This window comes from Tursiops truncatus, chromosome 4 (assembly GCF_011762595.2).
Source record: "Tursiops truncatus isolate mTurTru1 chromosome 4, mTurTru1.mat.Y, whole genome shotgun sequence".
NCBI classification, from domain to species: Eukaryota; Metazoa; Chordata; class Mammalia; order Artiodactyla; family Delphinidae; genus Tursiops; species Tursiops truncatus.
The window spans coordinates 39,449,712-39,593,890 of NC_047037.1; the positions used below are offsets into that span (position 1 = coordinate 39,449,712).

Genomic DNA, 144,179 nt, shown 5'->3' on the forward strand with positions numbered 1-144,179 from the left:
TGCAGTCAAAACCAGACATCACCACATGCTAAGTGGAAGACCTACAGATAGAATACTAAAACCCCACACAAATAGGAAAGCAGTATTTACATGGCACAGCCAGTCCAGGGTCAAGTACGTCTGAGCATAAAGAGAGATCGGAGCTGGGAGAAATACCAGGTGTGTGTACCTGCATTCAGAGAGCACTTGGGCCCCATTAACATACCTACACTGAATGTCTAGTATAGAAATGGTTGAGACATCATTCTCATATCTGATACCAGATTTCTTCACCTTTAATGAGAGTGCATACAGTACAGCAGTTAAAGCCCAGGCTTTGGATCCAAAAGCCCAGGCTCTGGACCCAAACATATCCAGGCTCAGATCCTACTTCCCTGAACTATACTTTTCTCAAGCCAAATGGGAATAATAACAATACCTCCCTTCCTAAGGTAACTGTAAAAATTAAATGAAAATATGCACATAAAGTACTGACTATAATGCCTAGCACATCCAGAGAACTTAAAAATTATAAGCAATCGTCATCATATATTAGCTTATAGGTGAATTTCTTTTTTTGGCTACTTGAGATAAATGGTTAGAGATTGAATCAGTTTCCTTGAATCTCCAGCAATACCAGCAAACATACTGATAACATTAATTCCAACACTGTGATTATAATATGTTTATTTTTTATTTATTTATTTTTTTTGCGGTACGCAGGCCTCTCACTGTTGTGGCCTCTCCCGTTGCGGAGCACAGGCTCCGGACGCGCAGGCTCAGCGGCCATGGCTCACGGGTCCAGCCGCTCCGTGGCATGTGGGATCTTCCCGGACTGGGGCACGAACCCGTGTCCCCTGCATCGGCAGGCGGACTCTCAACCACTGCACCACCTGGGAAGCCCTATAATATGTTTATTTTAAAAGTGAGTTTCATGAGTTTTTAAAAATTCCACCTATCATTGTCTTTATTTTTATTTATTTTTGTCCTGTTAAGGATACTTTTTTTTTTGTAATTCTATATATTTGAAAGTCCTTGTAGAAATTATCATAATCTTACTCATTTCTTTAGTTTAACATTTCTGAAGTAGCTAGCACATAATAGTGTTTCTTTAGAACAGTAACTTGTCATGTGTTGAAATTATATCTTAAAAGCATAAACTTCTATAAAATATTAGAGCCCATTTTAGGTGAAGTCATTTTCTTCTTTCAATAATTCTGTGTGTGCAAAGATTTAAGACCAGAGGCAGTAAAATTCATAGTCTGAAAGGGCTATCAATCTTCAGGTAGCCTGAAGGACATAACACATTGTTAATGTTTAATAATAATGTATCTTATCATTAATACTGACTTCTTCTTTGCTTTTAGAGTGTTTTAGAGAATCTTCAATGGATGTGCCACCTTGTGGGGTTAGTTGTACCAAGAACTTGAATATGGAAGCCACCGATGTTCACAGCGTCATCACTGAGGTCTTTGCACACCAAGTCGATCTCCGTAGATTTCAGGATTGGTTAATTCAGTGCTAGATCACCAAGGACCCAGATGCTATCTCTCCATTCTGCTATTTCCAGTGTGTCACCTTTATCCTCAGGCTGTCTGCCTTTCTCATAACTTCCCAACCAGGCCTAAGAGTGTCCGAAGGGAGAAGAGGAGTCTGGCTTACTCATTTTTTTTTTTTTTTTTTTTTGCGGCACGCGGGCCTCTCACTGCTGTGGCCCCTCCCGCTGCGGAGCACAGGCTCCGGACGCGCAGACCCAGCAGCCACGGCCCACAGGCCCAGCTGCTCCGCGGCACGCGGGATCCTCCTGGACCGGGGCACGAACCCGCGTCCCCTGCATCGGCAGGCGGACTCCCAACCACTGAGCCACCAGGGAAGCCCTATGCATCCTTTTTTAAACTTTTTTCTATGAAAGAAAAGGATTTAGCTTTCTTCTCCGCACCATATAATGCCCCTTCCTAGTCCCCCATCCTCCCATCAGAGTCACATCACAACTTTGATTAGAGAGATAGTCAGTGTTTACATTCTGATGACTATTTGGACTTTATTCAAACTGAGTCAGAAGTTGTACTATGATTTATATTCCCTTTCCTCTACAACTTTGTGTATCCCCTAGAATTAACAATTACCTATTTTTATTTGCTTATTTTTCAATGTACTTCCTAGCAATTTGACTGCAAATTCTCCATTAATCCTCTAAATTCCTCTCAAGATGTTTGGAGACATTGGCTATCTATCAAATCATATTCCTGAGGAATTTTCTTTCGGAAACTTCTGACTTGTTCTGATCTGGGCTGGCTGCCATTTGGGGGTCTTTCTTTAACATCAACCTAGATGTTCTCTTTCCCTGTCTCTTCTTTCAGCAGTTTTCTTTCTTGGTTTACTCCTTAGTTTCTGTGGTGCACACCCTCCAGTCACCTCCCTAAAAAGGAGTGGATCAGAGGTAAATTTATGAGATCTTGACAATGTCTCTGTCTTATCTTCATTTGATTGATAGTTTGGTGGGTATAAAATTACAGGCTGGAAATCATTTTGCTTCTGATACTTTTGAGGACATTTCTCTACTTTCTTTTAGTTCCCAGTTTTGCTGTTGAAAAATCCAGAACTATTCTGATTCATGACTCTCTTTTGCACAGGCGGTTTTCTTTCCCCTCTAGAAACTTGTAAGATCTTACCCGTGTCCTCTGTGCTGTGAAATGTCTTGAGACTATGTGTTGATTTGAGTCTGTTTTCATCTATGTTGATGGTCACTCAGTCAGCTTTATTTCCTTTAGTTCTAGGAAATTTTGTTGAACCATTTCCTCGATGATTTCTTTGCCTCTGTTTTTTTCCAGTTCCACCTGATGAATCTTTTTTTTAATTGCCAATGTAATGAGCAAAAAAAAATAAATTTTAAAAGGCTCAATTTTCATTTCTGTGGTTCCTAGTGATGTGGCCTATCTTTTCATACTACCTTTACTATCTTTATTTCCTAGGTTAATTATCTCTTGTATCCTTTGTCCATTGCATTCTCTTCCTTTCTAGCAGGTCTATATTTAAAACTGAGGGGAAAAAACCTAGCCTATGTTTAAGTAAAAGATTCTTCAACCATTATAAAAGTAAAACAAGAAGAAACAAAGGAAGAAAAGAGCTTAGGTTGTCCCACCCCAAAGACAGCCAGCCACAGTGGATATTTTGGTGTTTTCTTCCATCCTCCTTTTCTTTTCTTTCTATGCATATGATTTTGGACTGTGCTGTTATCTGACAAAGTTGTGATCAGCTTGTTTGTACAATTGTGTGCCCTACAATCCTACCTTTATTTTGAAACCTCTAAAGAAGGCACTTTGGAAGGTGTGAGTCACTCAGTCCTTTTAAAAATTTTTTTATCAAGGCGTTTTCTCCTATAAAATCCTAATTTTCACTCTACCCACACAGCACTTGCTCTGAAATCAAGGCAGGGAAAAGGCTGCACCTCTGGGGACATGTGTAACTGGAAAATCTTAAAATAGTTCTGTAAGGAAAGGGAGTGAGTTTAAGATAAAAGTTGTGAATCTCTAAGTTTCCAAGCTCAGGAATTCCCCACTCTTGGGACAGCTTCCTGATTGCTCTTTCTTTCCCGCACGAACTGTGCCCAGACCCTCTCACTCTCCCCATCTAAGACCCAGGTCCTTGCGTCACCTCTCCTCCCTCACTGCCCGTTCTAGATCCCGGTGGTCCAGGTATCTTCCTGACTCACTTCCTTGAAGTCTCACTGCCCAGCCACACATCCTCACCCACTCCTGGTCCACACTCCCAATTCCCTCCACCCTGCACAATCATTTCTTTTGTTCCTCATTACACACATTATTGTGATTATTCCTTATGCTGTGTCCCCTCCCCACCCCACTCTCACATTTAGGGATCTTAGTTATTGTTCACTGATGTATCCAAGAATAACTAGGACAGTGCCTGGTACACAGTATGTGTCCAAAAGTATAAGTCTTGCTGAGAGAATAAGTGATTGCTCAAAGCAGCACCCTAGATACTTTTACCACCCTGGTTTTCTCCCACCTTCATTGTGTCGATTTCCAAACTTGAATTTACCCAACACCCATTTTCTCAGCCTCTGATGCTGTGGCTTCTGCTATTTTCAGGCTGCTGAGAGCTGCTGGAGAAAATCACAGATGTCTGCCAAGTGGATCCACCACAAAAATCATATTGCTGAACCTCATATGTGCCTTTAATCGTGCCTAACAATCTTTGTATGTATCTCACATTGCTTCCCTAGCAAATTCCACACTGTGATGTTCTAAGACATCTTTCCTTTTCGAATTTGCAAAGAGTCAGACTTGTGGCCCAACCATAGCCAATGTTCAGGCTTGAGCAATTGTTTTCATTTTTGTAACAGGTTCTTTCCAGTTCTTATTTTTTCTCTATTCTTGTTGGCCTCTTTCCCTCACCTACTTCTAACCTAGGCAATCTTGCTGAACTTTAAATCTACTCACAAGCTGCCTTAGGTCATTTTGTTTTAACAGAGAGGGTTATAAGTTTGTTGTTGTTGATTTTTTTAATGTTCTTAGATGATTTTAAAGCTTTTTGTAGCTTAATTTTGATGGCCATGTCATATTCTAATATATGATAATGTACTTGCCTTTACTAGTGTTGGACATACACATATTATTCCATTTATTTTATCATAAAAACCTAGGCACATAAATCTTTATTTTGCATTTCTGCAAATTCCTTATGGTAGATTCCTAGATTTATTGGAGTCAAAAGGTATAAGCATTTTAAGACTCATGATAAATGTTGCCAAATTTCTTTTCAGAAAAATGGTACTGATTTATGTTCCTACCAGTCACGGTGATCATTTCATTATACCCTCACCAGTACTAGCATTCTTGTTTTATCATTTTTTTCCAACTGGATAGACACAGAATGTTTCATTTTAACTGCATCTCTTTGGACATTTGTGAATATGACATTTTTCACATATTCATTAACTATAGGTACTTTTCTTTTTGTGAATTGTCTATTAAATATTTTTCCCCATTCATTTGTTGAGGTATTCGTGTTCTTGGTCATTTTATCTGTTTACTTGAGAAATTTATGGCAGTAATTTTGTGTAATGTTTACTAGAAATAATTTTCCAGCTTGATAATTGTCGTTTTATTCTTTTTGTTCTCTTTTGCTTCTTTATATGTACACACTGTTTTTAAATCTTGTTAGAGCTATGTATCTTTGCCTTTGGGGTCTTTGCATTTGTTTTTAACCTTGGAGAGTCTTCTCTGATCCAGAAATTTGAAATTGTCTTCCAGTTCTAATTTTTAGTAGTTTGACATTTATAAAAGTTATTCTTCATATACTGGCATGCATTATGATATAAATTTTTTCCCCAACTAGCCAACCACTTGGTCCAGTTTTGGAGTTTTAACTGGACCAACAAATAATAGCCTTTCCCCTTCATGAGTTAGAAACCAATTAAGAGATAAAGACAATGCAGGCCGATGTTGTCTCCTTTATTTCTGGATAAAGCTGATTAGAATACATAATTTAAGATTAAACTGCCAAAATAGTCTGTTAATACACCTCACCCCTGGATTAAGCTGCCTGGGCCACCTGAACCAAGGCCCTGCTAGACCACAGTGAATCCCCAAAGGGCAGAAACAGGAACTTCCTCAATAAGGGGCCACAGAGCAGAGGGCAGAACAGCACTCAGCTTCTCTGCAGCCCAGCAGATCCAAGAGAGGACGGGTCTGAGCCACTCACACTCTATTTCTTCTAAACTCATCAGTGAGGTGTTTTCCTCCTCCTACCCTAGGGAATAGAAAGTGACGGCTTGGGAGAGAAGTGGGATGTGGGACTCTAGTTGAAGACCCGTGCACAGAAACACACACTTAGCAACACTTTCCCTCCAATCCTTCCTCTTACCCCCACCAATAAATATCTAGGACCATTCATTGGAGAATCCCCCACTTCCGTCCTGTGCTGTGTACCATCTTTATCATCATCATATATATTCTATGGGCTATTTCTGGCCTATCTATTCTGTTTCCCTAAACTATACTAGCAGTAGAAATAAACTGAAAACATTATTGTTCCTTTCTGTTGTCTTTTACTTTCTGGGAAAACGAATCCCTCTCCACCATCCACATTTTTTTTTTCTCAAAATGTATTAGTTGCCCCTGTGCCACAACTACTGAGCCCGCGCACCTAGAGCCCATGCTCCCCAACACGAGAAGCCACCGCGACGAGAAGCACGCTCATTGCAATGAAGAGTAGTCCCTGCTCGCTGCAACTAGAGAAAAGCCCACACACAGCAACACAGCCAAACACAGCCAAACATAGATAAATAAAATAAATAAATTTATTTTTAAAAATGTATTAGTTACTTTTGCTGGTTGTCCTCTAGCTGCACTTTAGAATGATTTTGTCATATTCCAGAAATAACTCTATTGGGATTTTTTTTTTTTTTTTTTTTTTTTTTTTTTTGCGGTATGCAGGCCTCTCACTATTGTGGCCTCTCCTGTTGCGGAGCACAGGCTCTGGACACGCAGGCTCAGCGGCCATGGCTCACGGGCCCAGATGGCCCGCGGTATGTGGGATCTTCCCAGATCGGGGCACGAACCCGTGTCCCCTGCATCGGCAGGTGGACTCTCAACCACTGCGCCACCAGGGAAGCCCTCTATTGGGATTTTGATTGGAGTTATAACTATAAATTAATTTGGTAGGAAATTGACATCTTTATAATATTCAGTTCTCCCATCCAAGAACACAGTATGGTTCTATTTACTGAAGTCTTCTTTTATACTTTGTAGTAAAATCTTGTCATTTATTCATATAAATCTCTCATATTTCTTGTTAAGGGATTCCTAGGTATTTCATCTCTTTTGTTGCTATTGGGAGTGCAATCTTTTTTTCTGTTATGTTTCCTCACTCATTATAGTTAGTAAATAGAAAATCCGGTAATTTTCAGATACTTATCTTAACATATATGCATGTATCTTTCATATATTAAGTCATTCTTCTCACTCTTTTATTCATGTCAATACTTTCTTCCTTTGGCTTTCCAGACGGGAGCTTTCCAGTTGGTACGCTGCATGGGGTCCACTGCTGTGCCGAGAGGGGGACTCGGGTGCTCTATAAGACACTGACTGCCCAGCAGTCAGGGAAGGTCTGGTGCGGCCACTTGTAACTAATCACCTACATTCAAGAAGCTCCTTGGAGGCTCTAGAGAGAACCCTAAGCAGAGGAGCTCTGATTGTGTGAGATCACTATTAGCAATGAGCAGAACCGGCCACATCCCGCACACCTCGCTTTGCGGCAACCTGTTAAACAAGCTCAAGGGTGCCCTCCAGCCAGGATGCCCCCTCTGTGCCAGCTGCAGAGCACATCTCTGCCTTGTGGCCCTAGAACCATGGAACTGCTGGAGGGGTTTGGGTACCAGGTGCCCATGGTGCCCAGATCACAGCCCAAGGGGGCTCAGGGCAGGCACTTCACAGGTGGCAGCTTGGAATCTTGGTCGTGACACAGGAGATGCTGCCACGTATTTCTGCTGATGGATTCTTTTAGTGACATTCAAGCTACTTGCAAGGTGACTGCTCTAATAACACCTGTCTTTTCCTCACATTAGAGCTTCGTCACTACTTTGAAGTACATGATATGAAAAAGCTATATTGTTTTGAAAAATCTATTTGCATCATCACAGCAAATTGCAATATCACATCTGTCTATAAAGCAGAAACTAACACACCATTGTAAAGCAATTATACTCCAATAAAGATGTTAAAAAAAAAGAAAAAAGAATGAAAAAACTGTTAGATTTTCCTGGCAACTATTATAAATTTTTTTAATTAAATTAAATATTTTAAATTAGCAATTTATATGAACAAAGTTTCTCATTCGTGTTGACTAGCAAGAGATGATCATTAAAAACTCAACACCAAGAAATGCTGATGACCCCTTATATAATCTTATATTATTCTCATATTAAAGATTTAGGCATATAATCTTATATTAAAGTTACATCCGGAGAAGTAAACCTAAGTATCTAGGTAAATAATCTGAGAATATTTTACATGGAAGTTTTATATAAATTCAATATTGAATATCTTTTGTAATACATTATGATTTATTTTTATTACCATAATTATATAATATAAAAACACACTAAAATTTTTTCACCAAGCCACAGATAATTGCCTGCAAATCCCCTATGGCTTACTCCAATATATCTTATAGATACTGTCATTTTCTTCAAGGGCCATGCGTGGAAAAGGGCTGAGAATCTCTGTTTTAGAACAGTAAACATATCATCTGCAAACCATGATAGTCATGCACTTTCTTTTGTAATAGACTTGTTATCTCTGCTTTAAGCCTTTGCAACAACAAACACGTCCACACAAAAAAAGAAAAAACACACAAAAAAACCAACTGTGGGTTTGATCCAATCACTTCCTGTGCCATCAGGCATCCCATTTTTCTCCTGAACCATTAATCTCTTCCTCTCCTGGGCACCTTCCCTTCAGCTTAAAAAAACACGATCAAATTCTCCATCTGAAAAAGGAAGGAATATTCCATCAGCTTTGCATTCTCAAGCAAGTATTTTAGCTCTCACCTTCTGTTCATCACCAAACTTTGTCAAAAAATGTTTATGCTGACTTCTCCTCCTCCCTCTGCCCTCATTTACTCCTCAGTTTACAATAGTCTGGCTCCTGCTCTGGCCATGCTACCAAAATCATCTCAGATGATCATCTCCTTTGTGCAAAACGCTATGGTCTCTTTTCAGTCCTCATCATCCTTGGCTTCTTTGCTGACCACCCTCTTTCCCCATTTTTAAAAGCTATCATTTATTGAGCACTTCTTGTGATTCAGGAATTGTGCTAAGTGCTTTATTTAGATTACTGAATTCAATCTTCATGATAGCCTTATTTTAGATAAGCCTTACTCTAGATAAGCCTTACTCTACCCATTTTACAGATGAGGAAACTGAGACTCAGAAACATAAGCAAAATTCCCCTAGGTCTCACAGTAAGTAAGGGGTAGTATTGGGCATTCATATGTCCAAAATCTTTTCAATCCCTTGTTGTCTTCTATGAAATTTTGTTTGCCTTGTTCTTTAATCTTATCCTGTATCTCTGTGGCTTGTTTCCAAAGTTAGGGAAATTTTCGGGAATTCCCTGGTGGCCCAGTGGTTCGGACTCCAAGCTCCCACTGCCGAGGGCCTGGCTTCAATCCCTGGTCGGGGAACTAAAATCCCACAAGCCACGTGGTGCGGCCAAAAAAAAAAAAAAAATTAGGGAAATTTTCACTCATTATTCTTGCAAATATTTTTTCTGAAGTTTCCTCCTTCTACTCTCTTTCTGGGACTCTAATGGCATGAATGTTAGATCTTTTGGTATGCTCCCACAGGAGAGAGAGGGGCTATGCTCTTCCTACCGTCAGCAAATCTTTTGTTTTTTTCTCTGTTGTTCAGATTGGATAATTTTCATTGATTTGTCTTCGCATGTACTGACTTTTTCTTCTGTTATATCCATTCTGCTATTCAGTCCATCTGGGGACTTTTTATTTTGGTTATTGTATCTTTTTAGTTCAATATTGTATCTGGTTCTTTTTATATCTTCTATTTCTTTGCTGAGACTTTCTATCTTTCCATTCATGTCAAGACTGCTTACCTTTACTTCTTGGAGCATTTCTCTAATAGCTACTTAAAAGTGATAATTCCAAAATCTGTTGGCTGCTGTCACTTATCTTGTCCCCTGTGAGTTGACATTTCCCTGGTTCTTTGTATGATGAGTAATTTTGGATTGCACCTTTGATACTCTGATTGTTGTGTAATGAGACTCAGGTTCTTGTTTATATCCTATGGAGAATTTTGATATTTCTGTCTTAGCAGGCAATCGATCTGGTTGGGTTCAGGTCACAAGTTCTGACCCGCCTTCTATGGGTTGCAGTTCTAACGACAGTTCGGTTTTCCGAGTCTTTGCAGGCTATTGGGATCTGTGCCCTGTATGTGCCATCCAGTGACCAGTGTGGGACCAGCATGGTGGCCTGTCCCATACTTCAGTTCTCATAGTCTTTGGCAATCTATTTAGGGCCATGTCTATACATGTACAGGCCAAGGGTGAGCACAGGGATTCATAAACAACTTGATGAGGTTGATTTCCTGAACTCTTCTCTCCCCATGATCATCTTATCTTTTCAGTTCCGTGGGGCTTCCCTTTTCAGTCTGGGTGTTTAGCTACCTGGTTCTGCTGTCCACTTCCTACAACATGGAGTGTACATTCCCAGACATGGACTATGCACTCCATATGGTAGGGTCAATTAAGTGCCATGTCCACCCCTGGACCAGTAACAGTCAGCAGGGGCGTCTCCTTGAGCTGATGGCTTACACCAATTAGGACACTCCTAAGGGACTGAGGATGATTGACATTTGACAAAACTGGGCTCTGTGAAGAACAGAGACATGGCCGTTGGGTAGACAACCAGTAGTGTTTAGCCAGTGCTTCTTTCCTCCTTTTCTTCCCTAAACCACTAAATGTCAGCACCACCCTCCCAATCACCCAAGCTTAAAACCTCAGAGTTTTCTTCCCCTCTGTGCTTCTCCTCCCCATTCTGTAAACATCCAGGCAGATGCTCAGCCTAAACATGCCTCCTCATCAAGGCCTCTCTCTTCGATCCTCTCTGTCTAGCCACATTTTAATTTTAATTTAAAAAAAAAATTTTGGCCGTACCCCGTGGCATGTGGGATTTTAGTTCCCCGACCAGGGATCAAACCCACACCTCCTGCATTGGAAGCACAGAGTCTTAACGGCTGGACCACCAGAGAAGTCCCCTAGCCACATTTTAAAGCTCTCCTTTCCTGCTTCAGATTTCCCTTCTCTGTGGTTAGCTTCTAAAAGCAGAGAGGAACTGATCATCAAACTCCCCTGGCCTACAGAAGAAAGTCCTCAGCACTGTGATCAAGGCCTCCCCGCATCTGCCCTAACTTCTATGCCTAGGGTCACACGACACCCCTCTACCCCCCAACACTCCACCAGCTACATTGGACTAAAAGTCAGTCCTTAAACATACCCTGTATTTTGTGCCTTTTGTTCCAGCTGTGTCCTCCTAAAAGACCCTTCTACGCAATCACAGGATTCAAGGCTCAGCTGAGACACCATGAAGACTGAGACCACACAGAGTTAGCATTCATCTCCCTTTCCCCCGAGGCCTTGTGGACATTTCTACTGTAGCTCTTGATCGCGATGCCTTGAGTTGCACTGTTGTCTCCTTCACTACAGCATGAGCTACTTAAGACGTGAGACCCATTCTCGTTCTCTTTTGTAGCCTCTGCAGTTCCTGGCCCAGTACCTCAGACACAGTAGATACTGAAGACATGGTTGTTTCATTAGATTCAGTTAAATGGACTTGACTCTATAGGCTCTGGTATAACTTCTTGGGATCAAACCAATCTAGAAAAATAACTTTCTCCTTTTAATAAGCTTCTGTGGGTGTTTTATTCAGAAGGGCATTTAATAGAAATTATTCTCTCCCCAACGTAGGTGAGCTGGGTGCTCACCTCTATGCCACTATAGCTCCCTGTACCCCTCATTTTATATCATTCATCATTTTTCAATTACTTGATTAGTATCTGTTTCCCCACCTCACGCTTTCATATCATTCTTTGAAGGCAGGGACTAACCTTTCTTTTTCTCCACTCTATGTCTGACACCTACCACAGTTTCAGGTTTGCAGAAAGCACCCACAAGTATTTATTCTTTGAATGGAGTTGAGTAAATAAGGGCTACTGAGAAGAGATAAACAGAGGTTTATTGCATTGCAAACTGCAGTGATAAGAAATAAATTCAGACATCTAGAGTCAACTGACCAAGAGAAAAAAGAAAACACCATATATAGTCTACGTTTATCAAGACAACCTTTGCCTTTTCCTTCTCCCATTCTCTTTCTCCCTCTTTCTTAATTTCTCCAATTCTTTATTCTCCCTCCTTGTTTGTACATGGGGATGGGGCTGCCAGTTGTCCCCTCATTTCCATTCTCATCTTCTTACATGTGAATAGAGTCTCTAGCTTGTCATAAGGCCACTTAAGTAAAGCTGACATTTCTTAGCCCCCTTTGTGGCTTGGTGTAGCCATTTGACTAAGTTCTGGCCAGTGGGATGTAAGTAGAATGAGGTATGCAACTTTGGGACTATACCCTTGAGAGAAAGCTGTGTGCTCTCCCTTTCCATCTCTCCCCTTCCCAACAGCTGAAATGCAGATGTGCTGGCTGGAGCCAGAACAGTCACGTTGGCCCACAAAGTAGAAGCTGCATGTTAAGTGTAGTAAGAAGATCAAAGAAGCCAGATCCCTAACTCCACGTAGCCACCAGACCCACCCTGGCTGCTTCTACCCACATTGTTAGGAAAGTGACCTAGAGAAATGTCTATTTTATTAAACTTTGTCTCTAAAATAACACCAATACTTACCTCCTTAATAATACAATGCATGGCCATTTTTATGGCCATTTTTCCCAATAGAAAGAAAAAAAAAAGATAAAGGTACCTTTGAAAAATCCTACTCATAGACCAAAACTCTTGGCTATACACCATGTGACAATACTTCTATCATCTGGAACCTACCTCCAGAAGAGAATGATATGGGCTGTCGGTGCACAATATCTCATTTCCAAAGGATAATATGTTACCACAAAGGAATTAATGCAAGCAAAAGACATTTTGCAAAAATTTTATGTCTTGCTCTGTGTCTTGAAAAATTATGGATACTTGCTACTTTGGGATATTTCTATTAAAAAATAAAGTTGACCTTTCAGTGTCTAAATGAGAAAGGAAATGTTATAATTGGATGTCTACTGAGAATCATCTTGGTTATAAGAAAGGGGTTAGACTATAAGCATTTGGACTTTTGGGACAAAAGAAAAACATTACTGATTATTATTTAATGTTACCTTGAGTAGATAGCAAAAAGGATTCTATTGAAAAAGCCCTTTGAATTATGTTTGTCTCTCAGAGTTCTGAATCTTTCATTCACTTCTCAATAAAAATAAGTAACTACTTAATTTATCGTCTGGCAAAGCGAGGGGAATTATTGGCCCAGAATCCCCCTAAAACACCTAGAGTAAGTACTGAAATGTGTGCATTTCATTAATTTAGCCACTGAGAGCTTTGATTACTTATTCATATTTATGCAACTTTTCAAACTTATTGATAACAATAACTTCATATTTTGTATTTTTTTTAAAAAGTAGTCTCTTAGCATTCTTAGATTTAACCTCATGGTTTCTAATATCCATGAAAAACTTGGGAAGTATATGGTATGATATTACATAATTGCTGCAGTTCACAATGGAAATTGGATCCTAGAATGATCTATTTGACAGTTCACAATGTCTGGGAACGTTCAGGATCTCACCTCTCAGCATTATGACTGTCCTGTCTCTTCAGCAGGAAGCTTGCCTGGTTCAATAGACTTTGTTCATCAAGAAATCTGATGAAGGTTTCCTTCTATAGAGTCTAGGGTTTGTGGTTCCTGAAGGACAAAGAGAAGAGACTATTTCCTTTCAAAGCCCTTTTGTTAGTCCTTATTGACAATAGAGCGAATCGAGTGTTAGTTACTGGTCCCTCTTCCTTACAAATCATTCCCTTGTTGAAGGGACAGAGCAAATATTACTGGTAGGTGTGCAGTTTGGAAGGAGACTATCACTCAAGAGATCTCAAATGAGTAAAGGCCCTTCACAGTGGCTTCCGAGCGTTCATTGCTCTGTTCAAGAACCTAGCACATGAAAAAAAAAAAAAAAGAAAAGAAAAAAGGGCTTCCCTGGTGGCGCAGTGGTTAAGAGTCCGCCTGCCGGTGCAGGGGACACGGGTTCGTGCCCCGGTCCGGGAAGATCCCACATGCCGCGGAGCGGCTGGGCGCGTGAGCCATGGCCGCTGAGCCTGAGCGTCCGGAGCCTGTGCTCCGCAACGGGAGAGGCCACAACAGTGAAAGGCCCGCGTACCGCAAAAAAAAAAGAACCGAGCACAGGGTCATGTACACAGCAGGTGCTCAACAAATATCTGCTGAATGAATAAACAAATAGATTCAGTGCATAATGCAAGAAAACGTAAGAAATACTTCCTGCCTTCAAAGAGTTTACCAGTCATACATACACATTACTTAAATTAAAAGAAACCAATTTCCTAAGAAGCAAAGGATTAGTACAGATTTTAAGTACTGTAGCTTTCCTGGAAGGTCATTCTCTAGGGCACAGAATGAAAAAGTTGATAGGGCAAGAACTGGGGCTGTGTGTGGAAGGCTCGAGCTGGCTGGCTGAGAGCTTGGAGTCTGCTGTGGGTCACAGGGAGCTACTGTGGTTTGCTCCATTGGAGGAGACAGACAGGAGGGGGCAGGGAGACCACTTGGGGGCAACCGCTATCTGGTCCACATGACCAGGAAAGAGTCTCAATTAGGGCAGTGGCGGGGCAATGGAGAAGAGGAATGACAACATCGAGAAGGACAGCGAACGTCCCCTGTGGGCGCCAAGAGGTAAACCCGCAATACCTCTTCCTGGAATTTCAGCTGGTGAGTCAGTCAACCGTGGGCTGCTTTGACACAGGGTGGACTAAAATCAGCTCTAGAGTAGAAAAAAACTTTTTATAAAACAGCTCTATTAGCTTTGTTTACATTTTTTTCGGAAACACACAAGGTCATTTATTTTAAAAAATACACAAAGTATACAGAAACAATAAAATGTACCCCAAATCCCACTCCCACCCACCAAGATTACTGCTATTATTTTAGTGAATACCTTTCCTCACATTCTTCTATGCACAGATACACACAAAGTACGAAAGAATCTTATTAAGATGCAATCATTCCATATATGCTGTTCCTGAATCAATTTTCCTTCCCCCCTAACATGTTGTAAACATTGTTCCATGTTGATCAATATTGACTTACATATAACTATGTCAATTTGTTTGCCTATATCACAATGTTCCACTAATGGATATTTAGATTCTCACTCTGTGTGTTACTGTAAACAATCCTGCGATTAACCTTATTATGTATATTATTTTTCAACTGTATGATTATCTCCTAATGCAAATCTAAGAAGTTGGATTGGCTAGGTCAAAGGTATGTATCATTTTATGTTTTGATACATATTCCCAAACCATATGGGATACAAAACCCTCCAGAAAAGTACATTCATTTATTTATTTACTCAATAACTATTTTTTGAGCACCTACTATGTACCAAACATTGTTCTATATGCGGGGAATACAATAGTGAATAAAATGGACAAAGTCTCTGCCCTCATGGAGTATACATTCTAATGCAGGACAATAAGCAATAAACAAACAATTAAACATATAATATATTGTCAAATAGTGGTAAGTGCTAGGAAAGCAAAATAAAACTGAGTAGGGGGCTGGAGAGTCCCAGGGGGCAGGGGGAGGGAAGAGAGTGTTTTACATAAGATGGCAGGGAAGAGACTATGAGAAAGAGACATGGGATCCAATGTGTGAATGACCATGGGGACAGTGGTGCAGAGAAGGAACAGGAAGGGCAAAACATCTGACGTGGGAACATGCCTGGCGTGTTTCATGGCCAAAAAGCCAGTGTCTCTGGAGCAACTCGAACAAGAGGGAGAGTTGTGGGAGATGCCGGTGGAGAGGTGGCCAGGTCAGAGCAGAGAATTAGGGATGAGAACTTGTAGAGGTGTTCTAACTGATTATGATATTGGCCGAAGGAATCTGAGATTCTAGTCTGAAACTTTTAAAAGGAGAAGGAGAAAGAAGGAACTGGGTCTGCTTTAGTTTGTCTTACCACTTCTCAGTCTTCTATTCATTAGACCCTGCTTAGTGGACGTCTGCACTCTTTCTCCCTCACCACTGCCCACCCAACCCCGCTTTCCCACTTATAAACGGCATCTTTCCCACTTATAAACAGTTCCGGCAAGGAGGGAACACAGGTAGGACTTCATACCTGAGAGGTGATTTAAGCTTCCCTTATGTTCATTATGCAGGTCTTACCTCACAATACCTCCCAACTTCAATCAGATTTGAAAACTCCTTTTGCCAGCCTCTTAACTACGCTGAGAGATTCTCTGCTCCCCTGATTGGAGACCCTCTGTCACCCTAACAAAAACTCAGGCAGCCTCGTGGGCTTATCATGGCTGACTTATACTAACTTACCCAAGCCCTCCTAACACAGAATTTTTAACATGGAAGGTGGTCTATAAATATTTGCTGGATAAACAAAAGAATGTATGCACAATTTTTCTCTGAAGGCGTCTTTACTTTGTAGGAGCTCTATTCTACTACTTTAATTAGCATCAGTTTCAGAGGATACATTCTGACCATGTTCTCCATGTTTTGATGCACTTTGATTACAGCTCCCTAAGCCCTGCCTTTGAGTGTCTCCTTACCATCTGCTGGGAAGGTCCAGGGGATTTAAATGTGCCTAAGGAGAGCACTTATAGACAATGCTTAGGGCAAGCCTTGAGTAAACTCAGGGCTTCACTCTTTTCCAAGATATCTGCCTGTGATGATGATTTCTTCTACAGTGATATTCGAGAAATTGCACAGCGAAAAAGGACTAAGTTAGAGCAAAACAAATTTTTTTAATTAAAAGCAAAAGGTGATTTGCTGACAATGGAAATTGCAATGTTGGTTAATTTACTGTTCTTCAGTTTAAACAAAATTAATAATAGCGTTTTCTTCTGGTTATAAAAGTACTTCGGGGGCTTCCCTGGTGGCGCAGTGGTTGAGAGTCCGCCTGCCGATGCAGGGGACGCGGGTTCGTGCCCAGATCTGGGAAGATCCCACATGCCACGGAGCGGCTCGGCCCGTTGAGCCGTGGCCGCTGAGCCTGCGCGTCCGGAGCCTGTGCTCCGCAACGGGAGAGGTCTCAACAGTGAGAGGCCTGCATACCGCAAAAAAAAAAAAAAAAAAAAAAGTACTTCGTACTCATTCTAGACAAAATTTAAAATATCAAAAAGCATAAAGGAGAAAATAAAAATTACTCATAATCCATTATCTGCAGATAGGCATTGTTGACATTCTGTTGGATTTCCTTCCACTTTAAACATCATTATGATCGTACTATACATCTATGGTTTTATATCTCTTTTTCACCTGACAACAAATTCTGAACATTTTCCCCAAAATACGTTTTTTAATATTATTACTAAAAGATGCACAATGTTCCAGCTATGCCTTTGTCATAATTTATATTATGTGCCTATTATAATTAGTAGAGACCATTAGTTTTCAACCTATATTATAAACTCTTATAAATAATGTTGCAGTGAACATTCTTCTACATAATCATTGTCTAAATCTCTGAACAATGCCCTAAACTAGACCCTCAGAAGTGTAATTATTTGGTCAAAATATATGATTTTCTGGTTTTGTTTTGTTTTTCTTTTTTTTTTTTGCGGTCCGCGGGCCTCTCACTGTTGGGGCTTCTCCCGCTGCGGATCACAGGCTCCGGACGCGCAGGCTCAAAGGCCATGGCTCACGGGCCCAGCCGCTCTGCGGCATGTGGGATCTTCCCAGACCGGGGCACGAACCCGTATCCCCTGCATTGGCAGGTGGACTCTCAACTACTGTGCCACAAGGGAAGCCCTATATGGTATTTTTTAAAGGTTTTTGATAAGTATTTCAAAACTGCTTTCCAAAAAGTTTATATTAACTTACACTCCCCTCCCACTACTCTAAACCATCCCTCCCATGCCACTGTATTTTAAGAGAGTAGCAAAGTTATGCTGGGTTCAAATCCCAGCTCTACTGTCTTAGGAAAGTTATTTAACCTCACTAAAGCTCAGTTTCCCTGTAAATCGAGGATAGTAACAGTATCTAGCTCATAGGGTTGTTGTGAGGATTAAATTAAATAATATAAAATTGCTTAGTACGGTCCCTAGAACATATCATGTAGTCAATGTTAGCAACTATTACCAGTAACCAGTAAAATCACCCTTCCCCTGATCATTCCAGAGTAATATTTGGGTACAAAATCCCCTAAACACAGTCAGAAAAAGTACCAAGCTTCCCTGTTTAACAAGACTGTTTAAGTAGCTGAAGTCACTCAATTATTGTATCCATACACAAAGCCTCAGCATTCTAAAAATACTAGCCTATTTGGTTTCCACCAGGAAGCAAAGACGGTCTTCTGAAAGGTGTTTTCTGCCCTTTATACATTATTTTAACAATGGTATGCTTTTCTTTATTATTTCAAGGGAAACATTTATTTAAGGGCCAATGGCTCAAATTTGGATTTTTTTTTTCCAGCAAGAGAAGGAATCAACATAAACAGCCTTGTAATTCATCATCATAAACAGATCTCATAAGCATCAATCTACTACATTTTGTCCAGAGCCTCTCAAAAGAGATCAACGTTTTTTTAAAAAAAGTCCCTGAGCAACTTAACAAAGAAAAAGTTATTCCAATTAATGTGAAAGGTCTAGTGGAATTTTGCTTAGAATTCAGTGAGTTTTTTGTTTGCCTATTCCCAGAATTTTTGGTTGAGATGATCCCAAGATAAATAAAATCACTTGTAGAAAGTTGTTTATTAGATAGATGCCCTAAAATTGTTGCATGAAATTGGTTTAGCTCTATTTAAATACAAAATAGATCAATTGCACGTGCTTTATGAGAATATATTTGCTTAACCTTTTTATAGAGTTAAATATTTACTGGGTGTGGGAACATTAGTTCTCAGCTTCTGGAGAAACCACTCAACACTGTTCTGTGTCCATTGTCTAAAAGGATATTACTACCAGCGGGATAAATATACAGAATGTGCTCTAAGGTCTCTGGAGTTCCTTGACATTGGGTAAACTTATGCCACTGGTTAGGAGAGAAACACTGGGGCATTTCATGCTGTGAAAACAACAGAGGAAATGAAATTGTAGGATATCAGAAAAGGCCCTGGCTGCTACTTTCACTTGGAGTTTCTTCTCTGGAAATTTACTAAACAAAAAGCTTTGGTCTGACACCAAAGATAGCATGTGAGAACAGAAAACTGATTCAACTCTTCCCTTTCTGAAGTACAAATATGGCCAATGCTTTCCTGTCCTATTTTCCTTCTCCCTACTCTGAGATCAGTGTTATCAGACCCTGTAAATTTCCCATGCAGTGGGTCCCAAATAAACAGAAGTATACGATAACAAACAGTTGGGTTTAGACATCTTCCTGTTCAACTGCTTTGGCCAGAAAAGATGGGTAATTCCTCCTGTGAGACAGATTAGAGAAAAATTCGAACTTAGAGTTGTCCAGAACCTGAATGAGAAAAAGGTACCCTTTCCTCCCTGCGGCAGTGGGTATCCCTTAGCTCGACAAGCAAAGCACAGGATAGATTTTGCCCTAAACTATCTCTTTGGGCTGCACAATCGTACTGTGTATCCCTAAATTTCATTTTCATAAATGCAATATGTTTTGCTGAATTCTTAACGGTAACACAAGAAAAGCAACAGGACAAATGATAAAATATAACTTCAGACCTCAGCTTTACACTGGAAATCAAAATGTTTTATTGTGGATCTGTATGTGCCCAGCTCTGTGAAAGGCCTGCAGGGGATACAAATGGAAAAGAAAAATCCAGTGGGTTCCTGAAGGATGCTATGGTATAAAGGTCTCTCTGTATATTTGTTATTGCTTGTTATAGATCTGGGGGAAGGGAGAGAGAAGAGTATCATACTACATTCTCAATAATAAGAACTTGTTTAATGTCCTATGCTTCTGTTAAGAGTGACCTCCAAAGTCAGACCACATGGATTCAAATCCCAGCCCTGCTACTTGCTAGCTATATGACTTTCAGTGACTGACTGAGATGTCCTGTTCCTCAGTATTCTCATCTATAAAAATGGGGATGATAATAGTAATGACTTATGTTATAGGTCATTACTATTATTCTGTGTCCGTCACAGTTCTTCTAGTACCGAGGACAGTATATTATTTTTAAAAAGGAGAACACCGTCAGTTGTCATAATCACTCTGAATTTAAACTTCAACTTTGGAACTCTGAGCAGACCCTGTATTTAAAATGGTTATTTGGTTTCTATTTCTAGCCATGGCAGGCAGCTTGTAGAAAGAAAATCCTCCCATGAGAACACCTAGAAGAGTTAAATTTTTAAAAAATTGTAATGTCTGCAAACATTGAAGAGCCACCAAGGCAGCCCGGGCTTGAAGGGTCAAGATGCTTGAAAGAAGGCAAACTCACTGACATAAGCCTGACGTTCTACAATCCCCACTGAGTCATCTGCTGACTCATCTTTACAATGGATAGAGGGCAGAGAAGCTGAGCAGAAGCTTTGGCAGAGTCACTGGAGAGACAAATATGGGAGCTCAGGGCCACCAAAGGAACCAGGACTTGAGATGCCAAGATTTTGGAGGGAAAGAAAGTGCAGAGAACTGATTTAAATAGAATTATCTGCTTTGGGACTTCCCTGGTGGCACAGTGGTTAAGAATCTGCCTGCCAATGCAGGGGACACAGGTTTGAGCCCTGGTCCGGGAAGATCTCACATGCTGTGGAGCAACTAAGCCTGTGCGTCACAACTACTGAGCCTGCGCTCCAGAGCCCACGAGCCACAACTACTGAGCCCACGTGCCTAGAGCCCATGCTCCACAACAAGAGAAGCCACCGCAATGAGAAGCCCGTGCACCACAACGAAGAGTAGCCCCTGCTCACCACAACTAAAGAAAGCCTGTGCACAGCAAAGAAGACCCAATGCAGCCAAAAATAAATTTAAAAAAAACATTAAAAAATAATAAGTAAATAGAATTATCTGTTTTTTGCCTCTACATATTTGCCAGTTAGTAAGCAGAACAGGCTAAGAGTTAGAGAGGCAGAACAAAAAGTGGCAGTTAAGAGACTGAGAAACTAAACAGAGCTAATGACAGTACCACAGTGCTGGATAAATAAACATGAGCATTCAGAGCCTACCAAAGCAGAGTGGCCATGGTAAACACCTTCTGCTTTCAGTTGGAACTGATGGGACTACAACCTAGAAATAAGGGTAAATAGATATAGACCAACCTTTGTAAAGGCTTAAAACCCAGCCTCAAGTAAGCTTATTCCCTGATTGGTTTAAGGTATTCTGCTTTTAATCTGTCTGCCAGAGTTAACATCATTGAGAGTCTTTACAGTTTTTCATATGCAATGTCTGGCATTCAATCAAAAATTACCAGGCATACAAAGAGACAGAGACAAGAGAAAAAATACACAATAGAAACAGACACAGAGATGATCCAGATATTGGAATTATCAGACACAGAATGTAAGATAACCGTGATTGACATGTTCAAGAAAATAGATGACAAGATGAAGAATTTCATCAGAGAACTGAAATCTATGTATTACAAAAAAGCCAAATATAAATTCTAAAACTGAAAAATTCAACAAATGAGTTCAAAAACAGTTTAGACAGATGAAGAATGCATTAGCAACCTGGAAGATTGGTTGGCAGAAAATATCCAGATGGAAGCATCCAAACCAAAAAAGAAGAAAAAAACATGGAAAATCGCAAAGAAAAGCATGTAAGACATTGTGAAAAGGTCGAACATATATGTAATTGGAGTTCCAGAGCGAAACTGAGTTGAGAGCAATAGGAGCAATACTTGAAAAGGTAATGACTAAGAATTGTTCAAAACTGATTTAAAGGGATCAAGGTATAGATTCAAGAAGTATTACAGGGCTTCCCTGGTGGCGCAGTGGTTGAGAGTCCGCCTGCCGATACAGGGGATGCAGGTTCGTGCCCCGGTCCGGGAAGATCCCACATGCCGCGGAGCGGCTGGGCCCGTGAGCCATGGCCGCTGAGCCTGCGCGTCCGGAGCCTGTGCTCCGCAACGGGAGAGGCCACAACAGTGAGAGGCCCGCGTACTGCAAAAAAAAAAAGAAAGACAAAGAAGTACTACAAACCTCAACCAGGATAAATACAAACACACACACACACACACACACACACACACACACACACACAGACATCTAGGAATGTTCATAACCAAGTTTCTGGGAAAACGAAACAAAACAAAAAAGAAAACCCTAAAAGCAGCCGGACTATCTTCCCAAATTACCTTCAAAGTAGCAACAATTAAACAGCAACTTAGAAACAGAAACAGTGGCAGCCGGAAGACACTGCAATAACATCTTCAAAATGCTGAAAGAAAATAACTGCCAAACAACAATGTATTCCAAATATTGAGCCAAAATAAGGACATTTAAGACAAACGAAAGTTGAGAGAATTTGTTGCCAGCAGACCTGTGCTTCTTTAAAAAAAAGAAGTCTAAAAAGAGCTCTTCAGGCAGAAGGAACATTATCTCTGATAGAAGACCATACAAATGTGGAGGAATGAAAAATGCTAGAAACTAAACAAATAAATAATGACTATATGAAACTATAAAAATGGCTGTTTGGGGACTGTAAAAAGCTAGTAGTAACCAACCTACTTTTCAGGTCTTGTATGTTGGGAAATGTTCATTGTTTTTTAAGAAGCGAAAAAGGATCATCTTAACTAGGAATATTCCATTTCCTTCCACATTAGGAGCCTTACAGCATCACGTGCTAACCCCGACCCTTCTACTCACTGAAGAATAAGGCATGTGATGGGCCCTTGAGGGATTATTTAAAGCCTCATTAGTCACTGTTTAGAAGCCAATGTCACAAAAGGAAATAGCAACATGCTAAGGGCAATGCTGCTGTGTTACAGGGCTCCACCCATTGTCTCACTGTGTGTACATTATCCCAATAAGTTGCCCCAACAACCCCACCAGGTAGGTGTTTTTCTCCCTATTGTATAGAAGTTCAGAAAAGTTCATGAAATTGCCCCAAATTGCACAGTTAGAAAGTGACGGGGGCTGGATTTTAACCCAGTACTACAAACAAAGCCCATGGTCTTTCCACTCTACCAGGCCAGAGGCTAGAAAGGCTCCAGCCAGTAAACTAATGTGAGCGCACATAATAGTTAAAAGAGAAGATCTAAATGTGCATAGCACACATGTAGAATATTCTTCAAAATAAGAGTGAGAAGATGGAAGGATGGATGGATGGATGGATGGATGGAGTCAGACACAAAAGCCCCTGCCTCAGCAGTAGATGGTTAATCCACTGACAGATTCAATGTTTATATTATAAATCAAGCAAAAATGCTGAAACTTAGAGGAAATTCTCTGTTCAAAAGCTACAGCAACATGGATGGACCTAGGGATTATCATGCTAAGTGAAGTAAGTCAAACAGAGAAAGACAAATATCATTTGATATCACTGATATGTGGAATCTAAAAAAAAATGAAACAAATGAACTTATGTACAAAACAGAAATCGACTCACTGACATAGAAAACAAACTTATGGTTACCAAGGGGGAAGGGGAGCAGGAATCAATTAGGAGTTTGGGATTAAAATATACATACTACTATATATAAAATAGATAACCAGGGACTTCCCTGGTGGTGCAGTGGTTAAGAATCCTCCTGCCAATGCAGGGGACATGGGTTCGATCCCTGGTCCGGGAAGATCCCACATGTCGCAGAGCAACTAAGCCTGTGCACCACGACTACTGAGTCTGCGCTCTAGAGCCCATGAGCCACAACTACTGAGCCCATGAGCCACAACTACTGAAGACCCCGCGCTTAGAGCCCGTGCTCCGCAACAAGAGAAGCCACCGCAATGAGAAGCATGCACACCACAAAGAAGAGTAGCCCCTGCTCGCCGCAACTAGAGAAAGCCTGCGCACAGCAATGAAGACCCAACGCAGCCAAAAGTAAATAAATAAATTAATTTAAAAAAATAGATAACCAACAGGACCTACTGTATAGCACAGGGAACTATACCCAGTATCTTATAATAACATATACTGGAAAAGAAACTAAAAAAGAATATATATATATATATATATATATATATATATATATATATATATATATGTCTCTGAATCACCTTGCTGTACACCTGAAACTAACACAACATTGTAAATCAACGATTTTTCAATAAAAATTTTTAAAAAAAGCTGTCAGAATGTGCCCAGCAGCTCTCTTAGCAGTTCACTTCACCTGCCATTAGGTGATCTTTCAGAATACAAATAAAAAAAAGCAAAAAATAAATAAATAAAGCTGCAATATATCTGCATGTTAAATAATTCAAACAGTACAGAGGATATTAAATAAAAAGCAGGTTTTCCCACTACTTCAAAGATTCAATCTCCTTCTCCAGAGGAAATGGTCATTGATTTTCTATGCTCTTAGGAGTGTAGATCTATGTTGATACTGTACCTATATCTATGTGTATGTATATATATATATATATACTTTTTTCCTTGCACAAATGGAAGCATATTACACACTGTTGTGAACCTTGATTGTTCACATGACTTTTCACATAATGAAGATTGTTTCTAACACACGTATAAATCTAATTCAATCTTTTTAATAGCTACATTGAAAAATTCATTGAAAAGATGAATTAGGCTTTATTGAAACAATTCTCTATTAATGGACATTTAGAATGTTTCGAGTCTTTTGATATTAAAAATAATACTTTTAATGGAAATCAGTCTTTATGTATACGTGCAAATAGTTTACAGGATAAATACTTGGAAGTGGAATTGCTGAGCAAAAGTATATATTTTTTATTTTAATAGCTATTGCCAACTAACCCTCCAAGTATATTGCACTGGGTTATACTCCCTCCAACAGAATATTGAAACCTATTTCCACATACCCATAAGTCATCAAACTTTCTAGTTTTGCAAATTATAGGTTAAAAATCATATCTCGTAATTTTAATTTGCATTTCTTTAATTTTGAGTGCAGCCGAGTATTTGTCATATGTTTCTAAGTAATTTGTATTTTTCTTTCTTTAAACTGTCTATTCATAACCTTTGCCCATTTTTTATTGGATTGTTGGCTTTTTTTTTTTTTTTTGCGGTACACGGGCCTCTCATTGTGTGGCCTCTCCCATTGCGGAGCACAGGCTCCAGACGCGCAGGCTCAGCGGCCATGGCTCACGGGCCCAGCTGCTCCACGGCACGTGGGATCTTCCCGGACTGGGGCACAAACCCGTGTCCCCTGCATCGGCAGGCGGACTCTCAACCACTGTGCCACCAGGGAAGTCCACTTTTTTCTTTTTAATATTCATATTCATATACTAAGGAGATCAGCCCTTGATCTGTCATACACCGTTGCAAATTTTATTTTTGAGGTTATCATTTGTCTTTAAATGTTATCTATGGTATCTTTTTCTCGTAGAGATGTTTGTTCTTTATATAGTCAAATTCATCATTTCTTTTCTTTTTAATGTCTAAGCATCAGGTGATAGCATAATGCATGACGCTGCAATGCCCAGGAGCTGTATCAGTTTTGTTTGTTTGTCTCAAGATGCAGAAAAGTTTGCAACAATATTCATAAAAATCTTTATTCTGGAGCATCAGTAAGCAACAACAACACCTTTCCTGGAATATTTTCTTGAAGACCACTGTTAATACTTTTGAGGTTCTTCAAGACAGCATGATAACATATGGATGTTGCCTGTAGAAACAGCGCTATGAATATTTAGGACTCTCCTTCCCCCCTCATTGGGAAGTTGCCACTTAACATTTAAAAGAGTGCAAAGAGTCAATTGTGGAAGAAACTGGTGAGTGTGTGCCTTAATCCAAAAATAATAACTGCACCTCTCCTTGTATAGTGATATCTCATAGCGATGACACTCTACCACTGTACAAAAGTCTTACCTGGTCATTATATAATCTGATTCATATGACAAGGCTAGACAACCAGGGATTACCATCTCCATTTTGCAGATATGAAAATTAGGAAAGGCAGTGGCTTGTCTAAGCTTACATGGTTACCAAGTCGCAGAAGGGGCCTAGAACCTAAGTCTTTTGATCATAGATGCAAAGTTACTTTAGACTCTAACGTAGCCTCTCTGGCTCAGCTCACTACTCTTCTCCCTGCTGCTGAAACACCTCACCACCAAAGAAGAAATTGCTCCATGGAACCAGCCTCATCAGCATGTCATGTTTGAGGTTGGTATATGCAGCAAGGAACATAAGGCTCTGCCTCTTAGCCAACAGGTCACCTTTTTTTTTTTTTTTTTGCGGTACGCGGGCCTCTCACTGTTGTGGCCTCTCCCACTGCGGAGCACAGGCTCCGGACGCGCAGGCTCAGCGGCCATGGCTCACGGGCCCAGCCGCTCCGCGGCATGTGGGATCCTCCCGGACCGGGGCACGAACCCGCATCCCCTGTATCGGCAGGCGGACTCTCAACCACTGCGCCACCAGGGAAGCCCAGGTCACCTTTTAAGAGCAGAGCTGTACTGGACCCCACACTGTCAGATGGCTTGCGAACACCAGCTGATTTATGCTCAAATTCAATAGCCGCTATAGAATAGAACTGCAGGAAATCTGACAGCAGAGTCCTTGCTATATTGTGAAGGACGCTAGTGTTTACAATACCTACCTACAGATTCACATTTACAGTTTCAACTGATCACAAGTCTCTTTGGAATCTCACTTCTTCCAAGAATGGGCTGCCACTCTAAATTATGGCACCAGAGATACAGTCCCAAGTCTATTGTTCAGAGCGTATGACTACGAACATGTCTACTCATGGAGAAGAATAATGATGAAAGCAGGTAGCCTGAGCTACTACTGATATTTAGTACTATTGCAGGTATCCAGCACTACTGATAATTTGGATGGTATAACTTCTTTTAGTTTGGGGAAGCGAGGAGCCATCCTGTGTACTGTAGGATGTTTAGCAACATGTTGCATCAATTCTCTACCCACTAGATGCCAGTAACAACCCCCTTACCCCATTATGATAACCAAAAATTTCTCCAGACATTACCAAATGTCCCCTGGGGAACAAGATTGCCTCCAGTTGAGAAACTCTGATACAGAGCCTTAATACGTTCTGCCAAATTCCTGAAAAGATCTTTGATTCCCAGTGATGGATCTATTAGGTGAGATCTCAGGTTGGCCCACTGCTCAAACTGAAAGGGAAAGGAATGACTAATAGAAAAACTACCTGAATATACTAAACTACAATTAAAGTTTGCAAACAACTATCAAGTTATCTGCTTAGAAAGGGTGTCTTTACTTATCAACATTTTGGGCAGAATAAGGACTTCAGATGAAGAGGATTAAGTTGATCGTATTCTTCAATTCATGACATCACAGGTCCCTTCTTTTATATGTGTGTATACTTATATTTATATATTTTATTTATCTCCATTCCTTATTCTCATTCCCATCACTCCTCAATGGGATCTATCCTAATATGTTTAACATGTATCTTTTTGTTTGCAGGTGTCCTTGTGTAATGTGTACAATTTTGAATACATTTTTCTCATTAAAGTATATGGAAGTCCACAATCACTTACAATTCTGAAACCTCCCAGCTTTGGACACCAAAGGTTTATTTTTCTTAAGCTCACTTAGCAGCAAAATATGACTCATGGGATGTGAGGTTATTTGTAGCCTTCATCCACCTAATGTAACCATTCCTACATTTTGCTGCAGAAATATTGTGTTCAATCATGAGATGTTACCTTTTCACTTTCTAAAATCCAAATTTTTTTGTATTCCCAAACAAATCTGACTCCAAGAGGTTTAATTGTCTACCTCTAGTGTTATATACAGATCTTATCCTGTTTTTATCTTTATGTTTTTACCCAGTATTATGTTTTAAAGACCTACCCATATTGATGCGTGTACATATAGTCCATTATTTCTAACTGCTGCAGAGTACTCCATGAAGTGGATCCCTCACATTTCACCTACTCATTTACCCACTGGTGGGCAACTAGATTGCCTTCAACTCCCACCACTACGAACAGTGACTGAAAGAACACCTTCATATACAGGCTTTATGGACCTGTATAAGAATCTCTTTGGGATGTACATGCCAAGATAGAATGCTGGGTCATCAGGTATGCATATACTTAATCTGACCAAAGCTAGACGCCGGAATGCCCTCTAGTATAGCTGCATCAGTCTACTTGCATTATAGAAAAGATCCTAGAATCCTACATTTCACCAACATTTGTCAATATCCAATGTACTCATTTTTGCCAGTCTAAAAAGTACAAAGTGATAACTTATTCTTATTTTCTTTGGCATTTTATACCTTATTCTTATTTTCTTTGACATATTTCAGATTATAATATATCTGAGCATCCCATGATGCTGGTTAGCCTTTGGGGTTTCCTCTTTGTATACTGCCTGTTCCTAAGTTCTGCCCATTTTCATTGGGGTTTCTTTTTCTTGCTGACTTGTAGGAGTTCCTTGTATACTCTCCTATTGGTTTTAGACATTGCAAAATATCTTCTCCCAGTCTGTCAGCTATCTGTTAACTTTGTCGATGGTTAACAGGAAATTATACTACAGAAATTCTTAATTTTTATATAATCAAATTTACGAATATTTCACTTATGGCTTGGGGCTTTGATGTTTTTAAGAAGTCCTTCCCACTCTTGAGTGACAAAGATAGCCTCCTACATTTTCTTCTACTATTGTAATAACTTTACTTTTCACATTTAGTCTTTAACCTACTTCCAAGTGGCTTCACTTCTGTATGTTGTTTTAGGTTGGAGTCCAGTTTTATTTTTCACCTTACAGTGAGAATTTTCTAGTAAACAATCCATGCTTCCCTGATCGTCCTGGGTGCTATTGTATCTTTATACTAAATATGCATATATATGAATCTGTCTGTAATTTTCTATTTTGTTTCAAAGGTCCATTTGGCTGTCCTTTTGCCAAACACTATTTTTCTTATTATTGCTCTGAACTATGTCTTTATATCTGGTCGGGTTACTCTCCCATCTTTATTATTCCTTTGCAAGCTTAACTTAGATATTCATGGGCTTTTATTCTCATATATTTTAGAGTAGGCTTATTATTAAGTTCTTCAGAAAAGTTATTTGTAATTTGTATTGCAATTGCATTGAATATGTGAATTAACTAGAAGAGACTTGAGCTATTTACATCTCAAGATCTTCCACCCAAGGGTATGTGTTTCCCATTTTAAATTAAATCACTCTATGTTCTCGATTAAATTTTCTCCAAAGACCATTTTATGTTTCTACTAACCCATGTAATAATCACAACAAACCTATGGTACTTTTATTATCATCATTTTCCAGACGAGGAAACTGAGCCCACAGAGATAAGTAACTTGCCCAAGAACACACAGCAAGTAACTAACAGAACCTGGATTCAAATAGTTTAGAGTCCATATTCTTAACCACTGTACTGCCTCTCCATCTACAGGCAGTTGCTTTATAGTTTGGCTGCTACTGTGAATGGTATTTTCTTTTTATTACTGTCTATTTATTATCTGGTATATTATTTGTTATTATATTTTCTAATTCGTTGTTGCAGATGTAGAGAAATTTGGTTGATTTTTGAAAGTAGGTATTTGTATCCAGTGAAGACGCTGAATTCTCTTATTAGTTCTAGTATTTGATCTGTTGTTTCTGTTGTTAATAGTGACGCTTTTGTCTTTTATGTTCTGGTTTTTAAATCTCTCATTTCTTTTTCTTTCCTTATAGCATTGGCCAAGACTGCCAGTACAATGCTAGATATCATGTAGTAGTAATCATGGGCAAAGAATGTCTCTTATAGAAAAGTAATGTTATCCCAGAAGAAGGCTGTTGTTCTATCTTGGCTAAAGGATGTGCAGCACATCAGAGAACTTTCACAAAAGTATAGGCAAAAACTGTGTCTGGTGGCCAAGAATCCATTCTGAGCAGAGGCCCTATGCTCATTTATGCTGCAGAAATTACTTTTCCATAGGAGGTGGCCCTTCCAAGGGAGAAATAGCTCAGCTGTGATAAACTTGACTTCATCTGACTTAAGTACATTTAACTCCATCCTAAACTCCTATGGCAACAACACAGCTCAGCACCTGTCATTTGCTTCACACAGTCTGCTAGATGCAATTGTTTCTGACGTTGCATTGCTCTCTATTCCCAAGGGGTAATTCACAGACTGCAGCATTGGAAGGAGCTTTGGAGATCAACTATTGCTCCCATTTTACACAGATCTACAAGTCCCTATGGTGGGTACCTCATCACCCTTGAGCAGATGATCTGCTAGGGGGACTGATGCCAACAACAGAGAGAGTTTGAATCAGACAAGGGGTTAACACAGCTTTCTCCTTTCTCCTAGTTGGCTTCATCACTCCATCTTCAGTAAAGTTTGGCCCTGCCGAGTGTTCATGATAACATCCCAAGGCTTACCTCATCCTTCCCGACTTCAACAGGGACCTAGAGGAAGCACCCTCTCTTCTCTCCTGTATTCCAAAAGGCTTATCCCTATCCAAGTTTAGTGCATCTGCACAAAGGTGGGCACTGGCAGCTCCATTGTGAAGTCCTGGGACTTTAGTGCAGTCAGATCCATCAGAGATGCTGAGTGGGTGACCAAACACACCCCTCCCTTTCACACATACCCAGGGTGACTAATGCTCGTGGTACAAATGAGTGAACTGAAAAGTCCCACAGGAACCTCAAACCCAACACATCCAAAGTGGAACTTCTCCGTGTCTCCTCCAAACTCACTCCCCTCTCACAGTAACCCCTGTGCAGGAACTGGAACAACCTCCATTCAGCCATTCTCAGCACCTTCCTATCCCTCTCACCTGAGGAGTTACCAAGTCTTGGTCCCTCCCCACCCTAAGTATCCCTCTTGCCCACCCTCCATTCTGAATAGGGCCTTGGCCACGCCCTCCCACTCCTGACCCCTGGTATCCATCCTCCATACTACTGCTGAAAGATCTTCCCATCATGCAAATCCAACCATGTCTCCTGCCTAAAACCCTAGAAGGCTCCCCACCACCCTCACCAGAATGTATACTCCTTAGCACGGCATCTACTACCCTCACGGCACAGCCCCATCACCCTCGCCAACCTCACACCCTGTATAGGACCTCTAGATCGCCACCTCCCTCTACCTTCCTTGACTGTACTTCCGATCCCTGTTCCCTCAACCTAGAACCTGCATCCCATCCCACTGGAAGCGGTCTAATGCCTACTCACCCTTCAACATTCAGGTCGCAGCCCCCTGCTTCTGGGAGCTTTTGCTGCCCCCTCACCCCCGTTGTTCCTGCTGACGTGCCCTCTCTCTGGCCTCTCCTGCCAAGACCTTGCACATCCATCCCACTAAATTGTAACAATTCTCTCCTGGACACTGTAAAAAAACTGGATTCTCTACGAGAGTAGTTACTGCATAGCCAGTCTGATTTTCATCCCTTTCCGTGTTTAAGAGGGTACCCAGGAACAAAACACATTGAGTCAGATTTCGTGTGGGAGTGCCCCCAAAGTGACCTGTTCACTGCTGGGTGCCCCGCACCTGGCACACCGTGGACTATCTGAATAAAGGAATGATAAATGAATGATTTGCCCACCCCCCTCCAGAACCAGGCCGGAGGTCAGGGCTCATCCTGGATATAGATGGAGAGCGGGTGGCCCTACTCGGCGCTCCGTCGGGAGGGGGCGCTGCAGGGAGGCGGGGCCAGGGGTGGGTACCTGGGGGCGGGGGCCGTCCGAGGGTGAGGGCCAGGGGTCGGGCTTGCCCGGGGACCCCGCGCCGCGACTCTGCGCGAATTTCTCTTTCGTTTTGGGCCAGGCCGGAGGCGGCGGGGCCGTCCCGGAACGACTGCGGCCGGGCGCACTGGGAGTTAATCCGAAAGCGCCGCAAGCCCCGCGGGCCAGACTCCACGTGTCACCGAGAAGCTGATGTAGAGAGGAGACAGAGAGAGAAAGAAAGCAAGAGACCAGAGTCCCGGGAAAGTCCTGCCGCGCCTCGGGCAATTATAAAAATGTGACCCCCCGGGTCGGCCTTCCAGCCACCACCCTCACCTGCCGCGTGCACCCGTCTGCGTCCAGCTGCCCGCTCGGTTCGGTGCCCCCGCAGCGCCGCTCAGCATGTGCCCGCCTCGCAGTAAGTAACCAGCCCGAGACTAGCGCTCGGCGCTGGGGTGGGGAGGGGCGGCGGCCGGGAAGAGGAGGCAGAAACTTGGGACAGGCTCCGCGGAGCCTGGAAAGCAGTCAGCAAACTTCGGGCAGAGGAGAACGAAAGGAGGAAAGGCATTGCGGACTTACCCTGCGCTCGATAGGATATCGTCTCTTTTAACCTTGAAAGAGCCCTGTGAGCTAAGTATTATGCCCACTTCACTGATGAGAAACGGAGGCCCCACGGGATGGTTTCTTGCCCAGGGTCCTAGGCTACAGCTCTAAGAGGGCAGATCCCAGCCGGCTTCAAAGCGAGGCTTTGTCACCCCACTGCTTACAAAATACTGGGTCGCTTCACCACCTGGCCTCACTTTCCCCCCTCCTGAAATGGAGACTTTCTCTGGGTGAACTCTGTCCACACCCCTATCTGAACTCACAAGGTGGCCGTGACAGCGAGTAGGTTTCTAACGCTAGCACAGAGCGCTGTCTTGCAAGAACCCGATTCATCTTTCAGTTGTTGAAGGAAGACTGGAAACGGGTGGAGGGAGGCAGGTGCCCAGAAGAAGTGGATGGGTGGAGATGGTCAGAAGAGATGGAAGATGGAGGTAGGCCAGCTCATCCTGCCCCTCCGTTCCCTTTCAGGACTCCTCCTTGTGGCCACCCTGGTCCTCCTCCACCACCTGGACCACTTTAGTTTGGCCAGGAGCCTACCCGCCACCACAGCGGGCCCCGGAATGTTCCAGTGCCTCAACCACTCCCAAAACCTGCTGAGAGCCGTCAGCAACACCCTTGGGAAGGTGAGCTTTTCAATGTCCTGGTTCCCACTTAGCAGCCTCTGTAGTGAAGGGGCATCTCCGAACCCCTGGTCACCTGAAGGAACTGCAGGAAAATTGTGGAAGTTAATCAGGAGCTGTCAAGAGAAGAAGAGGGGCCTTCCCTGGTGGCGCAGTGGTTAAGAGTCCGCCTGCCGATGCAGGGGACGCAGGTTTGTGCCACGGTCCGGGAAGATCCCACATGCCGCAGAGTGGCTGGGTCCGTGAGCGAGGGCCGCTGAGCCTGCGCGTCCAGAGCCTGTGCTCCGCAACGGGAGAGGCCCCAACAGTGAGAGGCCCGCGTACCGCAAAAAAAAAAAAAAAAAAAAAAAAAAAAGAGAAGAAGAGGGAACTTTACACATGGCCCAACTATTAGCTAAAGAGTTGCAATGAAACTGTGTCTCCAGAGAAAGCAGGAGGGGTAATAAATTATAATGGCATTCGTTTGGGCTGTGTCTACACAGAGGAAAGTGGATACTTACAGTGTTCCTTGTAGCCTGCCAACAGAGATGGAATTGTGTCAGGCCCACACTGTTCCTCTGACATACTTATCAATCCAGGAAACCGCTATTAGGGGCGGCCTGTGTGCTCCAGGGCTTGCGAAGATGAATTAGCCTTGTGTCTAATGCTCCTCTCCAGCTTCCAGTCTGGTGACTCGGCTTGTTGCTAGAGCATCACATTTCAGGGAGCTCGTGACAGTGCACATCCAGGCTTCATTTTCTGGGGAGAGAGTTATCTAATTTTATTTACAGCTTCAGTCATCTGTTTAGCTTTCATATTTTAATGTAAAAAAAATTTTTTTCTTCCTTTAAAAGCACTCCAACATCTATTGCTTTTGCTGCAACAGCCTAAGACTGATGTTTTAAAAGATGTCCTTTCGCCTTCTTGCTCTCTAGTAAATCTTCCTTGAAGATTTCTAGCTTGTTGCTTTATGAATATCTTAAAGGAAGCTCAATGCCACAAGTCCTTCTTAAAGAACTCTTTTTTTCCCCTTCTAATCTTTCATAACTTGCTGCCAGTTTTTCCTTACAGTTCAATCCATCTTAATTAAAAAGGCAGCTCACCAAGTGAAAACTGCAGAGATAGGTGCTTTGATTCCTAAAGAAAGGTTCCATATGGGTAAAATTTAGGAGCTCCTATTTAAATAGATGCTTTATGTGAAAAAGCTGACTCTTCTACTCCCAGATGCAGCACCAAAGGTGAAAGATTGCCGAACTCAATTTGATTTTTTAATATGATTCCTGCATCAGTTTTGCCAGAACAAATCAGCTGGCTACTTGCAGAGAAAATAGAGGTGGCAAATGCATGTGACTCACAGGCCATATCTAGTCCACAGATCTGTAGAGTTTAGCCATGTCTTTTTTATTTCATTCTGATTTTTGAGTTTCATGCCACTGAAAAAGTAGACCTCCCATATAAGGATCCAAATTTCCAGCTTCTCCTGAAAAGATCTGAAAAACTATAGCAGTGGGCCCACATTTTCAAGTCTAATTTTTTTTGGCTCTATTTATTCATTTTTTTCATTCAACAAGTACTTATTGAGTGCCTACTGTATGCCAGGCACTATTTTATAGATTCTTGAAGGTCCTCTTTTTTAACCATGCAATAGTAATAGAGAGATAGTCGCCGTTTTCATTTTGGAATAAAGGAAAGCAATTATCACGGAAATAAAACTATTGTGTTATTTGGAGATTTTTTTTTCTCATTGAAGTATAATTGCAAATCTAACTTTCTAGAACCTGCTCGGGATAGCAGCTGCCTCGATCTGCTTGACCACCTCCAGGAACAGTGTATTCATTTTCTATTGCTGCTGTAACAGATTACCACAAATTTAGTGGCTTTAAACAACACAAATTTATTACCTTACAGCCCTGGAGTTCAGAAATCCAAAATGGGTCTCACTGGAGTAAAATTAAGGTGTCAACAGAGCTGTATCCCTTTCTGGAGACTCTAGGGGAGAATCCAATTTTCTTGCCTTTTCCAGCTTCTAAAAGCAGCCCACATTCCTTGGTGGCCCCCTTCCATCCTCAAAGCCAACAACTGAGACTTAATCATGCTGCATCACTCTGAGCTTGACTCTCTTGCCTCTCTCTTCTGCTTATAAGGACCCAGTGATTACACTGGACCCACCCAGACACTCCAGGATAACCTCTCTATTTTAGAGTCAGCTGATTCGCAAACTTAAATTCATCTGCGACCTTAATTCGCCTTTGCCACGTAACATAACCTAGTCTGTGGTTCCAGGGATTGGGAGGTGGCTATCTTTGGCAGGGGCATTATTCTGCTTACCACAGACAGGAGTTTTACTGCTTGTACCCCAGCATGTTCTGTACTCTCAAGCTTTGATTCATGGCTCACGCTGCTCCCTCTGCCTGAAATTCCCCCTCCTCTGTAGATGCCCCATCTCTGGGGAAGACTTTGCTTCCTTTCCACCCCCTTCCCAGAGCCTTCTGACCCTTCTCAGCCCTTCTCACTTGCCAGCATGTCTCCTGGTCATTTGGGCACTTGCCTGACTCCACAGCTGAACTTGGAATTCTGGGGGACATAACATAGTCCCCTTCTTTGTCACCTTCCTTTGTACCTAGCACAGTGCCTGGCACACATCAGGCTTGTTAAATGGAACAATGATCTCGCTCTTCAATCAAAAAGTCATCGACTTCTCAATATCATAATTATAGTCAACATGCCTGTAAGATGACGTGTGTGTGTGTGCGCACGCGCGTGTGTGTATACCACATATTAAATCTCCGCTTGTCTTTAAGGTTGCATGTTTGTTATGTTCATCATGTAGTGACCTAACAGTCCCCCTTTAGAAGCTCTTCTTGAAAAAGATATTCATAAAACACAGCCATGCTGACAAAAGGAAAACAACGTTTTCACCAGAAGCAAGTGTCACAGCGTGGTGTAGAGGCTGATTAGCACAGCCTGTTGAAATGATTTATAGTGTTTACGTAATGGAAAAACATATCATCCAGAGACACGTGTCCTAAGCAAAAGGGGAGGAGGGATGGAGAGAGAGTGTAAATGATCGGTTTCCTTTTGTCTTATGAAGACCCTAAAATTCCTACAGATCAGAGGTGGAGGTCAAGGGCAGCCAGCTCTAGCTTTGGTGCCAGTGCCATGGGGAGCTGGGTGCCTTATTAATCTTGTAAACTGGGTTTCTCTTTATGTTTTACAGGCCAGACAAACCCTAGAATTTTACTCCTGCACTTCTGAAGAGATTGATCATGAAGATATCACCAAAGATAGAACCAGCACAGTGGAGGCCTGCTTACCACTGGAATTAGCCACGGTATAGAGGGTTTTCCTCCCAAAGCTTGTAATACAGTTAAGAGCTGTGCATCAGACCTCGTCTTCTTCCAGAAATGTGCATGTTTCTGGGGTCCATCACCATGGGACTTTAACAGGTCCCATTGTAGAAGTTCAACTTGGAAAAAAAATTTATAAAAACGTGGTTTTTCACAACAGTGTGAGATGTACTTAACAGTACTGAACCGTACACTTAAAAATAGTTAAAATGGTAAATTTTACATGTATTTTTTACCACAGTAAAAAATATATATGTTTGAGAAGAAAAGTCAGAAAAATTTACATTAAGAATTAGTAATTAATGTCTTTGATGTGTGGGTTTTTTTTTTGTTTTTTTTTTGGCTCTAGAATGAGAGTTGCCTGGCTTCCAGAGAGACCTCTTTAATAACTGTAAGTCAGAAAATTGAAGGTTTTAGCTCATGTTATGAATTCATGTCATTGACATCTGATTATTTTTTCTTCTAGAATGGGAGTTGCCTGGCTTCCAGAAGGAGCTCTTTTATGACGGTAAGACACAAAATTCTTTCCTCAAATGCAACGGCAGGGGAAGGGGGGGGGTACGTTTTTAGCCCATCTCAGTAGTTCCTTCCCCTCTTTGTCGTATTATGCAGACCCTGTGCCTTAGCAGTATCTATGAGGACTTGAAGATGTACCACATGGAGTTCCAGGCCATGAACGCAAAGCTGCTGATGGATCCTAAGAGGCAGATCTTTGTGGATCAGGACATGCTGGTGGCTATTGCTGAGCTGATGCAGGTAAGGCCTTCTTCATGCTGAGACCACCAGCCAGGGTCCCTGATGAAGGGGTATACCATCAGCCCTTCCTGGGTTGGGGGAGGCCTGAAATGCCCCCTTCTGAAGCCAGCTACATACTGGGGGAGACAGCCTTGGGGGCACCCTCTAGAGAGAGGGCAACGTAAGCAGGTCACATTAAGGAAAGCAGCCTCCTGCTTGTGGACCATGTGGTACGCACCAGGCTCTGGGCAAAGGTGCATACATTTCCTTATGCTGTCCCCTTGGCAACCACTTGGGGTCTGTGCAAATGAGGAGACCAATGCTTAGAGGGTTAGCCACTGGTCTGAGGTCACACAGCTTGGAAGCGGCAGAGGCAGGATTTAAACCCCCATCAAAGGGATTCCACTGCACTCATCTTCTCATGCATCTCTAAAGCCTCTGGGATGTACATGCAAGGGGCTGGCATGCATATCTGCAAATACTGCTAGAGAAGACAAGCAGGGCTGGTGCCTGGATATGATGCGTGCTGAACCAAAATGTGAATGAAAGAAAAGAATGACCTATCACCTGGGGACAGCCACAGTGTTACTCATAGACAAGAACGTGCTTTGTAACTTTCTGAATCACCATAGCACATGATGCTAACATAAAACACAGAATTATCCACTTAAGAAAGAGCAGGGTGAGTGCCATGTTGGCCAGGGCATGGGATAAAAATACGGCATCAGAAATGATTGTCTGAAAAGAAATTTATTTCATTCACCCTTTTTTAATTTTTTTTTTGGGGGGGTACCAGATTACTGGTTTGAAAGGCAGTAAACACCATGCAAGTATCAAAGAATGTTACCATCTAGAGAGTTGTAGATGATATTTCATTTTCAGGACCAAGAGTCGAATCAGTTCTACCAGTAATCAGACAACTATGCCCAGACCTTTTGTCCCTCTGTGCCTCAGTTTCTTCCTCTGTAAAATGGGATGACTTTACCCACCCTACCTTTCTTTTAGGCTTTTTGTGAGGAAGTACAAGCAAAATTGCTGATCATTGTGCAAATATATGGTCTTGCATTGTGTTATCAAATTAAAGGGCTCAAACTGTCAGGTTTATTTATCTCACACGAATAAGTGTCTTTAGTCAACAGGTCTGATACTGACTGAGAGTTTCCAATCAATAGCAACCCATCACCTCCCCGTTCTGAAAAGGATGCCGCTTCTTAATGTAACATATAAAAATTAATTACATATCACAGCAGATGTCATCTTAACAGAATTGTTCCTTGCTAAAATACAACTCCCACTGATGATTTTCTAAATAGCTCTCAGGGTCTTTTCAGAGCTCCCTGAAGATCCGTGTGCCTGGATAATGAGCATTTCTTCTCTGAGGTTCTGCCTGCCCATCTGGCTGGGAGTAGATTTGATTTGGTTTAGGAGATGCAGTGAGGGAGTGGGTTGCAGGCTCTGAGACATGTATTGGCTTCACCCATCTTTACGGATGAACGTTTTAATTTTGGAATACTGTCTATGTCATGCTCAATATTTATTCTCCTAGGCCCTGAATTCCCACAGCAAGATTGTGTCACAGAAACCCTCCCTGGAAGAACTGGATTTTTATAAGACTAAAGTCAAGCTCTGCATACTTCTTCATGCCTTCAGAATTCGTGTGGTGACCATCGACAGAATGATGAGCTATCTGAGTTCTTAAAAAGCTGAGGTCTCTCCTAAACTTAAAGTCATTTTTATAAATATTGGAACCAAAGAAATTGTAATAGGGCATGGGTTAAGAACTGGGGCGGGGGTGGCTTGACCTGTTCCTACTTAAGCTGGTACAGGAATTCTCATGCTTGTTTACATTAGTCATTACTCCAGATTTGCAGGATGTGACTGTTCTGTCCACATGATTCCTTTGATCAAGTCTATTTCATATTTACTAGGGATAAGTTATTTTTAAGTTTTCATGAGCAAATTGATGAGGGGAAATGTCCTCCCAGAACGTGTTTTTCTTCTTTTCCCTTTAATAGAAGAGCAAGAATTTATAAGCTATTTCAGTACCAAAGAGTTTGTAGGAACAAACACTCAAGCATAATTTATTTTAAAATATTTATTTATATAATTTTGTGTTCATGAAAGCATGTGAACTTATATTTATTTATGTTATATTTATTAAGATATTTATTGTCAAGTGAATTTGAGATATACCTTATGTTGTTTTAAAATAAAAGGACTGAATTAAAGTCATTCTCATATTTTTCTAACGTGATTGGAATATTGGAGTGTTAAAATACACATCATGGGAAAACTGAAAACTCTGATGAAATTTGAACAAAGTCACCTTAGAAAGAATGCCATGATATTCTTACTCATTTCCTAGTTCCTTTAGTCTCACGTTTTAAAGGGAGCCTCATAAGGCTAGATCTGACTTAATACTGAGGCCGTTGAGTGAGTGAGTTTTTGAGAATATACTTTATTACTTTTGTTCAACATCTGAATCTAAATATAAAATACATAAAAATGTTTTTCCCTATTAACCACAGCCCCATAACATACTGTGCATTAAACAAATACACAATAATATCCACCAACTGGGAAAAGCATCATTAAGAGGTCTTCTAGTCAAATTATTCTAATTTTTGTGACCCTTTGGGCTCTCAGGGGGAAGTTGCTTCTAAATTACAACTAGAAACACTCTCCCTTTGCTTTAAATTAGATAGAACTTCTGCCTGAACCACATGGATAACTGCCTTCCTCTGGCTTAAGAGATGTGCTTTTTAATTCTTTAAACCATGAGAATTTTAGAAGATTTACCTGATGGAATACCATGTAATTTTCAAACTCTGATAATCACATTCCTCCTTAATATGAAAAGGTCATAAGAAATGAACGATTCAGAGTCCGTCCTGTCCCCCCTACCTTTCCTCATGTGAATCCTCCCCTCCAGAGCTCAATTCTTATCCCTGTAAACAGGGAGGGGAATGTGTATGGCCACCCCAGGTCCTCACTTGTGGGGAAACATACGCGTTTTTCAGAGTCTCGCCCTACTTGATGTACAGTTAGATAGAAATCATCAAGCTGGATCCCATCACATACCTTCTTTTCTTGAGGAATTCCTCCCCAAGCCTGGATGACGGGCAGGTGATTCACAGGTGGGAGCTTCTTGCCTTTAAGTATCGGTTTTGGGGTTGGCAGCTTCGATTGTGGCGAGAACTCATGGCTTTGATGAAGCTGGCACTGTAGAGTTGCTGCCATCCCCGCCCCGAACCTGCTTTCCTCTCCTTCCTCCCCCCGCCCACCCATTGAATGGCGACTTGTCTGTTGTCTGGCCGGTTGTCTGTGCCCAGAAAAAAGGAGAGGAAAGCCTATTGACTGTGCTACAGACTGGGTTTATACAAAGGGACAAAGTGGCACACAAAGGGTCGCTTTCGTTCTAGAAATTGCCATGACATATGCTTCAGAAACATGACTGGCCCAAGAAACAACTTCACAACTAATTCCATTCTTCACTACACGGTCAGTTTTCTGGGTTTTTTTGTTTTAAGCCTGGGTCTGCCATTTATAACTTGTATGATGTGGCCATGTTGTTTTGCCCTCACCCTACCCGTTTCCTCTTCTAAGTGAAGATAGGGACTTCCCTGGCAGTCCAGTGGTTAGGACTCCGCACTGCCACTGCAGGGGGCACGGGTTCGATCCCTGGTCAGGGAACTAAGATCCCGCAAGCCACGCGGCCGGGCCAAAAACAACAAAAAAAGTGAAGATACTCCTAGAACCTTGATCTGATTGATCAGGGGTTAAATGGAGCAACTCCTACAAAGCACTAGCGTTGCACCTGGCACATAATCTGTACACAATAAACGTGAGCCATCGCTGACAATGTTTATTAGCCTCTGGGTTTGGTGACCGGGCCAAATTGGTTAAAGCCTCTTTGCTACTATTTTCTTATCTGTGAAATTCAGAAAACTGTAGCCCCTATTTCACAGCGCTCTTGTGAGGACTGAATCACTCAGTACAGTGCTGGCATCTAGTCAGTGCCGAACACCAATTTTTTTAAATTGTTAGACTGTTTGCTTGAAGACCTCAGTGACGCCCTGTCCCTCCAGGGCACTCAGCTATCCGGGGCGTTCAGCAGAGGAGGCCATCTGGTGCAAGACACGACAGCAAAAAAAGCAGGGTCCTGCCTTTCCAGAACAGAGGGTGGGAGCAAAGTAACTTGGTGAGACCGAGGTCCCCCCTAAAAACAGGCCCCAGACCTAGACTACTAGAGACATTTGATAACAAATTACTTTTTAAAAAAGGAAATAAACAGTTTAAGTGTTTCTCACACGTAAAAATGACTGAATCAGAGAATTAACATAAAAAACAGCTGACAGCTGCCCTACTGAGAGCCAAGAGCTTTGGGGAAAGGGGTCAGTTCTGGGGAGTGGTCTGGCCAGACATCCAAAGGTGGGTTTGGGAAAACTCAAGAGATGCACAAGGGCCTTAGACACCTTAAGGAGGAAAGAAAACATGGGAGGGGAGAAAACCAGCTTTGTCTGAAGCCAGCACAGACAGAGACCGTGAGTCCCACTGGCCATGTCACCCTGGGCCATGCGGTTGTTGTCCTTGTTTAAGGACAAAACATTTGGTTTTAGCTAGCGTAACTGTGGCTTCCTAGTTTAAGGCAGAGTGCACCTACAATATCGCTGTGGACTGAACATTTGTGTTCCCTTAAAATTCATATGTTGAAGCCCTGATCCCCAGTGTGATGGTATTAGGAGACGGGGCCTTTACGAGGTTAGGTCCTAAGCATGGAGCCCTCATAGTGGGATTAGTGCCCTTATAAGAGACTTGGAGAGATCTCCCCCAACCTCCATGTGAGGACACAGTGACAGGTGGCCTGCTGCAAACCAGGGATAGCTCTCACCAGACACCAAATCCACCAGCGCCCTCATCTTGGACCTCCCAACTTCAAGAACTGTGAGAAACACACGTCTGTTGTTTAAGCCGCCCAGTCTGCAGTTTTTTGTTGTAGTAGTCTGAGCTGAGAAAACTTTTAAGTAAGTCAGAAAGAGAAAAACAAATACTGTATGCTAACACATATATATGGAATCTAAGAAAAAAAAAAAAAGGTCCTGAAGAACCTAGGGCCAAGATGGGAATAAAGACACAGACCTACTAGAGAATGGACTTGAGGATATGGGGAGGGGGAAGGGTAAGCTGTGACAAAGCGAGAGAGAGGCATGGACATATATACACTACCAAACGTAAAATAGCTAGCTAGTGGGAAGCAGCCGCATAGCACAGGGAGATCAGCTCGGTGCTTTGTGACCACCTAGAGGGGTGGGATAGGGAGGGTGGGATGGGGGGAGACACAAGAGGTAGGAGATATGGGGATATATGTATACGTATAGCTGATTCACTTTGTTATAGAGCAGAAACTAACACACCATTGTAAAGCAATTTTACTCCAATAAAGATGTTAAAAAAAAAAAGAAAAAACCCCATGACAATTTTCCAAAAACTGAATTGTATCAACTTTTCGGTTGAAATGTATTTGGTCAGAACAAGTCAAAAACTTTAGTTGCATGTATGTATCTTTGAGTATATTAAAATTATGAGTATAAATTATGACATCAATGTAACATCAGAGACAATACACTCACGTAACCTTTTTCAGAAGCAATAGGAACTGATGCTCACTCCGTGCTTCCTAAGTGCCAGGCATGTTTCTACAAGTGTTGACCACAAATGCACAGAATCCTCCCAAAACCCCAGGAGGAGGTGCTATTACCTTCCCCTTTTTATAGCTGAGGAAACTAAACCAAGAGGCCATAGACACTTACAGGGTAAGTGGCAGATGCTGGGATCTGAGCCCAGGCGGCCTGGCTCTGGCCTATGCACACAACCCCAGTATCCTTTGCTTCTCATATTAAAGTCACACAGTAACTCATCATAACCATGCAGACAGCATCATAGTTCCTTATGCTTCTCCCCTCTCCCTCACTACACTGTGAGAGCTTCAAGTACAGGAGATGTCATGTTATTCAAGTATTTGTGTACTCAGGGCCCAGCACTCAAAGATGGTAGAGAAAGGCAAATCTTCATGGGTTTCCACACGTTTCTCATTTCTTTTCCTAATCTAGGAATACATAAGAAAGTCTTTAGTCTTTAAAAATCAAATTATTCCCAATTACAAAAAAAAAGTTAAAAATTGTAAAATGCACGTGCTTGCTCGCCTCAAAACCATTATACATGCTTAGAATGGGGGAAGACCCAACATTCATTAACAATTCATTCATTGTTTTTGGTTTTTTGGCCTAAAACAAAGGTTTATTTCTTGCTGGAGGTACATGCTCATTGCTTATCAGCTGGGGGCTCTGCTCTCACGGTTCTCTTCTGGAACACAGGCTGATGGAGCATCAGCTGTCACCTGCTGTCATCATTGCAGAGGGAAAGGAAGGCTGGAAGGTCTCCACAAGCCTGTTGACTTAAATAATTTACATGTCTATGGTTTGGCATTATGCGATCCCTTCAGGAGCAAGGTACCGCCCAAACATCCGTCACCTTCCCGTTGCAGACATCGTAGATACATACAAACTCCTGGACGACAGCTCCCAGAGACCCAAGCAGTCATCTTATCAGCTGGTTCCCACGCTGCCCCCGACACGAGTGGGTCAGGGGTCCAGCAGGGTGCCTCGATGACCCCTCATCAGCCCCCAGAAACCCCCCAGCAGAGCAGCTCCACTTCTGAACGCTTTACCAATGCAGGTTCCAGGTGAGATTTCCTTTCACAAAAGGCTCATACAGCTAAAGAAAGAACAGAACTCAGCCAAGCCCCTCCCCGCAGTTAAGTTTTTATAAGTCACAAAACCATCTTTTAGATTTCTCAACTTGCTTGAAAATAAAACACTGCTATAAATGCATAGATCAGACCCCCTTCTAAAAATGAAACTCGTGCCAAAGGTTACAGCAGACGGCAAGAATGTACTTCTGCAGAATAAAGATAGCAGCCTAACTACAGGGTGTTTAACCGGAAATTTACATCACGATTGGAATAAATTGGATCTTAAATCCTCTGGAGGCTCAAGGCTGGAAGTCCCAGTTACAAAAGCAGGAAGAACTTCAGAACTCTGCACTCAGAATTCAACCCCAGGGCCTCTGTTTTAGTATCAGCAGCCACAGAGCCATTAACAGAAATGCTCAAGCCCTGGAATGTGGGCTGGAAAAGATGCATTCCCCAGCAGTCTGGAATCCCCACCTTCAGCAAACGGTGCGCTGCTTCAACCCAAGAAGGACTTCCAGCAACCGCAACAGGCTGGGCCAACCGCTGAAAACCACTGTCCTCGTGAGAGCACTCTTAAATATCGGCAAATACACTGGCCTCTTTAGAAAATGGAGTGGAAACACACTTCCACATGATGAAGCAGGGAAGAAAGGTTGTCCCCTAAAGCAATCCAAAAAAATAACAATACGTGCCCCCAATATGCAGAAAAATCCTGTTAACAGAGATGCACAAGTAAGGAACTAATTATGAATCCGCCTGGTTTTACATAAAAACATACCTCCCCATCCACGGGGCGGCAGGGAGACACACTCTAAGTCATTCCTGGAGTGAGAAGGGTTAGGGGATGTGCAGGTTCTCCTGAATCTGTGCAAACTCTTGGGTTAGTTTACCCTGGCTTACACTCACTCGGCCTCAGTCCAAGAACTGGGGCTGGGAGCAAAACCAACTAACGCCCAAACAGCCAAGATAATAGTAACCAAGGAATATGATGCTTTAAAAAGTAATGTGTCGGGCTTCCCTGGTGGTGCAGTGGTTGAGAGTCTGCCTGCCGATGCAGGGGACACGGGTTCGTGCCCTGGTCTGGGAGGACTCCACATGCCGCGGAGCGGTTGGCCCGTGAGCCATGGCCGCTGAGCCTGCGCGTCCGGAGCCTGTGCTCCGCAATGGGAGAGGCCACAACAGTGAGACGCCCGCGTACCGCCAAAAAAAAAAAAAAAAAAAAAAAAAAAGTAATGTGTCAGTAAATAATAATACAAAGAAGACATATTAGCACTGTACAAATGCAGATTTATTGTTCTTCCCTTTATCCATAGTAGGAAAAAGGTTGGAAATTGTTAGGAAAGCAGCTTATATACAAAGCACTTCTGAAATTATGCTTTTCTTTGGAAAACAACTTATAAAAAATAATAAACGTTTAAAACATTCAAGTCCTTTAAGTATTTTACACTTCTGAAGGTTAAAACTCCATGTGTTTCCTATAATATATAGAACAATTTAAAAAAAAACTCATAAAGTGACATTGATTTGAATTCCACAGAATCCCTGACCATTAGAAATACGTTCTTTCCTATAAAGTCAATTTGTTCTTCACAGGCAAAGCTATAGTTAAAGTGTGTTTCTCTAATTCATTGAGATTGAATTTTACTCTCCAGCTAACGTCTTCAGGAGACTAATAGTAATTTATAGTTTCTTCAAATAAGTTAACATATCCAAAATGTTAATCACCACATGCATAATTCTGGGAGAGTGACAGTCTCTATACATACCAAAAAAAAAAAAAAGATTTCACCCATTAACAAGAGCCAATATGGCCCATGATTCCCTGGGGCAAGTCCTCTTTGAGAAGAGATGACAGTTTTCCCTTGGTCCTGGCTAAGGCTATTTCTGAGTGGCATTCCTGTGCTCCCCACCCGCCAACCCTCCCCAAAGTAAATGACCCAGGGGCCAAAGTCAAGAAATGTAGTGTTTGGCCTGGTGATTTCAGAAGGTTGATGAACCTGCAGGGACTCTGAAGATGGACCCAGCTGAACTTGCCCAGTGAGATGAGGCAATCACCTCTGAGGGTTTGCACCAACACTGATGGGGAGAGGATTACATTCCTTTCTAATCACCCTAGGACCAGGTAACATGATTGGTTTAATGCTTTAACAGACCACTAGCCAGACTGGTTAGTAATGTGAGACGTGGAAATCACACCCCACATAAAAAGACATATTGTACCTGGAGGCACATAAGTGTCTGACTGCGTGGGAGCTAAAGGAACAGGAACCTCTCTTTATTATTAATGTCATTAGGAAAAAAGCTAAACGAAATTGTGCCATTTAAGTACTCCAACACTTAACTGCTAAAAATGTTTCAAACACTTGATATATATTTCATAGTTCACAGACTCCAAAAGGAAAACTATCGCACTTCTCACCTGACTGCATTGCGTCATTTTAAGCACCCTTTGCAAGTGTATTTGTTTGGGTGGGGAAGCGGGTGGGAAGGTGTGAGTGGGAGGTACCAAAAAAAAAAAAAAAAAAAAAACTTGATATTGCAGAGGTTTTTTTCTTCCTCGGGGTTTCCAAATCTTTCATTCCCTTTGCCCCTGAATAATGTGAGCTGTGGGCAGCCTGTGAAAGGAGCTGCTTCCACAGGCTGTGCAGCTCTAGATTCCGGAGTCCACACCCAATTACCAGGCGAGGGTCTTTGCAGGTAAAAGTTCCTGAAGCTTCCTTTTTCAGCTCATCTTCCAAACTTCACGTTTCCTGTAAGAAACCTAACAAAATAGAGAAATGAATTCAGAGATTCATTGTTGCGGGGGGAAAGGGCACATGCTTTTAAAGAAAGTCACTTGTCCATTTCAAAAAAGAATTCCTGGGCGTGGCTGGGTTTTCCTGAGCTGAAGATAAACCAGTACAATTTTTTAAGGTTGTAGTTACAAGATACTAAAACGCCCCGATAAAAAAACAAAATTCAGCCAATTAGCCAGACATTTTGGCTACATGAGGGCATAAAACACTGGTAAATCTCTGGCTTTTTGTTTGTTTGTTTTTAACTCACAGAAGATTTTTCTCCTATTTAACGAGGGGAATGGACTAAGAAGCTTTTACGATCCCCTTCACTGCTAAAATATGTCACAAACCCTTGTCAGCAAGTCAAGCATCTAGTGAGGTCAACAGCAGAGAAAAAGAAAACAAAAAATAACAACCCATTCTACAGGATTTGTGAGATAGTCAGAGTTCCAAGCCTTCCTTTGATGGAAGAGGCTGTGATTATTTCCTTATCACGGCACAGAGGCCAGACCGTCAAGAGGCAGAAGTGCCTAAATGCAAACAAGTAGATTTCCACATGTGGGCCTCAGTGACTTACATAATTTCAACATACCCAAGAAAAAGAATGAAAAATTTGATACTGAAAAACTGGCTCTTCTATCTGCTTGCAGCTTTTGCATCCAAACAATGGTGGGGGAGTTCAGAAAGCTTGCCCACCACACCTGACAGCATCCTGAGAGTTGGCCGCCCCAGACTTTTACTTTTCATATAAGCTTCTGGGGAGCTGACACATTTTACATTCTTTAAGGAATAAAAAGTCCAAATAGAATTCCAAATAAAAACCTCTCTCTGATTTGCTGAGGCTTCTGAGAAGTAACACCACATTTGTTAATCATGGTAACAATATATAATAATCAAAGCTGTGAATTGGTTTGACCTTGATTCTAACATGTGCTAATAAGTAAGTCAAGCCACAAAAAAAGAAGCGCTTAAAACAAAGGAAGGAACCCTGTGGTTTTCTGGATTGAGACCAGAAACAACTCCCTTTAGCTCTCTCTTGGGTTCTGCTCTTTCCCTTCCCTTCTTTGCTGCTGGAGGTTGACTAGTGCCACACAGTGGCCTCCTGGAGCACTGCTTCAGCACCACAGAAGGCCTAGAAGGATCAATGAATGCTACCAGTCAGGTCCCTGCCTGAGCCTCACTACCTGCCTGGAGCTTTACAAGCAGTACCTCTTTTCGTTATCACACCAGACCCAGGACACTGGGGTTTTGCATCCATTTGACAGATGGGAACATAGAGGTTTAAAGTCAGGTAAGGAATTTGCTTAGTCATGGATATATCATACAACACAGGGAATACAGCCAGTAGTTTATAACTACAAATGGAGTATAACCTGTAAAATCTGTGAATCACTATATTGCACACCTGTGACATATAATATTATATATCAACTATACTTCAATAAAAAAAAATGTTTTTTGCCTAGTCACAAACCTAGCCAGCACTCGAGATGGGATTTGAACGCTTCCTCTGACTGCATACACAAGTCACCTTTACTTAGATTATGGCAGCCCACATGCTGACTGCTACAGCATTTGCACAGTTCTCTAAACCCGAGCTTATAAATACACAAGCAACACATTCTATAATAGAAAGTTGCTATTTGCAAAGACACAGCTTGATTTCAAGTAAATGACTAAGATAACTTCCTGCTTACCTTTCAGCACATCTTGGACTTCAACTGAATTGATGTTTTTCAAGCAGTTCCATAAATTCTGAGCTGTGGCATTGCTCTGCTCCTTTTCTTGCCACTTCTTCAGCATCCTAAACTTATTGATCGTGACATCTTCTTTCTTCTCCAGGATAGCATCAATGTCGCTAATCTTCAACTTCAGGTTGGCAATGGCAATCTTTACCCACTCCTTTCCCAACTTCTCAGCAAGGTTAATCAACTGAGTGTCTGTTAACAAGGTTTTAGTCTTCACTCCATCTAAAAGCACATGAAGAATTCAGTTGTTCCTCTAAACACTTCATTTATAGCCATTTACAATGAAAACGTATTCTCTTTATATAAGAAAAGAAACCATGATTCGAAACTTTAATAACTGCTTTTAAAATATATTTAAGTGCCGGGCTTCCCTGGTGGTGCAGTGGTTGAGAGTCTGCCTGCCGATGCAGGGGACACGGGTTCATGCCGCGGAACGGCTGGGCACCTGAGCCATGGCTGCTGAGCCTGCGCGTCCGGAGCCTGTGCTCCACAACGGGAGAGGCCACAACAATGAGAGGCCCGCATACAGAAGAAAAAAAAAAAAAAAAAAATATATATATATATATATATATATATATTTAAGTGTCAAAAAAAATCCCCGCTTTCCCAACTATTTTAAGGACCAAAGGAATCAATTTCATACAACATTAAACTGGGGTATAATGCTCACATGATAATTCAATAAGTCAGGGAATGAAATTGTTTTATAAAGCAGCACAAATTAGGTTGGAGTAAAAAAAAGCAAATCGGGCACCAAAAATAATTTATGTGGCTCAAAAAGAAAAATATACAGCTTTTGCCCTTGCCCAGCTCCGCAACTTCATCTAAGTGTTAACACCACATACAAAATGATACCTTTAGTGGTCAATAAAGAGAACAGCAAGAGATATGAATTGCAGTCTCCATTCCACCATCTCCTGGCATTAGGGGAAAGAGCACATTCCACAGAAAAGCCAGGGGACGGTATCTGTAATATCTGTTGCTCACTAAGAAACAGTGTCATAATCTTGGAAGGGTATATGTTTGCCAATGGAAACCACTGGCCCCATAAAAATATCAGCCCTAGCAGTAAGGTGGATTTTCTACATTGCCACTTTTCAGCTGGTTGAGCTACGGTGCAGCAAAACCCATGGGGTACGGAGTCTCGGTTAAGGATCCTCACGGCCTTACAAACACTGGAGGTGACATCAGAAAGGAATAAGAGGGAGGAAGAATCCTTCCTGCCCCTCCTCCAGGACCGTGACGCTTTCACTCATCTACAGCCAATCTGTTAAAGTGAACCTAACGTTTGTATTGGACCCTAACGCACTTCAGTTTCCTCTCTAACGTTCTAGACTGAAGAATGGGTTCTGAAGGATGGCCCCTGCCCCATAGTGGTCTCCTGATACATGGGATCTGTCAAAAAAGTAAGTTCTCAGGACCATCCCCAAAGCCCCCAAAATGTTATGTGGCAGCCTGAATGGGAGGGGAGTTTGGGGGAGAACGGATACATGTATATGTATGGCTGAGCCCCTCTGCTGTGCACCTGAAACTATCACAACATTGTTCATTGGCTGTACTCCAATACAAAATAAAAAATTTTTTTAAAAAAGTAAATCTTATTAATTTATTCGCTACTACATTGTCATCTCTAAAAAGGTTGGAAATCTTAATTTCTAGGTAGTATTTGATCATTTTAATTCTATTTCTAGTTACTTGCTGTTGGAGCTAATTTTAAATAGCCAAATAATTGCAAGAAAAAAACTTTCCCTATATATCAATTTAATATAAAATTGTTTCCCATTCAGTTATAAATGAGTAAGTTCTGAGGATCTAATACACAGCATGGTGACTATAGTTAATTAATACTGTGCTGTACACTTGAAATTTGCTAAGAGAGTAGGTCTTATGCATTCTCACTACCACCAAAAAAAAAAAAAAAAAGGCTATGTGAGATGATAGATGTGCTAATTAACTTGATTGGTAAATATTTCACAATATATGCATACATCAAAACATCCCATTGTGCACTTTAAGTATACACAATTTTGTCAATTATATCTCGATAAAACTGGAAAAATATTGTATCCCAATTTGGTTAGTTTTTAAAATAACTCCAGAGCCTCATTTTGATGTTCATTAAATAGAAACAATAAACTTTTCTCTAGTGACATACAGTAAAATCAGACATATGTCATCCTCACAACCTCCTGCTCTAGCATGTGAAAAATGGCTTATTTTAATCTATAGAGAGTTTATCTGCTTTTAGAGATTCGTACCTTCTTACAGTGGTAGAATAAAAGGTATTTTGATGAAAGGGTTAATCTGGGGAGTTACATGAGGCCCCCAAAACCTTGAGATCTTGTCTCATATAATTGGAGTCTGGGTATTTTCACTTAAATTTGTGAATTCTGGCTGGACTTGAATTTTGAGGTACATACTCCATCTTCTGGCTCCTTGGAGTATTGTTTTTAAATGTTTAAATCTCTACTGTATTTTCACAACTATCAAGCCTTGGTCTCTGCCATTTAATTGGAAGAAATTAAGTTGACCTTCGTCTCCAATAACTGAGCTGGCGGCTCCTTCCCCCAAAAGTCGCTAATAACTTTGAGGCCAGTGAGTGCACACATGGACATTCACTATTTACTCCTTCAATGAATATTCACTGTCTTCTACATAAAAGGCTGCAGGCTCAGCGTTATGGGAAAATGCACAGACGGACAGGCCACGGCCCCTGTCCCTACGGGCTGCAGGAGCTTCCCCTGGCCCTCCATTCTACTTTCACCGAGGGAAGGGGAGGAGTGCGCAGTCAAGCTGGAAAAGTAAGCTGGGGCAGACCAAGAAGGACCCTTGTCCAGCCCTAAGGAGCTGGGACACAGGGGGAAAGCATCTGGGAGGGCACGCACACCTAGGAGGTGGCTCCAGGAGGACTGACCCAAAAAGCACATGTGTTGCATGGAAGTCAATGGGGGAGATGAGGGAAAATGACTCATAGCCACGGATGACGTTTTTACAAACCTGAAGTGCCAATCTGCTTCATTCTTTTATCATAGACCACCTCATCGGGTAAGCTGCTACTCATCTTTCGCCGCCTATTACCTTTAAAAAACAACAACAACAAAACATTGGCTTTCCCTTAGGGTCCTTATTACCTACCCATCTTCAAACTAGAGTTCTTTTTAAAGAAATCATCATTGAGATAGAAACAAATTGAAAATGGATTCAAAGGTCGTTCCGATGATTAAGAGTTATGGAACACTGAACAGATCCTTAACGTTACCGTATTTGCACAGCAGAATTAAAATTCTAGTGGATGGAAGGTATAGACGAGTTTAACGTCCAGTGACGAGCACTTACCACTTGTGCTGCTTTTCGAAATGTTCGGGTTCTGATCATGCTGAACCCAGTCACCTGTTAAATTACAATAAGCAGCAATTGGAAAAAATGGTTTTGAAACTGGAAGTAAAGCAATCGATTTATGAAAGCACCTGAAACCCCAGGGTCTCGGCAACCTCTCTCAAGTTCAAATATGAGTTTGGGGTTTTAACTTAGTATGTATGCAAATGCACTGGGCTTGAACTCTTGAGATAAATAACAAGTACTCCTTCCGACACGTCTTGCGGGACAAGTGTTTCCCAGGCTTCAGTCATCCGCACACCACTGTCGTGATATCTGCCATACCCATCTGCCAGGTGAAATGTCATTCGCTCCGTATTTCTTTAAATCTACAACTACCGTAAATAGAACAGTGGCATCATGTGCCATATGGAGACGGAAGCCATAAAAATAAACATCGTTCAATTTTAAGTGTATTTGTATGTACTCCACGTAAAAGAATCTCATATACGTATTATCATTCTGTACTTGAGGGGTTCTTTCTGGACACTTCACCTGTGATTCGACACCACCTGCCCCATGTGAAATTCAGTCCCTGCTCTAACCGATGCCTACGTGTCAGGCTGGCCTTCCGCAGGTTCCTTTAGTGAAGCTGCCTAATAGTGATGGGCAATTTCAGTTCATTGTTAGCTTAGGCCGCCAAAATAATGGAGACCAGAACCATCTTACAATGCAGAATATTATTAAGTAAGTTTAAAAAAAGAAGTCTTAAAAAGTGGCCTTTAAAATTGCCAAGAGGCTTAGTCTAGAAGAACATCTGTCATTCAGGCTGCTACACATTAAATACCTTTATTCCCGTGGCATTTGCTGTGGTTAAAAAGTAACATCTTTCAGGTTCATTTATTTGAGCATATTAATGAATACCGAGCAAAAATACTACAATCCCCAATACACAGTCCCAACTAGGACTCTTCCCAGCTAAGTAACTGTAGTTTGGATAAAAGGGCCTGTTTCAAACTGGCTAACTTAAGGGTATAATATTGAGAACAGGAGTCACACCTATAGAAAAGCTTCCTGCTTAAACTAGCACAGAATTCCAAACTGATTAGACTGGGTTTCGTTTCTGGAGTATAAAGACATGAGAGCAAATATGGACTCTGTGCACCCACGGACTCTGGGGATTTGGACGGTGGGTGCCTGAGAAGGAGAGCCGGCACTTCTGCCCAGGAGCTGGGGCCTCTGTTTCTCTTAATCGAACGTTTTAATATTACAGTGATGGGACAGACAACTACTCTATTTGCTTTTCCACCCAGGCCACCTGCCCCGCCTCAACCCCCAAACAGAGTTTTAATTCAAGATACAAAACACTCACACTCTCTCAGTTTTGCTTTCCATACAATTTCCTCGGAATCCATTTCAACCAAAAGTAATTTAAACTCCACTGGTTGCTCCAAATACACTTCACTATAACTTTTCAACTTTAAAAGTGAACCATCCACAAATTCAATTTCCTTTAAAAAAACAAACAAACGTGATTTTCTGAAATTTAAAAGTTGCATTAATTAACAACATAAGATGTCAGATAAGGAATAATGGCAATGAGAAGGGTTAGTGTTTGAATGCTCACTGAAATTTTGACCTTGGAAATCCCACTCCTTAATCATACATCCTCTCACTCTCCTGCTTCTAATCCCTCCTTACTCTTACTCCAAAATGCTTTTCTATCTCATTGAAGCTTCTAGTCCCGTGGCACTAGTTTTCTAAAGTGTAACTTTTCAGCCTTTCCTGATTTCAACGTTTCATCTTTCCCAAATGGCACCTGTGCTCACCCATCAGCCACCCTATCCTAGGTGCTTTTAAACTCCTCACCATCTTTTTCCTAGATCGTTCTCCAATCTGCAGTTGATTCCGCGTTTATAGAACTACGTGCAGTGTTTTGTCCACGTGTCCTCATTGAACACCGCCGTCCCCCAACAAATCCTCGTATCGCTATTTTACGGATAAAGAATCCCAGAGAAGCGTATGAACTTGCCCAGGTCCACACCTAGGAAGTGGCGGAACTGGAATTTGAATCCACACCTCGTGACTCCAGAGTGTGAGCTCTTAACCACTACACAGACTGCCTCCTGCCTTCCACCTCCTCTGCTGGTCTCCAGGCTGGCTAGCAAGGCTGGCGGGAGAAATACATCTTTTAAAAACTATCAGTGACCTGCCCTGGGCATCACCATCACAAACCAATGGTCTTAACCTGTCCCCCACCCTTTCCGTTCCAAGTCACTAGTATTATCTTCACAACCTTCTAAGGGTCAGTCACCAGGGCCTACAAAGCTGAGACAGCGCCCTCTCCTGACCCTACTCCTCCTAAATCCCTCCACGTTCAGCTTCTCCAGAACTATCCTGGGGCCTCCAGCCCAACTGCACATCCCCGCCCCCTCACTTAGACACCAGCGGCCCCTCTTCCGGGAGAGCTTCGGAAAGCTCATCTCTTCCGGGGAATCCCTCACCCTTCAAACCCAGAACAAACATCACCCATGTGAAAAGCATTCCTGGAGACCCACTGCACTTCGTACCCATCTCTATAGTAACACATTATGTTAAAATTATTTCTTTTCATGAATGGAGTATTTCTCTCACTTTGAGGGAAAAGACTGTGACTTATTTGTTTTTTAATTCTTAGCTCTTATCTCAAGCTGACTGGTAATAGGCACTTCTGATCAATGTCAGTTAAGCAAATCATTAACCGTCTAAAACTAATAAGAACACCTTATATTTACACAGTTTGATAACTTTCAGAATGCTTCCAAACCATTACTTGGTATGATCCTTACAGCAATCCTGGGAGATTATCCCCATTTTATTGGCCAGAAATGTGGTTAACAGAACGTAGACTATTTAAAGCCCTCCAGCTATCAACATCTTTTGTAAGAATGAACTCCTGGGACCCCCTCAGTGTCTTGCTGGGCACGTCCATCCATTCAACATGTATTATTCCCTCTCCTAGTGGTTCTTAAACGTGGCAGCACATTATAGTCACCGTGGGAGCTTTAATAAGCCCAATGCCCAGGCCATTCCCAGACCAATTAAGTCAGCATCTCTGGAGGTGGGACCCAGGCCACGGAATGTTTTTAAAGCTCCTCAGGGAATTTCACTATGCAGCAAAGGCCAAGAATCACTGCTCTAAGCACACCCTTCTAATTTAATTCCACTTCCCAGACAAGGTTGCCGTTTGCTTCTCGTGATTGTTCTGATGTACCATCTGCCAGGGCCTGATCAGCTTAGAAGGGCTGAGAATCAGCCTCTCAGATCCCAGTGTGGGGACAGTGGCTTGAGAGGCCAAGGGCAGTCGGGGCCCTGGGCGAGCCCTCCACTGCCCAGGTGTGTGCAGATCGCCCACCTGCTTTGCACATTAGTTTCCTCAGCCATGTTGTTGTAAGGCTCAAATGGTTCAAAGGGTGTGGAGAGACGCTTTGAAACTGGAAAGGAAGGAAGGTTATAGAAGACTATCTGATCAACCTGACTGCTTCTACAGGGCACGAGGCCCCTAATAATATAATAAAACAGTACAACATGGACCACTGCCATTAGCTCTCTTGGCTCACATTTTAATTTAATGGAATCAAAACATGTTTTCAACTTTTCATAAACTGTAAAACAGACAAACAAAAGGAGGTGTACAAAAGGAATTTCCATGCAGACATGCAGACTAGAGAAGCTGTGGCATATGCTCAGAGTACATAATGAAAATAAGTTTTAAAAATAAACTAAGTCATTTCCAAGAAACCAAGATCACTTACAAATGTCATTGTGTGTACAGTGAATAGTTCAAATCTAACAACAATTTGTCCTCATAACTATTTTTCAAATGCCTTCCAGTAAGAAAAGCCCAATATCCCTTGCTAACATTGTTTGAAGAATTTAATTTAAAAATGCAAGAACATTTAAAACCTTTTTAAAGGGAAAGAGATTGGATAGTCTATTTTTCCAATGACTGCAGATAAATCCTGAAATTCAACTGCATTTTTGGAATAAACAACAAGTTTAGCAAAACAACTGCCTTCTTAGAAACTGGGAAATAAAAAAGGAAAACAAAATGCATTATTTTGAATCTCTTCAAAACACCATATCTAAGAAATATACATCCTTGCTACTACTCCAAGGTGGTTTTTAAAATACCTACCTCGGGGGTGATTTCAGCTTCTGGATCACTGATCAGCCTGTACTTCTTCCCATTCTGCAACAACTTCTGGCAAACGGGAGGCTTGTCGATTTTCATGAATTTCTTAGAGGAGTGCTTTACAGACTTGGAAATATCCTGAAGGAGGAAATAGGTTTTGGTTTCGAAATCCATCAGCAACAACTGTCAGAGACCTAAGAGCCAGGCTGTGCATGTGCCAGCTGCATTATCTTCACTTCCTCCTACAGAACGACAGCGGGAGAGTAGCTTTCACAGTGCTCACAAGGGAAAAAAGCCACAGAGGCTGAGTCGCCTGTGATCTGCACTTCCGGCACCCAGATCGCCAAACATCTTCCTGCGAAAGCACTACAGCCAAAAGCAACACTTATACCCTGTGTGGCACCAAAAAATCTGCTTCTGAAGAATCTGAGAAAATTAAATTAGCACTAGCATTACACATCTGTATTACTAACTACATGCCCATCGTGTGAACAGAAAGCAACTTTTTTACTGTACATGGTTCCAGCCTACTCAGAGTTTGTTTCCATCCTTATTTTCACAACTATCCCTTTGACATGGCCCTAGAGGGGACACTGGCTTTACATGTAATGTAAATGCCCCCAAGAGGTTAATGTAACCTTTGGCCCAAGCTCCCTTGGTAAAGCAGCTGTACAGCCGAACATGAAATTTAGGTTTCCTGAGGCAGAGTTCAAGGAAATCTTTTCCTACGTAGGAAAAACATCAACTCAAGAAGAAAGGTGCAAAAATAAAACACCAGCCAGGAAGGACATCCTGCCTTATGCATGCCACACTCCCCATTGTTCTGGTGGCATCCTTCTCTACATTTGCTGATACAATCAGCTCCCTACCCCAGCTTCCCAGGAAGTGTGGAATAACGCTCTTTTAATTAATTGATTTTACTTTAAAAAAATATAAAGTTCATCAAATAATAGTACTTATTCCAAATCTAATGCTAATTATACATTTTTTTAACTTTTTATTTTATATTGGAGTATAGCCGATTAACAATGTTGTGATAGTTTCAGGTGCACAGCAAAGGGACTCAGCCATACATATACATGTATCCATTCTCCCTCAGACTCCCTCCCGTCCAGGCTGCCACGTAACACTGAGCAGAGTGCCCTGTGCTATAGTAATTATACTTTAGATGTGATTATTTTTATACCGTTTTAAAGACTATTTTCCCAACGGAAAGTATTATCTTTCAGGAGACTACAGGAAGCATATTCGACTTGCTTAGGAGGAAACTAAGAACCTATTACTTAATCAAGTTTTTATACTTTAATACATATTGCTAATTTAAATCAGTATAATATTTTAAAGCATGGAAATATTACAACCTAAAACCACTGGGAGTAGGTAGTTTGATATAAATTCTATAACTCAAATTATAACTCATAAATTAGTACACTTTATTATAGCTCTAATGCTTATTTTTTTCCAATTCTGTTAAACCCTAATTTTGAATCTGAAAGTATAATTTTGAGTCACTGCTTTATCTGCTATATTTCAGTGCTCCATCCGCCTCTAAGTCGTTATAACTGTATTGACAGTGAGTCAGCCTACGAAAGGAGATTCAATTCTCTGTTATAGCTACAGTGCAGAAAATAGGCTAAACATCATGGCCTTATTCTGTGTTCTGGAAAACCGGTTCCATTATGAATATCCACACCCCTCCCCTCAGGCCATGCTACGCAATACTTGATGTCAACTTTTCTGTTAACCTCAAATATCAGACCAGTCTCCAGTGCTTCATGAACATTTGCTGCTACAAAACCCAGAATGTTGAACCCAAGGTCAATTTTTATCCAAAAAATTGCTCTGGAATGAGTTACCCTAAGAGATCCATCTTACTGACGGAGCTTTAGGCCAAGGAGAAACCTTCAGTCGCCCTACACTTGACCCAAAGACCTGAAACGGCTCCCCAGTGTATCCAGAGCAGGTGCTTCTCCAACTCTAACGTCCCAATCACCTGGGAATGTGGACCAGTGCAGGCTCTGAGTCTGCAGGTCTGGGTGGGGCTGAGACTTTGCATTTTAACGAACTCCCTGCTAATGTCAGCCAGCCACTGCTGGTCTCCATATCCCCTGGTCCCCTGGTCCCCAGACCACATGTCGAGCAGCAAGGAGTAGAGAACAGATGGCCTAGGCTGCCCACCAGGCAACCCTCTCCAAGGCCAGGCCTGCCTGTCTGTGCCATCCCCACCTCTGGAGCGCTATTTTCCTATCTCTTATCTTCACGACACTGTTTACATGTATAAACACCTGTACTCCATGGATCTGAGGACCTGGCACGCACCTAGGCACTGACCTGATGACCTCTGTGGGCGAGCACCAAATCAGACCCGCTGTGGGTGACGCTTAAATCAACAGGGACGGGACCCACCCAGATGTCATGTAAAGCCTGAACACAGAGTATTCAACACTTAGTATTCACTTTCATTGATTTACCTTGATGAAGGACTCATTATTGGTTGCTATGTACACTCGAAAAGACAAGGACGGGTTATGGTCGATGGCTTTGTACAGGATCACAGCCCCGTGGTGGAATACTGTTTCTTCGCTTTGAATAACGGGTCCCACAGGAGAAAGAGAGCTCACGTGCCATTTGACATGGGTTGCAGAATGGTCCACAGTATATTCTAACGAGGCCCCAGTACTTTTAACATGTAAGACTTTGAACGTCATGTTGGCATCGCAGTCTGTTAACACATGAAGGTGAATCAGTATTCCAGGTATTGTACGGGTTGCACACATACTCCCACACATGTGCACACGCACACACCAACTAAACTTTCAGCAAACGAGTACTTACGACCCAAGCAGAGGGAATGTGGAAAATGAATGGAGGTAAGGCAGGTTGGGTCACATTTAACATCAAACAAGGGTCCACCGACAACCCAGGGCTTCACAACCAGGTCCGCGTATTTGCTCCAGGACAGGACGCAATACTTGATGTCAACTTTTCTGTTAACCTCAAATATCAGACCAGTCTCCATGCACTGGTAAGTTCCCTCTGTGTCCACCTTCAGTCTGCATTGGATAGATAAGAACACCTGTTTGGTTAGGAGAAGACCTCTGAAAATTATTTTTTTTCAATTCATTTTTTGTTTTTAATTTCACTCAAAAGCACTAAGGGAACGCTATAACATTTTGAAGCAGCACCATTATCAAAGAAAACAACCCAAGTAATTACATAAACTGTGTAAAGTTAGTTATGCTTTTTGTGTTTCCCCTACTTGGGGTTATAATTATGTAGAAAGTTAAATTACTGAAGATATGTCTTCTGCATTCACAATTACTTACAAAAACTGTCCCCGGGAAAGGAGCCTGGGGGTCACTAGTTCATTGTGTTTCTGGAGGAAAAGCACATATATAACCTATAAGTAAATGCTGTTTTCTTAAATAAAGCAAATTAAAGAATCATCCCTTCATAATTAAAAGATACTTACATTTTCAGCATTACAGTGTTCACAGTGAGATTGGATTTCATTAAATTCTAAATGACAGAGAAAAAGTTTTGCTTATAGGAATGTGACCGGCATTTTCAGACAGTAATTGTTTTAATAAATATATAAGATATGACCAGATTACAAAATTCAAAGGTACAGGTCCCTCAGCAATAATGCGACTGTTTTGGAAAACATCAGTTCACACCTGAATTAAAATGATCTGTGGGCAATTCTTTACCCTCCCATTCTTCAACTGTAAAAGATATGGTCACACATGTATTGGCGTAAGTCAGTCACAGCGTAAATCACTCAAACCCCCATCTCCAGCGTCACAACCAACAGGAGCTTTAAACATACATTCAACATCTCCGCGAGTGGATTCAGTGCCACATAAGGCATCATGCTTGTGAGTCCCGCTGTAGGTCTAAAGGCATGAAAACGAGCTTGAAAGCGACTCTTAAGTTTCCATGCACCCCGTTTTGGCACATTAAGTCTTTAGCTGATCTTCTGGCACAGAAGCAACAGCTCTCTCAGAATCCTCCTCTCACACCACATGCACAGGGAGAACGGGATGAATTAGAGAAAACGAGAGGGCAAGGGCACTGCCTTGCTCTTACCCTGATTAGACGCGTCCTCGGTGGAAGATTCTCTTAGCTCCCCATCTGTGGAGACAAGAAGGGACCGAGGCACAGGTGGTCATGAACGAGCTCTTCACTAGTTACTCCTCACCTAGGCCAGCGTCTCGGCTGGACAGCCGCGGCCCCCAGTGAAGAGCCCTTCATGGTGGCCAGGAGTCGGGAACTAAGCTGGAGTCATTATCCCCAAGGTAGGGCTTGACTGGCATCAGCCCTTCAGGCTAGTACAGAGTTCGAGATAAGCTTGGAAGTAAGAGAGGAGTTGACGTCTGATTTTAGGCATACTTAAACTGGAACTGTCTTGGAAGCGTCTCCGATTTAGCATGTAGACTCCTTCCATTGGCTCCCCACTACTTTCAGCTTCTATCAGCCTCCCCACGCTTACTGCCCTCCGGTCACTCCGTGCCACTCTCCACACCAAAGTACGCTCCTGCCTCAGGGCCTTTGCACTTACTGTCTCCTAGAACAAATATTCACGCTGCTCACTCCATTACATCCTTGCAGTCTCTGTTCAAATGTCGCCTTATCAGAGAGGCTTTCTTGATGCCCCCACCCCGACCAAAGCAGGGCCTGCCTGACACCTCTCTTCCCCCTTCATTTTCTTCAGGGCACTGCCTGCCACCTTGCACACTATACAGTTCAGTGTTTCTGCTTCCTGTCTCTCTCCCCACTAGAATGTAAGCCTCATGAGGACTGTAACCCCAGGGCCTAGTAAGTGCTCACATTCTGATTGACTAGAATTCCAGAATACAAAAATGTATTATGAAAGGGAACAGTGGTGAATTTTCCTATTATCTACACTGGCCACTAGTTGCATGAGCTTGGGCACTCTAGTTATGTACTAAATCTCTCTGTCCATTACTCTCCTCATCTGTTAAATGAGGATTAACATAATACCACCCCCAGAAAGATAGAAAATAAAATTACAGGTAGGTATTACACCTGGCACTCGGCAAGCACTCAGTGAGCGCTAGCTAACTGTTATTAACTATTATTTTGCTAGGGCAATGGGTGGAACTCATTAAAAAATTAAAGAATTCTAAAGTAGACAATAACTCTTCACTTGGGGTAAGACCTAATATGTTGAATGCTTGGTTTTATAGTTTAAAGATCTGAACAAGCTTTGGAAGGGTGAGCCCACGGGTAAGACAGGCATCTTCACCACATGTGGAAGGTCCTAGGCCACCACCAACGCCCAGAAGGTGTGGACTCTCCCCAGGATGCTTCTCCAGCCCTGGCCACACAAGCTGCTTGCTATCAGGGCATTCATTATACAGGAACCAGGAGTTGCAAGACAGAACCAGCTTTAAGAAACAGCATTAAGATGAAATAGAAACTAGAGACTAAAAGTATTCAGAATTCTGGACTCAGAATACTATAGATCCAAAGGTTCTTAAATACTGACCTAAGTCCTGCACCACAAAATTCTTCAATCATATTTCCACAGCCACTATCCTAAAAAGCATCATAAAATTCTAAATTATTTAGCGGCTATCATCTATACCCGGGATCCCCGGGTATAGGAACCAGGCCTCACAGCAGGAGGTGAGTGGCGGGCGAGCGAGTGAAGCTTCCTCTGGGGCTCCCCATCACCGTCCCCATCACTTGCATTACCGCCTGAGCCATATCCACACCCCCCTGACCCGGGTCCATGGAAAAACCGTCTTCCATGAAACTGGTCCCTGGTGCCAAAAAGGTTGGGGACTGCTGATCTACACTGCATTTCATCCACATCCCATGTTTTTGTTTCTACCTATCTGCCTTGGGAGCAGAGAAAAGAAAAGAGGTTAGAGAATCCTAACCACCCAGCAAACTGAGTCTTCCACCAGGTCCTCCCAGCCAAAGCAGAGAAATTGATGCAATTCTCTCCAACACATAAACCACAGCTTCTCTTTAATCCACACGACACAGGTGACCTCAGAGCTCATGCCTATGAGTGGAAGGCATATCCGATCGTGAGGATGATGGGTGGGCCTGCATCACCAGCCAGCCCACAGAAAAGTAAGCATCCCAGGGCAGCCTGCCAGGTCCTTCCACCTGACCTGAGAATGGAGGTGAATGGGGTGGGGGGGGTCTCTTTGATTTCTCCCCCCAGGGTGGAGGATAAAAGGTCTTTTAACAAAGAGAATAAACTTGGGGGAGGGCAGGGCCCGGTGGATAGCCTCGGGGCTCCAGAGACAAGCATCTTCAGCCCACCCACTTTCAGTGCCAGAGACATCCAGGAGTCTAATTTGGCCAAGGGCCAGGTCCAGCAGCTCCCTGACCCACACAGGCCCTGTCTGACTGCACTGACCGTGCCCTCCCACCCAAACATCAGCCTATCTCGAGCCTCTCTGACTCAAATGTCTTCCACCTGGTTGCCACCCTGGTGAGAACCCGGTCCAGGCCTGGCTTCCAGGACCCTGAGGGCCCTGCCTCTGGACTCTGTGTCCCTGTGGCCATTTACTCAATTATTAACCAGGGACAACAAAGACCGGATCCCAATACACAGCTTTCTGACTTCATTTCTACCCTAATCCAATCTACTGGAGGCTAGACTTCTGACTGCATTTTGCAGGATGAAATAGTCCTTATAATGTATAAAGGGGATTGGAAGTAGGAGGGCTGGTACACATTCTTTCTTTATGGGTATCAGAATGTGACAGCCACTCCACGAGTGTGATACAGAAATAATTACAGGTTCTTATCAATACATAACGTGATTGCAAGGAGCTTACAATTATCTTCATGGGTTCTCCACTGGGAAACCGCAGAGAGAATTAGATTAAAGACAGAAGGACTTCTGAGTGAAGAGACTTCATTAATTTAAAAATATTACAAAGGAGCCCTCTGACTGCCATGTTATAGTATTTGTGTTCATAAGCAGATTATATTCTAAGAACTGGGGGGAAAAAAATCCTGCAGTAAAATAAAATCAGTTAGAATATAAGCTTAGTCATGCAACATTTTTTTCCTAAGTCTTTCACAAAACTTTAGATCAAAACCAAATTTTATATTTAGAATCTACGTCTTTACAGTGGTTTCATACCCAAGTTGTTCACAAACAGCCAGAAGAGCAAGCCAGAAACTTTAAACCACAAATGTACAACATTTTCAGCAGCAAACAGTTTACTCTGTGATAAACTGTGGGCGGCGACCACCTCGGAAGGAAGCCAAGGCCACTGCGGCGACAATGCAGATTTCAGCCAGTCCCTCAATCTCTTCTCCTTTGGGAACCGTGAGGGCAGAACCACACATGCAGAGTCTTGGCATCAATGCAGACCAGGAACACATCCTTTGTATTCCAAGTCTACTGAGCTCAAATTTTCAAAATGCTTATTCGTTTCCCAATGTTGAACCCAATTTTACACAGGAAAAGATCACGAACAAGCAATTTGCAACTTAAAAATCTCAAAGCCTATCCGTCTTTCTTCCTTTCAACAACAAGAAAGAAAGTCAGAGGAAGGAAGGATATACTCACTTGTTTTTTCTGGTTTTGGCGTCTCATTATCTACAAAAAAAAAAAAAAGGTCTAAATCAGATTCATACAACAACTAAGAAAAAACACAGGCTAACGGGAGAATAGGTAAAATGTTTGCCTCTCACCAATAGCAACCATTTCCTGTCTTTCTTTTTCAGCTCATCCTGTTTTGCCACTTTGCTTGCCAACTAGCAATTATTTACCATGTGAGCACTTTTTCAGTACTTCACAAAAAAGACACTAGTAATTATTATGTCCTCAAGCAATGTAAGTGATCTGGGCATTACTTTAAAATAAAAATAAAGGTGTCTATGTTTAACTAGAATTCTGTAATTAAAGAAACACATACACAGATAACTCACCAGATTCACTTTCAGAACTGCTCTCAGAACTGCTGTCCTCACCTTAAAAAAAGCATATGCCAGGAGAAGCACACAATGAATAAAAGTAGGAACTATTTTTTTTTAATTATACATATAATAAAACAGATCCAAACTCAACTAATTTCTTCTTTTCATCCATTCTCACTAAGTCCCAAACTAGCGTGGTTTACAGAAAAGAAGGCTTATCTTTCTTTGGAGCTGGATAAAACACACTTTAATGGCTTAAATATGAGCTCAAATCACACTCTGGCTGCAATAATCACTTTATTTGGGTGTCACCCAAGTCCCACCCAGCCTGACCTGCTCTCGCTGCTCCTGTCTTGGACCCACACTCGTACGTCTAGAAGGCTCCATGCAAAAAGTTCAAGGACACAACAGTGCAGAATACTGTAGTGTAAACGCCATTTCCCTGAAGCACAGGACAAACAGTCTATAGTATTCAACTACTTCTGGAAAGAGCGATCCCCAAGAATGCTCCCTCCTCTTTCTCACGCCCAACTCAGCGCCTCCATCCACGGCAGTCAGGCTTCTGTTCCCACAACTAGTTTGGAATCCTTTCCCTGATGTCCCCAAAGGCCCACTAAGCCCCAGACCCATGACTGCCACGGGTAGACGAGACCCCTACCTCCCGTCCTGCCCGCACAGCCCTCCCGTCTGTCCTGGTTCTCCGCCTGCCTCTCCGTGTGTCCTCCATTTGCCTTCTGCTCCGCTCCACACTCCACCCACACTCCCCGCTTCCAGCCTTCTTTCCACCTCAAGAGCCCCAAGAGCGCTGGCCACCTACTCCCAAATCTGGATCTGACCTCCACCTCCAGGCGCACCCTGGGCCTCCCCTGGCTGCCCAGATGAGCGCCCAGGCAGAATCTGCTCAGCCAAGTGCACCCCCTCCACTCCCTCCCCTCGACTGCCGTCCTGCTTCGCCCCCCACGCAGGCTCAGGATCCCCTGAGCAAATACACGGAAAGCTATTCATGTTATTCTCAAATCTTCCCTCCCTACAGACAACCACTGACAACCAAAACCAAGGACGGACAATAGTTCCATGGAGAAATGGAAAGATTTGAGAATAAAGATGAGGACGATAATACAGCAGCTAAGAGCAGCTTTTTGGAGTGTTCACTATGTGCCAGGCGCTGTGCATATACTTACTCATTTACGTGTATTCACTCATTTACATGTATTTACTCACTTTGCATATGTATATATATTTACATATATTTACGTAAGAGCTTTACGTATATTTACACATTAACTCTCACTTCCAAATGAGGTAAGCTGAGGTCAGTTAACTGACTTATGCAACACCACGGAGCACCAGGGCATTACCCCTTATCCCCCGCCCAGGAAGCCTGGAGCTAAGATTTCAACTTGAGCAGTCTGGCCTGAACTTGCCCTCTTAACCGTGTTGTTACACTTGCAAACATGCTTCTTGTTACTTCAGCAGTTCAACACCCAGGAGCTAGAGACTGATTGGATGGGGCGGGGTGGGGGGAGTAGGAGGCAGACTCCTGCATGAGAGGATGCCTGAGGGGAGGGCGAGGTGTTGAAACAGGTGCTGGGAAATCAAAGTGATAGGACATGGCCTTGGTCTTCCAGGGCTGAAAGAACAGAGCAGTGGTTCTCAACCTTGGCTGCATGCTGATATCACCTAGGGAGCTTTCTAAACACACCCATGCCTGGGACTCTGGGATGGGGCTCGAACAGCAGTATTTTTTTTAAAGGTCCCCAGATAACTGCAGTGTGCAGCCAGGGTTGAGAACCACTGGCCTAGAATCAACCCATTTTAATCACTTCCTCGTTCCCCAAGCTGTACCCCAGGATGATTACCACTCCTTCCTCCAAGCCCTTACAGATGCCATCCCATTGCCTGGAAATCCCTTCCCCGGACCCCACTTCCAGAGCTCCTAGGTATCCACTAAGAGCCAGCGCAGTGTCACTTCTGCTCACAGTCTCCCTCTGCCCCACCAAGGTAGGTGAGCCCTGCCTCTTTCCTGATCCTGTCACATTTACCCCGTTGCCAAGCAGTGCCTGCTTGCTTAGCTGTTGGTCTGTGAGCCCTGGAGGACTGAGGCTGTGTCTCACCACCTTGATTCCCCAGCACGCATCCCTACACAGATGCGCAATGAATGAATGAATGTGTGAATGAACGAATGCTTTGCCCAGCTTTAAAGAAGCAAGCAGCCCCTACCATGGTCCCTCCTTATTCTGTCGGTTCCCTCTGGCAGTCTGGGACCTCTGCAGGGCTGTAATTCTGCCTGGACCAGTCCCAGGTGAGGCCCACCTTCTGCCCCAGGTCCCTGGGAGAGGGAGTCTGGGGCCAGCCCTTCAGCTCACCTTCCCTCTGGTTCTGGACCTCGGACTCCTGATTCTGTTTCTGCCTCCCTGCCCTGTGAGCCTGCCCAAGTCCCCAGGACCATTTTTCTGCCTCACGGCACAAATTTGAGAACTAAATAAGATGTCTGCGAAGAGGGACCAGCCCAGGGCCTCGCACACAGTAGGCACTTAATAAGTGTTACTAATAGGTCACATTCACTCCTAAACTCCAGTGACAGGCCAGTCCAAGCCTGCTACTGCAAGCACTAAACCCTTCCCATATTTGTGCAAGTGAAAGCTCCCTGTTCAGGGAAGCTGGTGCACAAACAACGCTCAGCTCTGAGCTTCTCTTCCGCCAGCTTCTCATCCTGATGGGTGCCACCTTCGCCACGCCCGGCTGCCCTTCAGAACGCCAGCCTAGATGCGGACAAAATCCATACTCCTTCCTTTGATCCACTGCATTCAACTAAAAAAACCGCTAAGCTTTTAAAAATAAATTTTACTTTAAAAAAAAATAAAAGGAGGGAAAGGTGAGAAAGGGAACAGAGGGAATGTGACAGCAGGCAAGCTGAAAGAGCAGGTCCCAGGCCTTATCTGGTCCAGAGGCCGGTGCATTTTCTCCCCTCTGAGGGTTGGACACTTCGGGGCAGACAGCAGGGGGATGCAGGCCACAGCCCCTTCCACATACTCTCGGCCTAGAGAGAAACAGCGGCTGCCCGCTTGCTCTCCACTCCCGAGGCCAAGTCAGGGGTCACTCCCGTCTCCCCTCTGGGGCTCGCTGCCCTGCCCTGTACCCCGTATCAGCTTTGCTCTCAGTTTACAGAAATCACCTTCTGCTTCTTGACAAGGCCAGCCTCCCTTCATCCAGCTGAGAAGGCTCCACGCCACTCTGGCCTGAGGTGTCTGTCCCTTCACTCACCTGACCATCTGTGTTACCCACTGGCTGGACTATACTCTGCGGGTACACACTTTCAACTCTCATCTTTTGATTCGGACACTATCACCAGCAGCGGACTTTCTCCTCCTTTCTCAGACAGCTGGGGGAGAGCTGTCCTTGCACAATCCCATTTTAATCTCCATTTTGGTTATATCTTACAAATCCATAGTTCTCCTCTTTTATTTAACGTTAAAACCAAAGGGTACTTCACGTAACTTTAGGTACGGTTCCCCTTTTGTCACTAGGAACATGGAAACCTCATAAAAATAGCCGACGTAATCATCAAATCCGTACAACGTTACCTTGAGGAAAAAGAGAAAATATACTTAATTTTCCAGATATAACAATAAAAACTCTACCATCTGGCAACAAGATTGCCAGTTGGCTCTGTTCTCAGAAATGACAAGGGTAAGGAAACAAATCAGAGGGACAACTTTTGCTACTTGTGTGTCCTGAAGTATATTCTATTCCACATAAACCTAATCACAGGAATAGATCAAGTGTGCAAAAACCACAGTCCCAGCAAACTGTTCGGGAAGCAGGACCCTGGGCACGGACGTGACTGAGCTTAAGTTTTTCAAGAAAACATGTGGATTTTTTCTGGACAACAAGCTTTGGATATTTTTCTTCTGATATAAGCTGTTTTTTTTTTCTATAACGACCTTATTGAGATCGAATTTGCATACTATACAATTCACTCAAAGTGTACAATTCAATGGCTTTTCGCATATTCACAGAGTTGTACATCTATCATGACAATCAATTTTACATTTTCATCACCCAAAAAAAACCCCTGTACCTTTTAACTATCCAACCTCCCCATTCCTCCCAGACCTAGACAACCAATACTCTATTTTCTGCCTGAATAGATTTGCCTCTTCTGGACATTTCATATAAATGGAATTACATAATACACAGGCTTTTGTACCTGGCTTTTCTCACTGAGCACGTTTCCAAGGTCCAACCATGTTATAGTATGTATCAGCACTTTATTCTTTTTTATGGCTGAATAATATTCCATTATGTGGTGTTGTGTATTGAATTGTGTTCCCCCCCACCCCAAAAGAAAATTCATGTTTGAAGTCCTTAGACTATGACCTTATTTGGAGATAGTCTTTATAGAGGTATTTACCTCAGGTAAAATGAGATCATTAGGGTAGGCCCTAATCCAGGATGACTGGTGTCCTTACAAAAAAGGGAAATTCAGACACAGAGACACGTCATAAGAAGAACATCGTATGATCATGATGATGGCTATCTACAAACCAACAAGAGAGATCTGGAACAGATCTTCCCTCCAAGTCCTCAGAAGGAACCAACCCTGCCAACATCTTGATCTCAAGACTTCTAGGGCTTCCCTGGTGGCGCAGTGGTTGAGAGTCCACCTGCTGATGCAGGGGACACGGGTTCGTGCCCCGGTCTGGGAGGATCCCACATGCCGCGGAGCGGCTGGGCCCGTGAGCCATGGCCGCTGAGCCTGCGCGTCCGGAGCCTGTGCTCCGCAGCGGGAGAGGCCACAACAGTGAGAGGGCCGCGTACCACAAAAAAAAAAAAAAAAAAAAAAAGACTTCTAGCCCCCAGAACTGTGAGACAATACATTTCTGTTGGTTAAGCCCCCCAGTCTGTGGCATTTCGTTACAGCAGTCCTAACAAAGTAATACAGACGGGTATACCACATTTTGTTTATGCATTTAAAACCTGATGGACGTTTGGGTTGCTTCCAACTTTTGACTATCATGAATGATGCCGCTGTGAACATTCATGCACAAGTTTCTCTTGGGTATACACAGAGGAGAGAAATTGCTGGATCAAATGGTAATTTGTTTAGCTATTTGAGAATGACCTGTTTTCCCAGATGGCTGTGACAATTTACATTCCCATCAGCGGTATATGAGGGTTTTAATTTCTCCACATCCTTGACAACACTTGCTACTATCTTTTTCATTATAGCCATCCTTGTGGGTGTGAAGTGGTATCTTGCTGTGGTTTTGATTTGTATCTTCCTGAAATGATATTGAGCATCTTTTATGTCTTATTGGCCATTTGTACATCTTCTCCGGAGAATAGATTTTTTAATCCAAAGGGCCTATGTAATCTAGCCCCCGCCTGCCTCTGCAGACACACTATGGCCCTGCCACCTTTCCCCTCTCTCTCTGATTCCAGTCATCTGACCTTCTTCAGCCTCTGCAAACAAGCACTGTGCACTTTCCCACATCAGGGCCTTTACACCTGCAAGTCTTTTGAACTAAGACAACTCTTTTCCCCACCTTTGCCCCGTTACCTCAATTCATCCTTCAGAGTTCAAGTCGACCATCACCTCCTCAGGGAAGCCTCCCAGGACTACCCTAGCCAAGTATCCACCACCTGGCTGGGCTCACAGAGGACCCTCTATTAGGTTAGTGGAGCCAATCTAGGAAATGGCCTGACTGCCCCATCAGATAAATTCTCAGTTTCACTAAGTACCTCTTTATCACCAAACTTTAAAGTCACTGATTTCACTAGGCTAGGTAATCACGGAAGTTTAAAATTCATTCAACTCTTTCAAGTAGAAAGATGAAAGTCCCTACCTTTCATTCAGATTGTCTGAAGTAAAACAGAAAAATAAATGGTAATTTATCTTGCTATGAATTGGTTATTTTGTAAAAATTTCATTTGGGCATTTACCAATATTAATCACATCCCTTACCTGATTTAGAGTCCTTTGAAGTATCTAGGTTGGGACTGGGGCAATCTAAATTTTTAGAAAGAAACAAAGTTTAATAGTATAAATACAAGGATAAAATAGAAGATACGTCCATTTTTATAAAAGCTGCTAAACCAAAAATAACAGAAGCACCCAATTCCGTAAACTGAATCACCTCTTCAGAGCCAAAGCAGCCTTGCCTGTCAAATGAATGCCCAGTTACCAATGGTAAACAATGCCATATTCTCAAAGGAAAAAAGATTTAGCTCAAGAAACCATAAGCCTTCTCCAATAGAGGGCAAACAGAAAGCCAACAAACTTTATCATTACATTTGGTTGGATCCCTGGCAATCTCTCAATTTCGTGCCACAGGGCATTGTTTCTTTGTTTGATTAACTCAGCAGCTCCCTAAAAACACCCCTGGCGATTAAGTAACTTGACACCAGAAAGGAAAAATAAGCACCTGGTTTTAGATTTTGTAACTGAAGGGCAGACAGTGGTGTTACTATACCAAAGAATCAGTGTCCTTCCCCAGTTAACAGTCAATTCAGGCAAACAACTGGCAACAATTTAGTAAAATGACACAAATAGGTTAGAGATGAGGATGTAAAGTTGGCCAGATAAGTTGTGAACAGACTAGGGAGGACCTGGAATGCAGTCAGGAAGAACTGGCCTCGGGGGATGGTTCTCCTACAGGGAATGACATGGAGACGCGGAATAACATGGAGACGCAGAATTACATGACAGCTTCAAGCTGGAATGGGCCATGGTGTTCCCCAAGATGTTGGTGGACACTGGGGGGTACTGACGCTCAGGATGTGTCATTAGACTCCAGAGAGCCTGACACAGAGGCCACTGCAGAGATCCAGATATGAAGCGATGAGAGCCTAAGCCAGTGTGGACGCATGGGAATGGAGGTATTATAGTATAGGAGAAGAAGGGGTAACTGCTGCAGAAGTTACCAACAATGCTAAACAGAGCAAGAGCATTTCTGTGTAGGGAAGGATTGCCCCTCAGCTACCATGTCCCTAGTCTGTATTTACGCCATGCTCAATTAGCCTGCTCATGGAACAGACAACTCTTCCATTTCGTTTGTCTGGAACATTCACCCACGCCAGGCTGGTGAACAACAGGGGCTTAATTACCAGTTGACTAATTCCCCTGGGTGTGGGCAGAGACTACTGTCCCTTCAATTTAATGAGCATTGATTTAGTGTCCACCGTGTGATGGGCACTCTGCAGCATTAGGAGAAAATCCATGTCCCAGCAAACAGCCTGTGCGAGGGCAAGCAGTAGCCACGCACAGACAAATGAAGAAATCAGGACAGCACAAAACGAAGGAAGGCCCGTATTCTGCTGGTCCAAGAGAGAAACTGAGACCACTCACTGCAGGTGCGGAATTCAGCACAAGTCCTTGAATTTGGTAGCGCTGAAACAAGCCTGGAAGGTTGAGTGTGCAGGAAGGCAGAGGCATCTCAAGCAGACAGAAACAGGCAAAAGCAAAGAGAGGGACGGGTGAGGTTGAGGTCAGCACCAGGAAGCAGAAAAGCTGGCCAGATCCAACCCTACACTTGACAGATTCACGACAGCCCCATACACTACACATTGCAGGCAAATGTTGCAGAAACTGTTATTAGATTTTAATCAGAATACTTTTATCAGGCAGGTTATTATTCTGTACTGGAAAAATGAAACACAGGAGGGATATGGAACTTGCAAAAGTAAGACAGTGGTCCAGCGATGAGCTGAGGAGTTTCTAAGCCACTCTGCAGGCAAGTGACACAGGTCAACAACTAAAGTGGCCTCGGAACCACCCTCCAGGACTCGGAGCCATGCAGCACACGATAAAGAGAAGGAACCAAAGCAAGAAACACATCCCCACACACTGGTTACAGCCTTTAATAACAAGCAGCACAGGCCCAAGAGAGGACTCGACCCTCAGCAAGCCCCAAACCTAGACCAAGACCTTCCTTTAACAAAGGAGTATTGGGCTTCCCTGGTGGCGCAGTGGTTAAGAATCCGCCTGCCAACGCGACACGGGTTCGAGCCCGGATCCGGGAAGATCCCACATGCCACGGAGCAACTAAGCCCGTGCGCCACAACTACTGAGCCTGCGCTCTAGAGCCTGCGAGCCACAACTACTGAAGCGCACACGCCTAGAGCCTGAGCTCCGCAGCAAGAGAAGCCACTGCAATGAGAAGCCTGTGCACCGCAACAAAGAGTAGCCCCCACTCGCGCAACTAGACAAAGCCGCACGCAGCAAAAAAGACCCAACGCAGCCAGAAATAAATAATAAATTTTTTTTAATAAATAAATAAGTGTTTATTTGACCCACTTTCAGGGATAGAATTGTGTGTTGTCATTTTCATTGAGTATCTAAAATTGACGACAACACTCAAGTATTAAAGAAAATATCTAGTCATTGTGTATGGAGCATTTATAGAATTCAATTGATAATACTTCTCTAATCTTACTTTATTGAATTTAAAATAAGGTTAAAAAGAACATTAGAGCCAGAGTTTTAAAGGAGAGAGATGTAAGAGCACTTATTTTCTATTCTTAAGTTATAAAAACTACAAAGGCCCAAGTTCTTTACACTTCTTTTTTCTTTTGGAATATCTGTTGAAAAACAATCTTAAAGAAAATTCTGAAAAACTGTCATTATCGCATCATCCTAACCTGTTGATTATTTTAACACATTTCTATAAGTTGGTGAATGCATGAATGTAAACTGCAGCCAACAGATAAAATTAATTAAAAAATCATTTTCTAAAAACGCAAATTTCCACAGTATAGGTTAAGTTTTCGATAACTCAACATTGACATGAGTTCCATACCTTTTTCTTCTGAAGAGGCACTGTGATCATCACTAGAACAAGAAAAGAAAACCAGTTTTATAAACGGATACTAATTTTATACAAAATAATTATGAGTCTTCAAAATGATCATACTATGTTTCTGCAGGAATGTTGCAGATGAAAGAACTCTCTCCCTCCTCAAGGCTCTTCCTGCCCCTCTCACTCCCCACCTATCATTACGGCCTGACTCCAAACCACAGGATATAGACGGGGCTTATGGAGCGTGCCCTTGAAGCCCAGCTTGTCCGCTCACACCCCGGCACCCCGGCACAGGGTCCCTGCACGGCATCCCCGTGCCCGCCACGCCCCTTGCTCTGCCGTTTCCAGCGATCCATCCTCCTTGCCCCGCCCAGCCCGCGCTGGCCCCCAGCCCCTTCTTCTGGTTCCCAGAGCTGCTCCCTGAGTCGCCCTCCCTTGCCCAGGTCTTCTTACCTGCTTCTCTGGCCTCCTCCCTCAGTCACAGCACGCCTGAGAATTAAGGGCTCGGACAGCTCCCATTCAATTAACCGGTCCATCCCCCGCCTGACCTGACGTTCCGTCCTCACCACGGCCTGGACTCCCTCTGCCCTGCTAGTGCCGGTCTCACGCGAGAACTCACGGTCTCCGCTTCCCACTCCCCACCCTCTCCCGGAATCAAAGCCACCTGCCTTCTGCTCTCCCACGTTACCGAAACCACCCGAGCTACAGCCACCGAGGACTCCTGTCCGACAGACCCAGTGGGCCCTCTCCGTCCTTAGTGACTGCTCTCTCTTTAGCTGAAGCACGTGACAGGCTCCCCCCTCCCCCCTCCCGTGCCTCAGTGGCCTCTCCCCTCTCCATGTGCTCCATCTCCTGGCTCCAGGCCCCAGCCTCCTGGGGATTAGATCGCCGTGTCCCAGGATCACATCAGTGCACCCTCCTCACACTGCCTCCTGCTCGCCTTCACGCCAAGGTTTCAGATCCTAAATCTTTGCCCCCTTCCAGGCCCCTTCCCAGAGTCCCAGGTGCCTAGGGCCCAAGGGTCAATTCAGCACTTTCAATGGACTACAGTCAGCACTTAACTAATCACTGTCTTCCCCTCTCCAGGAAAACCCGCTCCTCCTGACCTCACCAGGTCACCTAACTGGAACCTCCGGGTCATCACTAGCTCCTTTTTCTCGGCAAGCAGCACAATCCGTGTCCTCCTAACCTCCTCCGCCTCCTCCAACACATCTCTCAAATCTGTCCCCTCCTCAATGCAAACTGTTTCCGCCTCCATTCAAGCTCTCTCCCCACCCAGCTGGTTGATTATATTCTCTCACAATTACTGGCTCATTCTCTTGGTTCGTCCCTCGTGTGACCGTCAGCATGACCTAATCATGTCTTTGCCTAGACTCTTCTGTGGCTTCTCACCACTTCCTGGCCAAAGCCTGAGCTACTGGCATGGCACACAAGGACCCCCACCCTGCTGCCTCATCTCCCACCCTCCGTGCTCCCTCAGAGGGAAAGCTCTTCAGTGTCCCAAGCATACCCTGCATAACACACACACGCACACGCACACGCACACACACACACACACACACGCACCCCACTCTCCCTGCACCCTCCCCCCAAAAGGGTCACCGCCTGTGGCCTTGCAGGTCAGGTACCCCAACTATGTGTGCTCCATGGACATGTACTACAATGTTGGGGTATCCCCTCGGGTTGTGTGTGCATGTACGTGACAGTCCTGCCCTCCCCCTTGATGCCCAAACTGTTCCTCATCCCTTAAGGACAGCATTTCTCACGGTGTACACTGAGGACATTAGAACTCTAAAGGGTGCCTTCTAAAAACCATTTTTTCGGGGCCCACCGAATCAGAATCTTTGATGAATAAATGAAAAAGCAGGCAGAAAACAACAATGATGCTATCTGCACTTATGGGGATGTAAAATCTTTCTGCATTTTCTCACTGAATCATCCCAATAAGCCTATGAAGGCCATTTTACAAATGCAGGGACTGAGGCTCAGAGAGGTTCATTAACTTCCTTGAGGTCACACAGCTAACAAACAGAAAAGAAGCACTTGACACTAGGTAGGCCATTATGACTTCAAAGCCCCATAGGTGCCTGGTACCATGTCTCCCTCCACTCCCCACCACTTCACCCCAAACCCCAATCCTGGCAGTGAAAGTAGACTGAGGAAGAAAACAGCAAAAGCAGCAGACCAACTGCTTGCCCTTTCCTTTCTCTTCTTCAGTCAAGTTAGTCAGGAGCCTCCAGATTTTGAAAACCTCCTTGAATCAAGATTTTTTCTGGTGAACATTCCCAAGTATTTGGTATTTTCTAGGAAAAACATGTATTTTCATTTTCAGACCTAAGTCCTCTTATTTTTTAATCCTAAACTCCAGCTCAAAAGGTCAGAGAGTGGTGGTAAACCTGAAATTAGGAAATGCTTCAAGACACTAAGAAAGGCTAAAATATGGTTCCCAATGAAATGCATAGAAGAAAAAGCTAACCACTGCATCTTCTTTCTCTAGACTCATACCTCTTATAATGCAGTCGTTGTGCCTTTTAATTTAAAAATAATTATGAGAACTTGTATTGAATAAGAATAAGAACTAGCCGTTCTTATTGTACAAAATATGTCTGCTTAAAACCCACTCTGTGTCCCCAATGACAAATTGCGTTTTTCTCTTAATTGTCCCTTTCATATTCCCCTTTCTACAGCTGTTTATCTTTATTTCCAGATGTGTGTACATGGGTCTAGATACCAGAACTTCCACTAAAAACCAGAAAACCTTTATGGAAAACCTTTATTTCCTCCATGTAGTGAGGCTGCAGGGTAGAGGGCCAGCTCTCTGTACTAAAACACCCGACAGTTATGGGGGAGGAGACTTAGCCCCGAGGTGGAGGAGCCCGCCCGCAGGGCAGCTCCAGGAGTCACAGCCGGGTGGAGGGAGCAACCCCAGGGGACCCACAGGGGCCCAGCCACTTTACAGAGCAGCGGAATTTGCTACCCTAAAATATGTCCCTTTGGTATATTAATTATTTTAAGTTGGTTATTCTCTAGGAAACAGCAGGCAAAGGGAAAAAACATTGAAAACCAAGCAGGAGTTACCCTCTGTAAGAAACATTTACATTTGTAAGGGAAATCGCTGTCTGCATGGGTGTCCAAATCTGCATCTTTTCAGTGGAGAAGGCAGTGAGTTAAATGTGCATCACAAACCTTACCTGTGTTTACGGTGCTCTTCCTGGTGACCTCCCAGGACTCACTCTTCTCACCCTTAACGTCCTCTTTCGTCTTTAGCTGAGGACGGTATTTAAGGTGAGGGCTTTGGCCTTTTTCAAGTTTTCCTCGGTATCTCCCGTGTGTCCCTGTTATTATATTTTTGTGTGACTTTCTCCTGTTAATCTGTGTCATGTCACAGTTTAAATCCTTACACCAGAAGAACCCTTCTCCCTAACACACTACATGGATGCTAGCTAGTTCCCCACATCCTCTTCCTTTCTGCTTTTTCCATGTGGTTTTTTTAAAAGGAAAACCACGGCAACCACGGAGAGAGAGTACCCGTTCCAAATGTTCCCAGTATAATTTAGGGGCTGAAGATCAGCAGGGAAGGGACTTGGACATTTACTTAATATCACTTAAAATTCCTTACATTTTGATCAGGACTCCACCACGATGACTAGGTATAATTTCAATGCCGCCCCATGCCTATCAGCTCCCAGGCCCCATATCATACAGGCCCCTTTCCCTCAGCGGGAGGAGAAAAACCCTGCATCTCAGCATAGTAAAATCCAGCCTGAGGGAGCCTTTCTCCCACCTCCACTCCCAGCCTGACAGGTGGATAGTAGATGCCAGAAGGATTTCACTCAAATCTGGCTTGATAAGTAATAATTCTCCAGTTAAAGATCTTTAGCAATTCTTAGAGTGAAAATTAAAATGTAATCTAATACCGAATTATTTTCTTTAACTAATATTTTAAAAATATTTACTGTGTGCCTGAACCCAAGCCTAGGACCCCAAGCCCATCGATGGGCTCGCTGCAACAACCTTTTTAGTGCTTGATACTGAACTAGTGTCATCTCCGTTTCACAGATGAGGAAATAAGGCTCAGAGACCTTAGTTAGTAGGTATAATTAAACCCATAATGAGCCCCAAATCCTCCTCTTAACTTTTCACCAGAATTAAACCAACTAGTGTTTTACTTCTTTTAGCCCCTATCAACCTTCTGGGAAATAGGCCAGAAGAAGTTAAATGGGTTAAGGAAAGTGGAAAAGAGTTGATGTTAGTCACAAACTAGAGTTAATCTGCATAATCATGAAATAGCTATACTTTCCAGAGAATAATCTCAGTGAAAGTAATATTCTCTACAATACAGATCTCTTTTCATCAACTGAAATTAACTCACAGGTGCTGTGCTAAGCGAAGGGGATATAAAAGTAACACGTGACACGTGAACCTTGTCCCCAAGGGGCACACTAATGGAAGAGAAGACAGATCAGGAAATAAATAAATGTATATGATGTGGGAAGAGCAAAATAAAAGCAAATATAAGCTATAGTCTTAGCCCAGAGCAGGCTATGATGAACTGGGAAGGACAGAGCTCTTATGCTAAGAACACGGGCGTGTAACTAAGGCCACTTAAACCATGATGTTAAGGCCAGCCTGCATTTTCAAAGAATGCTATGCCTCAGGTAGGATCTTCTCACTGTTAGACTCAGAAAAAAACTGAAGCGGAAAGGTGCCTACAAGATCTTCCAGCTTGATGCATTATTTTACAGAGGGGGAGGTAGACTCCAGGAGAGGTGAAGTTAATGAACACCCAAGATCACACAGCAAATTATAAGCAGAGACAATCTCACAACTTGTCTCATGCCTCTTGGTTTGCCCATCAATTCATCCATTTAACAAACATGGATGGATTATGTGCCAGGCATAAGTGAACAAAGCAACTGGGTCTGTGCCTTCAAGAACACATCAGCCTGATGGGGAAGACTGTCTTCTTGTATCTGAGACAGGAAGTGCTTCAAGAGCACTTGTCTAAGATTGAAAAACTGGAGAGGGCTTCCTGGGGAAGTGACATTTAAACAGCCACAAAGGACAAGCAAGAATGGACAAGAGAATGTTGCACAGCTTCTGTCTGAGCCAGGAAGGAATTAATCAAGGTCCGGGAACAGGAGGAAAGCAAGTGTGTTCAGGGGGAGAGAGGTAGGAGACGAGGAAAGACAGGGAGGTGGAGAAACTCTAACTGTAACCAAACTGATGGCAACCCCAGATGCTGAGTGGCGACCATTCAGTCCACTGAGCAGTCTTCGTATTTCCCCCTTGGGAAGATTTGAAGCTTGAGAGCAAAGGAGGAAGTCAACAATGCAGGGTCTGCTGTCATCAGCATCTTTCATGGAGAATGTCTGATCCTGTGAGACCCCCTGACATTCTACAGGCTCAGACACTGCCTGTGTTGAGTCTAAGAGGCCCAAGCATTTCCCCAAAGAAAATCTCAGTCCCCCAGACCACAAAAGCCAGACCACCCTGAAAAGAAGTTGTAGTACCAGATGACAAAAACCCCTCAAGAGGCTAGGTAACTTTAAAACATACTCCAAGGAAACTGCCTTCACTCAGAATCAAGCTCTGGAAGCCAACGACACAGCCTCTTCCACACTGGCCAGGACAGAGGGGCTTCCTGAGTACCAAGCCCTGTGGGACCAGGCCCTGGGGGAGGGTCAGGGTCGAGCCGCCAGCTGTCAGTGCCCCCAGGGGACACTTCCCAAGCCAGGCTGGTTTCCCATTATCACCCAATTTCTTTTATTCTAAGCATCCCAAAGACCAGCAACTGCAATCAGCTCGCCCGCCCATGATGGAAGCCATCCCATAGCTTTTTTCTTGTGTTCAGGGTTCTGAATGAGAGCACAGGCTTCAATGTTTCAGAAAACACTTAGTACCAGCAAAGATAAAAACTCCACAGGCCTGGCTCTCCAGGCTGGCTCCTTCATCTACCCTCTCCCTTCCTTTTTTCAGTTACACCAGCAGGCAAAAATAATAGTGAAATGGGTAGGTCTTTGGGCATCCAAGGGGTAAAGGACAAAACCTGGAAACTACCGCGTTCATCTAGAGGAGAATGGATGAATAAAATATGATATCATCATATAATGGAAAACTGTAAGCCATGAGAATGAAAAACTGCTTACACACAACCGAGAGAATTAATCTCACAAACATAATGTCGCAAAAGAAGCCAGACACAAAAGGGTATATACTGTATGATTCTATTTTTATAAGGTTTACGAACTAGCAAAACCAATCTCTGGTCCCTCTGGGGAGGAGGGACAGGAAAGTAAGAGGAAAACAAGGGGGGCTTTTAGGGTGTTATATTCTATTTCTTGACCTGGGTGGTGGTTACACAGATGTGTTCACTTTGTGGTAATTCATCAAGCTGTGCCCTTAAGATGCTGTGTTTTCTGTGTGACTGTATACACATACACAAAAAGGAAGGGTTTTCAGCATCTTGGGAAAGGAAAAGTATTATATAGGACTTTAGCTTTACTGGCCACGTTCGTGAATGGAGAATGACCCTAGGTGGAAGGAAGAGGTGACCGCATTGGGGATATAGCTCAAACGGCTGCTGTGGGGTGGCAGGAATTAGGAGGAACAGTTTCGGGGTTTACTCCTTTCTTTCTCCTTGCAACTGCCAATGAAATCTCTGCATAATGTACTCCAAAGGGAAGTGGGGCCAAGAGGGAAAAGGGCTGGAACTAAGCTGGCTTAAGGGAGACGGGAGGCAGCTGGAACACTTCAGGCAGTGAGGGGACAAGGAGGGACGGAGGAAGAGGAAGAAGAAGGAAGAGAAAGAAATCCTAAGTGCCCAGGGTGGGCAAGAAGGACAGCTCACCTGACTGGGGACGGATGGGGTGGGGTGACTCCCATGACTCAGCCCCGTAGAAGGGATCCCTTCTCTACTCCCCTCCCTGAGCCCAGGTCTGATGTACACCTAGATGAATGGTTTTATTGCACTGCTTTGCTGTGCTTTGTTTATAAGCCGTTTATAACCTCTGGGAACTGAAGGAACAAGGAGTGTGTATGAGTGTCTGTTTGTGCGTGCGTGTGTGCAGCCAAGGATTCCACATCCCCAGCATCTAACACACTGTTTGGCATATAGTTCGCACTATTAAAAAAAAAAAAAATGTTCATTGGACAAATAAATGACAGAAAGAATGTGGTAATTAGATATAAAACAGAGACTTCCTTCATATTGAAAAATCAGTAATAACAGCTTAAATGGCCAAAAATGTGGGAATGGCTAAGTATCAGAGGCGCATACTGTGCAGCTACTACAAATTACAACTAACTGTAGCAAACATCTGTAGGGTGCTTTACAGTTTACTGAGAATTGCACCTCCCCCTTGTTTGACACACAATTATATGGACTTTGTTACCACACTGAAGTGTTTAAACAACACATTAGCAACAATCTCCCTGAAAAGGCCAGAAAGATCACAGGTGGTGGACTAACAAGTTTTCAGGGAAAGTGGTGGGGAGGGCCCACATTTCAGAGTAATACTAGGAAGGCTGGTAGAGGTTTCCTTAGCTCTGTGTAAGTAACTGTGCTAATTTCACACACTGTATTTCAATTCACTTCCTCTTTTTTTTTTGAGGAACAAAACTTTACTTTTAGCCATCATTTGATTCAAAGTTCTCTTTAACAATCATTTACAAGTCTTGCTGTTAACTGACCACCTCTAAAGAAGTGTTTTTGATATTCCAAGCGGACACAGTTTATGTCCTAGTGTAGTTTTATTCATGCTAATTTCAAGAAATTCAACAGCAAAACCCATCCACAACAGGCTTTTCTAAGACTGTCTTCCTGATTGCAACAGTGTTTTAAAGAATAGGTGAGGAAAACACACACACACACACACACACACACACACACACACACACACACAAAACAAAACCAAAAAATCCCTCCCTCCTTCCTGAGAGAAGCTGGGCCTAATGTTCCAGGACTGATCCACAAAAAACTGAAGTCGTGAACACTTTAAACCTCCACATTCTCTTCTTCCTCTAGCTGATCCTGTAGAAACTCTTTTTGTGTCAGGGACTGTCCCATAAGTAAATTCTCTGCAGAGTCTCAATCTTTGCCGAGCGTTTCTGCACTGTTTTGGGTTGGACTTCCTGCAAGTATTTACTGCAATGAGAGGATTACCTAAAGGATATATTTCACAAACAAGCCATCATGTGTCTTCTGCTGAAACACTACATCCAAACACTACAACTAAAAGCCTGCTTTTGCAGATGACAGTGAGTCCTGGAGAACTCGACCACAACATCCCAAACCAGCTCTTAATAGACATTTCCACGTAAAAAGCGGCGGCTTTTAAAGGGCTGTGGGACGCTGATAACACACAGAGGCATTGGCTGCCTTTACAGTAATAGCAGAAATCCTTCAAGCAATGTTGATCTCGCGCCTACTGTGCTCAAGACATTGTTAGGGCCCCATGGGGGCGTTGAGGGGATGATGGGCACGGGGGTGTCCCACGCATGGGCAAAAAGGGATTAAGGAAATAATCCTGCTCTCAACTCAACTTGAAAGCCGGGTGGCCAAAACACCGATGGTGTTCAGTAAAACCTCCCCAGTCCTCCTCCAGGTGCAGAGGGCGCAGGAACTCCAGAGAGCTGAAGCTCAAGGGCTGGGGACACACGAGGACAGCAGAACCGGGCCTCGGGGGCGGGGAGTCGCCACGGAGGCGGGAAGGGAGCCGGTCCACACACGCTGAGAGCAAAGGGGATGCCGCAGGGAGACTTGCCCGCCTCCTCACTCGCCCGCCGCCAGGTGTACGTGAACAAATCGGGCCCACCTGCCGCTGCCGCCGCCGCCGCCGCCCCCGCCTGGGGACGGGTATCGGGCGTGGGGAAGCCGCGGCGACAGGGGGCAGCAGCGCTGCCCGTAGCCCCGCCTCCGGGCCGGGAGCCCTGGGCCTCCGAGCTGCGCGCCACCGCCTTCCGCGCGAGCACCTGCGCGCGACCCCGCCGCCGCCGCCCGCCCGACCCAGGTGCGACCGCCCGGGCCCCCCGCCGGGGGTAGGGGGTCGGAATCCGGGAAGCATTGCGCGTCGCCTCCCCCATGCTCCGTGCCCGCGCGGGGCAGGCGCCGCCGCCGAAGGGCGCTTTGTTTGTGCGGCCCGAACGGGGATGCCGGGGCGGGAGTGGAGCCCTCGCCCCACCCGGGAAAGGGCAAAAGCAGAGCCTTCGGTGAAGGGTGCTAAAGACCGCAAAGCCCCTTCTCCACGCGGCGATGTTGGGTCCAGCCGCACCCCACCCCCGCTCTCCCTTTCTCCTTCCGAACCACCCCCCCCAGCCCCGCGGCTGCGCTCACCTGCTCTCCGCGACCCCCGCGCCTCGGCTCATCGTCGCTCGGCGACTGGGGGGCGGGGGGGACGACACGCGCGCCCGGGGCTCGACGCTCGAGTGACGCCGGGGCGCCTGCAGGAGGGGTTCGCGTGCCGACCGCTGCCCTGCGCACCCGGAGGCGGCCGACGCTGCCGGGGGAGTGAAGAGGGCGAGCGAGAGCCACAGGGGGAGGGGACTGGGCGGGAGGGGGCGTCGGGCGCGCTGCTGCAGCCGCAGCCGGAGGCCGCCCGGGCTCCCTAACGGAAACGCACGCTCGCCGGCGGCCCTGCGCGTGCACGCCGGCGTGCACACTCTCACACGTGTGCACACTCTCACACGTGCGCACACCGGCCGCTCGGTAGCTGCTTACCGCCATGCCCGAACTAGGTTTGGTGACACTAAGCCGAGGCTTCTGTGAAAGAGAAGGGGCAGCGCCATTCTGGAGGGGACGGAGAGCTCATGTCATTCTGATTGGGATTGGATACTCCTGTGTCTGAGGGGTTTTCACGAGACAGCCCGCCTCCTACAAGGAATTCCCAGATTCTCTTCTTAGGATCTGTAAGCCCCCTGAAATTCTCTTTCAGATTTTGTACCTAAATACAAGTGTCTGGGATGAGGGACCACAGCTTCCTAAGATAAAACAGCTGTGTGACCCCAACCCCACCCCAGACTGTAAGGATGGATGGACTAAACCAATGGCTCCCAAACTTTGCTGCACATTGAATCACCCAGGGAGTTTTTCAAATCGCGACGCTCTGAGTAGTATCCCAGATCAATTACGTTAGTGCAGTGGGATCCAGTCATCCGTATTTTTCAAAGATCCAGGTGATTGCAATATTCAGGAAAGTGTGGGAACCACTGCTTAGACTGTCGGTGATCCTCACTGTACACTGCTTTCTTTTACCCCGTTTTTCAGCGTGATTGTTTGCTTGTCTGTCTTTTCCATGAGGTGGTGGGTGTCACACAGCATCTAGCCCAGGTCTGACTCCCTGTAAGTGCTCAGAATGCCTTTACTGCAGGAAGGAAGCAAGGCAGAGTCAGGGATAGGCCCTCTACCTTGTAGACCCCTCTTTGCTCTTTCTGAAATTCTCCACAGGCTGACATACCCTTGACCTCATGGAAATAGCTTCATTGTAAGGCCTGAAGCTGGGGAAGAAAATGGGTCATTGCAGCTTGAAGGGATATCTGTCTTTTAGATTCTTCCAAATGTCTCCACCCCAGAACACCCCTTACCTGCCTCACTGTGACTCAAAGGTCCAGCGCTGGCAGTGTGGGTGTGTGCAATAAAGTCAACCCCGATGGATGGAACACCTGTGAGTCCAGCACTATGATAAGATATTTTATACTCTGGGAAAAAGCTGGCCTGGTGCTATCACTGGGCCTTGGTGTTCTTCTCTTAAACATAAACATGGACAATTTCTCAGAACATCAACCTGAGACAAGGCCCCTCTGTGACCACGACGGATGAAGACAAGAACAAGACTCCTTAATCATGTCTAAACACAGACAAAATATGAACATTGTCCAAGCCACAGTGGACACACAGCTATCCTGGCCAGTTAGAGTGACTGCTGCTTCTTTGCCAGTTAACAACCTTAGCCTCTCTCTGGTCTGCCCTTCTATGGATAAGATTTATAAGGATACACACTCACAGAATGACCCCTGCTTTCCTAAGCCCACCCCCAATTAGCTAACCAAAACCCAAATCCTTTAATAATATTTCCTAATACCCTCTCACTGACACACCTCCAGGATGGTGTGCATTTCCCTCACTGCAATGAGTAATAAATTCAACTATGTAAACTATAGGTATATTCCTAGGGGTATTTGGCAAGGGAGCATTAAAAATAACTTAGTCGACACAAGAGCAGCACAAGGTAAATATTACACCCTCTTCACGTATAAGCTAACCAGGATTTGTACAAATCCTATGACTCAAACTCACACAAGGCTGCCTGGCGGTCAATGGAGAGCCAGGGTTCATGTTCACCTGGGTTTGTGGGGAGCCAGGCTTGTGTGTTTCTTCCTCACAGGAACTGTGGCTTCCACATGAGCCTGAATTCCAGTCTTTTGCAGTTCAGTCTTTTTCTAGCCATGGGAACTTGAGGAAGTCATTTAACTTTCTTGACTGCACCTTCCTTGCAAAAGAAAAAAAATAAATAAAAGTGGGTCTAGGAACTGGTATTTTTTTATCGAGATAGACAACATTTTATTAGTCACAGGTGAACAATATGATTCGGTACGTGTATATATGTGAAATGATCACCATAATAAGTCTAGTTAACATCCATCACCACACATAATTATAAAAGTTTTTTTTTCTTTTTTTTTTTCTTTTTTTAAGGTACTTGGGCCTCTCACTGTAGTGGCCTCTCGCGTTGCGGAGCACAGGCTCCGGACACGCAGGCTCAGCGGCCATGGCTCACGGGCCCAGCCGCTCCGCGGCATGTGGGATCTTCCTGGACCAGGGCACGAACCCGTGTCCCCGGCATCGGCAGGCAGACTCTCAACCACTGCGCCACCAGGGAAGCCCTAAAAGTTTTTTTCTTGTGCCAAGAACTTTTAAGATATAATGTCTTAGCAACTCTCAAATATACAGTACAGTATTATTAACTCTAAGGATATATATACCATTGGTATATTTTTCGTAAGTTCCCCAGGTAGCCTGACACAGCACCTGTTGGCAGACCCTGGTTTGGGAAGTTACCTTGCAGCGGCCAGATCTGAGTTACCCTTTTCCAAATGCCATTGTCTCACTTGACTCTTGCCTCACTCTTCTCTCCTTCCGGAAATTCTCCTTTGGCTTCCAGGGGGCCCCTGTGATATGACAAGCAAATGAACTAAAGCCTGAAAAACCATGTGAGTGGACTTGGAATAGCATCCTGCAGCCTCACCTGAGTCCTAGGACGCCTGCAGCCCTTGTGGACAGCTTGCCTGCAATCTCATCACAGACCTTGAACCACAACCGCTCAGCTAAGCTACTTACATATCCCTGACCCACACAAACTATGAAATAATAAATATTTGTTGTTTTAAGCTGTTATATTTGGGGGTAATTTGTTATGCAGCCAAATAATAACTCATACAAAAGGAAATAAGATCCTAGAGTTAGTGCGGTGGAATCACATCATTTGCGCTTTTAGGTAAATTCAACCATACTCACTCTGCAAAAGAGGGAGAGAGAACAAGTTACAGTGTTAACGATTCTGCCTGCTACTCCAGTGAAATAAGGGGATGTGATGAAAGAGGTAGATCTGGTTTCATTAGTCAGTCTCTGACCCAGTCCTGGGCATCTCTCATGGAGAAGAAAGTCTTAATGCACATTTTTAAATATCCATGTTTTGTACAAAGTGGGAAGAATAAGTTAATTCACTGACTTGGGATCTATATATAACATAGTCAAAATGACCCTTGAAATCCTTAACTCATCAGGACCTGAGCCCAGGACATCCCCAAACCAAGAATAGTACTGACTTTAGACCAGTGTAAGAGGGAGTCCAACCCTGGAACCCTGGCTTCAGAAGACCCTTCCATGGCCCTCCTCCAATCACACCTCCCACGGGCTAAGGAGTCCCCAAGGGATGTGCCCTTCCAGAGCCTGTGCTCTGCCTCCCACTTCTAGACCAATCTCAGGGGATGAGAGACCCCCACATCCCTGTCCAAATGGCCCTGAGCTCACTTCCAGGGCCAGCATAGGCCTTTCCCCAGGTCCAGCTTTCTAAGGGTGGGGCATAGCACTAAAGAGCCCATGCCAGGGCACAGGGAGACCAGGTGCAGCTGTTTAAAGGGATGTGGATAGATTGTGTGTGCAAGCCGAGTGGCCTACACACGTGCACAGAGCCCCTCGCCACACAGACAGACCAGCAGCGGAAAACCAAGAGGGAAGCCCACGGACCCCAAGCTGGCTCTCCAAATGCTGCCTCGTGCTGGTGTATGACTCTGAGAAGTCTCACTTGACCTGTCCTTCCTGTCAAATGAATCAAATGAATATTTGACGGGAATATTTGTCAAGGCAGGAAGACAAAATATATTTCATTAAACAGTGCATTCACTCAATTTATAACTTTTACATGTTTAGACATATTACATATGGATGTCCATTTGTACTCTAGCCCAGGGTCCCACAAATGATTGGGATGCCCTGGCCCAGAGCTAACTTCTTCATCTTTATTTTGTTTCACTTTTTAGTTTTCGACTCTTTTTGCCTGAGAGAGTGGAGTCCAAGGCATTATTTGAGTGGGAGAGGAGAGCAATGGGATAAGGTGATTATTTTTCCATCTCCTTCTCCTTTTATTTAAATGTATTGGTGTATGATTTTGCCCAGCACATTTGGTTAAATGCACAAAGATGGTGTGTCTTCTTTCTCGGAGGCCCAAATGGGGCTTGTTCTTGGGGATCTCTCTAGGTAAGGTCAATGTCTAGATTTGTGTGTGTGGTGGTTATTGCTTAATCCTCTGCTGGGATAATTACTCATCTCAGTTGAGAGTGTCTCTTCCAGACCATTTTCCCTGCATCTTCATATATATTATAAAAAACATTGTGTGTGTATGTTTGCTTCAAAAATTGTATGATATATGCACTATTTTTCAATTTGTTTGTTCTTATGCTACAATATATCTCAAAGGTCTGTGCATCTTAGTAACACATTTTGCTATTTATTTATTATTAACACTATTATTTATTTATTAGCACTATTCTGTTAAAAATACTTTATCTGATTTTGATATTAAATGTACTCTATGAAATTTGTATGTGTCATGCACGTTTTTAGATTAAAAATGTAGGTTTATTTATTTTAATTTTTGGAGAAGGGGTGTTAGTGGAGAGAGATTTGAAGAGAGGATTTCCTGAAGACATCTAGGAGAATTCCTTAAATACTGCAATACCAGGGTGAGAATTGCTTATGTAAGCTGTGATTCAGAGAAGACCAGCCATTTTCTGACTTAATTATGGCAAAAAACTACTCAGTTTTCTCTCCATGTCTGTTTTCTCTGTGTCCTAGACTCTTGTTTTCTGTTTCCGTCTTGGAAAGGCAGGTGCAGACAAGAAACCAACAGTAAGATGTTCTTTGGGTGCTGACATTAGCCAGGGGAAATCTTTATTTATGTGTTCAAGCAACTCTTGGTTTTCTTCCTAAAGGCCATTTGATATATTCTCTTGAGTTCTGAGCTACCTTGGAGCTTGCATTGTTTGTTTTCTAGAACAAGGGCATCCAACTTTTTTGTTTAAGGTACTTTACATGGCATCCTAGGGCTTGCTATGCATCTGCTTCTCCAACTGACAAAACGTGCCATCCTCCAGGCTCCACAGGGAAAGAGGGTGTTGCCCACTGTTCTGCTGTCAGTCAGAGCTCACCACAGTGCATGTTCATTACAGCAAAAACACATCACCACTGACAACAGGGAACTTTGCCCAGAACTGACAGACTCCCAGCACTGAAGCTAAATCATTTATCTAGAAGAATCTAGAAGAATCTTTTATCTAATTGTAATGGCCTGAATCTTCCCCCCCTTCCCGGCCCCCAAATTTATATGTTGAAGCCCTAACCCCCCAATGTGATGGCATTAGGAAGTGAGGCCTTTAGGAGGTAATTAGGTTTAGACGAGGTCATGAAGGTGAGCCCTCCAAAATGAGATTCATATCCTTATAAGAAGAGAAAAAGACACCAGAGCTCTTTCTCCACCATATGAGGAAATAGCAAGAAGGCAGCCTAGTTGTGAGCCAGGAGGCAGACCCTCACCAAAGACCAAATCTGCTGGCCTCCAGAACTGTGGGAAAGAAATGTCTGCTTAAGCCACCCAGGCTATGGTATTTTGTTATGGCAGCTCCAGATGACTTAGACACTAGTCTTTAGGCTTCTATGGCTGACACCTGTTACCATAATTTTAGGGAGGGCCACTCTGCTTCTGCCTTTATCTAGCTGAACTTTCTCTTTGTCTCAGTTACTTAAAGAGACAGGGAGTGTATGAGGAAGAGATTCCAAGAAAGTGAATTTAGTCAGGAAGTTGGCATTCCTCCTACACTCATCATGCTCCCACTGTAATCGTGCCTCTGAAGATGTAACTACCTCAAAGAATCATTTCCACATCTAGTTTTACAGTACATCACTGTGTCTTCAATTAACTCTAGGGCTGTTACAGAACAATAAAATGTCACAACACAACTTTTTTTTTAACTTTTTGGGTTTTTTTTTTTTTGGCTGCATTGGGTCGTCGTTGCTGAGGGTGGGCTTTCTCTAGTTGCGGCGAGCGGGGTCTACTCTTCGTTGCGGTGAGCGGGGTCTACTCTTCACTGCAGTGCACGGGCTTCTCCTTGCGGTGGCTTCTCTTGTTGCCGAGCACAAGCTCTAGGCGCAGAGGCTTCAGTAGTTGCAGCACGTGGGCTCAGCAGTTGTGGCGCACGGGCTTAATTGCTCCACAGCCTGGGGGATCTTCCCGGACCAGGGCTCGAACCCGTGTCCCCTGCATTGGCAGGCGGATTCTTAACCACTGCGCCACCAGGGAAGTCCCTCAACACAATTTTGATTCACCTTAATTTTGAAAGTTAAACATCATCCAGGCTTTTTTCTAGAAGACAATAGAATAATTGTCATCCTAGAAAAATTGCACGTTTTCCTTTTCATGTGTTTCAGTACTGTTTTATGAATAAACCCTGTTCCCCCCATTTTTGATGACAGACTCTGTAATATTAGTCAGGGTATTAGTTAAACTGAGAACAAATTTAGAAAAGGCTTGCTGCACAAAGTGGGGTCCACAGACCAGCAGCGGGGGCATCACCTGGAAGCTTGTTAGAAACGCAGAATCTCAGGCCCACCCAGACCTGCTGAGTCCCACTCTACCTTTTAACACAATCTCCTGGTGATTTGTAGCCACCTTACAGTTTGGAGAGCACTGATTTTAAAGATACTGGGTAGTTCACAGACGCTTCTTCAGGAGGACCAGATTTGGGATGTTAACATCTGGAACAAAATCCAAGTCACTCCTCAGAGGAGCTCAGTGAGGACAGCAGCCTGGGGGCCCAGGTCACAGCCCAACCCCCGGCTTAGGTGAGGCCAGGAAAAGGAACAGAAAGGAGGCATGTGCCTCTGAGGTGGAGGGATTCTTCAAAACAAAGGCAAGGGGGTTCAGCTGCTGGGTGGCCAAAAAGAATGACAGACCTCCTCTCCCTATGTATTTCTTTTTGAAGGAATGGTGGAGTCTAGCTCCGCCATTACCTGCCCAGACAACTTTAGCAAGTGCAAGGACATTTCATAGCCTGATTTCTTCATCTCTAATATTACTTTAAAGTGATAGTTTCTATTGACACAGAACTTTACAGTTTGCAAAGCATTCCCATGCATATATTTTCATTTGAACCAACAGGACAACTCCGTATGACAGATAAAGTAGCGTTACCTCCATTTCACATATTGGAAAAGAGAGGCACAGAGCGACCTGAGAGTGCTAAGACCCCAGATCTTCAAGCCCTCGTACTGTGACGCTGGAACCACAGCCACATGGGTTCATGTGTGTGAAAGTAAATTGAAAACTGTAATGTGTTATTCCAATAAAAGGTGTTCCTTAGCACTCTAGTAACATTCCACAAATACACGTCTAACTGGATCGACTCATCCACCAAGATGCTGGTCCCAGGATCAGCTTGTGTTGTGTTTCTCTCCTTGTGTTGTGGTAAAACTATTACCAGGAAAAGCTACTAATTAATATTAGTGATGATGTGCGTATGAATGAGCAATAAAGGAAACCCTAGCAACCCAGATGGAAGGAAATGATCACACTAAAGTTGTTTCATTGTTTAGAGTCTTCTGCAGAAAGTAACTGAGAAAATCTTAAATGTTTCTTTTGAACTACTTTAAAGAACTAAAATGACCATTTCAATTATTTGTTATTTATCCTCATACTTTCCACATTCTTCTACAAGTTCCTATGACCAATTCTAGGAGGTTCAAAGGCAGCTAAAGGACCAGGATAATGATAAGACCAGAATTCAATCTTCTGTTCTTAAAATCAATGTTTATTTTGGGTTTTTCAAATGAGTCTGTTTTTTTTTTCTCTAGAAAGACACAATAGTTTCCTTTCATCTGTCTCTTAACGGTAGGTCACACCCTACAGTTCTTTTATCATCTGTTGTGAATTTCACTAACTCTAGTTATTTCTTTGTCATTGATGTTACATTTAAGTGAAAGGATTTTCAGCAGGGCTTTAAATTGGGTGAGGTCTCAAGGTCAAATGTCTTTGGCAAAGCCTGCCCTAGGAAATAGCTTTTCAGTTAAAGCAGTAGAGAAAGGAATATTAGGGTTTCTTTTTTATTGTTATAATCCCTGCTCTGCAAATAGATGATGAAAAATACACATTAACACCATCCTATCTAAACTGAAATGTCTTTATTCACATTCATTTCCTTGCCTTTTTTGTGGGGAGAGGGCTCCTTTCCTATTTTGAATATGTATGTATTCATAAAAACTACCATTTGTGGTGTGCCTACTATATGCTAAAGATTATACCAAGCATTTAAAATATATTATCTTGGAAATTCCCTGGCGGTTCAGTGATTAGGACTCCATGCTTTCACTGCCGAGGGCACGGGTTCAATCCCTGGTTGGGGACCTAATATCCCACAAGCCGCGTGGCACGGCAAAAAAATAAATAAATAAAGATATCATCTTAAATCCCCTTTGGTGCTATCAACAATATTATCAACACTCTGCAGTTGATTATACAGTGGAATAATTACAATAATAGTAATCACTAATTTTCACTGCTCTTTACAATATAATTGGCAATAGCGCTGAGCTCTTTCATGTGTATTGTCTTGCTTAGTCCTCACATCTGCCTGATGAGGTAGCTACTATTATCATTCCCATTTTACAGATAAGGAGACTGAGGGACAGAGAGATTAAGAAACTTGCCCATGGTCACTCAGTTAATAAGTTTTGGAGTGGACATCCCTCCCAATGCGGGTTTATTGCCAACGCCTTTTTGTTTCCAGGAGCAGGTTACTGCTGAGTTCTGCTAATTTCTTCATAAACACAGTTGCCTTTGAAAGGCCTTTGAAGGCCTTGCTCAGCATAGACTCTAGCATTAGACAGATCTGGCTTCAAATCCCAGTGAATTTAGTCTGGCCATAACCATCAGGGCAGTTTCTCCCAATTCTGTCACCAAGTCTACTTTCCAGCCAGTGGAGAAGGAAGAAAGAACAAAAGTCCACATCCCTTCCTTCTACAAGCAAGCACGAATTCTGCCCCCTTCCCACGGGTCTGGGCTTCATCTCATGGCTAGATCCGAGGCAGGCTGGGGAATACAGACATTATACTGGCAGCCATGTGCTCATCTAGAATTTATAGATTTTACTAAGAAAGAAAGAAGGGTAGAATGAATATTAGGACAACCAGGAGTCTTTTCCTCCTCAAGCTTCACCACTCTGTGACCTGGGACAAGTTAACTTATCCTCTCTGAGCCTCAGTTTTGTCTTTTGTAAAATGAGGATAGTAGTATCATAAGCACATTGTTAGGATTTAGCTAGTGCGTGTAAGGTAACTAGCTCAGTGCCTGGCACAAAGCAAGTATTCAATAAATGTTAACTACTGATAATATTGAGAAGGATTGTATAACTGAAGCACCAGATTGAAGCTACAACGATGTATGATGACTCTCAAACTTGAACTCTACTGTCAGCATCCCACAAGGATTGTTTGCTGGGTATTGTGTAATTGCTGAGTTTTCTCCTATCTGTATTTCAAGGAATTCTGGAGGTAAATGGAGTATTAAAAATGAGATATTTTCAGATTCTCAGACAACTGGGGTTTAGTTTCCCCAGCTAGAAATGGTGATCCCACTAGAGTGTATGTGTGTCACCCTATATTATCTAGATATATTTAGATACGATATCTAGATATTAACCTAGAGCAGTGACACTCAGCCCTAATTCTGCAGAATTTCTGGTGGTCTCCAATTATTTCTAAGGGTACAACAAATTCTTCAAAATAAACTTAACTAAAATAATTTTTATGCACACAATATACACAATATTCTGACATTATTTTATGCAACATTTATTGAGCTCTGACCATGTACCAAGCACCCTGATAGGCACTGGAGATACAAGTGAAGGTAGACATGGGCTCTGCCTTCCTGAAGTGAACAGTCTCTCAGTCTCTCACATAATTGCACAAGTCAATGTTAAAATTGCAGCTCTGGTTATGAATGGGAGGTACCTGGTGCTCTGAAAATGTACAATAGGGGGAAATGGCTATACAGAGAGATGGGGAAGGTTTTGCAGAGGAAAGTCATGCCCTTTTGCCATCTGAAGCATGAGGAGGAGTTGAAGAGCTTAGAGGACATGTTCTGATGCTCTGGAGTCAATCAGGTTGTGGGGTCTGAAGAATATAACACTTCTTTCAGAAAAAGAATATACATGTAGCCTACTTTTGCAAATTTTACAAAAACACATGACCATGGAAGACATTAAGTGCCCTGTGCAGTTAAGGAGCTCTAAGGCTTAAGCTTCATCAGCTGCATGTAACCGCCTTGGGATGGGATAGACTCACTTCATAGACTGAAATGGGCCCAGTAGGCCTTTGAGTTGGGGATTTAAGAGGCAGTCTTATTACCCTTTCCCTGCTACTTTCCACTCTGTGAACTTGTGCAAGTAACTCTCCAGTCTGGTTATCCTTGCTTGTCATACTGGGATTTAAAAAGCTTTTAATAAAACAGTATGTGTAAGCACTCGGACAGAGGTGTGATCACTGGTAGTATTGTTATTAAAGCCTTTGAAAGACCTCGTTGTCCTTCTGTGAAATGCAGGTTTACTCCAAGGCGGGAGGCTGTCTCTGAATGGTGGTTCAAGGACAACCCCCCCTACCCCATTCACAGTATGAGGTGGCTGTCCTGAAGCCAGAGATGGGCTCTCACCAACCAAAGCCTCAGGCATGTGGTGAAGGCCAACACTGATGGCTTTTGAATGAGCAAGGGAAGTTTCTAGGCCCTGACAGGGGAGACAGTACTCCAGTTCCCTCTTAGAGTTAGAGGCCAGTGAGAACTCTGTAGTAACCTCAGTTTTTAGATTTTTTTTTTTTATAAGTTTATTTATTTATTTTTGGCTGTGTTGGGTCTTTGTTGCTGAACACGGGCTTTCTCTAGTTGCGGCGAGCGGTGGCTACTCTTTGTTGCAGTGCTTGGGCTTCCCACTGTGGTGGCTTCTCTTGTTGCGGAGCATGGGCTCTAGGCATGCGGCCTTCAGTAGTTGTGGCTCGAGGGCTCTAGAGCGCAGGCTCAGTAGTTATGGTGCACGGGCTTGGTTGCTTCGTGGCATGTGGGATCTTCCCAGACCAGGGCTCGAACCCGTGTCCCCTGAATTGGAAGGCGGATTCTTAACCACTGCGCCACCAGGGAAGTCCCTGGAACTGACTTTCTGAAAGGTGTATTCATGGGCAGAGAGATGCCTCCATCCGCCATCCTCAGGATGTGCAACCCAAGGCAGAACATAGCATGGGTGACCCACCATCTCAATTGGCCTGAAACTCTCCCAGTTTTAACACAGAAAGTGCCATGTCCTGAGGAAACTCCTCAGGCAAAACAAGACAGTTGGTCACCCTCCCGCAGCAGAGGGCACCTTGTAAGCCCTTACCATTCTGCTGCCTTCTGCTGAGAGTGGGTATGACAGGCATTGTTATTGTCCACCCACTTCGGGTTCCTCTCCATTTCCTCACAGGAGGGAGGATTACACTTCTCTGTTCCTTTGAAGTTAGGTGATGTCATGTGACTTGCTCAGTCCAATAAAACATGAATGGAGGGCTTCCCTGGTGGCGCAGTGGTTGAGAGTCCGACTGCCGATGCAGGGGACACGGGTTCGTGCCCCGGTCCGGGAAGATCCCACATGCCGCGGAGCAGCTGGGCCCGTGAGCCACGGCCGCTGAGCCTGCGCGTCCGGAGCCTGTGCTCCGCAACGGGAGAGGCCACAACAGTGAGAGGCCCGCGTACTGCAAAAAAAAAAAAAAAAAAATGAGTGGAAGAGACACTTGTGACCTCTGGGTAGAAGCATTTAAGAACCAGTATGGGGGAGGCAGGGGAGAGATAAATTAGGAACTTGTGATTAACTGATACACACTACTATATATAAAGTAGGTAACCAACAAGGACCTACTGTATAGCACAGGGAACTATACTCAATATTCTGTAATAATCTATAAGGAAAAAGAATCTGAAAAAGAATATATATACATATATATGTATGTATGTATAACTGAATCATTTTGCTGTACACTTGAAGCTAACATGACGTCGTAAATTAACTATACTTCAACTAAAAAATAATAAGAATAATGAAATTAAAATTAAAAAAAACCAGTATATAATCCTTCATATTTCCTTCCTCCTGCCGTGGTACTGGCAACATCTAGATGGTGGAGGCTCTGTCAACCTGAATCCCTGAGTAAGGACCACACAGAGCAAAGCCCCCCACCGACCCTCAACATTATGTAGCAAAAGTGTATAATAAACTATTGTTCTTTTAAGTCACTGAGATTTGGATATCTTTTGCTACTGCAGCATAACCCAGTCCACTCTGACTGATACAGGAAGTAAAACCAAGACCCTATGTAGAGTTTATGGTATTAATATGGTTTTAATGATTTTCCCGTGGAAGATGATAATAAAACCTTTGTACATATCCCAGTATGATGCTGACAGGAGGAAAATACAGTGTCATTTTTCCAAACTATCCAGCAGGAGAAAACCCCTGGACTAACCTGAAGGCCTGGTGAGTAAAACTCCTTGGGCGTCAGATTACACTCACAGGTGTTGACCTCTTGACTTCCCAGGACCGGACAGGTGCATGGTGCCCAGGCCCTTCAAAGCGAAGGAGGCTCTGCCACTAAAGATGAAAAATTTTAATGTGCGACTCTGATAGTAACAGGGTTAAATTAGATATTACATATATATATATATTTACACACATACATACATACATATACATATATTTAAACAAGTTTATGGAGGTATCATTTACATGCCATAAAATAACTTTAAGTTTATGATTCCATGATTTTTAGTAAATTTACCAGGTTGTGCAACCATCACATTTTCATCCATGAGAACATTTCCATCATCCCAGAAAGATCCTTCCTACCTATTCATAGTTCATCCCTATTCCCATCTCCAGCCTCAGGCAACCACTAATCTACTCTCTGACTCTATAAGTTTGCCCTTTCTTGACACTTTATATAAATGGAATCATACAATATGTAGCCTTTGTGCCTGGATTCTTTCACTTTGCATAATGTTTTTGAGGGTAATCCACATTGTAGAATATATCGGTGTATATATCAGTATCAATATATATGTTTTTACATATATATCAATATGAGTGTGTATATATATAGACAGATACAGATACAGCATGTGTGTGTGTGTGTGTGTGTGTGTGTGTGTGTGTGTGTGTGTATGTGTGAAGAGACAGGGTATGACGGAGAAATCTTAGGCCTCAGAGACTATCAAATTTGTGTTGAAAATACAAATAAAAACAAAATTATGTGTTGAATCCCAGTCCCTGGAAACTCTCAGAATATCAGTTCAGTTACTCCCCACTCCCTTAAGAGAGTGACAAAGTCTCTTTATCTGAGTACAGATACTGCCCAACATATTCCAGCATTTTCATCCTCAAGGTTTATACTGAAAAGTGACTATACATTAGAAACAGTATCTCCCTGTCTAGTGATACAGAGACAGGGCAGAACACCAGAAACCTCACAAAGGCCATCTCCTCCTTGTCACTCAACTTCCCCTCAGCCCTGCAGACAGAGCAACCGCAGGTGTGCAGCTGGCATCGTCCCTTTTCCTTCCTCAGGCTAGTCTTTCCAGCGGTGCTAATGAGCCCTGGAATAAACTGCTCAAGAACAGGCAGCAGGAAGGCAGGAGGAAAAAGGGACAGGATAGTTCATAAATCAGACAAAGCAGTAGCAGATACAGCCCAAGCAGGCTTAAAGGGAAAAATCCTGGGTGTAGGGATTTGTACTCAAGATACAGATACCTACATACCTGTACATAAGGCTTTTTACACCTTATATACGCATGCAGTGTTTGTATTTTTAAGCACCATAAACTTTGTATACCCTGGCTGCTTCCATAGTGCGCCAAATATTTGCTCTGTTCAAAGATAATAAAAACGTAAGTAAGAAGACATCACAATTTTTTTTTTTTTTTTTGGTGGCGCCGCATGGCATGTGGGGTATTAGTTCCCCAGCCAGGGATCGAACCCACACCCCCTGCAGTGGAAGCACGGAGTCCTAACCACTGGACCGCCAGGGAAGTCCCAAGATATCACAATATTGCAAAAAGCATTTACGCCCGGACCTGAGGGAAACTGCTAGGGGAGATGTTTCCAAGACGCCCTATTCCATGGCCTATACAGGAGAAGAAACTTAAAAAAGAGTGGGTGTATGTATATGTATAACTGATTCACTTTGCTGTATACCTGAAATTAACGCAACATTGTAAATCAACTATACTCCAATAAAAAATTTTTTTAAATGCCCTATTCCAGTGTTTCCCACCCTAGCTGTGCATTAGAATCACCCAGGGATTAAAACATACAATGCCCAGGCCATGCCCCAACTGTATTAGTTTTCTGTGACTGTGCAACAAATCACCACAAACATGGTGGCTTAAAACAACAGAAATTTATTCTCTCACTGTTCTAGAGTCTGCAAGTTTGAAATCAAGGTGTCAGCAGGGCCACTCTTCCTTTGAAGGCTCAGGGGTGGGGGGGATGGTGGATTTTCCTGTCTCTTCCAGCTTCTGGTAGCTCCAGATGTTCCTGGGCTTGTGGTTGCATAGCTGCCTCCATCTTCACCTGTCCTTTTCCTCTTCTGCATGTGTCTCTCCTCTGGGTGTCTCTTATAAGGATACTTGTTGGAAATATGGCCCACTGGGATAATCCAGGATGATATCATCTCAATATGCTTAATTACATCTGCAAAGAACCTTTTTCCAAATAAAGTTACATTCACAGTTTCTAGGAAGTGAACATAACTTTTTGGGAGTAACCATTCAACCCACTAATAATTGCTACAGACTGGATGTTTATGTCCCCCCCAGAATGCACTTGCTGAAACCTAATCCCCAGTGGGATGGTATGTGGAGGTGGGGCCTTTGGGAGGTGGTTAGGTCATAAGGGTGGAGTCCTCATGAATGCGATTGGTGCCCTTATAAAAGCGGCTCCAGAGAGCTCCCTCACCCTTTCCACCATGTAAGGACTCACCAAGAAGACAAGCTGTCTATAAACCAAAAAGTGGGTTTTTACCAGATGCCAAATTTTCTGCACCTTGATCTTGGACTTTCTGGCCTCCAGAAGTGTGAGAAATAAGTTTCCATTCTTTATATGGAAACTTATTTGGTATTCTGGTATTGTGTTATAGCAGCCCAAAAAGACTAAGACAGAAATCAACCAAATAAATCAGGCTCTTTAGGAAGTGACCCTGGGCATTAGTATTTTTTAAGGCTCCCTGGGTAATTCCAACATACAACCAAGTTTAAGAATCACTAATCTATTTGAACTGCCATCTCCTCCTGCCCAGCAAAGGTCCTGGGGTAGAAACAGATAAGAAGCCCAAAGAGGAGCCCAGAGGATGTTCCTGGCCCCCAATACACATCTGAAGCTAAGCAAGATTGAGTGGACTGTCCAATCTCAAAGGGAGAAGAGGTTGAAGAGAGGGAATTTCCATGGAATAATATAAAAAATGCCCAATGGGATGGGAGAAGCTTCTAGATTTTAAGGTTTAGAATCTGTTTATAGAAGGAAGTGTTGCTAATGGTTAAGGGCAGGGCCGTGAAGTCAGATAGGGCTGGTTTCAAATATTGGTTCTGTCATTCTCTTGCTGTGTGATCTTGGGCATGCTACATAACCTCTCTGCACTTTAGTTCTCTCATCTCTCAAAATAGGGATGAGACGTCAGCTACACTCCTGTCAGTTACAGAGATAAAGGTTACCAATTGGAATTAGAAATGATGGCCCCAACTCCCAGAGAGCTGGCCAACTGGATACAGAAAAGAATACAAAACTATGAGAAACAAGTTAAATATATAACCCCTTGTTTATTTTTATCTGTAATTACTAAAACGAAAGTAAAAGGAGCATTGAGGCAGATCCTGGCACTGTGCCATGCTTGGATTTGGTGGGTCTGAGCTATGGTTGCTACCCTCAGGGCTACTACCAAAGGGACAAATGATGCTGGCACAACAGATAATACCTCTACAACCTCTGGTCACCAAGGAAGTAGTCCAGGTGGTGAAGGGAAGCAGGTATTAAGGGTGTGAAAAACCAAGAAACTATTAAACCAAAGGATACAGTGTGAAGGAGCTATCTCATTTTGTAGATCGATATCATCAGCTTCCTGAACTTTTACTAAAATGGGTAATGAGTGTGACTTAACTTAGGACTGGTCTACTTGGCTTTGCCTGTTTGATTGATCCAGGACCTACAGCTTACTATTGAACAATCAGAAATCAGAGATGGCTATATATGATCCAAACACACAGTAGGTTGTTCCTGAAGGGACAGCTAGCCTGAGGGACTGGATAAAAGCCACGGTAAGGTTTCTTTTCCCTGAGAATGTTAGCTGATGGCTCCCCTCCTTAAATGCTGAGTGGAACTCCCCAGATGAGGCAGCCCTTATGCTGCATATGCAGTCCACGCTGGGTTGACTCTATGATGACCAGGATGTGCACCTATGTAATATGCTCCTTAACTTAGATCATAGCAAATGCTGTGATCAAGAGAGCCCCTTTTGCACAGACACCCCGTGTAAACCTACTGCTGCAAAATCAAGCAACAGTTCAAGAGACCATAACAGAATTGTTATCTCAGTTCACCCTTAGTCTAAGAAAATTGGATCCATTCACAAAAGCATAGGGGGGAAAGGGATAGTCAAGGTGATAGGGACAGAGTAAAGGGACAAAGTAGATAATTAAATAGTTAATCCCACTAGGGGATTGTAAGTAAAAAAAAAAAAAAAAAGAAGTATGGGAGACCTATGTAAGTTAATGATCACTCAAGAAAGCAGGTTTGCTTAACCACAAAACCAAGCAGGCTTGCTTAACAACAAAACCAGGCAACAGAAGCATGAGAGATGCCCCAAAACAATAAAAAATAAAACATCCTGCCCAGTGAGCTCAGTAGGTTAATGATTCCTAGGACATACTCTTCTGGGCACATTAAAAACAAAAATATAAGGAAAAGGTCACATTATACTAAAACCTGAGATGACTTACTATTTTTAGCGTATGTTACTGCCTTTTCGCTCATTTCCATCGTGCCACGACAGTCCTGGCTTGACCTTGTAGGGACAAGAAAACTCCCCTGCCCAACCTGGAGTGAGAGCTGATGATGGAAGCGTGACGTCTATTCAAGAATGAGAAAGAAGGTGGTCTTTTCTCCCTCCTTTTTTTCCCCTTTAATTATAAAACTGTAGCCCACTAAGTTCTCAGGGTGCGGCACCCTCTTGCCTACCCACTTATAAGCCTCACAGGCATCCTATTCTAATCAATCACTTCTTATCTACCACTTCGCCTCTTGCTAAATTCTTTCTGCTCTAAAACATAAAAGAGCAAAGCTCTTCAAAGTCCCGCAGAACATCACCTAGTGGTTTCAAAGGGGCTAGTCCTACCAGGATGGAAATATTCATATAGTTATTAAGAAATGGGCAGAGGGGCTTCCTTGGTGGCGCAGTGGTTGGGAGTCCACCTGCCGATGCAGGGGACACGGGTTCGTGACCCGGTCCGGGAAGATCCCACGTGCCGCGGAGCAGCTGGGCCCGTGAGTCATGGCCGCTGAGCCTGCGCGTCCGGAGCCTGTGCTCCGCAACGGGAGAGGCCACAGCAGTGAGAGGCCCGCGTACCACCAAAAAAAAAAAAAAAAAAAAAAAAAGAAAAGAAAAAAGAAAAAACAAATGGGCAGAATATGGAGGACATTGATGGGGTCAAAACATCTTAAGGAGGCTCTGTTGGAGGTTGAGTGGACTGATGGAGCTCCTGCTGGTACCCCAACATTAAAGGGCCTTAAACAGATCCACTCTATTTACTCTAGTCTGGAGGAATTTTTAAAGCTAGAAGGCAAAAGATGGCAATGAAAAACCTGACCTTTTATCACAGGGGACGATTGTCAGCAAATTAATCGGGATGAAGATTGACAAAAGAGCCAAGGTCCCTTGGCCTGATCCCTAGCTGGGGACCAAAGGCCATGTGCATATGTGTGGGTAAAGTGACCAGAGGGTGAACAAAAACTATTCTGGGTGATTTCAAAACCTAAGTTATCTTGGGAGCATGTGGAGCTGCAACCGTGATGGGATTAAGGTGAAAGTTTGGATGAAAATTGGAACATTTGAACAGACTTAATGTGAAGTGGCTGTGTTTCCTCCACCTGAATGTATTACTGAGATGGATATTGTGTCTGATTGGGGAACACTTCCTATATCCTGTATTGTGAAACTGAAGGCATGTAAGTTTGCCTTTTGGCTCTCGTTGATTGGACATACTCAGCGAGAACCTATAGATTTGCTTGCCCCTACACAGGTTGTTAATTTGACGCAGTGTTGGATGCCTAGTGGACAAAAAGAGATTTGCACTTTAATTAATGACATATTAGAGTTGGAGTGCTGTTGCCAACATATTCTCTGTGCATTAGCCCTGTGTGGCCCATGAAAAGGTGGATGGCTCGTGGAGACTACCAGTAGATTATCAAGGCTTGAGTAAAGCAGTATCGCCTACAACATTAGCAGTCCCTGCTATGGTTGCAACAGTATAAAAATACAATGGAGAGGGGATTGGTACTCAGCGGTTGATCTTGCAAATGCTTTTTTCTTCGACACAACCTAAGAAAAGAGCCAACCAGTTTGCTTTCACTTGGGAAGGATCCCAATTTACATTTATTGTAAGGCCCCAGGGTTATTTGAATTCACCAGCTGACTGCCATCATTTGGTTTGATAATATGCTACATTGATGATATCATGATAATATCAGGAACTGAGGAATAAGCAAGCACATTTTAAATGCAGTGGCAACACACGTGACCAACAGAGGATAGCTGACAAATCCAGCAAAGATCCCAGAGCCCACCCAAACAGTAAAATTCTTAGGAATAACCTGGGCAGAAGCCACCCCTGACATTCCACAGGCAACTAAAAATAGACAGGTGTCATACCTACCCCTGGCACTAAGTAAGGAGCACAGCATCTTTAGGGTCTGGATTTGGAGAATGCATATGCCACATCTGGGAGTATTGCTAACTCCTATCGTAAAACTACCTGAAAGAAAGCAGTATTTGAAAGGGAGTCGTAACAACAGCCAAAAGCAATGGCTCAATCAAAATTGGGCCGTTATGATTCATACTCCGATAAGATTTTGGAAGTATCTTCGACTCGTGTGTAACACAGACTGGAGTTTATGGCAACAGTCCAGGAACACTGCCCAGTGGTGACCTCTGGGATTTAGGGCCAGAAAATTTTCAGATGCAGCAGTATGGTACAAGTCATTTGAGAGGCAATTATTGGCTTGCTATTATTGGGCATTGATTGAAGCTGCCTCTATGACTGAAGGACATAAAATAATCTTGAAACCTGAAACACGCATTATGTCTTGGGTGATGTTGGAGAAACTCTCCAATAAGGAAGCCAGTGCTCAGAAGAGCTCCATAATAAAATGGAAGTGGTTTATTCAGGACATGCTTCTGGAGAAAGGCAAGGAGGTTTTCATCATATTCACAAGCAGGTAGCCTCATTTCCTCTGGGGCCGACTTTGGAACCATCTGAGGAGCTACTGTATCCTATTGACACATGGGTGGTCTTTTATGAATAGCTCTCAAGTAACCTACAAAAAGCTGATTGGCTTATGGATGGCAGTTCTAAAGCGGATGGGCTGCATCCTGTTTAGAAGGCTGCACACTGTGACCAACTAATGGAAAAACTATAATTGAAAAAGTTGAGAACCGGGCTTCCCTGGTGACGCAGTGGTGGAGAGTCCGCCTGCCGATGCAGGGGACATGGGTTCGTGCCCCAGTCCGGGAAGATCCCACATGCCGCGGAGCGGCTAGGCCTGTGAGCCATGGCCACTGAGCCTGCGCGTCCGGAGCCTGTGCTCCGCAATGGGAGAGGCCACAGCAGTGAGAGGCCTGCGTACTGCAAAATAAATAAATAAATAAATAAATAAAGCCATGCCTCATTAAAAAAATAAAAAAAGTTGAGAACAAATCAGCTTAGTGGGCTGGATTACATGTATTTTCCCTGCAGTGAACAACAATTAGAGACGCAAAATCTGGGTGTGTTCCTCCTCTTGGACAGTGGCCGGTGGCTTGGCCACAGGGTCAGACAGATGAGCAGTGGAAAACTGGATTATTAAGTGGATGTCCATATGGGGTATGGTCCTATGGAAATCACTATGGGAATTTAAGGGAAGCATTAAATAGGATATGTCAATGCCCAGGAGGACAACCTCTTTCCCGGATCGGACCATGATTGGAACAAGCAAGTGGGTATCTTGGTGCACTCACTCGAGGTGTTCAACTGGGTCCATGAAATAAGAGGCTCTGGGAGGAGCTGCAGCAATGCTGAGATAGGCTGATTGTCGACATAATCCTCCTTCACCCACAGAGGCACAAAATGCCAACCAGCACTGTCCTGTCCGCCAACACGACAGGGACTACAGTTGGCTGTGCAGCAGGTTCCCAGGGAGAAGACCCCCGAGCATAGCTGGCAAGTAGACTATAGTGGGCCACTGCCGGTAGCCCCGGGAGGCTATGAAGGAGTCCTGACAGAAATAGACACTTATTTCACATTGGGCTTTGCATCCCCAGTGGTAGATGCAAATGCTCAAAACACTATAAAAGGAGTAGAGCAGAAGATACTGTGCCGGTCTGGACCAAGAAATGAGTTACATTTCTTCAGACCAAGGAACACACTTTACAACCCATAGTGTCCAAGAGTGGGCAAAGAGATACCACATCAAATGGACAAATCATGTTTTTTATCATCCTCAGGGTAGAGATTTGATAGAGAATTGACACGGGCAATTGAAACATTTACTGCAAAAATTGGGGGAGATAAAGGCATGTAGGGCTGGTTTACATACCTTCCTGAGTGTGTGCTCACACTCAACATGAAGGGGGCCAAGGAGGGCTCCTCACTCAATAGATTTCCTCTGCTTTTCTAGGGGAGTTGAGGGAGGGTGTGCAGAGGATGCTAGTACTACTATACAATTATTCCCCACATCACCTTAACTTTCTATTTTCCTAACTGATGCAGTGGTTCTGGGACCAAGGCTGCAACTATGGGTCCTAGAAGCAGGATGAAGCAGGGATGATCTCTAAGCAAGAAATTGTAACTACATCCTTTAAACCTTTATGCCTAAGGGCCTCATGGGTTGCATTGTGTCTTTATTCAATTTTCTTTTTTTTTTTAACATTTAAAAATTTTTTCATTTTATGTTGGAGTATAGTTGATTTACAATGTTGTGTTAGTTTCAGGTATACAGCAATATATACATACACACACTACTATATATAAAATAGATAATCAACAAGGACCTACTGTATAGCACGGGGAACTCTACTTAATACTCTAAAATAACCTATACAGGGAAAAGAGTCTGAAAAAGAATAGATGTATGTATATGTATAGCTGAATCACTTTGCTGTAAGCCAATTTGCTTCTAATACAGAGCGGCATTCAGAGGATGACAATAGAGTTTTCTTATTACTAGCAGGAAAGGTAACCTATGCCCATTGTGTAGTACAGAGGGACAAAGGCCATCCAAGTCACTGAAAATTAAAATACACTTGTATTGAATGTCAAAGGCAACTTCAAAATAAAAATTCCACTTTTTATTGGGCGAGTAGCTGAAAAAAGGTACCCTATAAATTTAGAAAACCGATTAAACTCACTTATTGTTTTTAGAGTCTGTGCCAAGAACATGCTTATAAATTCTTAAATGTATTTGTGTGCAGTTTGATTTTCTGAGGGTCGCAGTTTTATGTCAGCAGCACTGAAGTTCCACGTGAATCAGAGAAGATTCCTTTCAGAAAATATAAAATGCCCAGTCTCCTATATTTCAACTCCAACTCTGAAAACTCTCTTTTGTGGACCTAAGGATCCAAAAGGTTCATCTTAAAGTAGGTTTAGATGCCTTTTCCTGTCCCCCTGCTTCAGAAGACCCCAGCCAACCTCGCCCCCCTCATTCCCTGAAGCTACTGCTTAAACTAGAGAATTTTATTGGGTTGGGAGGAGGACAGAAGTGTTCCAAGCCATGCAGCAAATGGTAAACAATGAAATATTGATAGCGCCAAAAAGAATCTGAGGGAATCACAGAGGCTTACATTACTCAAAAGCCTTGTGGGTTTTATAAAGTTGCTTAGCCCTATGTCCAAGGATAATAAAACATAAATACACTGCACAGACTCCAATTATGAAAGATACTGTCTTTCAAACAATAAAGAAAAAATTAAATTCTAGGTCTTAAAAATATTTATTGTCATTTTCATCTGTTGGGAACTATAGGCAGATAAAACATGTAGATATGAAAATAAATGCCCCAAAATACCCCAAACCGCACACTCTAAGACAAAGCCTCCAACGCCTTATCGTTATTTTTTTATTTTTTTAATTTTTTTTTGGCAGTACGCGGGCCTCTCACTGCTGTGGCCTCTCCCGTTGCGGAGCACAGGCTCTGGACGCGCAGGCTCAGCGGCCATGGCTCACGGGCCCAGTCGCTTCGCTGCACGCAGGATCTTCCCAGACCGGGGCACGAACCTGTGTCCCCTGAATCGGCAGGCAGACTCTCAACCACTGCGCCACCAGGGAAGCCCCGTTATCGTTATTTAGACACTTACCAGCTTCTCATAAAAGAAAAAGGTAGATTTGAAACTTTTGGAAAACATGTTATTTTGAAAGAACTTTAAAATACATTCTTGGGGGATTTTAAGTAGCTAGTTGAGAATAAAATGCTGTCAGGTTTAGCTTCTGGTAGAGGATGTTTGACAAGTATTTTTATTTTTTTTTTTGTGGCTGTGTTGGGTCTTCGTTGCTGCGCGCAGGCTTTCTCTAGTTGTAGTGAGTGGGGGGCTACTCTTCGTTGCAGTGCTGAGGCTTCTCATTGCGGTGGCTTCTCTTGTTGCGGATCACGGACTCTAGGTGCACGGGCTTCAGCAGTTGTGGCTCAAGGGCTCTAGAGCGCAGGTTCAGTAGCTGTGGCGCACGGGTATAGTTCCACCTCATGTGGGATCTTCCCGTACCAGGTATCGATCCCACATGCCCTGCACTGGCAGGCAGATTCTTAACCACTGCGCCGCCAGGGAAGTCCCTTTATTTCTTTAGAAGGTTCAAAGCCAGATAATTTGGGGTAATTGCTTAAGCATCTGGAAATACCAACTCATTCTTTTGGTTGGATCTCAGGGAGATACCAATGTAGATTGGAGAGGCACATCTAATTTTCCATTGTTTATGTATTCATGCTTACAAGGATAGAAAAAGTCACAGGCAAAAATGAAAGTAGTTTGATTTACAGGGAGTGATGAAGGGTTTATGGATAATTTTTTTCTTTTCCTCTGATTTATGTTACCGTTGCTACTATAACCATGATTTCACAACCACATTTTCACAAATGTTTCCTGCACAAATGCTTCTTCTAGAGACAAAAAGATTCAGTGTTGTACAAAAACAATTGTGGGGCAAGCAGGTTCTTGCTCAGATTTGTGTAGATTCCCCCTAGAGACCAAGATGAGAGGTCAGAATTTTGAGGGATCATAGCTTAAAAATAAAGACTCCCAGCAAAAGTACCTGATAACCTTATACATAAGTAATAATTTAAAGGAGCATATGAACCGTAGGCTCACAAATCTAGCTATAGGTCAGCATCACCTACAGAGTTTTTAAAATATAGCTGCTCCTATTCCTAGGCCTTTTGACTCAGTAATTCTAAGAAAGGGGCCAGACATCTGTATTTCTTCAGATCTCCATAGACAGCAGTCAGAAAGGAGAACCTCTGTCCTGTACAGAATAGACAAACTCCTAAAAGTAGGGTGGTGAGTTACTTTTCATTTTATACCTAAACCCAGGTTTTGACTTTTTTTTTAACATGTGGATGTATTATTATTGTTGTTGTTATTATAAATCAGTTTAATTTGCAATCGTATATCATAGAAATTTGTCCCTGCTAAATGTCCCACAAACATCTCTCTTCTCTGCTCCTGCCAGAACAGCTGGTAGATGCCTTCTCAGCTTTATCCCTTTTTAAAAAATTAGTTAATTAATTAATTTTATTTTTGGAGGACTGTGTTGGGTCTTCGTTGCTGCCCGTGGGCTTTCTCTAGTTGCGGCAAGTGGGGGCTACTCTTCATTGCGGTGCGCGGGCTTCTCATTGCGGTGCTTCTCTTGTTGCGGAGACCGGGCTCTAGGAGCGTGGGCTTCAGTAATTGTGGTTCACGGGCTCTAGAGCGCAGGCTCAGTAGTTGTGGTGCACGGGCTTAGTTGCTCCGCGGCATGTGGGATCTTCCCGGACGAGGGATCGAACCCATGTCCCCTGCATTGGCAGGCGGCTTCTTAACCGCTGCACCACCAGGGAAGTCCCAGCTTGATGCCTTTGATATTTAAATGCAATATCCCTTGAACACTGGTCCTCAAACCAGGCTAATCATCTGAGAAGCTTTTCAATATATAGATTTCCAGGCCGCTATCCCAGGGAGATCTAATTCAGAACATCTAGGGTAGCATCAGGAATCTATATTTTTAAAAGGCTACCCAGGGAGTTCTATCAGGTGTAGGATCTGCTGCCTCAGGAGGGCTGGCAAATGAAGCAGTTCCCAGTCCAGGGCTGACACCTTCGAGCCTGGGAACTCAGGACAGGCTTGGCCATAGTTGGTCAGGGGAAGGAGAGGGAATGCTGGAGGACGCTACATGTCTTGTGGGAGGCAAAAAGGGGAAAGGATAGCCACAGACCAGCTCCCCTCCCGCCTGTTTTGCCAGGCTCCAGCCCAAACCTTGAGCTGAAAGGATTTTGACTACATCTTTTATCCATTCACAGACACTCAAGTTATAAAATACAGTAAACTCAGTTGCCTTTCAACCTTTTTGATCTTTGGGACTTTTTTTTGGTTGTTTTGTTTTTGAAGTATCAATGATTTACAATGGTGTGTTAGTTTCTGGTGTACAGAAAAGTGACTCAGGTATATAGAGAGATGTACCTATCTAGATAGATAGATAGATACGTTTTTTCAGGTCATTGGGACTTTTTTTGAATAAAGAGTGTATGATGGTGGGTGGTGGTGGGATGAATTGGGAGATTGGGATTGACATGTATACTCTGATGTGTATAAAATGGATGACTAATAAGAACCTGCTGTATAAAAAAGTAAATAAAATAAAATTCAAAAAAAAGAGTGTATGACAAAAGTCATGACCTTAAAATGAGAAGCAGAGCATACTAAGTGGTAAGTTCTCAAGGGCAAGGGGCAGGGTTCATCCTCCAGTTTCCCAGTCCCAGTTTCCCTCAGGCGTCTCCTGAGGGCCTAGCAGATGCCCAGTGGGGATCATTTGTTCACTAAAAGTCCAGCAAGTCTCCTGGTTTTTATCTCTAGCTTTTCTTCTGAGTGTGCTGGGACAAATCCCTTCAGGGCCTCAGGTTTTTTTCTGGTTTATCAACAAGAATGTTTTTTGAAAAACTTTGAGGATAGGGCTTGTTGCTAAAAACTGGAAAACTTTCTTAAATATGACAGAATCAGTTCTAGACATTATCAAGGTAGAGTCTAGAATAAAAATAAAGCAGGATAGTTTTTCAAAATCCTAGAGAACTGGTCGAAATGGGGCACGGATGATATTTATTTAAAGAGCTAGTGAATCTGTTCACAATTGTAATGTGATATAAACATAAGACAGTATCAAAACTTAGGAGCATTTCTTTAAGCCAATATTTTAAAGACATGTTTACTAATTCAGACATATTTACATCTGTATGGATACACTGAAGATTCACAGAATAACATGTAATATGAAGGTAACACTTAAATGACATTTACTTTTTCTTTTGAAATAGAGCCCTCTCCTGCCTTTTTAAGCCATATATTTTGGTTCCCAGTAACATTTTTTCTTTCAAATCCACTCACTTGGTCTAATTTTTTTAAGTGCCTTTCTCCACCAGCTTTCAAATAAATTATTTACCCTTTCTAAAAATGTTTTAAACATCAACCCAGCCAAAGCTGATGTAAGTGAGCCCCAGGGGACTGACAACACATAAAATGAAAGGTTTTTTCTTAAATGGGGCTACAGAAAGACATGGGAAAATTGATAGAAGTATAGCCTTGGTTCTCCATTTTCAAGGAGGGGAAATGAGTGCAAGACAAATTGAAGCATGATGATATCTTCCTACATTTTTCCTTTTCCACCTGGAGGCAATGATTAATATATTACAGATGCCTATTGTGAATGGGCAAGGGGCTAACTTGCAAAAATTAACTGTTAAATAGAAGAAAGTTAGGGTGCTTTGTCAAAACAAAAAAGAGGAGATATTGCAACAAGCTACAGTAAATATTTAGTGTGAGTGAGTTAACATATAGGATTTAATTTAAAAACCTTAAAAAGAACAAAAGTATTAGCAGGCATAAATTTCACAAAAAAGTTTTGTTTTGTGTCAAATTGACCAAAGATACAAATAATGAACTGTGACTTTTCCCAAGTTCACAAAGCAAGAATAAAATTTTCCAAACTCTGACTTTCACCCTAAGATAAATGCAGAAATGGGTACTGCTTGGCCAAAAAGGGGATTGTGTACTGAGTGAGTTCTCACCTGTATTTACTAAAATGCTCCAGGAGAATCAAGAAAAAACCTTTTACTTTTGTTTATCTCACCACCACTGGATGCAAAGGAGCCAGAAAAACAGTAGAAAACACAGTGGAGAAGAGAAGAAACAGGACAGAACTTCTTCATAGAAGCAAGTGTGGACAAAGCAGTGAGCTGGGATCTGTTCCCACAAGAAATGTTTATATCTTCATTAAATCAGTGACTCTGGCCAAAGAAATGCCTCCAGGGAGTAGGAATCAGGATTCTGTTTAAGGCTTTAGCTTGAAATGAGCAATTAAAGAAATAAAGTTGATACAGGAGGAAAGCCTGTCTTAGTTTTCTATCTGCAGATGCCAGACCCCTGGTTTCAACGTGAGAAGGGACCTCAGAATTCACGGAATCCAACTCCTCTTCCTCCTCTTAATCTTCAGTTTCTAAACTTCCTCTCTCCTCTCAGTGCCTCAGTCTAGTCACTTGCTAAGAACCCTCTTTGTAACAAATGTCCCATGCTGATGTAAGACATTCATAATAGGGATACAGAATATTTAAGAACTCGCTGTACCATCTTTGCGGTTTTTCTGTGAATCTAAAACTGTTCTAAAACTAAAAGTTTATTTTAAAAAATTCTATTTATATGGTACATATACTAGTGGGTTCTTTTTTTTTTTTTTTTTTTTTTGCCGTACGCGGGGCTCTCACTGCTGTGGCCTCTCCCGTTGCGGAGCACAGGCTCCGGACGCGCAGGCTCAGCAGCCATGGCTCACAGGCCCAGCCGCTCCGCGGCATGTGGGATCTTCCCGGACCGGGGCACGAACCCGTGTCCCCTGCATCAGCAGGCGGACTCTCAACCACTGCGCCACCAGGGAAGCCCACTAATGGTTTTGAAGTCAGAGAGATCAGCTTATTATCTAGTTTCTGCTTCTTAACCTTGTAACCCTGGACAATTCCCGCCTTCATTTCCCTCAACTCTAAGTGTTGTAGAATCTGAAGGGAATCCAAATACGTCATCCCCAAATACGCCACTTTGACATAGTATTATTTTGATTATTTTAAGTTAAAGGCAATTGAGAAACAGCAGACACAGGAAGAGCTAGCTCTCCGCCCTTTCCCTTTCTGCCAAAACCAGGGCGTATATTGCCTTTCATAAAGGTGACATAAATTTCCATTTGTAAAAGTGTTCCTCTCTCCCAAAGCAGGAAGAGAACTAACTTTATCACTGTAGAGGGCACCAGGAGTCACAGAGTCAGCATAACAAATCTTACTTAACAACCCTATCTACCATCCAGTTCCTAGTCAACTTCCCACAGTTTACCCCCAGCCCTAGGAGCTCCAACCCTCATTTCCTTTATCTAATCACTTCTTCACAATTCATCACCCTTTGTTAAAATGATACCTAAGGCCCCAAATCTAACCATGTCTTTGGGTTTTCACTTCTTTTCCGTGAATCCCCCATGCACGTAAATATATTAATAAAATCTTTCTGCCTTTTCTCCTGCTATTCTGTCTTTTTTCAGGTTTTCTTGTTTGTTTGTTTGTTTTTAGGCAGCACCGTGTGGCATGCAGGATCTTAGCTCCCCAACCAGGGATCTAACCTATGCCCCCTGCATTGGGAGCGTGGAATCTTAACCACTGGACTGCCAGGGAATTCCTCTTTTTTCAGTTTAAATCACAGGCCCTAGCTACAGTACCTAAGAGGGAAGAAAAACAGTTTCTGCTCCTTTACAAAATCAAGTGAGAGCATACAAACTGCATGTGAGAGGATAGCTAAGAGCATAGGATTATTCCCTACTTGTTTGATTACTCCCTTCAAATTATTCCCTATTTGTCTGTAATAAATACCTTCTTTAGAATTCCATTTCCTCATCTACAATCTAGATGGAATAATAGTACCTTTATCTCAAAGAGATGTTATAAGCAATAGATGAGATGATACTGATGTGACATGCCCAACGCTGTTCAGAACATGTGAGCCGTTATTATACAGAGTCGCTCTCCATAGGTGACCTCCTATCAGAGATCATTCCTTTCCCTCTGCTCCCGTGGTAGAGGCACCACAAGGGCATATCTCATCCCTAGCTTTGTTAGTTTAAAAACCACATTTTATCCATCCAATGAGGTGTGATCAGGACCAGGGAAACTGAGTCACCTCAGCCAAACTTTCAAGAGATTAGTTCACAAACCATCAAGCTGATGCATGTTAAGTTTCTTGGGAAGCATAATGGTCAACGAGACTGTGTCTGGCTGTGAGTCTGGTTCCTCCCAGTTGGAACATCCTCAGGGAAACCATTTCAGGTTCAGAAGGCTGCTCAAGAAGGATTGGGGTATACTCAATACTCTGTTATAACCTGTATGGGAAAAGAATCCTGGAAAAGACAGGATATATGTATATGTATAACTGATTCACTTTGCTGTACACCTGAAACTAACACAACAATGTAAATCGACTATACTCCAATAAAAATTTTTAAAAAAAGGATTGGGTTGGAGTGCAAAGAATGTTATAATCTCTACAGACAGTGTAGTGAGCTCTTGGTAATTTATGTTTCCAGTCCAGTATTAGGAGCTGAATTGTGCCCTCTCAAAATTCATGTGTTGAAGTCCTAACCCTCAGTAGGTGACTGTATTTGAAGGTGAAGCCTTTAAAGAGGTAATTAAGGTAAAATGAAGTCATTACAGCTGCTCATTCCAGTACGACTCGTGTCCTTATGAGAAGAGAGGTTAGGATACAAACAAGCACAGAGGGAAGACCATGTGAAGACACAGAGAGAATGAAGACATTTGCAAGCCAAGGAGAGAGGCCTCAGAAGTAACCAGCCCTGCTGATACCTTGACCTTGGACTTGTAGCTTCCAGAACAAGAGAAAATAAATTTCTGTTGTTTAAGCCACCCAGTCTACAATACATTGTTATGGCAGCCCTAGCAAATAACACCCCCAACTACAGAGAAATGCTTGGTGAGCCTGAGACAAATTCTTCCTACTACCCAGTTCTCTTTATCAGTTCTCCTTTTCAGTTCTCCTTCTCTGTAATCACAGCACATACTGAGGTATGTTACAATTCATTTGTGTAAATAAATTTTTTGTATAAACTTATTTGTATAAATAAATTTATTTGTAGAAATATATGTTAGCAGACAATCAGAATCCCTTGTTGAAATTTAAAAAAAAAAATTCTAGTATGGAGTTTACCAAAGTAGGTTTCTTTACCAAAACTAAAGATTCTGTGATAAAACATATTTGGCAAATACCTACCACTATAGCTTCTCTTCACCATGTACGTTAACATATTAACAGTTCTGAGAAGTGCTACAATAAAGAATGTGTTTCAACAAGATTTAAATTAGTATTTGCAGAAATTATTTGGCCATAGAACTCTTTCTTTCTAGTAGGTTTCTATTTACAATTCACTTCGAGGAATCTTGCTCTGGTCTAATGCTTCTCACTTACCCATCATCACTTAAATGTGTTATTTCCTCAGAAGTTAGTTAATGTCATCGTTTTTATTCCTATGGTTTTTGTTTTTTCATGGGGTGACATTTCTTGGCTGTCTTCCCAGATGCCCAAACTTCTGGTTTTTTACTCACACGCTATGGAAGAATAAAATTCTCCTAGTAAAACAAGGCAAAAGAAAAAACGAAAAAAAAAAAAAAAAGAAAAGAAAAAAGAAAAAACGGAAACCATTTGAGTTAATATCTTTATCTTGTCATGTCAGTTAATTATAAAAGTTTCAACAGGAGCCCAGAGACTACAAGATGCTCCCACTTAATAAAATGAACTTTTAAAAAGGCCATTTTTTGAGGCTTTCGGAGTATCTCTAATTGCAGCTAATATCATCAAAAGCCAGATAGATAACTAGCTGGGAACCCATCTGTTACCTGTGCAATGGCTGAAGGGGCCTTTCTGGAAATTAAAATTTATCTTCTTTCTAGCCATCTTCAATTTGAGTTTTACCTTGATTATAAGAGAAAAGTCAACTCAATGAGTTAAAAGTTATTTATAATTGATTTTTGTCTTACTCCTTGGCCAAACGACCAACAGAACAATTATTCCTTTTTTAGTCTATTCTTCACCTTCATCTCTCTTAATATCCTGGTTGTCATTTCAGATTCTGCACCTTGGGAGACAGCAGCTTCTGAAAAAAACAGATGACCAGCTTGAGAGTGAATATAAAAATTCATTTTCTAAAATGAGTGAGCTAGGATGCAACTTACAAACCTGCTAAATGTCTCTGTGGAATTGCAAATAAAACTAGAAAAGCTGCCCGGAATTTTAGAATTGAGAGAGAAAATGATGACTATCCCATGTAATATCCACCCGCTCCCGTTTTTCTATGAATAGAAGAGGAGACTTGGGACCGGAATGTAAGGGAGGCTGTGTGGTATCCAGCAAGAGCAGGCACAGTTCCAGGGACCTGGCTTCCAACTCGGGCCAGACAACTTACCAGCTGGGTGACCCTAGGCCATTCAGTCAAGCCCTCCACAAGGCTGATTTTCCTCCATAAAATGCAATCATTGCTGCTGTGCCCTCCTTATGGGTGGTTCCAAGGTGTTAAGCAGTGCAGATATGAGTGAGTCGGTGTTGGACAAAGGTTGGTGGCTGAATGTTCTCCTAGCTTAGCAGCTATTGGAGACAGAAAGCCCCAAGGAGCCAGGAAGTGATAGCGGGACAGTCTGGAGACATTTTAAGGAGAAGAGTGAAAGGTGTCTCTTTGTGATGGGCAGAAAATTCTCTAAAAGTCATTTATTCAAGACAATTCCACAAGATGAGACATGCCATCTCTGCATTTCACCTCCCCCTCCTATCTCCCGACACATCTTCAGTTTCCTTGCCGTGGCGAATGCATATATACAACCACAGTCTTTTGAATAGGTCAGTGAAGTGACCAGGGCTGGATTGCCCTTATATAACCGGAGGGAGTATGAAAGACACACCACAGTAAGGAAACTGAAGATGTGTCAGGAGATAGGAGGGGGGAGGTGAAATGCAGAGATGGCATGTCTCATCTTGTGGAATTATATTCCAGTAAAGATCTATTAAAAATAAAAAATAATAAAAAAATGGCTGTGGTTGTTCTCCATTGCCTTTGAGGTCAAGATTGAAATCCTTAGCACAGCAGAGAAGGCTCTTCACAACTTGATCCTATCCTGTCTTTCTTGCAACTTCCCCGTACCAATCTTCGAGCTTCAATCTCCCCTCCCCCACCCCTGCCCCTTACAGCAATACAAATGAAGCCTTTGTCATTATGACAAGGGGAGGGTCCCAGAGGAGGCCTGACTTCTCCACCCCATACTGGAACCCTGGCAGGCCGTGCAGGCCTCCAGGAGCCCTGTTTACATAAGGACCAAATAACCCTGAGAGAAACAAGGAAAAAGAAGCATTGGAGTTAATATTAATCCCGGAAACCCTGACATTTAAGCTACCCCCACGTAAATGGTGCCTAAGGAAAAGAGATGCTGTGGAGGTGCTTTACTGGAGAGCTAGGCATTGTCTAGAGGACAGCCCTCAGGTTATGTGATTCTAATCTTTCATTGCCTTTGAGCTATTTTATAACTTTTTCAGTTGTAAGTTATTGATAGCAATGCAAGATGATTCACATAGATGTGAGAATTCTGTCCTGTCTGGTAGAGGTCCAGTTGATTTCCCTAGCCCCTGTGGAAAAATCAGTTTGCTTCCATTTACACATTCATTTCAGTATTTCTGATTTATAAGTATGTCTCTTCTTCAAAATACAATGTTTATCTGGTTCCTTCATTGATTAATTAGTCAAATAAAATCTTTAGGGCTTCCCTGGTGGTGCAGTGGCTAAAAATCCACCTGCCAATGCAGGGGACATGGGTTTGAGCCCTGGTCCGGGAAGATCACACATGCTGTGGAGCAACTAAGCCTGTGCGCCACAACTACTGAGCCCACGAGCCACAACTACTGCAGCTCACGTGCCTAGAGCCCGTGCTCCGCAACAAGAGAAGCCACTGCAATGAGAAGCCCGTGCACTGCAACGAAGACCCAATGCAGCCAAAAATAAATAAATAAATAATTTTAAAAAATAAATAAAATCTTTAACATATATATGTACATTAACAATGTATATATACATTTGTATAAATATTACATATTATATTTATGTTTAAATATCATATAAAATATATATACATAGATAAATGATAGTTAAAATCACGCCACACACACACATATAAGACTTATGTGTGTGTACATAGTGTGTGTGGTGTGATTTTAATTTTAATTATCTTTTAGTAGAGGGTGAGATGCTGTCTGATCCCACCCACATTTCATCCAAGTCAACCCAGAGAGAAATTGTCTCGGAATCTTCAGGGAGTTGCAGGAGGGCCGAGGGATTAGTGTCACTATTTCAGGATTTAAGAAAAGAGTTGTGGAACATTTAGTAGAGGAGGCCTTCTTCACTAGAGAGACAGCACCAGCAGCTGGACAGACACCTTTTGTCAACATCAACAGCTGAGACTCCCCAGGTAAGTCAGAAGTGGGGCTGCGACAGCGCTCAGGTTCTGTGATGCAGCAGCAGTGGGTTAGGAAGAGCCATATCTACGCTGACACTGAAGGACTTTGATGGATATCAGCCCCAGCCACGGACAGAGGGGAAACAGAACACAGAGGAAGGCACGAGCCCGGGAGCTCAGTGGGCCTCTACCTACAGGTTTTTCTTCTCGTCATATTGTTAATGTTACCCTTATTCTTTGCACAGCCTCCTTAAGGCAGTTGAGGAGGGAATCAAGGGTTAGGTCACACTGTGCTATGTTCAAAGGGTTCTCGTGGTCCTAGTACTCATTATACAAGAACATGGGATAGCAGGTTATGTAGGAAAGCAAATATCTTACAATATAAAAAATACCCTCTTGAGCTGCCCATTTCTTTAAATCACCCCTCACTCAAACATCCCTCCCGAAACAGTCTAGTATCCGTACCAGCCATCAATCAAAGATTGAGGTCAGTCTGTCATCAGCTGTCAGAAACCGTAAAGGTATCTGCCATTTTCAGGGGACACCCGTGACTAGAAAGACTACAATGAAATCAACTGCAAAATAAAATCGCAAGCCTTCTCAGAGATGAAGCTTCGTGAAGCAATGAGTCTGACATTGGAGAACCGTTTGAATCATGCACAAAGAAACATAACAGAGAAAGAGAGAAAGAGAAAACTGACCAGACAGATTTGGCAGACATCGTAGGTGACTCATTCAACATCTCCCAACCCCTTCTTTTCTTGCCTGCTATTACTTTACAGGCTGGAAAAGCTGAAATAACCTCTCTCTCTCTCTCTCTCTCTCTCTCTCCCCCCGCCCCCGCTTTCGCCTGCAGCCAACAAGAACCAGACTACACAGGTTCAAATCCAACTTTGCCTCTTCCTAGCTGCGTGACCCTCAGCAAGTCACTGGACTCTCTTTCCCTCCGTTTGTTCATCTGTAAGATGTACCTGCTTCATGGAGTTGTTCTGAGGATTAAATGAATTAATATATGTGAAGCCCTAAAAATAGTTCCTGGCAAACAGCAAGTGTCCAGGAAGTGTGACCAGGAGTTTAACTGATCTAGAAGTAGGATGACACGGAGGCACCCCGCTTGAGGTGTCCATGAGGAGACGTGATTAGCAGCCCCACAGACTGCATGCACATTTCGGAGGAGGGATGTCTCACTGAAGGAAGCTCTGGACGCTGGGCTGCCCAAAACACTAGAGGTCCACTAGCCCTGCTAAGTCACCAGGGACAGCCTAGGGCGAATGTCATAAACTATCCACTTGCCAGCGGCCCAAGGAGAAGGTGTGTAACTCCTGGACTATTGAATTCCAGAGCCATCGCCACTGCACCCTTGGAAGTTTAGCCCAGAGCCAACCCAGCATGGAAAGTTCTTTTCTTCCTCTCTTGATAATCCTCTTACATTTTCTTACACTTAATTTTCTTAAGTTCCTCAGGGACAGAGACCTTAGCTCTTTCACCTTTGTCTCCCCACTGCCAGGTATAACTTAATAAATGGATGCTGACTGTACGAAGTAAGGCATACCATGTTACTGGCACACTGAAGAAATGGGACTTGTGGAACGCTGTCCTAAAGCAACTTAATTTTGCCTACCATGTCTCTATAGATTTCTCTGGTGGCGCTAGTTCTCCCTGTGCCGTTGTATAAAAAGTCAGGCAGGTCCTATGACTTCTCTGTCCACTTCTTTAAGTCACAAACCCAGGCTCAGGTTCAGTATTTAACATGTGTAGGCCAGGATACAATGCAAGACTTCAACTGTGATTTAAAGTCAAATTGTTCCCCTTGGGCATGTGGCCGCCCAGGATCAGCTGCCGACAGGAAGCCTCAGTTTGGGGGAAAAGCTGTGCTTGTCTTTTCTCTTGCTCCCGCCTTGCTGATATCCCTCCTCCAGGTTGCCTGCTGCGGTTTCTGATCTCTCCAGGGTCTGAGGGTCACAGGAAAGTTCTGAGCTGACTGGCTGTGTTACCAGCTGGCTCCGAGCTTTCTGAGGCTGGCAGGGCTTTAAGGTCAATGCTTCCTTTCTTGAGTATTGTGTGGGTTCTTCGGAGAGCTCCACCAAAAGAAAACATAGATTAGCCACCTTGCGGTTACCTTGCCCTGGGTGACTTCAACTCTATTCCACTGGTGCTTGACCTAAGGTATTTATTAGCCCCTAGGCATCCAGCCCCACCTTCGCCTCCTCTCAGCTCTGTTTGCCCCTCGGTGGATCTCTGGGATAGGACCAAAGATGACCCCGTGCCAGCTCTCTCTCATGTTGTGACCTACATTTGGTGCACAGGAAACACATGAGCCTAGTCTGCTAAAGTCTGTAAGTGACATCTGACTGCAACCTAACGCCCCCTCCTTTGTGTACCACCAAAGCTGTTGGCCAGTCCACCCCTCAACATTGAGGTACACTTCTCAGGCCAGAGCTGTCCCCAGATCACTGTGACCCAACTGTGGAGACACCCATCTAGCTCTCCTGAGACCCCTTGCATTGGGTTTGAGATAGGAGCAATTCTTGCCCCTTGGCTGGGATCAGACACTCAGCAGACCAACAATACGTTTCCAAAAATCCACTCCCCACCTCTCCCTTGTCTTTACTCCCTTCAATATTTTATGTGTCTGTGACGCCAGGGAAGAAGTCAAGAGTCTGAAAGCACTTTTCTGCTAAAGCCTTTGGAAGCTTGCGCATTGGAAAGCGGTATCTATTATATCTGTCGTGGCTTAACAGTTGCACATACATCTAAAGGACTGAAGCATAAATGCTATTAAAATTAAAGTAAAAGTAATTTGCCTGCTCAGTGAAGTGAAAACTGCTTGAGGAGCTGTCATGACTGAATGCCCCCAGATGACCCACATGTGTGCCCTGACAACTTCAGGGGTGCGGAAGGGGCCTCACAAACATGAGGTCAAGCTTTCTGTAGATGGAAGCTCAGAAGACTTTCCTCCTGGGGGAGTCTGTAATGGCCAAGGCTCAGTGAGAACGGTTGGAGTGAGGTGACAGGCTCCACCCCGCAGCCTTCCTTGGCCCTCCTGGCAGACAACTTGGGGAGCTGCTGACAGAGTGTTTCCCAGCAGCCCTGTGGCCCATATGACCCATACTGAATGGAAGTGAAAAGGCCAAAGTCAACTGTCCTCAGGAGATCAGGAATTGAGGGAGTTGTAGACAGCTGGGGCTGGCTTTAGGACTATCACAGCAGAGGTCAACTTTCCCTCTGCCTGTGGCAAAAGAGACAGAAATGGCTCTTATGAAGTTCTGGACTCACAGGGTAGGGGGCGTGCCAGATGGGTAACCAATAGACTTGGTTGACATTGTAGGGAAGGCCAGTGGTTTGGGACAATGCTGGGCAGTGAATGCCTGATGGAACTTCATTTAGAAGATCACTCCATTGAGAGTTGGGAAAAGCCAAGGGGATTTAGAGACAGAATTTGATAATTCTGCAGACCATTGGGCAGTGGAAGTCAATACTGCTGTTAGGGTTCAGAGCATGCTACCCCCAACTATGGCACCTTGGCATACTGACTATTTTGATCTGAAGGAGTCTGAGAAAATGGCAGAAGCAAGAAGGTTACCCTGACCTTGTTCCCCACCCTTCCCCAACCCCTGTCGCCCTTCTTCCCTGAAACAGGTCATAAAACCCTCACGTGAGAGGTGTCTTCCTTATGTCTGGAAAAAAAGGGGCAACCTAATCTCCAAAGACAAAGGGATGCCAAGAAGAATCGTAGCAAACAGGCCTTGCTAAGTTCCCCCCAGTTTACTACTATTACCTCATACGCTTTAACCAATCATATTCTACAGGACTGCCCACTCCATCAAACCTACCATAAAATACAGCTCTAACTGTTTTTGGGATCCTTACTTCCTTATGAAGGATCCCGTGTCCTGTAAAACTTTTTGTTTTCCTTTTGGCCGTGTGGCATGCGGGGTCCTAGTTCCCTGACCAGGGATCGAACCTGCATCCCCTGAATTGGAAGTATGGAGCCTTAACTGGTGGACCACCAGGGAAGTCCCCTGTAAAACTTATATTAATAAATTTGTATGCTTTTCTCCTATTAATCTGCCTTTGTCAGTTTAATTTTCAGTCCCAGCCAACGCCACCATGGGGTTGAGGAAAATGTTCTTCCCCTATACTGCTTAGGATTCCTTTCTCCCTAGCACTACATGTAGTAGCTCAAGATCCTGAAGAATAAAACCCATAGGAAGATCCAGGGCCAGGCTTTTCCCAGGATCCTTGCCCCTCTTCCAGGCTTGGTAAGTGAATGAAACCACTGGGAAGGAAACCAAGAGGCTCTCTTTATTTCTGAAGCCCAGGACCTAATAGGAGCCTGATCTTGGCTTCTTCCCACCTAAGTCACCAACCAAAAATGCCACCCCAAACTCCCCATCCAACAGCGGTCTCCCATGATTCTCTGCCAGGAAGTCTCCAAAGAGTTCACCCAAAAAGCCTCACTAGCTTTTGTAATATTTTCACTCGTCCAGATAAAATTCCAAACACTCCCTCTTCCTCTTCTGGGGAGGAGTGAGGAAGGAAGGATACATCTACCAGTACCTCAGAGCCCAAAGCAGCTATTCTCTCATCTCCCCATCCTAACAGATAGCATGGTTCCCAAGATCTTACTTGTGAAGGTTGAGACAAAGGGGAGCAGGGAGGGCAGCGACTTCAGAGGACGAGACCAAGAAGGCCAAGAACTGATGGGAGTGAAGGTTCAGGCTGGAGAAACCCTGAAGACCCAGGAGTTCCAGACCTACCGAGTATTGGTAAATGGCGTGGGGGCCAGGAGGCTGCAGAGGAACACTATGGACTTGGACCAGAAGTTGTCACTCAGCCTTCAGGTTAGAAGGCCCAGCTTGCCCATGGATTAGGGCCAGGACAGTGGGTGAAACAGTCCAGACTAATGTATTATCCTGCCAAAATTCTGCCACGCTACGAAGTTGCTGTATATGATACCAAGAGATTCTTCACCCCGAGTGAAGAACCACATCCTGGTTTGGATGACTCACCCAGAAGCAAAGCAAAGAACAGGACTATGGGGTTGCATGAGGTCCCAGCAAGCAATGTAGAGCAGAAACTCTTTCATCTGTTTGAATGGAGAGGAACCAGGAGGGCTTTATATGGAAAGAGCCTTAGATAATTGCATGTCCAACTCAGACATTTTTGCGACAAATGTTTCAAAAGAGACGTACCTTTAGCTTTTATGGGCGAATGAAGGAACCATATCTATTTTTTTCTTTTGTTATAACATAAATCTTACAAAAAAAAGAAAACTAAATGACATGAGGGTAGTAAATGATAGTGTAACCCCTAAGCGTTTGATTTCAGATTAAATTTCAAGTTTACCAATATTTATACTAGGATTTTACCTCTTCAAATATATTTCCAATGAAAATCCCAAACTTTTGGCTTCTATGTCAGGATATGGGGGGGTTTTTTATACAATTTTTAAAAGTTACGCTCCATTTACAGTTACTACAAAATATTGGCTACATTCCCCGTGTTGTACAACACATCCTTGTAGCCTACCTTACACCCAATATTTGCTAACTTCCACTCCCCATCCCTGCTAATAACCACTAGTTTGTTCTCTATATCTGTAAGTCTGCTTCTTTTTTGTTATATTCACTAGTTTGTTGTATTTTTTAGATTCCACACATAAGTGATATCATATAGTGTTTGTCTTTCTCTGTCTGACTTATTTCACTTAGCATAGTGTCCTATCATTTAGATAATATTAGGTATGTTTCTTAATCCCCCCTTTCTTAGGGGGCCAAAATTATCCAGCTGTTTGAAATCTCACAATCATGCCTCAGACTGTTTATTTCGTTAGCACGTCCTTCGTAAGCTTGAGCCACTTGCTAGGAAGAAAGAGGGAAGCTCTGAAATTAGACTTTCCTGTTCAGAGGGTTTGTAATTCACAGTAAGAAAATAGCAAGGGCCTAACAACTAAGTTATTTCATAATCAAAATACTTAAAATTTTAACTCATTGTGCGTGAGTGTGTTTGTGTGTTTGCACACACATGTGTGTGCATGTGCACACGTGCACCTATCATCTGAGACTTGGTATCCCCTGGGATTTCAATTGCAAATTTTGAGCACGTTGAGCGGTGTATTAGCTATTCTCTGCAGCCAGTTCTGGTAGGAAATTGAGCTCCTTTCACTCAAATGAAAAATGAATCCAGTGCTCTTTAATGGGATTTATATTCAATTAGTCAACAAATGGAAGGAAGCGAACCAGTGAACACAGTCTGGATAACAGAATTAAGCTAATTTTCTCAACCTGGTACATTTTTTTCCTCTTAGAACATAGTACATAGTGTAGAAAATTCTAAAGTTTCCTTTAATCCTCACAGTTCTTTCCAGTTTTGTGACTGAAAACAGATACCCTTGTATGATTGCATTACCAAATATGATTCTTCTTTCTTAAATGAGAAGAGACCTTAATGTAAGTAACTCATTAGTTATCATTAACCTCTAGCCACAAGTGTATACCTTTCTTCATCTGCATAGAGCTCTGTCCCCAAAAGGCCATTTTATTGTTCAAGGTGACCTATGGCAGTCTCCACGGGCTCACATAGATATTTCTTCTTCCAGTATATGAGGCTTCACCGTTTAAATGAACTTCTACAAAACATACAAGGTCACATAAGTAATAAAATTTAGATAAATCGTCACAAAAACCCTCACGTAAAAACAAAACAACTTTATCCTACCCCTGCACAGTTGAGCCATATGACAATGAAACAGGGACTTCCGTGGACAGTCCACTTCTGCAGATGGACTCTTATTGAAGTTTCAGAAGTTGGAGACTTAAAATGAATTCAGGAAGGCTGGCTTTTGAAAATAACAACAAATACTGAGTAAAGATATTTCCCACCAAATACGATGGTGACAAAATATGTTTGTTCAAATAATCGTCCTTCCCAGGTTTCCCTTGTGAAATGTCATAGCCTCGATCAGTTGGTTTTATGGAAACAATGGCAACATCAGTGGCAGCTAAAATTACAGAGGTGCTTTGGGACTTTCCTGGTGGCACAGTGGTTAAGAATCCACCTGCCAATGCAGGGGACACGGGTTCAATCCCTGGTCCAGGAAGATGCCGCAGAGCAAAAAAGCCCGTGCGCCACAACTATTGAGCCTGCGTGCCACAACTACCGAAGCCCGCGCGCCTAGAGCCCATGCTCCGCAACAAGAGAAGCCACCGCAATGAGAAGACTGTGCACCGCAACAAAGAGCAGACCCTGCTCACCGCAACTAGAGAAAGCCCGTGCGCAGCAACAAAGACCCAATGCAGCCAAAAATAAATAAAATAAAATAAATAAATTTTTTTAAAGATAAAAAATAAATAAAATTACAGAGGTGCTTAAGCCTCTGGCAGGCAAGGGTAAAGCCTGATTTTTCCCCAAGTCTTCCTTCTAGGATAGTACATCAACCAACCAGCATTTGCTGTTAGGTTTAAGGGTTTGGAGGAAGTGGGTGTGTCACTCAGCCCCATAGGATGCCATTTTCCTTGGTGATTTACAGTGGTCCAAGGTCTTGCCCTCAGCCTCGGTGGGTCAGACACTCAGTCTTGGGAGGATCACAGGTTTGACTGAAGTCTGACTCATGTTCACAGAGGCTGATGTACATGTTCATTTAGTAATTTCCAGTGAGAAAAAGAACTCTACGGTGGACCAGATGTGCATGTCAGCTCAAGCAGCCCGTTTTTCCCCAGAGGCAAGAGAAGTCAGTGTAGCTGGCGATTATCTGGTCAGCATGGCTTCAGAACAAGGGATGGGATTTGAGGGCTTGGTCCCAGCAGATTTGAGTGACCCATTGGACCAGCTCTACAGTAGTTATTCTTGATCCTGCACACTGGCTAGGCACTCCTTTCCCTGGATGGTGTTTGAGTGGGCACCAGTAACCGTTGCTTCAGGGACTGTCCTTTCTCTAATCTCCATGGCTAACCAACCCCCTCCTAATGGTGCTTTCTTTCTTTAAAGAATTTAGTACATTTGATCAAGTTATCTGCAGTCTGGCTACTGACAGCCAGTCTGTGTTTTTAAGGTCAATTTGCACATCTTTGTTCTGAGTCCTTTTGGACTCAGAGGGTAATGTGTTTCCCCTTTATCTGAGAGTAGTGAGGGAGGGGCACTCTGTTCATAGGTACCTTCACTTAAAACCTATATATAACACCAAAGGAAAGCAGAGAAAGATCTCCAGAGATTGTGTATATATCAGGAAAGTGTGTTATCCTAAGGAGGAGTGTTCAAGGTTGGGTTGTCATTGACCTGGTGGAGAGGAGACAGAAGTTATGCCAGATGTGTAGGTAGTAGTGGAGGATGGTGGGCAAGGGGCTGGTGTGGCAGTAGAGATTCTATATGAGCAAAGATAAGGAGGTTAGGCGTGTCGAACTTTGCTGACAGTCTGTAGGGCTGGGACCATCTTTCTCAATTGTATCTCCAGCACCTTGCTGGGTCTGACACATAGTATTTGCTCCATAAATATGCAGGAAGAGCAGAAATCAAAGAAACAAATGTGGGACTTCCCTGGTGGCACAGCGGTTAAGAATCTGCCTGCCAATGCAGGGGACACAGGTTCGATCCCTGGTCCGGGAAGATCCCACATGCCGCAGAACAACTAAGCCCATGCACCACAACTACTGAGCCTGTGCTCTAGAGCCCACGAGCCACAACTACTGAGCCCATGCGCCACAACTACTGAAGCTTCCGCACCTAGAGCCCGTGCTCCGCACCAAGAGAAGCCGCCGCAATGAGAAGCCGGGGCACCTCAGTGAAGAGTAGCCCCAACTCACTGCAACTAGAGAAAGCCCGCATGCACCAACAAAGACCCAAAGAAAGAAAGGAAGAAATGTATTAGAGTAAAGGATTCATCTGGAAGAATTTCATCTTGGGGAGTCCTGCATCAGTGGAAAGAATAATAAAGCTACAATCAGAGGATCTGAGGTGTGTGATCCAATGTGTGACTTGGAGCAAGTCAGTTTAGCTCTTTGAGCTTGGTTTCCTCATCCGTAAAACAAGGCTGATAATGTTGCAGGCAAGGGGACCCGTTCCAGGGCAGCGGGCTCTTGTCCAACACTCAGAAACGAATTGTCTGAGGAGACGCATGTGCTGACAAAGCAAGAGACGTTATTAGGAAGGGGAGCCTGGGCAGAGAGCAGCGGGGTAAGGGAGCCCAGGAGAACTGCTCTGCCACGTGGCTCGCAGTCTCAGGTTTTACGGTGATGGGGTTAGTTTCTGGGTTGCCTCTGCCCAATCGTTCTGACTCAGGGTCCTTCCTGGTGGCATGTGCATTGCTCAGCCAAGATGGATTCCAGCGAGAAGGATTCTGGGAGGTTGGTAGGACATGTAGACTGGCATCTCCTCTCTCCTTTTGACCTTTTCCAAATTCTTCCAGTTGGTGGTAGCTTGTTAGTTCTGCGTTCCTTACCAGGACCTCCTGTCGTAAGATAACTCATGCAATTGGTTACTATCGGGCCTGGCCGGGGCGGGCAGTTTCGGTCAGTGGTTCCCCTAACGACAATGCTTACCATATTTACTTCACAGGATTGATGTGAAAAGCAAGTACAATTGTGAGCGGGAAAGCTGCTTTGGAAAGCACAGTACTCACAGAGGGCGGTAGTAACGAGGTCAAATCTCTTAGCTCCTTTGACCGTCCAAGAAAAAGCCACTAAGGAAGAGAGTTGAGAGTCTGTCTCTGCCGAATTCCCCATCTGTTATGCAAGGTTATGGGTAAGCCTGCTGATGACGCTGGGGGTGGAATTGAGGGGGCTGGAACAAGAAGAGGGGTTTCTCACCCAAGGTTGGCAGACTCACCAAAATTAAGAGAGTAAGCAGAGCTGAGAGTCAAGTGAAAAGCTGGGTTCAATTTAAAAGAAAAAGAAAGGGAGGAGATTCTAAACAGGACGACAAAAGTGAGGCATCAAAAGCAGAGGATGAAGCCAAGAATCTGAGAGCCACAGAGAGGAGATAAAAGCGGAGTCTTAAATATAAGCACATGCCTAGAAAAGAGTGACTGCCCAGCATTGCTTTTTTGCTTTTTTAACAGCTATATTGAAATACAATTCATAGACCACATAATTCAACCATGTAAGAGTACAATTCAATTTAATATTTTCACAAAGTTATACACCTATCACCACAATCAATTTTAGAATATTTCATTATCCTAAAAAGATAATGTATACCCTTAGCCATCGTTCCCCACCCTCACCCTTAGGCAACTAGTAACCTACTTTCTGTCTTCATAGACTTGCCTTGCATTTCAAATAAATGGACTCTTACAATACATGGTCCTTTATGAATGGCTTCTTTCACTTAGTGTGTTTTCAAGGTTCAACCAATACAGTAGCATGTATCAGTACTTCATTTCCTTTTATGGCTGGATACCACAGTTTGGTTATCCATTCACCAGTTATGAACAGAATTCTATACCTGGCCAAATCATCATTAAGGCTGAGGGCACAATAATGACTCTTTCGGGATTTGCAACATGCTGGTATTTTCAACCCTGTTAAGATACACCTAAGGCTTACACTAAAGAAAAAGACTGGAGTTCTAATCAATTGTGAACCACATATTTTACTCATTTCATATCCAAGTACAAAAAAGAAAAAAAGACAGTCCATGTTATTCAGTTTAAAATATCAATGCCTCAGGAATTCCCTGGTGGTCCAGTGGTTAGGATGCTGTGCTTCCACTGCAGAGGGCACGGGTTCAATCCCTAGTCGGGGAGCTAGGATCCCGCATGCCGAGCAGCACGGCCAAAAAATAAATAAATAAAAATTTAAAAATAAAATAAAATATCAATGCCTCTGCTTCCTCTCAGGGGAACGTGCCATAGAGCGAAGGCTCACTGAGGAGGTGCAAGGGAGTACTTACATGTACAATGCTATTTTCATTGGCAGCCGCGAGAGAATCAAATGTCCCATTAATTCCCCTTAAAAGAAAACTGTGGGACTTCCCTGGTGGCACAGTGGTTGAGAATCCGCCTGCCAATGCAGGGGACACGGGTTCGAGCCATGGTCCGGGAAGATCCCACATGCCGCAGAGCACCTAAGCCTGTGTGCCACAACTACGGAGCCTGCGCTCTAGAGCCCGCGAGCCACAACTACTGAAGCCCGTGTGCCTAGAGCCTGTGCTCTGCAACAAAAGAAGCCACAGCAGTGAGAAGACCGCGTACCACAACAAAGAGTAGCCCCTGCTCACTGCAACTAGAGAAAGCCCGTGCACAGCAACGAAGACCCAACGCAGCCAAAAATAAATAAATAAAATAAATTTAAAAAAAAAAGAAAACTGTGGACCAGTCATGCAGTAAGGGTCTCTTTCTTTCTTACACAACATTGACAGAGCCAGTGACTGAAGCTCTTTCTCCAGTTGTGAGAGTTGCATTGAGGCCTCATCCTGGGACCTGAATACCTGATGACCAGCCATTGAAGCCAGAGCTTCCCTGGGATAAAAGGTCTGGAGCTTCCACTGCATACAGACTCATCCCCACATCAAATCTCCTACCATTTCCTCATTAGCCACAAGAGCTCACAGCCCCAGATGCCAGGCCATAGATGCTTATGCGAGAGGGTCTAGAATTAACCCAAGGTTGCCTCCCCTCTGGTTGGGAGCCCCAGTCAATGAGATGAGGGAGGTCATGTATAGCCTGAGTCAAAGCCTGCTCAGGAGGAGGACCACAGACAACAGAACTGGTTCCACCTTCTCCAGATGTGGAGGAAAGCTGGAAGCAAATGAGTAGCATAGGAAGACATGTCTCTTCCAGCAAGTGTTCACGTTTGATTGAAAACTAGTCGTATCGGATCATTTCCAGCCTTCGGCCTGGGATTCTCCCCTTAGCTCTTTAAGATTTTCTCTTCTGAAAGACAAAGAAAACAGGACCTCTAAACAGATATTCTTATCTGAATTGTGTGCCTTTTGTAATTTTCTGGGTTTATAAGTAGCACATTCCATGCACATTTGAAGGAAAAGCAAAGTAAAAAGAAGAGTAACTTTCCATTCAGATTTAATCACTCCCTCTGCTGTTTTCTCATCCTGGAAGTTTTTCTTTTTCTTTTTTTTTTTTTTTTTGGTATGCGGGCCTCTCACTGTTGTGACCTCTCCCGTTGCGGAGCACAGGCTCCGGACGCGCAGGCTCAGCGGCCATGGCTCACGGGCCCAGCCGCTCTGCGGCATGTGGGATCTTCCCGGACCGTGGCACGAACCCGCGTCCCCTGCATCGGCAGGCGGACTCCCAACCACTCTGCCACCAAGGAAGCCCAGTTTCTCTTTTATACATTTGGATTTCCTGGATTTGAACATCATGACTTCCCTCTTCTCTGGGTCTTTTTTTGTCTCTATTCAACTGTGGGAAAATGTCTCATTTGTCTTCTTGGCCTAATTTAGTATCAGCCATGTGCATAGCATTTTCAAATGTGGTGGTTGTGTCTTTTATGCATAAACAATCTTCCTGCTCCCATTGCAGCCCTTTTCCTACCTGCTTTCTACTGGATCTTGGGTGCAACATGCGCTTAACTCTCTGAGGATACAAATTAGAGGTGCTTTAAGGCTTCCTAATGGCTTGAAGTAATACTTTCAGAAGGGAACACATTTGCTTTGACTTCTCAAGATACACCCCTCTTTTGTCTTAAACATATATTTTAAAATGTCCAGTGGTTTTTCTCCATGTAGAGGGGCTGTTCCTATGTGTCCAGTATGTATTAGGAGGTGTGATTAAATTCTAGCAGCAGTTGTGTGGCTTCCTGGTCAAATCCCACAGGCCTAGTAAGGGAAACGATCTGAGATTTTCTAGAGTTCTGCTTTTCCAGATTAATCTGCTTACAAGTGGTTGGTAGGTGGGGCCTGACAGCTGGAGGCCATGTGCGGCAGTGCTACCCAGGGCAGAAGTTCCTTTTCTGGGTTTGTTGGACAGCCCAAGGTCCATGGGGGCATCTAACTCTTCCTTGGCCACCACCGCCCTCATTCGGAACCCACTTCATATCTGGAGACACCATCTGCTCCCACTGGGAGCTGAGAGCTGGGAGTGCTGCAGGAGGGCTTCTCACCCTGCAGGGCTCTGGTGCTTGTGGAATTGAGGTTTCACACCCACCTCAGGTTCTCCCCTCACCATTTCTGACTTCCCGGTGGATGTTTATTCCTCCAGCTTCTCCTCTTCCAAGATAAGCGGTTTCAGAAGGGACCTGCTTGAGCTCCCTTCCACTCACTCCCTGTGGCAGACATATCATTATTTGCTGCCCAGTGTCTGTCCTCTTTCTTCCTTGCCTACAGAACCCTGATTTTGTTCCCCAGGGCCATTGTGTGCAACCCAACGTGGACCACGCTTCACCTAAGCTAGTGGTTCTCCAGGAAGGTTAGCCCGCACCAGAGAATGTTTAGGAAAGTGTGTATTGGGATGTGAATGTAAATGTCTGAATGGTTAAGGGGGGTGACAGAGAATGGGGGCTAGACTGCTAGATGCCCTGCAATGTGAGAGAGTTCTGTGGCACAAAGACCAGCCTGGTATATTCTTCTTTTTTAAAAAATTTTTTTAATTAATTAATTAATTGATTGATTGATTTTTGGCTGTGTTGGGTCTTCGTTGCTGCGTGTGGGCTTTCTCTAGTTGCAGTGAGCAGGGACTACTCTTCGTTGCGGTGCACGGGCTTCTCATCGCGGTGGCTTCTCTTGTTGCGGAGCACGGGCTCTAGGCGCGTGGGCTTCAGTAGTTACGGCACACAGGCTCAGTAGTTGCGGTGCATGGGCTTAGTAGCGCACGGGCTTAGTTGCCCTGTGGCATGTGGGATCTTCCTGGACCAGGGCTCAAACCCGTGTCCCCTGCATTGGCAGGCAGATTCTTAACCACTGGGCCACCAAGGATGTCCCCCTGCATATCCTTCTAATGCCCACTGGAAATTCATATAGATGAAAAACTGTATCCTCTGTGCCCAAGAGTCTAATTCCATTTTACATATAAATACAAATTATCTGTTTTGTAGCTTTAACAAAGAGTGACATTTTCCAGGAGAGCAGCTATTGAATAAATTGAGGAAAGATTGTGCTATGCTTTATTATATTTGTGCTATGTTTTGAAATTCACCAGGAGCAGTTCACTATTACAGAAAATTACATCACTGTTGGGCATCACTCCTTCTATTTGAGTTGACAGTGCCACACCCCAGCATGAGTCTGCCTTGGTAACTGTCACATGTAATTATATGGCAGAGAGAATTTGAGTCCCTGTTAATAGACTTAGAAATCAAATATTATTAAATAAGGGGAGATGCACGACACAGGAATCTGACTTAAATTATTGTCACTTTCAAAATGATTTCATGTTTGTCATCCCATATTTGAAATTTTTTGCTTGTTTAACATAATGATAAGAAATCTATGCTGTGAGAATAATGATATTTATTTATTTGGGGGTGCCTATTATTTTTCAACCTTATTTTGATCCTCTTGCCAGAATTGTACAAAACACCTTCTCTGTAGCCTCTTTTTTTCTTCTTTTGGAGTTATTAGGAGAGTTTATTTATCTATTCATTTCTTTATTTTTGAGGTATAGTTGATTTACTCTACAGGCTGTTTTAGCATGATTTTTTCCTAGAATATCTTTTATTCCAGTGCTTATTGAAACACAATTTGGTAGGTCTTCAAGGCTAAGCAGCAATCTTGATGTATGAAGTTTGATAGGAGGTGGGTTTTCTGTGATACCTCCCCATTTGATGTCCCAAGTCATAAAGAAAGAATTATTTTTGATGCTGCACTTAGCAGTAAAGCTCAGCTCACTTGAGATAATATCATAGTCTTCATCATCTCCACTGCAACACTCTGTAATTTGTCTGGACAATTAAGGTTTGTCCTTCCTCTTTCTTTTATGATATTCAAACAAGTCTGGTTTGTTACTACTTAAACTTGCACTGGATTTTATTGTAGTGGACAGTTGAACCTCTGCTCTTCATCTTCCTGTACGTCTTGTATGGAATATCTTCTGACCTTCTTTCTCTTTTCTTCTCAACTATCCCTTTGAAATAGGTGCAACATCCACCTCTGACATTCTGTCTTCTAGTGGAATCATACCGAGTCAATTATGCATTGAAATGTATAATATTGTATTATAAATTACTCTCCTCTTATTTCTCTATTACAATTAGGGCATTATTTTGAAATTACAGCTATAAGTGAGTTATATGATCTATTATCCATTGCCTTTCAGGATGGAGTATTACACAAGTCTTGGGGGTTTTTGTTTGTTTGTTTGTTTTTTTAAGGGAGGGGATAAAAAGAGGGATTTGCTCTGATAAGAGTCAGTCTAAGGCAGAAATGAAAGTCCTATTCCTCCTTCTGCAGCCTCCGAGCCATGAGGTTGGAGGTGGGGGGCGGGCAGGGGGGGCGTGTGTGACCCATTTCAGTCCATGAGATCTAAGTAGATGTCTGCTGGGCAGAGGAGAGTGGGTAAACTTTGTGTTCTCTTGATGAAGAGGGACATATGTGGCTAACATGCCTCCCCTCCCTTTTTGCCGCCTGGAATGCTGATGCATAGCTGGAATTGCAGCTTGTGACGAGTCAAGGGCGAAACCAATATACTAAGGACGGCAGACTGGAAAGAGGAAGCATCTGAGTGCCCAGATGATCTTTTTGACCTACTGAACCAAACCAAATAAACACCTCCTTATGGATATTTAATCATGGGGGGAAAGTCATCGTTTAAGCCATTGTAAATTGAGTTTTCTGTTACCTGCTTAACGTAAACTATCTGCTCCTTTGCCTACACTGATCCTGCATTGACTGGTCCCACCTGGAGCTGCCACCCCCCCAGTAACTCTGCAGCATCGTAAATCAGTAGTGATTTGGTAATCACTGTTCTAAAAAACCTTTGAATGATATCTCTTCCAGTATTCATGACTATGCTAGTGGAAAGTGCCCATATTCTCTCCAGAATGCTGTGTTTTGAATGCTTATTCAACCTTATGAATAAACGATAGGTGGGAATTCGATCCGGTGATTACTGCTCTTTGACGCCTTCTAATTAAAAGGCAGCTGGGCAGTCCTTGCATAGCCCAGAGCCCTGAAATGGCTGAACCCGAATGTTCTGTAGAACAGCATGTCACCAGCGTTCTGTTGTCAGGTGACACCAGTAGCATAGATGAAATAAAAGCAAATCTATTAACTCCGCTACTGCAACCACTTCAAGCTAATTATTTAAGTGATGCGGTTTTGCCTTAATTATGGAACATTATTCAATTAAATTACATTTGACTACCCATAACTTCTGTTCAAGGAGCACTTCATATACAGACACCTCTAATCAGAGTACAAAGCACTTAAATACTTAACCTGGTTAAATGGAAGTGAAAACCATAATGCATGGCATTCTTCTTGCTAAGGGAAATCTTCAGCCATTATGTCGCAAGACCAGGCTTTAGAAATAATGAATAGGGACTTCCCTGGTGGCGCAGTGGTTAAGAATCCGCCTGCCAATGCAGGGGACACGGGTTCAAGCCCTGGTCCTGGAAGATCCCACATGCCGTGGAACAACTAAGCCTGTGTGCCACAACTACTGAGTGTCTGCTCTAGAGCCCACAAGCCACAACTACTGAGCCCGTGAGCCACAATTACTGAAGCCCGAGCACCTAGAGCCCATGCTCTGCAACAAGAGAAGCCACCGCAGTGAGAAGCCTGCGCACCACAATGAAGAGTAGCCCCCACTCGCCGCAACTAGAGAAAGCCCGCGCATAGCAACGAAGACCCAACACAGCCAAAAATAAATAAATAAATAAATTTATGGAAATAATGAGTAACTACCAGCATCCACTTACAGTATTTTGAGGAACATAGGAAGAGCACCCGAAGTATATTTGTTCTCCAAAATCCAAAAAAAGAAACAAAAAAACCCCCAAAACTTTGAAATCCTTCTCCTGAAATAGAAAATGAGAGAAATTATAGTACAATTGATTTAATCCTTAAACATCCAGCAGAAAACACAATAGGGACTTTAAGAGACAATTTGCCATAGAACCTGAAAGTTATTTTGTCCCCAAAATAGATCACTTGCCATAATTTTACGGAAAAGTTTTAGTGGGCACACAGTAACTGTTCTTTCATTCAGTGCCTGGTTTGCACCAGGTCTTGTGCGTTGACATTGACCAACCTCAGTAGTAGGAGAGACACCATCTCTGCTGCCCCTGAATTGGCAGCAGTCCAGGGGCTGGCAGTCCAGCAGTCTTTGTGCCCCTTTTTTTTTTTTTTAATCTATTTATTTTTGGCTGTGTTGGGTCTTCATTGCTGCGCACTGGCTTTCTCTAGTTGCGGCGTGCAGGGGCTACTATTTGTTGAGGTGCACAGGCCTCTCACTGTGGTGGCTTGTCTTGTTGTGGAGCCCAGGCTCTAGGCGCACGGCTTCAGTAGTTGTGGCTCGCAGGCTTAGGTTGCTCCATGGCAAGTGGTATCTTCCCGGGCCGGGGCTCAAACCCGTGTCCCCTGCTTTGGCAGGCGGATTCTTAACCACTGCGCCACCCGGGAATCCCCTGTGTCGCTTTTGTATTGTTAAACCTTATGTGTCTGGCAACAGAGACTGGATGGAGAACAAGCAAGACTAGAAGCCAGGAGTCCAGCCAACAGGTGCAGAGGGGAGGCCAGGAGGAGGAGACAATGAGATGGATTGGAGAGAGATTGAGGAAGCAGACTTGAAAGGACCTGGTGAATTATTGGATATTGGGTTGGGATGATTATGATTCATTCAGTGGATCTGAGTTGGTGGCCAGGAAGCTAAATGTCTTTAAGAAACACAAGCCAAGGGACTTCCCTGGTGGTCCAGTGGGTAAGACTCCGTGCTCCCAATACAGGGGGCCCGGGTTCAATGCCCGGTCAAGGAACTAGATCCCACAGGCATGCCGCAACTAAGAAACCCACATGCTGAAATGAAGATCCCGCGTGCCGCAACTAAGACCCGGTGCAGCCAAAATAAATAAATGAATAAAAATAAATATTAAAAAAAAAAAGAAAGAAAGAAACACAAGCCAAGAGTTTTGGAAGAACATCATATTTCCCCTATCTTCACTTCATGATTGAGGAACTGGAGACCTAAAACTGGTGAACGATGCTCTCTAGGTCACTTAGCCTGAAGATGCAGCTTCTCTCTTGTCTAGTTGGCACTTCAGACTTCTTTCCGTTTGGGTGTTCTGCCTTTCGTTCCCCTCCAACAAACCTCTGGGACCTGCCATACAGGCCACTAGATTGAGCAGGCTTTGAAGGAAACCACCCTCGGCCTCTGTGCTGAGGGACAACGTGGTTAACAATGTCGGTTGAGGATTTGTCCTCATGTTAGGTTCTGCGCTAGATGTTTTATATTATCTCATTTAATACAGTATTATCATCCCTGTTCTGATGAGAAAAACTGAGATTCAGAGAGGTTAAGTGATGTGTCTGAAGTCACATGATTAGGAGTTGGTAGGGCCCAAATTCGGGTCCACCTGGTCCCAAAGGACATGCACAGCTTTACACCTTTGTCTGGTGTCTCCTCTGAGCAATAGCCATAGTGGGGTGTGAAGAACACGGCTGCCCCCCTTTTTTTACTGTCATAAAACGGCAAGATAGCATGTGGCTGAGCCCAGTTCAACCAAAGCCCATCTTAAGCCTGTGTGTGACTATGATTGCTCACTGTTGATGGGTACCTCAATTAACACATCTGCTGAAATTTAATACTTTAGTCAATCCTTGGCAAGCCTTGTAGATCTGACCTTCCACCCAATTAAAGAAAGCGTGGAGGCCTTTTCCACTGTCAGATACAAATGAAATCCAGCTGTCTATGACTTCAACCCCAGTCCAGATGTTTTAAATGTTAAGTTTCCTGCCCAGTGTATCTTTCCATTAACCATTTCTTTTTAAACTGCAGGCTGCAACACGTTAGTGATCCTGAAATCAATTTAGTGGATCACAACAGTGCTTTAAAATACTGGAATAGAATAGACTTCTCTAGAGTAGACCAGAACAGAAAATATCAGACTGTATCCCACTGAGTAAAGGGTGTTATTTTGTGAAACTTGTATGTCAGTTGTGTTTGTACGCAGTGATTAAAAAGTATATTTCTCACTCTGAGTTGTGGTTAAAAAAAAAAAAGGAAAATCACTGCTTTGGAGGGCCCTGTCATCCTTTCTTTATGGTTACTGAAAGAGCAGCTCTCTCTGTCCATGAGAGAAAGTTAACTTACAAACAAATGGAAAGGAAAAAAGTGGAAGACAGAGTATTCAAGCAGGCAAGAAAATAACAGCTCTCCACAAAGGGAGATGTTCTTGTCAACAAGTCATCCAAGGCCAGAGTCCTCAGAGAGACTCTTCCATGTACAGTAAATGATTTTGTTGTATCAGCTTTACTTTCCCATGTCTCAAGATTGCTTTGGGATCTTACTTTGTGGATACTCAACAGTTTGGCTTTCCAGATGCTGCAACAGGAAACAAAAACATGTGTGTGCTTCTTTTTTAACTTTGTATAATGGAAAATTTTTAATTTTAAAAAGAGTTTAGTGAAACCCCACATACCATCACTCAGCTTCAACAATGATCAGGTTGTAGCCAATCTGGTTTCAACTACACCTTACCCACTTCCCAGATAGTCTATCATTTCATCCATAAATATTTCAGTGTCCATTCAGAGGTGGCTTTTGAACATTTATATCTACCCGGTCCTCCAAATCCAATCCTCACACGCTGCAGCCTAAGGGAACTGCACTCCCTGAGACATGAGGTTTTGGGCAAAACACAAGAACAGGCAGTCAGGCCCCATAAAAATTAGGTCAGATGGCTTGTGTTCCCTCATAACCGAAGACCCCCCAAAAGAAATCTGATTACATATCCCAAGACATCTTCCAAAACAATTTTAAAAAGGAACAGAATGGCTTTATGAAAAGTAGGACAGGGTAGACCAGCTAAGAGAGCGTAGTCATCAGAGATGACAACCAAAGATTGTCTGGTCCAACACTCCCATGTTACAGATGAAGCAACTGAAGCCAGAAAGATCAAGGGGCTTGGGATAAAGGGCCAGAGGACAGCTCTTTGGATCTTCAGTCCACATAATCTCAATAGTACATGAGTACATTGCTCATACAAAGTAGGAGAGGGAAGGTTATTGAAGGAGTGGCCTGCCAGTTGGGAAGGAAAACTGAGTGCAACCATGGGATGTCTTCTCATTCCTATTCTAGATCTTCATTTTTCCTGAGTCAAACCCCCGTACCTTTAACTGCCTGTAGGTTGATACCACTTTCAAAGAAAACAACATTCCAAACCTTCCTCAGATTTTCTTCTTCTGCAAACAACTGATTCCTGCCTTGTCATTTCTGTGGCTCTGCCCTGCCTCGAGGTCGAGTCCCAACCTCCTTGGCCAGCCTTCCTTGGCCCACTGTCCCATGGCTTCCACCCTTCTCTCTCCACACAGCCTACATGTTGCCAGACTGGTTTTCTCTCTGTCTTCAATGCCCCAGGCTGGTTCCCCCTTCAGGCCTTGCAAGGATGCTGTCACGTATAGACCCCCTTGCCCTCTCGCCCCATACCTTATCTGTCCTTCTTGGCCTCACTCAACCTTCTAAGCTTTGGGAAGCCTGTGCTCTCAGACAGTCATGTTTCTCTCTCTCTCCTCTTGTCTGGGTGCCTGCAGTATTTCAAAGGTTTCGTTCACACCGGGCCTTTTTAATATTGCCTTTTAACTATCTTACCCAGGTTCACCTAGTGACCTCATCTGCTCCCTCCTCTCCTTGAGGTTCATAACTGAGTATTCTCCTTTTGTGGACTCTCATAGTAAATTAAATAGAGGCAACTTGTCAGTCAAGGCAGCAGGGCACTGTGGAATGAGCTTTGGAATCAGAGTTCCCCAGCTCCACTGCTCAGTAACCATGTGAAGGTGAGCAAGTTAATTGACCTTCCTAAGCCTCATTCTCCTCTTGTAACAGGCAGGGAATACGATCTACTCAGCGGGTATGCTTACCCAGATGATAGTTAGAATCTGTACGGATATGTTTGGAAGCTATGGAATAGTTTTGTGCCACGTCACTTAGGGGACACAAGCACAGATTTAATTCTATCATTACTATTTTCTCAAAAGCAACCCCAGGATAAAATCATGCCATAGCATGGACATATATACACTACCAAACATAAAATAGCTAGCTAGTGGGAAGCAGCCGCATAGCACAGGGAGATCAGCTCGGTGCTTTGTGACCACCTACAGGGGTGGGATAGGGAGGGTGGGAGGGAGGGAGACGCAAGAGAGAAGAAACATGGGGACACATGTATATGTATAACTGATTCACTTTGTTATAAAGCAGAAACTGACACACCATTGTAAAGCAATTATACCCCAATAAAGATGTTTTAAAAAAGGGGGTACACAGACGCAGTGAAGAAGATAGCATAAATTGGTAAAAAATTTTTTCAAAAATATCATGCTCCTTTTGCAAGAATCATGAAAATGTTCACATGCTTCAACCTGTAATTCATCTTATTGAAATGTTTCCATAAAGTTGGAGTCCTAAAGAAATAAAAAGCAATACACCAGAAAGAAAAAAAAATGTGCCATGAGACAAGCCCATGGAAGCTTAAGTCAAACACTGCTAATACTAAAAGGGCACAACAGATCCCCCTGCCCCATGTGGTGTGTGGGATCTTCATTCCCCCACCAGGGACTGAACCCCGGCCAAGGCAGTGAAAGCGCCGAGCCCTAACCACTGGACTGCCAGAGAAGTCCCCAACAGATATTATTATTAGCAGTAATTATGACAGATTGTGCAGGAAGCGCGGAGTGCGTTAGGGAGACGTATTAGTCCAGGTAGTTCACAAGGAGCTGCTGCAACAGATCAACCTGAGCTCTGAGTGGTATAATCTAATAAAAGTGAATTGTTGCTGCTCAGGTCACGCTGGACATGAGTCAGAGGCTGCCCTCCGTCTTGTAACTTTAAACTTGAAAATGGGACGCTAAGACCACTGCACTGGAAGAGAGGAATAAAGGCGAAGTAGCCCCTTCTTCCGCTAACAGCGAACTGCACGGAAGTCCGGGAGGGAAACGGCGGGTGCACGTGCACGCTTGGTGTGCACGGACTGCGGGCAGCTTGTAGCTCAGGCCCCAAGTTTCCTCTGACTGCGGTGATATTGTTTGTATCCGCTGAGATGCTGGTGATTGTGCTGCCGGGCCAGTGAAAAGCCTGTGCTGGAGAACTCAGCCTGCTGCCCCCTGGGGCCGACTCCCTCGGGTGGAGGTGACTTAGAGGGGTGAGCAGGGACATGGTCCTGTGGAGAAGAGCAAGCCTGTCCAAGAACCCAGGCTCCCTCTGCTTGTTCTCTCAGCTTCTGTAAACGGCCTCAGGGCTGCTTGTTTGCCCAGCTCCCCGCCCCACCTCCCCCTTCTGTCTTCCTTCTGTTTGTATGGACTTTGGCCCTCCCACATGTTGGAGCCAAAACAGCAGAGGAAGAGGGGTTGGCTGGCTCCCCAAGGGCAGTCTGGGCCCAAAGTCCTCAGCTCCTCCACCAGGCCTATAGTCTCTTTTTTTTTTTTCTTAGTTATTTATTTATTTGGCTGTGTTGGGTCTTTGTTGCTGCACGTGGGCTTTTTTCCCTAGTTGTGGCGAACAGGGGCTACTCTTCATTGTGGTGCACGGGCTTCTTATTGGGTGGCTTCTCAGAACACAGGCTCTAGGCGCGCGGGCTTCAGTAGTTGTGGCACTCGGCCTCAGTAGTTGTGGCTCACGGGCTCTAGAGAGCAGGCTCAGTAGTTGTGGCACACGGGCTTAGTTGCTCCACAGCATGTGGGATCTTCCTGGACCGGGGCTCGAACCCACGTCCCCTGCATTGGCAGGCGGATTCTCAACCACTGCACCACCAGGGAAGCCCCAGGCCTATAGTCTCTGACAACAGAGATCATGTTACTTCTGTGCACACATTAGATGCCCAATACATATTCCCCAGCAGGGCAATAGGTAGTCCTGCAGTGAGATTAAGAGAACGTGTGTTGGAGTCCACCACACCTTTATTCAAATTTTGGCTCTGCCGTTTCCTGGGTCTCAGACCTTGGCATTGTTATTTAATATCTCTTAAGTGCCAGTTCATGGTACTGACAGGTCCGTAAAAGGCAGTAAATAAATGACCAATTAAAATTCCCTAAAGTGGTAAGTGTAATGAGGAAAGACACAGGAGATCAGAGCTAGAGAGAAGGGAGCACTGCTTTAGGTGGTGTGATCTTGGAAGGCCGCACTGAGGAGGTGACCGGTAGCATATTCCTGGGAGGATAAGGGAGCCGTTGGAACACTGTGTCACTGCCAAAACTGCCAAGTTGCACTCACTACTCCAGATCAACACTGTGATAGGTTTTGGTGCTTTGATCAGAGTGACATTAATATTTCTAGTTTTTAAGCAGCCCTGAATTTAAAGGGTGCCCATCCTTGTTCTTGTCATTTCTCGCCTCAATTCTAGATACTGAACAAAGCCATCTCCCTTCTCCCCCTTCTCTTTTGTTCTAGGCACGTCATTCAAATTTTATAGTCCCTCCTTCCCTCTTCTGTTCCAAAACCACTTTGATCTTTTTGTCCTTTTCCTCTCTTAAGTGTTCCGTGGCCCTTTTCTGCAGAAGATGCACATTTTCAGCAAAGCTGTCATCTCCATGTCCTCTGAGACTATCACAGAACAGCTAAAAGTGCTGAGCGCATGAGGGAGGCAAGAGCAGCAGAGGGGCGTGGGGTGAGGGGAGGGGAGGGAAGGTCAGAGAGAGCTGAGCCGACAGAACAGCCCAAGGCAGGTGTGGTGGCTCCGGGGCCAGCAGGGCTCTGCGAAGGATTTGGAAACCAAGAGGCCATCACCTGGATGCCCAGAGCTGACTGTATGTTAGAGCCTCAGCCATGAAGCTGTCGTCTGCTCCTGCCACCCTGGGCTGACCTTTCCAGATTCCAAGGGGCTGTGGTGTACCTGGGCCTCAGAGATGGCAGTGGGACAGTCCAGTCATACAAGGAGTTTATCAACTTTTCTTGACAGTGACAACCCAAAGTAGGGCCACGTCAAAGCTCTAGGGACATTCAATGCAGCAGTGTTCGCAAAGGTCATCTGCGTACCTTCATTGCAATCTTTGCCACGTCTTACACCACTTGTACAATTTCTTATCTAATATTCTACTTTAAACTGACTCCCTGTTCTTCATTTACTTTCAAGGAAATCTTTATGTCAAGTCAAAAAAAAGGAAACTAGTAATGGGCAAAAAAATAAACACAATGAAGACGAAACAATGATATCAATGTTAGTCCAGATAGCGTTGCCTGCCAAAAGCCCTATACTTAAGATGATGTGTTTCGTTAAGCTCTCTCTGCTAAAGTAAGAAAAGAAAGGAAAGTAGATTAGCAAGAGGTGTTAAAGCTATAGTAGCACTTATGTTTTGACTTTATCAGGATTGATAGAGAATTGAAAAGGAAAAAATGTTTTCACTACTAACTCAATGTTATGAAATTCTGTGTCCACGTAATGCATTAACATTTAAGGAAATCGGACAGTAGGTTTGGGAACAGCCTCTGCTCTTGCTGCCACCTGCACTGTGGTCTCATGTGGGCTCTGGCAGTGACCGAGCACTGGCCCCACCAAGCAAAGCTCCCTCACTGGAAGGACCCTGATGACCACACAATAGTTAGAATTTATTGAGCTTTTATTATGTGCCAAGGTCTTAACATAAAGTGTCTGATTTTAAGTCTCACATTAAACCTCCAACGCATGTATTATTATTTGTACTTTAGAAACGAAGAAGCTAAGTTATGTCGCGATTTAACCCTGGGACCATCTTACTCCAAAGTCCTTGCCCTGTCTACTCTCCTCCACTCTCTCCCTCCTTGGGAGACATAAGCTCTTGGAGTTCTTTGTAAAACCACTGATTCTGCTCAGCGGAGTGGTTTTCAAACTGTTTGTTTAAACCTTTCCTTCAGTTTTCTACTGTTGTGTAACTAACTACAGGAAAACATAGTGAAATGAAACAGCATTTAATTTTGAACACAGTTCTGAAGTCCGTGACAAGGCAAGCAGGAGGCTCTTGCCCTTGCACCATGTGGTGTCTGCTGGAGATAGAACCCCCAAGATGGCATCTTCATGTCCACTAGGATGGCTCAGATGGCTGGGGACTGGCCAGAACAGCTGGACTAGGGGCATATGTCGGTGCCTCAGGTCTCCCTGTTGGCTGGTTCCTTGGTTGTCTGACACATGGTCTCTTCAGCAGAGTAGAAGGACTTCTTAGATGGTGTCCGAGGCTCCAAGAGCCCGCTTGTCGAGGGGGAAGTGGAAGCTGACATCCTCTTGAAGGTTGGGGCAGCATCACTTCTGCCACATCCTTTGATTAAAGCAGTCACAGGCCCAGCCCAGATTCAAGACCAGGATAAATAAACTGCACCTCTTACTGAGAAAGTGAAAGGATTTCTGGCTGTCTTTCATCTACCACCTTTAGAGGCTAAATCATACACAGCATTTTAGTGAGCGAAACTGATAAAGGGAAGGAGGTGTATTGGTTTGAAGTGCGGACGTGGCAGGAGGGTGCGGAGCCTTGCCCACACTGCTGCTTCCTCGGACTTTAGATGAAACTGAGTTCTCTAGGAAAGACAATGTTTAAAGACTGGCCTGGATGACAACAGAAGAACAAAACCCAAACTCCTTGCCATGGCCTAGAAGGCCCTCCATGATCCTGCCTCTGTCTGCCTCTCTCATCTTGCCGGGATTCATGGTCCCAGGCCACCCAATGTCTGCTCTCTGAGCTCTGCCCACAGGGGCTCTGCCTGAGATAATCCCATTGCCTGGAATTCTTACCCCTCAGGTCGTCACTTGATGGACTCTGTCCTGCCATTCAGATCAGGGAGAACTTCCCTAGCTAAGACAGCCCTCCCCAAACCCCAAGCACTTTCTATTGCATTAGCTTATCTCCCTTATAATACTTAATATCTAGAACGTATCGTATTAAAAAGCTCCCCTGGAATCTAAAAAGGGGTACAAATGAACCTATCTACGAAATAGAAATAGAGTTACAGATGTAGAAGATAAACCTATGGTTACAGTGGTGGGGGAACTGGTGGGGGAGGGATAAATTGGGAGATTGGGACTGACATATACACAGTACCATATATAAAACACATAACTAATAAGGACCTGCTGTAGAGCACAGGGAACCTACTCAGTGCTCTGTAATGGCCTATATGGGAAAAGAATCTAAAAAAGAGTGGATATATGTATATATATATATATGTGTAACTGATTCACTTTGCTGTACACCTGAAACTGACACAACATTGTACATCAACTCTACTCCAATAAACATTAAAAAAAAAAAAAAAGCTCCCCAAGGGTAGGGACTCCACCTCTCTTGTTCACAGCTGTCACTCCTGGCACCCAGCACAGTGCCTCCCACTTACTAGGCGCTCGATAGATATTCACTGAACAGCAGGGTGATTAACTGAATGAATGAATGAATGAACAACATTCAGTGAAAGGCTATGTTGCCCAATCTTCTCTTCTCAGTGCGCTCCCAGGGCATTCCAGAAGAGGACAGATCCTCTGAGGCTGTGTAACTAATGGTTCCAATGCAGGAAACAATAATATTAATACAACTAATATAAACAGCCTTGACAGGGGCTCAGTCACTCCCCCTCCCTCCAGTCCCCCCAGGTCTCTCAGGCCTCCTCAAGTGCTTTTCCAAATCAAGTGGTCCCAAAGTGCGGCCAGGTCTATAGAAAGCTCTGACTGATAAATTCACACAGATCGTGAGCAAAACATTTCCCTGTAGTACTATGCGAATACCTGCCAATAATTGCTCTAGGATGTGGCCTTTGTGTAGTTCTATGGCCCTGGGCCTATGATGCTCAGAGATGGACAAGGATGGTACTTCTCCATTCTTTTCCCCATGACTGGTGCCCAGCGAGTATCCCATCTGCGCCCTGGTTATTTCAACTTCACTGTGCCCAATGGTGATGTCTATGTCCGAGTGTCCCCTGCAGCCACTCTTTCAAAGTATCCAGCTGGTGAAGCCAAGCCTTAAAGGGACCCTGTCAGCCCAAAGCTCAGAGCTGTGAAATGAGAGCTTTGTCCCCGAGGCCATATTGAGAAACGAGAGAAAGGAGGGTTCGTTCTTAGACAGTGCCATCCCTTTGGACAGAGCTAAGAAAAAGGGCATCTTCCACTGCTGACCAGAAGAATGTATGAGTTACAAAGACTAACCTCAGTCCTACAGCTCTAAAGAAGGCCTCTGTTTAGAATATGGTTCTCATGACAAACAGCTTTTGTGCTATCGCAAAGTATTTAGGCAGTTTGTTCTCAGAGAGTTCTGAAAAATTCACTTGGGACTGTCACTTGAACATAAAGATTTCCCTGTTCTCACCCTGTGGAAGACTTTTTTTCTTACAGATTTCGAAAGATACTATAATCAGTATTAAGGAATTCCAGAAAAAGAAGCAACATCTCTTGCTTTTAATTTATTCATGAATGTAACTTTTGTTCCCCTGGGCTACACCAGCTGTGGAGGAAATTCACAGATGTGGGTTCTAATCACAACAAGAATTAGTTTCCAGTCCCTACCCCCATTTGTTACTGGTACTCTCACTCTTCCTGCTTCCATCACTGTCACCCTGGGGCTGCCGCCAGCCCCTGCCATGTCACCCGTGGGTCCCAGAGGACACCATCCTCAGCTGCTATCAACAGCGCTCCCACACAGGAGAATGTCAGCCTCGCCACCCCCCCAGGGTCACATGTCTTTCAGCCAAACTCTTGCCTTTTGGTCTTATTTACTCCCCTTTGTAATTGCCTGGTTTGGGCTGCAGGAGTGGGGAGTTAAGTTGAGAGACTCCTTCACCAACACTGAAACCAAGTCTAGAAACAGGGCCGTATCTTTGTCTCTTGCTTCAACAGAGTTCTCCACTTTCCTCAGTCTCCTAAAGACCCCATGGCCAGAGGCAGCCGTTATTTATTTTTCGTCACCTCAATGCTGACTGTAAATTCCAATTCCCACTTACTTGTTTATGCTAAAGAGTCTTTGTGCAGCTAGGAATTCTGGTGGCTGCTTTGCAGACCCCTAAAAGCCTACAGAGCTGCACTACCTCGATCTCTCTAAGCAGAGAATAATTAACCTAAATTCAGTCACACTGAAAACTAACTATTGGGAACGTGACAGAAGAAAGATTTTCTTCTCTCAGACACACTGTATAGGGATCGGGAAATTTGTCTAGAGAACTAACACTCTATGCTTCAGGGACAAATGGAGGCTAACAGGCATTCTGTGAAGGAGCCACAGTTTTAGCCCTTCTTCATTTCATACAGCCTCCAGCCCCTCCCCCAAACTCAGTAGTTCTGCCTGAATGCTTTGGAAAAGACCTCCAAGGTCATCAGTTTCATGACTTAGCTCAGAATGGATTGGGAGGTGGTGCCCCAGAGGCAGTAGGTCTTGGTGTGTTATAGGCTACCTTGATCTTACGCAGCTGTCCTTTAAGGCAGTGGTTCTAAAACTGTGAGCCGAGGATCTTTTGGCTGGGAGCATTAATCTCCACAGTCTGTACTTTAGGGGCATGAATTAATAATTAAGTTGTGATCAATTTACTTGCGATAGCCCTTCTTGGTGTCTCATCAGGAACACCACCACCCATCAGGAGCCTTTTTGTATCCACAAACAGGAGATTTGGGGGAGGGAGGGAGAAAAGAAAAAGGAGTAGTCCACAGACAAACTGTTTAGAGAGATCTGTGACCCAGAGTGCTCCACTAAATGCTCAGGCCTCATTTAGAGAATGCTCTAGAGTCATTACTGGGCCTGAGCCCTACACGATTCACCACGGGCAATTTCCCCAGCCTCGTTTAAAAACGTGGAAATAGAAAGCCGCCATTTGGAAAACACCCACGGTAATCATCATTGCGGTCCAGAGTCATCAAAGGATACCAAAATCGGTGGACAGAAGTGTGAGGAGAACCAGCACCTCTACATATTCCTACAAGATACTTGTTAATTATAAAGGGAAAGCAATAGGCACAGAGTGGAGAAAGCTGCCAGAACCACCTTAGCCAAGAGATCGGCATAAGAACATCGTTAACGGCACGTGTGGACATCGTGCACCCTCTGATGTGACGCACCAAGAAGGGTATTACTGGCAGAAATGTAAAACCTGAACATAAGCAAGAGGAAGCATTACACAAACCCACTCTGAAGGACATTCCACAAAAGAACCAGCCAGTATACTTCCAAAATGTCAAGGTCATGAAAGACCAAGAAAGACAGAGAAACTGTCCCAGGCTCAAAGGGACAGAGTTTACAGGTAGCGTGACAGTGCTGTGATTGGGGAGGAGTGACAGCGGAGTAGGGAGAGCTTATCCTTTGGTACGGAGAAGTGAGG

The 144,179-nt window shown here is 43.6% G+C and overlaps 2 protein-coding genes and 1 long non-coding RNA gene across 5 annotated transcripts; 1 reads left to right on the forward strand and 2 right to left on the reverse strand.

Moving 5' to 3' along the window:
• Nucleotides 1–1,827: 1,827 nt before the first annotated feature.
• On the reverse strand, nucleotides 1,828–32,025 carry LOC109551927 (uncharacterized). 3 transcript variants are annotated; one of them, XR_012331364.1, is made up of 5 exons: nucleotides 31,769–32,025; nucleotides 14,472–14,544; nucleotides 13,344–13,460; nucleotides 11,008–11,722; nucleotides 1,828–8,490 (listed from the first exon to the last, which is right to left on the reverse strand). It is a non-coding gene; the product is annotated as an uncharacterized lncRNA (long non-coding RNA). The 3 variants fall into 3 exon arrangements; XR_002178634.3 differs by lacking the exon at nucleotides 11,008–11,722; XR_012331363.1 differs by lacking the exons at nucleotides 11,008–11,722; nucleotides 14,472–14,544 and having other exon boundaries at nucleotides 1,829–8,490; nucleotides 31,769–32,022.
• IL12A (interleukin 12A) lies at nucleotides 31,499–38,953 on the forward strand. The gene is made up of 7 exons (XM_004324402.3): nucleotides 31,499–31,850; nucleotides 32,504–32,658; nucleotides 35,852–35,965; nucleotides 36,331–36,372; nucleotides 36,448–36,489; nucleotides 36,594–36,737; nucleotides 38,263–38,953. The coding sequence occupies exons 1-7, from the start codon at nucleotides 31,835–31,837 to the stop codon at nucleotides 38,413–38,415; spliced, it is 666 nt and encodes a 221-aa protein (XP_004324450.2). The 5' UTR covers nucleotides 31,499–31,834; the 3' UTR covers nucleotides 38,416–38,953.
• A 5,780-nt stretch (nucleotides 38,954–44,733) lies between these two features.
• LOC101325984 (NACHT, LRR and PYD domains-containing protein 1b allele 3) lies at nucleotides 44,734–81,904 on the reverse strand. Its single transcript, XM_019946236.3, has 16 exons — nucleotides 81,534–81,904; nucleotides 72,200–72,231; nucleotides 69,367–69,411; nucleotides 63,411–63,452; nucleotides 63,049–63,078; nucleotides 59,571–59,615; nucleotides 58,954–59,000; nucleotides 58,808–58,857; nucleotides 58,317–58,534; nucleotides 57,953–58,203; nucleotides 55,485–55,619; nucleotides 52,680–52,818; nucleotides 51,329–51,382; nucleotides 50,990–51,070; nucleotides 47,942–48,214; nucleotides 44,734–46,228 (listed from the first exon to the last, which is right to left on the reverse strand). The coding sequence occupies exons 1-16, from the start codon at nucleotides 81,563–81,565 to the stop codon at nucleotides 46,209–46,211; spliced, it is 1,494 nt and encodes a 497-aa protein (XP_019801795.1). The 5' UTR covers nucleotides 81,566–81,904; the 3' UTR covers nucleotides 44,734–46,208.
• Nucleotides 81,905–144,179: the final 62,275 nt, after the last annotated feature.

Bases quoted from the DNA above. Each gene is read 5' to 3' on its own strand.
- IL12A (XM_004324402.3), top strand. The intron at 32,659-35,851 runs GTGAGCTTTTCA...TATGTTTTACAG, and splicing joins TCAGCAACACCCTTGGGAAG to GCCAGACAAACCCTAGAATT. The intron at 35,966-36,330 runs GTATAGAGGGTT...TTTTGGCTCTAG, and splicing joins TACCACTGGAATTAGCCACG to AATGAGAGTTGCCTGGCTTC.
- LOC101325984 (XM_019946236.3), bottom strand. From the start codon at position 81,565: ATGAGCCGAGGCGCGGGGGTCGCGGAGAGCAG. The intron at 58,858-58,953 runs GTAAGTATCTTT...CTTTTCCTCCAG, and splicing joins AACACTGTAATGCTGAAAAT to AAACACAATGAACTAGTGAC. The intron at 51,071-51,328 runs GTAAGTGCTCGT...TGTTTTTTAAAG, and splicing joins TTCGAAAAGCAGCACAAGTG to GTAATAGGCGGCGAAAGATG.